This window comes from Neoarius graeffei, chromosome 12 (genome assembly GCF_027579695.1).
Source record: "Neoarius graeffei isolate fNeoGra1 chromosome 12, fNeoGra1.pri, whole genome shotgun sequence".
NCBI lineage: Eukaryota > Metazoa > Chordata > Actinopteri > Siluriformes > Ariidae > Neoarius > Neoarius graeffei.
In genome coordinates this window covers 19,058,400-19,202,578 of record NC_083580.1, presented here as the reverse complement: position 1 = coordinate 19,202,578, position 144,179 = coordinate 19,058,400, and the positions used below count along the sequence as shown (strand labels likewise).

General features: G+C 43.0%; 6 protein-coding genes across 8 annotated transcripts in view; 2 read left to right on the top strand and 4 right to left on the bottom strand.

Moving 5' to 3' along the window:
- Positions 1–30,631, bottom strand: part of uck1 (uridine-cytidine kinase 1) — a 34,642-nt gene extending 4,011 nt beyond the window's left edge. The window contains exons 1-7 of the mRNA XM_060935621.1: positions 30,399–30,631; positions 19,361–19,520; positions 14,525–14,621; positions 10,132–10,274; positions 9,958–10,052; positions 9,282–9,330; positions 1–9,045 (exon numbers count right to left, since the gene is read on the bottom strand). The exon at positions 1–9,045 is cut by the window's left edge and continues 4,011 nt beyond it. Of these exons, the coding sequence (XP_060791604.1) occupies positions 8,846–9,045; positions 9,282–9,330; positions 9,958–10,052; positions 10,132–10,274; positions 14,525–14,621; positions 19,361–19,520; positions 30,399–30,488 (834 nt within the window). The 5' untranslated portion in view covers positions 30,489–30,631 and the 3' untranslated portion in view covers positions 1–8,845. The remainder of the gene's footprint in view (positions 9,046–9,281; positions 9,331–9,957; positions 10,053–10,131; positions 10,275–14,524; positions 14,622–19,360; positions 19,521–30,398) is intronic.
- A 4,165-nt stretch (positions 30,632–34,796) lies between these two features.
- LOC132895792 (uncharacterized) lies at positions 34,797–37,901 on the bottom strand. Its single transcript, XM_060936622.1, has one exon. The coding sequence runs from the start codon at positions 37,899–37,901 to the stop codon at positions 34,797–34,799; it is 3,105 nt and encodes a 1,034-aa protein (XP_060792605.1).
- Positions 37,902–46,904: 9,003 nt separating this feature from the next.
- On the bottom strand, positions 46,905–54,776 carry dnlz (DNL-type zinc finger). The gene is made up of 3 exons (XM_060935009.1): positions 54,398–54,776; positions 48,957–49,096; positions 46,905–47,179 (listed from the first exon to the last, which is right to left on the bottom strand). The coding sequence occupies exons 1-3, from the start codon at positions 54,674–54,676 to the stop codon at positions 47,017–47,019; spliced, it is 582 nt and encodes a 193-aa protein (XP_060790992.1). The 5' UTR covers positions 54,677–54,776; the 3' UTR covers positions 46,905–47,016.
- A 964-nt stretch (positions 54,777–55,740) lies between these two features.
- Positions 55,741–59,600, bottom strand: nat10 (N-acetyltransferase 10). The gene has a single exon (XM_060935619.1). It carries the CDS (start codon positions 59,501–59,503, stop codon positions 56,432–56,434), a length of 3,072 nt encoding a protein of 1,023 aa, XP_060791602.1. The 5' UTR covers positions 59,504–59,600; the 3' UTR covers positions 55,741–56,431.
- A 132-nt stretch (positions 59,601–59,732) lies between these two features.
- LOC132895248 (volume-regulated anion channel subunit LRRC8A-like) lies at positions 59,733–143,753 on the top strand. Of its 3 annotated transcripts, none has more exons than XM_060935616.1 (8): positions 59,733–59,843; positions 112,094–112,241; positions 117,427–117,993; positions 119,229–119,837; positions 127,006–127,338; positions 127,541–127,711; positions 128,626–128,931; positions 142,765–143,753. In XM_060935616.1, the coding sequence occupies exons 2-8, from the start codon at positions 112,104–112,106 to the stop codon at positions 143,038–143,040; spliced, it is 2,400 nt and encodes a 799-aa protein (XP_060791599.1). In that variant the 5' UTR covers positions 59,733–59,843; positions 112,094–112,103; the 3' UTR covers positions 143,041–143,753. The 3 variants fall into 3 exon arrangements, with proteins under 3 accessions (XP_060791599.1, XP_060791600.1, XP_060791601.1); XM_060935617.1 differs by lacking the exon at positions 59,733–59,843 and adding an exon at positions 105,056–105,112; XM_060935618.1 differs by lacking the exon at positions 59,733–59,843 and having other exon boundaries at positions 112,090–112,171.
- On the top strand, positions 98,329–98,712 carry LOC132895790 (octapeptide-repeat protein T2-like). The gene has a single exon (XM_060936621.1). It carries the CDS (start codon positions 98,329–98,331, stop codon positions 98,710–98,712), a length of 384 nt encoding a protein of 127 aa, XP_060792604.1.
- Positions 143,754–144,179: the final 426 nt, after the last annotated feature.

Below are 144,179 nucleotides of genomic sequence, written 5' to 3'. Positions count from 1 at the left end.
ACAAGCACATCTCATTTTACTGAATGAGGTACTGATTAGGTGATCACCTGAACCAAACCTTATTTAACAAGGAAAAGTATAAAAACCACTGCTGTGGTCATCACTATCCTCTTGCAATAGGACCAGTTTGCATGGCAAAAACAGTGCTAATGGTACCTTCAATTTAATTGGAATACAAAAATATCTATTCATCATGCCAAGACAGTTAAAAAGAGAAAGTTCTGAGTGAGAAAAAGAAGGGTTCAATTCTAGCTTTACTGGCAGAGGGATGTAGTGAGCATCAGGTTGCTTCCATCCTCAATTTCAAAAGACAGCAGTTTATAAGAACAAGGGCAATCAGCAGACATTGGGGACAACAAAAGTTACAGACTGGCAGAGGGCAAAAACGACTCGCCATTGACTGGGATGATCGTCAACTCCTTCAAACGTCACGCAACAAAAGTAGAAGGACATCAGGTGACCTACAAAAAGAATAGCAAATAGCAGCTGGGGGTAACTGCACAGCAAGGACGGTTCGAAACAGGCTCCTCCAGGCAGAGTTGAAGTCATCTTAAACTTTTATTTTCTCTCTTATTTTATTATTTTTTGTGTAGTTTGAGGTTTGTTTTTTTGTTTGAGTGTTTTTGTCCACCAGTTGTGGTGTAGCTCCAGACCCAGTTTTGGGCGTCGGTTCCCTCCAGGCCTTGGTTCGCCGTAGGTGATGCGTGTGCTCCTAGCTATGGACTGCAGTGAGCTCATTGCTCATTTTAACATTGTGGTTGTCCAGTGCTCTGTGCTTTAGTGCTTGGCGTGGTGTTCTGAGCGATGTTGCTCGGTGGCATCGCGATGGCTGTGCAGGCGGTTTGGGACGTACCGGCGCTCTGCGTGGCGGTGCTTCTGTGCTCGCTTTGTGGATCCATGGCATGGTGTTCCGAGCGGTGTTGCTGGCGGCGTCACAACGGCTGTGCTGGTAGTGTGGAACTTGTTTTCATGCGCCTTTTGGTGGGACTGTGGCTGCTACACCTGACATCCTGGCCTCTATTTGGTGGACTTTATTCATTTGTTCCCTATAACTGTAAAGCGACCTTGGGTTTTGAGAAAAGCGCTATATAAATTGAACATAATAAAAATAATAATAAAGCTAGCCCTGTGATGACCTGGCGACTTGTCCAGGGTGAACCCCGCCTTTCGCCCGTAGTCAGCTGGGACAGGCTCCAGCTTGTCTGTGACCCTGTAGAACAGGATAAAGCGGCTAGAGATAATGAGATGAGATGAGATAATAAAGCTGGGGGGAAATCAATGAGAAGGCTGAGGTTTGCTAAAAACCATAAAGGATTGGATTGTAGAGGACTGGAGTAAAGTCATCTTCTCTGAGGAGTCCAATTTTCAGCCCCCCCAATCACCTCATCGTCTAATGGTTAGACGGAGACTTGGAGAGGCCTACAAGCCAGTATCTTGCACCCACTGTGAAATCTGGTGGAGGATCGGTGATGATCTGGGGGTGCATCAGAAAGGCTGGAATGGGGAAAGAGGTTTGTGAAGGACACATGAATCAAGCCACATACGTGGTTATCCTGGAAGAAAACTTGCTTCCTTCTGCTCTGATAATGTTCCCTCGCTCCTGATACTAGTGGAGAGCATGCCAAGACGTATGAAAGCTATGATTAAATGTCAGTGTTATTCCACCAAATACTGATTTCTGAACACATTCTAAGTTCAAACATTAGTATTGTGTTGTATAAAACTGAATACGATCTTGATTTCTATGTATTATTCAAGGTCTGAAAACAGTTCATCTTTTTTGTTATTTTGACCAGTTGTCATTTACTGCAATTGAATGCTGAGACTATTTTTATGGAGAATTTTGGAAAGGAAGAGAAAAAAAAAAAAAGTTCCTCAACCACATACCTATAAATGGTAAAACCAGAGAAACTGAATTTTGCAGTGGTCTCTTAATTTTTTCCATAGCTGCATGTATAAATCCCAGTCAAAAGTTTGAACACAGTTTCTAATCAAATTCATTTATAATTAAAAAAAAAAAAAAGGCACTTGATGTCTTAAAGTAACAATGGATGTTTTTCTTTACTTAGTTGAACGGTTCTTGACAATATGGATTACTACAGTTATGGAATAGGGCTATTTGCTGTATTTTTATTATTTATCATTTACTGTTTGATGATCTCAAATGTATTACGAAGGCAAGAAATTCCACTAATTAATTTGACAAGGCACAGCTGTTAATTGAAAAACATTCCAGGTGACTACCTCATAAAGCTTAAGATAATGTTAGTGTACAAAGCATCAAGGTAAACGGTGGCTACTTTGTAAAATATGTTTCCTATTTTAGATTCTTCACTTTGTTTACCTCATAATTCCATATACAACCCCAAATCCAAAAAAGTTGGGACGCTGTGTAAATTGTGAATAAAAACAATGCAATAATTTGCAAAATCATGGAAACCCTATATTTCATTGAAAATAGTACAAAGACAACATATCAAAATGTTGAAACTGAGAAATTTTATTGTTTTTTTGAAAGAAAAATGCTCATTTTGAATTGGATGTCAGCAACACATTTCAAAAAAAGTTAGGACAGGGGCATGTTTACCACTGTGTTGCATCACCTCTACTTTAACACCACTCTAAACATTTGGGAACTGAAGAGACCAATTGCTGTAGTTTTGAAAGAGAAACGTTGTCCCATTCTTGTCTGATGGAGAATTTCTCCTTTGCTGTATTTTACGTTTCATAATGCGCCAAATGTTTCAAATGGGAGACAAGTCTGGACTGCAGGCAGGCCAGTTTAGCACCTGGACTCTTGCTACAGAGCCATGCAGTTTTAATGTGCAGAAAGAGGTTTGGCATTATCTTGCTGAAAGAAGGAAGGCCTTCCCTGAAAAAGATTTTGTCTGGATGGCAGCGTATTGCTCCAAAACGTGTACATCATTCAGCATTAATGATGCCTTCCCGGATGTACAAGCTACCCATGTCATGTGCATTAATGCACCCTAGTGTTTCCCACACATTGACGAGACTATGGTGCCCTGCCATAGTCTAATTTGGGCCGCCATAGGGGGTGTCGTGGCTCAGGTGGATAGGACGCCATGCCATGGGTCCGGGGACCCGGGTTTGGTTCCCGATCCCTCCCCGTCTCTCTCTCCCGCTCATTTCCTGTCTCTACACTGTCCTATCCAATAATAAGGGTGAAAAAAGCCCAAAAAAATATCTTTAAAAAAAAAAAAATTTGGGCCGCCATAGTCTCAGTCCGCGCCCACACGCACGGCAACACTGACGCACCCGGCCTGACATTGCGTGCGTTGCCTATCTGAGACAGCGTGAGGAGACAACTCTGATAAGCTACATCCTGTCTGCATCTACATGTTAAGGTAAGTTTATACAACTTTATGTAGCCTTTGACACGATTGAGAAGGTGACATTTAGGCTACGCTATTGTGCTTTATAGGCGTATGGAGAGCGCATTGATGGATGACGTTAAGTGTATTGTTTCAGTAAAATTACTTTGTCCATTTCATTCTGGCAAACCTACCTTTTCTGTAAGGCAACAGTAGGCTATTTTGAGGCAATATTAGTTAGCCCTATATAGTTATCTAATTCGTCAAATTAACTTTATCATCCTACCAGGATCAGGTCGTTTCCAAATTCACCGGCGAAGTGCTTCCTGCTTGACATTGTATGTGCGCAGTCTATGCAAGTGATGGAGACGTGAAGTGACAGCAGTGATAAACTAATCTAGGTCTGCATGTACATGTTAAAAGGGAAAAGCAGTCTATTCTAACAGAGAGCGAACTTCGATGCCACTTTTGAGAATTAGTGCTAGTAGCCTTAACGCGATTTGTTACTGGTGAGACGGAAGACATTAAATTATTTTTAGCCTTTTCTAATAGGCTACCTTCTAAAGGTGAAGCTATTAGGCCACATAATTAAGGGAATGTAATGTTAGTTACCTACTTAATTAAATTAACTTCTTGACTCGAATTTGATCGTTTTCAAATTTACTGATGAAGTGTTTCTCCACTAACGTAGGCCTTAATGCAACGCGTTGAATGTCAGGTGACGATGTCAGCCTTATTGTAGATGCTACAGCTGTAACAGAAAATCTCCGATCCTTATTAAACTGATGCTAAATTTTTTTTGTTAATTCAGATCATGAGCATTTTGAATTATTTCAAAAAGAGGGATCAAAATTCACCTCAGGATGAAGAGGTAGTGACTGAGGTAGGCCTAAAGAAATGGTCCAACAAAAAAAGACCCTTTGTGGAGGTTGGTGCGCTCCATTATCGGAAGGATTACCTGGAGCACCACATCAGTACCGAACACCACCAACTGAGCATTAAATCCCAGCAACAAATGTATGGGTTTCGTACCGGTACAGTAGCGCTTCGCGTAGTGTGGACAGATGAAGCTGTTCTGTATCAATACAAATATAATGCGCAAAGTCACACACCTCAGTCGATGTCTTCGCTGAATAAAATAGTGAAGAATGGAGATTCGTTTGTTTCTTTCTCAACTGCCTCGTGCGCTTTATACGATTCGACTGAATAAATGACCACCAGAAATACAGACTGTACATTGACAACAAAAAGCACACACATGTTGTTTCATCCGCCATATTCTCGGAAGTAAGTTACTCGGTAACCACGGAAACATTTCGCGCACGCGCATTTCAACTACCGTGAAAGAAAACCGCAAACATTTCTCGCTAGTGTGGACAGATGCACTAAACTGTACCGGTATACTTTGTATCAATACAGTTATACCACTTTCGTACCAGTATAAGTGTGAACACAGCACAACACTCCTAGCAAGTGAGTGCGATGAATGGGGGCAGATATGCCCATTACTCGGCCACTTAGCAGCGATTGCCCTTGTTGTGCCAGTGTCGAGCGTGAATTGTGAAAGAGACTTTTCCACAATGAACAGGGTAAGGACATCTGCAGCCAAACTAGTAATGTGAATTTCAATTTACATTTACCCATTGTTTTTATGCTCAAATCCCACCTAAGTTCAATCTCACTTTCACTTAATTAAATATTTCAGAGTGAGCTTTACAATCACATGACTCATTGTAGTAACAAGTTGTTTGCCATTTTAGGTCAAAACAGACCTTCGTAACAGACTGCAAGGAGAGCACCTGGCCACCTGCTTGAGGATTTCCATTAACGGGCCACAACCAGAAGATACAAATTATGAAAGGGCACTCGAACTCTTTCTCAAAGCCAAGAAAAATCAAATGCACAAGTGCAGGGTGTGGTCTTTGTAAATTGGGCAGGCATTTGTCAGGGTCACTTTTGACATACAGCAGAGCTAGAAGTCCTTGTTTTGTAGGACTTCAGGGTGTGAAGTATTGTAGGATTTTTGGTTTGGTTGCTATCTGTAATATGTTCTTGTAGGACTGCCCTCTGTAGCAACATGCTAAAATAAAATACAAGGTGCATAACCAATACCAACGAATTTGTTCTTTGTTAGTCTTAGTTTAGTAGCATTAGTAGGCTAAACAACCCCCGCGCACCCCTGCCATTCAACCGGACGCACACGCCATGCGCTAAACAACCCCCTGCGCACCCCTGCAATTCAACTGGACACGCGCACCATGCACGCCACCCCCCCCATGGGCTGCCCCCATAGTCTCCAAAATTTCTGTGGGAAACACTGCACCCTCACAGATGCTGGTTTTTGAACTGTGCACTGATAAGCCAGATGGTCCCTCTCTTCTTTAGCCTGGAGGACGTGGTGTCCATGATTTCTAAAAAAAAAAAAAAAAAAAAAAAATTCTCCTTCTGATTCATCAGACCTTGGGACAGTATTCCACTTCACCTCAGTCCATCGTAAAAGAGCTCAGGCCCAGAGAAGGAGATGGCGTTTCTGGATATTGTTTATATAATGGTTTTCACTTGCATTCATGGATGCAGTAATGAGCCGTTTTCACAGACGATGGTTTTCTGAAGTGTTCCTGAGCCCATACAGTGATTTCCACTACAGACACGTTTGCTTTTAACGCTGTGTCTCCTGAGGGCCTGAAGATCACAGGCATCCAATGTCAGTTTTCAGCCTTGTCTCTTGCATACAGAGATTTCTCCAGATTCTCTGAATCTTTTAATGATATCATGTACCATAGATTATGTGATCCCCAAATTCTTAGCAATTTTATGTTGAGAAATGTTATTCTAAAATTGTTGCACTGTTTGCCCAGACAGTCTTTCACAGAGCGGTGAACCCCTCCCCATCTTTACTTCTGAGACACTTAGGCCCTGTCACCACGGCAACGGATTCAGGTGAATCCGATACAATTGTTTATCGTTTCGGCCTGGCGTCCACACGGCACCGGCGTTTTGGGTGCCCCAAAACGCAATCTTTTGAGAACGGGTTCCAGAGTGGAAAGATCTGGCAACGTTGCCATTGCGAAGTCGTCTGGATGAGTAGAACGGATTTGTTTACGATGACGTCACAACCACATGACTGTCAGTGCTTCACGCCGGGTAGAAGTGTAACGAACTCGATGCGAGTTGTCAACAAATCATATAACTTGGTTCATGAAACGCGCTTACAAAATATTTTCACTGTGAATATTTATTGTGTAATGGTGCAAAGTGAGAGAGAGAGTTAGGGCAGAGTCAATCCCGCCAGCAAAAATATGGAAAAAAAAAGGAGCGATCTCACCTCTTCAGATGTTGGTTTAAGTCCTACAATACATTCCTCAAAAAGGGCGTAGAACAACAAATTAATCCATCAACGTGTAGCATTCAATTTATTCCGGACCATTAAAGACGCCGCCTTCCGCGTAGAATCATACGTCATCCTCGCCGCCATATTGGATGGGTCAAAGTGGAGAATAAAGATGCCTCATTCGTGTGCTGCGTTTAACTGTACCAACAGGTTTGCCGTCCAAACGAGATCACATGGGATTACCTTTCACAGGTGAGACTGGAAAAATACTTTTCATTGTATTTGGTCATTATAATGTAATTTTACGAACAGATTTTTCTGACTTTGTGGCTAATATGAAGTCTCGCGCATAATAGTTTATGCGCATGCGTCCTTACTTCTTCTATTGTTCTGGTGTCTCCGAAGGGACCGTCTTACAGCGCCCCTAGAGGTGTGGCATGTGTATTGCATCGTTTTCAGCAAGCGTTGCGTTGCCATATGGACCTGATATTTTACTGATCGGTGCCCATGTGGACGCGATATTTTTTTAAATAACATCTCGTTGCCGTTGTCGTGTGGATGTAGCCTTAGCCTCTCTGGGATGATCTTTTTATATCCAATCATGTTACTGACCTGTTGCCAGTTAACCAAATTAGTTTAGCATTAAACAACTTTAATGGTGTTAAGCTGAACGGTGTTTACCAGGCGGCACAGTGGTTAGCATTGTCACCTCACAGCAAGAAGGTTCTGGGTTTGAGCCCAGCGACTGACAGGGGCCTTTTTGTGTGGAGTTTGCATGTTCTCCCCCTGTCTGCGTGGGTTTCCTCCGGGTGTTCCGGTTTCCCCCACAGTCCAAAGACATGCTGTTAGGTTAACATGGAATGGCCTTGGGCTGAAGTACCCAAGAGTGGTGGTGCGCAGCAGCTTTGCTCTCCTATGATGAACTAAATTTCGTTGTACATTTGTGCAGTGACCAAGGCATTCTATTCTTTCAGTCTTTTGTTGACCCTGCCCCAACTTTCCTGAAACATGTTGCGGACATAATTCAAAATGAGCATATATTTTTCAAAAAACAAAAATCTCAATTTCGACATATGTTGTCTTTGTACCATTAAATCAATGAAATATAGGGTTTCCATGATTTGCAAATCTTCACATCCTGTTTTTAATTTAAGTTTTACACAGTGTCCAACTTTTTTTGGAATTGGGGCTGTATGTTCCAGATGCTTTTTCATAGTTTTGATGTCTTCAGGATTGTTCTACAATATTGAAAATACTATGAATGAGTAGGTGGTGTGTCCAAACTTTTGACTCGTACTGTGTACACTGGATAAATGTGTGTGCAAGTAATTATAAACAGTTATTCCACAAAATCAAGTCGTATATGACCTGACAGCTGATGAGGCGCGTAGTGCCAAGTCAGCTGTAAGCCATGTACGATGAGCGAGTGAAATGATGGTCTTCTGTCCACATTCACTGGATCTTGAGAAACAGGATTTTTATTTTTTGCAAATTCGATAATTAAAATCTTTTGTACAAAATGTCCGACAAAATCACTTCTGCTTAGAATGTAAAAAGGCAAAATGACAGTCGCAATTTGTGAAAAAAAATGCTATAATAATTCTCAGGGGGGGAGGAATGTTCTTACTATCAAATACTTTTATTCCATATTTTGCTTTTTTTTGTATTTTCGGGGGTTTTCTTCTTTTCTTCTTCTTTAGGTTTTTTTTGGCGGTTGGCAAGTCAACTTAAAGGTGCATTACTGCCACCAACTGGATTGGAGCATGGAACAGGAGCTATTGGGGGGGGGGGGGGGGGGGACGACACTATTCTTTTAGCCATTTCTGTTTCTTTTAAAGTACTTGATCATTTCTGGGGTTTTGTTTGAGTAGTTTTTATTTCATCCTCGGTTGGTTCAGCAACACGCTCCACCATTTTGTTTTTCATCCAGTGAATGTGGAGAGAAATTTTATTTTACATACACCAATATTAACACTGATACAGCTTTTCATAGAATTGACTTCTTTGAGCAGCATTTAAAAAAAAAAAAGCTTAATTTCCTGTTTCTGTTCGTTAACAGTATGATTGAGTTACAAACGGAATCATAACACTTAAAGTGTTTGTGCGTGTGAATTTGTGTGATAAGCATGCAAAATTTTTCTACCTTTAAAGTTTTAAGCATATTCCCCTGTGTATCTGGGTGCTAATGTGGCCGCGTGCTAGGTTCCAGTAGGGGACGTTTTGTGGGATTGGACCCTCCTCCATCTGCATTCCCCCTTGCTTCGTCCACGCTCCTCTTTAAGGTCCGCTCAGGGACGTGTCCATTAGCAGCTCCTCTATGCCACTTGCAGATATCGCCGCTTAGGATGTCTTGGATGTGCTGCACGATCAAATTAATTGCCACTGAGAGGGAGAAAAAAAAAACGAAAGTGGGACAGTGAAATGAGATGGACAGAAATATGAAAAATATGAAAAGTGACATGTTAAGTGTGGGGAACAGGAAAGGAAAAGGAGGTAATAAAGAGAGAAAGGGGCATGCCAAAGGGATGAGAGAAAACTGAAAATAGGACGTCGTGGTAAAGAACTGTGTTTTTAATGAACTGACCATTGGTTTCTTTGTACAGATCTTTTTTACTTACCCATGTTGTCTACTCCACGAGGTATTATCACATCTGCATATTTCTTGGTCTGAAAGAAAGCATGGAGAAAGGAAAAAGAATGGAGACATTTTTTAGAATTTTTCTTTTAAAGAACACTGAATCGAAAACAAAACATGCATTTAACCACTCGATGTGTTAACCCATCAATCTAATTTTTCACAAGGTTTTCTTTGCTGACAATGGATAATTGACAATTTATTATTAATTCATTAATCATTTACTTTCAAGTTATGATTTGGGTCATAGGCAGTTGTATGGGTGCTGTGTTACGCGTTCCAAGTTGCTTTTCTGTTCACCATGGTTGTAAAGAGTGGCTATTTGAGTTACTGTAGAATTCGTCTCAGCTCAAAACAATGTGGATTCTCCTCTGACTTCTCTCATCAACAAGGTGTTTCCACCCACAGAGCTGCCGCTCACTGGATGTTTTTTTGTTTTTTACAGCATTCTGCCTAAACTGTTGTGTGAAAATTCCAGGGGATCAGCAGTTATATTAACTGAAGCTCTTGAACTGTATTTACGTGAGTGGATGCACAGCACTGCTGCAACCTGACTGGCTGATAACTGCATGAACAAGCAGGGGTACAAGTGATTTTGTGTGTGTGTGTGTGTGTGTGTGTGTGTGTGTGTGTGTGTGTGTGTGTGTGTGTGTTCTCACTGGTAAGCAGAACTCCTCAAAGGCTGGTTTAACGAAAGTGGTGTATTGTGTAAGGATCTGTTCCAAGTCACGACCTCTCCTCATGTCTCTAAGAACTGCACACGACATACGCACATGAGATAGAAGAAAACATGTTGACATGCATCAGGTAATCCAAATGTACTGGCTGTTTACCTCTGCGTGACAGACGTACATCAGAGTCTGTATCCACAAACAGTTTCATATGGAACATGTCTCGGACTTCCTGCGTGTAGAATACCAGAATTCCCTCAAACAGCACAACATCAGCTGGATACACACAGATCTTCTCTTGTAACCTACACACACACACACCTTATATCTTGACTTGTGCAACATGAACAACGTTTGTTTTCTTGAATTACAAACATGAGCTCTTATACAAACATTCCTCTGGTCCTTTCATGCATTCTGGATCTGTATTCAATCCTAAAAATGTAACCATGTCAATTTATACTAGTAGTCAAACGCATATTAGAACAGACACAGCTACTACTTGCTTGACAGCAAACTTTGTATTGGGTGTTTTTTTTCTCTCTTTTCATTCAAAACATGGTTGCCACGTCAAAAATGATGATTTCACAAGGCATCTTTAATTTCTTTAAACTCAGAGGAAGGTCAAGGATCGCCAATCTTATCCACAAATGGCAGGTAATCATGCTGATATTCATGGCAAAGAGCAAAGTATAAGGGATATAGTAATGTTTAATTACAGATACTTTAGTAAAACTTTTGCAGCTTTTAGTTGTTTGATTGAAAAACAACAGAGGGAAAGCGAAATGGAATCCAGTGGACATTGTGGGAGCAACTGGATGATCTGGGTTATGCAGACGATATAGTTCTACTCTCACACACATACACGCAAATGCAAGAGAAGACAGACAGACTTGCACAAGCTTCATCAAAACTTGGCCTTACTCCCAATGCAACAAAAACACAAGTGATCAAGATCCACTCCAAGACCAACAATCCTGTGACCTTGAACAATGCTGCCCTAGCAGAGGTAGAATCCTTTACCTATCTAGGCAGTGTTGTAGACACCACGGGAGGGACGGATGTGGACACGAGAAGCAGAATTAACAAAGCAAGAGTGGTATTCAACATGCTCAGAAACATCTGGAGCTCAAAGAACATCTCCACAAACACCAAGATACGCATCTTCAACTCCAACGTGAAATAGGTGATGCTGTATGGGTCTGAAACATGGAGAACAACAAAATACACAACACACAGGCTACAAACATTCATCAACTCCTGCCTCAGAAGGATACTAAACATCTGGTGGAAAGACAAAAGTGAGCAACGTGGATCTATGGAAAAGAACAAATCAAGACCCCATAGATGTACAAATACAGAGAAGAAAATGGAGTTGGATTGGTCACACCCTCAGAAAACCTGCCACAGACATCACCCGTTAAGCCCTGAAGTGGAACCCCCAAGGGAAAAGGAAACGAGGTTGCCCCAGGAACAGCTGGAGAAGAAGCATAGAGGCAGAAATGTCGGAGAGCTTGAACAGAAAGCCACCAACAGAGTGAAATGGAGGTTGTTCGTCAACAGCCTATGCACCCAAGAGGAGCAAAGGGCTTAATGAATGAAATGAAATGACTTTAGTAAAACTCACATTTGGTGCTCATTCAACAGATTGGGCTAGTTTGTATATTTCAGGCTTCTTTTGACATTTTTACCAGACTGGCATTTAGCGTCACCTGAAGCCCGTCTCCTCAAAAACGTCATGAAGCGCATCATTTCAGCAGCTCTGAATACTTGGAAATACACCACTCGTATTTCATATAAACTATATCCAGGACACAGAGAACCAAAACCGTGACACAAATCTCTGTCTCACTCCTGAGGAAATCAATGAATTGTTTTGAAAAACCTGGCTACTTTGTGAATGTGTATATATAATAAAAAGAACATCACACATTGGCTTGAAGATGTGAAGTTTATCTTTTCGTGTTGAAAAACTCGCATTTTTCATAAGAAATACATCATGGATCCGAGTGACATTTAAAGAATATTGGCTGGCTTTGAGTGGCATATCCGATATATTCTATTCAGCTTGTATGATACTGAACAAGTCAAAGAGGAGTTCAATATCATGCTAGCTCAGGGCTTTTCAAAGTGTGGGGTGCGCCTCCCCTGGGGGGCGTCAGAGTTCTTCAGGGGGGGCACAACGTGAGGAAAATAAACCAGAATAAGTTACTATTGTGGACATTTAGCGAACTTCAGCTAGCCTTTACCAGAGACAAAATGGATTGATTTTTAGTACCTAAAGCTACAGTGAGCGAGGAAACAGAGTCTGGGCCAAGCAAAAAAACAGACCCTCCAGGATGTTGCGATTTGCAACTTCAACGCAAATTCAACCAATCCCCGCAAATGCAGGGCAGTGCTGCAATTATATCCAATCACCACAACTTTCCTGCAAATTTGACCAATCGTTGGCGTCGTCTTGAGGTGACGTCAACAAACTACCTTCCGCCTTACTTCTGTGCATACGTTCAAAAGAAGCAGCATGCACGTGTTGCCAGATTGGGCAGTTTCAAGTGCATTTTGGCGGGTTTTGAACATATTTTGGACTGGAAAACATCAGCAGTATCTGGCAACACTGCATGTGCAAGTCAGTGTTTATAAAGGCTTAAATTCTGTTACTGAAAGTGTGTTATGTTTACAGTGAAGGACTGTGTGCACTTTACATTATTTTTTTACTTAATACAAGAAAATGGATGCCAACATTTTTTCCAAAATGGTATTTTATTTTCCATTGTTTAGGCAGCTTCAGCATCATACTGTGAGATTCTGTTCAAATTGTTTTTTTTCTTCTATGAAGCCTGAGCCATTTATTTTATTAGTTTATAATTATTGTTTAATTTAGTCTTCAGGAGAAACTGCCTGCACACAGTACTAGTATTAATAGTTTTTTTCTTACATGAAAGCTGAGGCATTTATATTATATTTTAAGGTAACTTCATGTTGTGCTGTGAGGTTCTCTGCACTTTAACTTTTGAACCAACAGGAGCATTTGGATAAGTAAAGCCTATTTTTCTGCATTTTTGTCGTCCTGGTAATCTTTTATATTGGTAAAGTTGTTTATAGGACCATTTCTCAGTGTCTTTGTTTTTTTTTTAATCAATAGTTTTTCAGTAATAACTTAATATTTAACACATCACTCAATTTTAAATCACAAAAAGAGAAAATCGCAACAATTTCTCGCAACTTTCACTTCCTCCCACAACGTAATCGCAACAAAAACCTAAAAAACACCGCAATTTTCATCGCAATTTTTTGGAAAAACCCCTGCAACAACAGACATTTTAGCCCGCAACAATCACAAAAAAGGCCCACGAAATCCTGGGGGGACTGAAAAAAGAAGGAAGTATGACCACGATTATTTAAAGTTTGGATTTTCCTGGACTGGATCTGAAGATGCTCCACTGCCACAGTGTGTTGTCCGCCAAGAGGTGCTCGCTAACGATGCGCTGAAATGTTTAAAATGTGTAAAACAAGATGTTTTAAAAAGCACAGATGTTTAAAATGCGAAAAAGAAATGTGTACAACAACCATTTTTTAAAAATACAAATGGAACATTAAGTATAGCAACAACAAAAATTGTAAAGGGGGGGCGCTGTTGTTTATTTGCTCTCCGAGGGGGGGGCTGACTCTCCCACACTTTGAAAACCCCTGTGCTAGCTGAATGGAACATATCCGATGTGACACACACACACACACACACACACACAAAAAAAAAGCCAGCCAATATTATTATTAATACACATTCCTTTTGGGTGTTCAACGCATCTTTCTCTTTCAGAATTCTCTCAAAATCTTCCGTATTTAATGAAGCAAACCTGGCAGCCATGTTTGTGTACAAATTGTCACAGTCGCTCACTAACACAGAAGTTTTACATGCGACACAAAACTTTTGCTATTTTCAATTCACTGCGACAGTTTACTGCAGGCGCTGCTGACGAAAAAAAAAGAAATGCTTCTACGCATGCGCAACAGGAAACTCTCACTGAATATTCGCATCAGCTCTGACGTGTGACATCATGTTGTCTTGACAACCATGCAATATTGTAAACCATATTCAATGCTCATTCTTCATTGGGTAAAGTGACACGCTAACAATATTGCATGCTATCAAACCAAATGAACGAAACCTGCTAGAAGGGAATAGAATACGTTTTTATTCCATCGAGAAAGTGTCCTGTATGTATAATAATTTCTGATATTTCACTCTGATAATGTCACTCCCAACGTTTTCCTGCTGGCTTGACCCATGTTGTCAATGGCAAACCGGTTCAAAATTAAAATTTTGATTAACTTTTTTTTTTTTTTGTGGATGTGTCCAGAGAATATGAAGAACATTACACAGTGGCACGAAGATATGAAGTATCTCTTCTGGTGTTGAAAATATTTTCACTCGTTCACATCGCTCACTTGTGAAATATACATTCACCACTCAAAGATAAACTTCACATCTTTGTGCAACCATGTAATATCCTCTCTCTCCCCATCTATCTGTATTTTTTTGGTAGAGATCGCTCACCTGGAATGCGTGATGAAGTCATATGTTGGAATCTCCACGACTTTCCCTTCGACAATGTCCTTCAGCGTCTTGCACATCAACTCTGTATCAAACGCATCTAGTGAGAGAGACAGGACACATATTCCAGACACAATTTTTATTGCTATATCTAGAGGAAAAACAGGCAACACTGTATATAATTTACAAGACAGAATGAAGATACTTTAGCACAAACTTATTCAACCAGAACCACTCAAATAAAGAGAAATGACAGTCGATCATTACTTTAAGACATGAAATGCCTTAATAAAAATAAAGAAAATTAGGAAGCATGTCCAAACTTTTGCCTCCTACAGTAAAACACTGTGTGTGGCGGCCTGAGAAAACCCTTCACATGGTCAAACTGACATTTTCTGCTATATGAAGTTCTGAAAATGAGGCTAGACAGACATTTTCCTGAACTGAAATATCACCCTCCAGTAAAGTCTCTTTTCTTCCAGTCTTTGACATTCAGTGCCTGTATTTGATTATAACATGGAGGCTGTATTCGGATATTTACAAAACAAATCCTTTCCATGTTGTTACATACTCAATAAGCTAAATATGTGGGCGTTACTTTAGAAGTAGACTTCTTCATGAATTTCGTGCAGCTTCTCCTTTTGTAAACATCAGAAACATCTGATTGGGGCGCTGCGTCAAACACCAGGAAAAGAGAAAGGTAAAACGATGAGTGTAGAGTTTATTTACAGTTATAGATAGTTTTCACATGACGTCACAGAGTCGGGGATTCCCTAGTGGCGGCCATCTTGCGGATCAAGCTTACCGTACGGGTGACTGAGCACACATTGTAACGCGCGAGTACAAAGTCTTCAAAAGAACCCAAGCAGGCTATTTAAAGCTAGCAATGGTGCACACCTGTTGTATTCACGGCTGTCGTAATAGGTCAAATGATGAAGTCAAGCGGAGCTTTTATGGAATTCCCACTGTACGGGAGCACGAAGGCGAGCAAACAAAGAAACTCAGCATACAAAGGAGAAATCTATGGCTTGCGAGAATCAACCGCAAGGATTATCAGCCTTCCAAACACAGCAAAGTCTGCTCCGATCATTTTATAAGTGGTAAGTTGTTTAAATAAACAATCAATTGTGTTTAAGTTTGTTTTTGGAAACCAAAACATCATGTGAACAATCTCTGGAGAATGCCTAACTGGAACTGCTGAGTGTACGTTTACATTGTAATGTACACTTAATATCGCTCGTTTGTCACGTTTCTATTTGAAACTTGTCACTTCACTCACGCAAGGGTCATTTTTGAAAAACATTTTAGGTCTATTCTGTACGATTTTATTTGTGTTTGGGATGCAAACAGCGCGCCTTTTGGCGGATGCCGCCTGAATCGCGCAGATCCGATTTGTGTTTTTAGGGGGGGCATTGGAGTGTCTGATTATAATTTCAAAGTAAATTCTGTATTAAAATTACTAAATAAGCAAATCCGTTACAGTCCATGAAACAGGAAGTATAAGGATGAGAAAAAAAAACAGTTTAAATCGGAAAGCTGCGCACATTTGCGCAGTCCTGCACACTGCTCGGGCTGCGCAAATGTGCGCAGCTTTCCGATTTAAACTGTTTTTTTTCTCATCCTTATGCTTCCTGTTTCATGGACTGTAACGGATTTGCTTATTTAGTAATTTTAATACAGAATTTACTTTGAAATTATAATCAGACACTCCAATGCCCCCCCTAAAAAAAAAAAATCGGATCTGCGCGATTCAGCCATGAAAAAGGCGGCATCCACCAAAAGGCGCGCTGTGAATATATAAAAGTTGTATATATCAGACAGCCTTTAAAGTTTGATGAAGTCAGTTTCAGGCTTTGGAGCAAGCTTTGGCAGTTTCAGGCTTTGGCAGCCCTGCATATAGTCACTTGAAAATGCATCTTTGTCCACTTCGTAGGGGTCAATTCCCCCAATCAAGGCCAGTTTGGCTGCATACCGTTGTCGTGAGATGTCGTCTAATGTATGTATATACTTCTGTTTGCTTGATTTTGCCGACATTGATCTTTATTTTAGAAAACTGACTATATAACTTCATAAATTCGTCCAAGATAACGTAGCCGGTAATGGCGATGGTCCGTTTTGTTTGACCCACAAGATGGCGGCTGGAGGGCGTTCCCCGGAACGCCATGACGTCAGTGAAAACTATCTATTGAGGTAAACAGACAGGTGTCTGTGTAGGGATCCTTTCCATGTTGTCAGACACTTAACAACATTATGAACCTGTCAGTGGTGAAAACGAGCAGTTCACTTTGATGTGGATAAATGCCCCACAGGATTACATTGTATAGCCATTTTGCAGTTGCCAGTTATAACACTAACTCAATACTGGACTAATTTCAATTCTTTTTGCTCCTAGTAAATATTTTGACCCAAAAAGAATAATAAAATATAGTGCATTATTGATTTTCATTAAAACCTGACTATGACTTTTGGCTGTTTTTCCCAGAATTCAGCCACAGCAACAAGAGAATCTTCCCAGATCACCACAGAGCGTAAGAAAATCTACAACTGGATGATTCACTGCAATATGACCAGTACCACTTGTGTTCTTTCAACTTAACAGGAAGAGGCTCAGTGCTGTTATTCTCTCCAGAGTAGTTTTTTTTAACCTGTGGGCATGCTCAAATGTATAAATAAATTTTCCTTTTAAAAAAAAAGGAAAAAAAAGCCACCAATAATTCAGACTTGACTGTCTTTGGCTCTAGGCTACGCACTACTGTTCCCAACTGTAAAAACATGCCATACTTAGCCTTTACTCCAGTTCTTTGTTTCTTTCACCATGTTTTCCCCCCCCACTCATTTCACCAACCAATATTCAGATGGTTCCTGTGTCCATATCAATTGAAAAACTGCTTTTTATTTATTCAGTCAGATTGCTGTTTAAGCTAAAGTTCAGTCTTTCTATCTCCAGACTAAAAAGATCTGCTGACTTTATCGACCATACCAAGTGTTCCACCACTGTGTACTTATTTTGCAATCAACGTAGCCCAATTTACTGTTTCATTCAAATGAAAAGGGAAAAATGCTATACTATATTTAGGCATATCAGGTGAAAATTCAAATTCAATCCAAATTGCTTGAAACTGTTCTCACTGAATTCAGAATTGAATGCAGAACATACTTTTCACAGAATTATATAATGTTTATCCATTCTTGAGATTACAAATCAAAGATTGGAGAAAAAAAAAAAGCTTAATTTTTAGAAAACTGCCATAATAATATATGTATTAGGATAACACGGTCCAAAACGGGCCTCATTAACGAATGAGATCAAATGTTTTTTCTTAATAACTTTTTCAAAATATTTATATGGAAATTGGCAGGCACATTTATATACTAAATACAAAGTCTAAAAAAAATTCGTAAAAACTAATTATGCAAATCAGGATTTAATATTAATCATGCTAATTAGGTAAAAACTTTAAATCAGTACACTCAAAAAAAAAGTAATAAAAGTATTTTTAATACCTTCTGTGCTCTGTAGGCCTTTGTATTTATCAAAAGTAAGGCCTACTAGTGTTTATATGAAATAATATAAAATGACATTCACAGCTTTCAAGGCGAACCTCAAAAAAACAGAGCCACATCCAAAAAACAATTCCAGTTAATTGAACTGGAATTGGCACTCACGTTTGACTTTTTTTTTTTTTAAATATCATTCCGACCACTAAGATCAATATTTTTCATCAAAACAAGTACAGGTATATTCTAAAAATGGTTATTTATTTACTTGAATCAGTTTGATTTTAAAAAATAAGTCGGTAAAGCTATGAAAAAACTCACTTCAAAGTCTCCCATGAAGCAGAACATCAAAACTAGCAGACAAAGTTTTGCTGAATACTTCATCAGAAACAGTGAGCGCATCAGTGAACATCTATATAAAAGTTAGCTGATTGATATCCATGAGTAATCCAGTCGGAAACCGATCAGAAGAGAGCGAGCCTGAGCACTTTCACATGACTCAAAAAGCACCGGCAGTTTCCCGACATCACCGCGAGCAGAGAGTGCACTCTATTGTACCAACTTCAACCTGCCGTTACTCCCAAAGTACTGAACTTCATGAGAAATTTCTTTGGAAAGCAGAGATATGTTTAACGATAGTATTCACAATAGAAAAGCTTCAAGAGTTAAGCAATGACAGATTTGGAAACCTAGATGAGCGTCTACATGCACAATTGTCACACCACGGCCAGCGAGCGTCTGATACGCCTACTATATTATACTTAATACTTCACTTTTAAATTATGTAATAACAGGTAGATTATAGGGCGGCACGGTGGTGTAGTGGTTAGCGCTGTCGCCTCACAGCAAGAAGGTCCTGGGTTCGAGCCCCGGGGCCGGCGAGGGCCTTTCTGTGTGGAGTTTGCATGTTCTCCCCGTGTTCGCGTGGGTTTCCTCCGGGTGCTCCGGTTTCCCCCACAGTCCAAAGACATGCAGGTTAGGTTAACTGGTGACTCTAAATTGACCGTAGGTGTGAATGTGAGTGTGAATGGTTGTCTGTGTCTATGTGTCAGCCCTGTGATGACCTGGCGACTTGTCCAGGGTGTACCCCGCCTTTCGCCCGTAGTCAGCTGGGATAGGCTCCAGCTTGCCTGCGACCCTGTAGAAGGATAAAGCGGCTAGAGATAATGAGATGAGAATGAAATGAGATGAGGTAGATTATAACGGTCATCTATAGTAGTCTTGTGTAGATAAACTGCTCTTGCTTGGTCTGTTGGATTTTTTTCAGGATTTTTTTCCCCATCCAGCCCATCACATTGTGAGATTCTGCTGTGAGGGAGTAAATGGAGTTTATCGGATTACCTGGATGGTCGAAGTTGTACTGGCCTTTGAGAGCTTTCGCTTTCTGTTCTGGAGTGAGCACTTGGTAGAAACTGTCCTGGCTTACAATGGTCACTTTCCTCTGGTGATGGTCCACCTTGTTCTGGCCCAGCAACTCCATGATCTTGGCGCACACTGTGGACTAGCAAAGAGAGAGCATTTAATTAAATTCAGTCAAACTGCAAACGACTGATGAGACACCTTTTTGGGGGTATCCTACATATATACAAGGATTAAAACATGACAGTGTGCTGTTACAGGATAATAAATCAATGAACCTACCCAAAATAACAGCATGTCCCAAAATGTTTTATTCCCCTTACCCCACAGCAATTTTCCAACACTAATCATTTATGTACTATATCGATTAAAAATACAACTTCATAGGCTTGCTGTAAGATCTAGCCACTGTTTAGACCCCTTTAAATGGCTATTTCAAAAAAGACCCGAGGAACAAACCTAGTGACTTTTTAAGTAGACGTTAGTGACTCTTCTGCATTCATGTACAAAAACTTGTACAGCAGAAAAGCACTGTTTAACAAAGAAAAACATCCAACACTATTTGTTGAAAAAGATGAATATACTGAAGGAGAAAAGAACTGAAACGAAAGTTTGCTTCATTAAAATTCAATTACAGCATTAGACTCATCATTTAATAACCACAACTTGTAATGACTGTCTCGCAGTACATTATACCTTATTATAAACGAGAGTCTTTACCATAACAGATAATCGGTGAGTGGCCTAGTGGTTAGCGTGACTGCCTCTCGATCGGGAGATCGCAGGTTCTACTCACGATCGAGTCATACCAAAGACCATCATAAAAATGGTGTCATCTGGCAAGGCACACTGCAATACAGATGTGAGTGGGGAGTCAAACTCTCGTGGTTACCAGAGGACTAGCCCCCCATTGTAACCCTAGCTATGTAATATAGGCAAGAGGCCAAGGGCTACGAAACAGAGATCGGTGCATGGTGTGGGAAGGACGTTTTTTTTGGACCATAACAGATATGGTGGTTTGCCACCTTGCCAAGTTTCCCACCACAGGAAAGTCTTCAGGACAGAGGAGTCTGTCCTTTTCAGCATTTCAGTAAAACGAGAAGCTGTGTTTTTTTGAGAGAGCGCAAAAAAGAGAAGCCCTTTTTACACAGATTCCACAACACTGCAGTGAAGAAGACCTCTCGACATGCCAGCTTTGGCTGCTCACACTGAACCAAACAAAGCCAGCAGAAAGCTGTGCCACTGTGTTTTTACATAGCGTGCCACCGTGACATGTAACACAAGAGACCGTTGGCGTCTAGGGTGAGGGATAACACTGTGCATCAAAAATACAAATACTCCAAGCCAAAATAATAACAGCAGATGAACTGAGAGCGCTTAGGTACTTCTGCAACCCGTACACATTTATACCACTCTTCAAAAGCAAACAAAGTTCCTGAGCAATGTGTCTGTAAGATCAGAAATACACTGAAGGAGAAATTGAAGAGAAGTGGGAAGCAATACCCACTTCCCACTTAACTGCATAACTGTCATCACTTGTTTACCGCAATGCATTGTGGGGGATAGCCGGGGTCGGTAGTTGAGCGATATGACGGATGTCAGATTAATTTTATGTGAGAGCGATGCGAGAGGAGCAATTTTGCTGCGTTCTGTCGTGGAAGACAGTGAATTTGGTGATTTAAAGAGGTGGATAACATGTCAAGGGTTTACAGCAGGAAAATCAAAATCCAAATCAAGTTTGGTGAGAAGGTAAGAGTCTAGACTGAGTCTACCACACTGTACATCATCAAATCTCAATGTCTTATTTCTGAGGACGTATATTGCACCAGCTAAACTTTATCGAGAAAACAAATCTATCTGAATATCGGGAATTGGATGTAGCCTCTCTGAAATTGGCTGTAACGTCTATAGCGTTCATGGCGAAGTTACATTCATGTTAGGCGTACTACATTAAGAAAGTGCAATTACTTTATTTATTTACTTACAAACGGAATTGATTCCAGAAATTCAAGAAAAGGGCTCCATATCCTGTAAAATTTTGTGGTGGAGCCATGCAACATAGCCCTCATCTTCTCTAGATGAGAAAAGGACAAAAGGTCTCTTAACCAATGAAAGACGGAGTGGTTGGTGGAGTGGAAGATTGCCATCTCAGTAATTAATTTCCAAGCTAAGAGAGTGGTAAATGCTATGAAGTCAGCCTTATATTTAGGCATCAGTAGGGTAGAGGGTAGCACACCAAACAAAATGGTTACTGGAATAGGATCAAAAGGTACATTTAATATAGTCGATAGAATATTGAAGATGTCAGTCCAATAGTCGTGGACAGAGGGGCAAGATAAGAACATATAGGTATTAAAGAAGCTGGTGCTTGCTGGCATTGGTCACAAAGGGGGCGTGTGTGTGTGTGTGGGTATATCTTCAAGATCTTCTCCTTACTCCAGTGGAGAACCTTAAACTGTAGGAGGCCGCATTTGACACAGAAAGAAGACGAACGTACTTGATACAAGATTTTCTCCCAATCAAAACACTTATAAATGAGCGAGTTAAATAAAACTTGATATCAGGAAACATTACAAAAAAAAAAAAAAAAACATACTTTGGAAACCTACTGATCTGTCATGTTCAGTATAAATGCATCTTCAATAAATGCCACTAGTGAGGTACACTGAACATTATACAGATCCAAAAGAGAACCCTTCGTGGTTTTGGAGTTTTATCAGTCCGACAAGCTCATTCGGCTGCCGAGTGCTTCGGCACGTTGAGGCAAAGGCCGAAGAATGCTTATTTGTTTTACAGGCTTTGAAATATCGCTAGTTTCAGACGATGAACAGTGTCGATTGTTATAATCTATAACCGAAGGCCATTCCGCAGACCATGTAAATATTGCTGGGTCACAGTTTAAGTACATCTTTTTCCCACCAGAGAAACGTAAGCTACAAACACTTATCCATTTCAATTCAGTTCAAAGGTTTTTGTTATCCATTTCTTTCTTCTCTAAAAGCTCAAATTAGGTGTTCTCTTTGTTGTGGAGATGCATTAAGGCACACAGCAATTCGCTTTAGGCATGGTTAAAACCGGTTAGACAGAATAATGCAGTGTTTAACAAAGGCGAAAGTAAACAATACAGCAGAGTTGACCCCAGGTATCACCTATAATGCATTACGGTAAACATGCAATAACAGTTATGGGTTAGGGCTATTGCAGCAGTAGGGTGGCCAGTTCCTTTCTGCACAGTCACATTCACACCTATGGACAATTTAGAGAAGCCAGTTAAAGGGGAACTGAAGTCATTTTTAAACTTACTTTATTTCTTAATTAACGTGTTATTCAATTACATTTTCGGTTTTATTAACCTTATATTGTGACTCATATTGGCATATTATATTACACTTATCAGCCTTTTCGGTTTTTAGCCATGTTGAATGTAGTTCGTACGGTCCACGGCAGGCGTTGCTTATCCGCGCGATCTTCACAAGACTTGTGCGAGGCTTTAAATGTAAAGTGTCGGTGCCGCCATTTTGAAAACTGTTTACACAGCAGCCAGATCGCCATATCATTCCAATTTAGATTAATTTCGAGATTTGCCAGCTTCATCAGTGATGGAGTGTCAGTCCTGCACGCGCGCCGAGTATAAGGCGCACCTAAGCTCAATTAAGGAACTGTCTTTTTGCCTGTTTAAGGACTGTGCAGATACATTTGCATTGTGAAGTATTACAATACGCATGTACGCATTGCCGAGCCTTTCTACCCGTTGTCTTGATTTCCTGTTTCACGATCCTTGTGCCTGTTTCTCGCTCTTGTCCTCACTTAGCCTTTGATGTACTGTTTGCACCTCAACCAACCCTTTTGCCTGTATTCTCGTTTTTGATCTGTATGGCGGCACAGTGGTGTAGTGGTTAGTGCTGTCGCCTCACAGCAAGAAGGTCCTGGGTTCGAGCCCCATGGCCGGCGAGGGCCTTTCTGTGCGGAGTTTGCATGTTCTCGCCGTGTCCGCGTGGGTTTCCTCCGCGTGCTCCAGTTTCCCCCACAGTCCAAAGGCATGCAGGTTTGGTTAACTGGTGACTCTAAACTCACTGTAGGTGCGAATGTGAGTGTGAATGGTTGTCTGTGTCTATGTGTCAGCCCTGTGATGACCTGGCGACTTGTCCAGGGTGTACTCCGCCTTTTGCCCGTAGTCAGCTGGGATAGGCTCCAGCTCGCCTGCGACCCTGTAGAACAGGATAAAGCGGCTAGAGATAATGAAATGAGATAAGACTTCGAACCAACTGAGAAGAGTTGGAAAGACGACAGGATAAGGAGTAGTCCGTCGCGCTGGTATTCATCATTACTGTTGCACAATTAAAACATGCCAGATCAGGTGGTTGGTGGGTTTTCAAAATAATAAATACATCCATGTATGTATTTTTGTGACAAATACATATTATACGGAGCGGATTTACCTCGTAATCCTCACTAAGGTTTCGGACAGCACTACAAAATGGCATTTGTCAGCATTCGAAGGAGGGTATGCACGTCTTTTGACAACGTTGACCACTTTGATTTCCGCTGTATGTTTTACTTCCGTCCTACGAAGTCTCGCACAGGTCTCAGCGAATCTTGTTTACGGCCATTGCTTTGACATATCACATAGCATATTTCAAACACTCATAACTCGCTATATCAGTGACAAAACAGCTATCAAAAATGCATTCCTATATTTTATAAAAATGAGAAATAGAATTCTGATTTAAAAAAAAAAAAAAAGGCCTTTCAGTTCCCCTTTAACCTAACCACATGTCTTTGACTGAGGAAGCCCATGCAGACACAGGGAGAACATGCAAACTCCACACAAAGCAAGGCAAGTTTATTTATATAGCGCATTTCATACACAGTGGCAGTTCAATGTGCTTTACAGAGGTAAAAGCAAAACAGTAAACAATAGAAAATAAAATTACATAAAATAAAGGGGGAAGAAGAAAAAAATAAGAATTAAACAATAGTAGAAATAAAATAAAATGAAGTAAAAGTTCAGTAAAAAACAGCAGAATAAAATAGAATAAAAGTTAAGTAAAGTTTAAAACATGCAGAGACTGTAAAAGTTAAGTAAAGCTTAAAACATGTAAAGATGACGATATTTATCAGTTAGCAGAAAGCATCTGAGAACAGCTTGGTCTTTAGTCTAGATTTGAAGCTGCCAACAGCAGGAGCATTTTTAATGTCCTCTGGGAGTTGGTTCCATAGCTGGACTGCATAGTAGCTAAAAGCTGCTTCACCACACTTTGTTTTAACAACAGGTTTTACCAGGAAATTTTGCTGCTGCGATCTGGTAGATCTGATTGGGTTAGGCCGCTGCAACATATCAGAGAGGTAATTGGGCCCTGTACCATTTAGAGATTTGTACACCAACAGCAATGCTTTAAAGTCAATTCTGTAGCTTACTGGAAGCCAGTGAAGGGACCTTAGAATTGGAGTAATGTGCTCTGTTCTTTTTGTTCGTGTGAGAACCCTAGCCGCTGCATTTTGAATCACCTGATGGTGTTTTTTGGCAGGCCTGTGAAAAGGCCATTGCAGTAGTCAACCCTACTAGAGATGAAGGCATGTATAAGTTTTTCCAGATCATTTTTTGACACAAGTCCTCTTATGCCGCTTTTCCACTACCAACGCGGCCGAGTTGGGCTGAGCCGTGCCGTGCTGAGTTGGGCTGAGTCGAGATAAGTCGGGCTGTTGGAGTTGCATTTCGACTACAACTGCGCTGAACCGTGCTGGCTGGAAGTGGGTGGACACATTGGGTGGAGTTAGCGAAAGTGGGTGGACGTCACGTGATGTCGTTAGGCGGCGCAAACAGTGACATCAGTGGCCTTTTAAGCGGCAGTCTCACGCCCCGGATAGTAAACAATAAACATGGAGTCGTTAGTGTTGCTGGTCTTGGTGCTGTGGCTTGTTGTCACCGACAACGCCAACAGATACTGGCAAGAGCGTATAGATGAGGCGAGGCGCATAAGGCTTCAGAAATTCTCGTAATTCGTAATTATTATTCTTCCGGGTTTACGGTGTTTACAGATCCCAGCGTGCTCATGGGGCGTGTGTGGGCATGTGAGGACACTCCTCCTCACCAATCAGTGCACAGGGGAGTGTCTCCTCACGCCCCTAGCCCCACTCGGCTCGGTTTAGCTCGCTTCAGCCCTACTCCAAAACCGCGCGAGTTTTGGGTGCTGAGTAGGGCTGAAGCGAGCTGAGTCGTGCTGCTCTGAGGTAGTCGAAACGCGAGCCGTGTCGGGCTGAAGTGAGCTGAAAAAGGGTAGTGGAAAAGGGCCATTAGTTTGGAAATGTTTTTTAGGTGATAAAATGCCGATTTAATGATTGCTTTCATGTGACTGTCAAAGTTTAGCTCGCTGTCAATGAAAACACCAAGATTTTTAACCATATCTTTTGTTTTAATCCCCTTTGTGTCAAGAATAGTGGTAATCCTGAGTCTTTCATCTTTTTTCCCCAAATAGAATTACTTCTGTTTTATCTGTGTTCAGCTGAAGAAAATTTTGAGACATCCAGTTGTTGATTTGGTCGATACACTGGTAGAGACATTCAAGGGGGGGCATAATCATTAGGTGATAGAGCAAAATAAATTTGGGTGTCATCTGCATAGCGGTGATACAAAATTGAGTTGTTCTTGATAATTTGTCCAAGTGGGAGCATATAAAAGTTGAATAGTAATGGTCCAAGGATCGACCCCTGGGGGACACCACAGGTCAAGGACATTGATGTTTAGGTACAATTTCCCATGGTAACAAAGAAGCTTCTATCTTTTAAGTATGATTTTAACCAATTGATAACTTTACCAGTCAACCCAACCAAGTGTTCAAGTCGATATAGCAGTATGTTGTGATCAACAGTATCAAAAGCTGCACTGAGGTCCAGTAACACCAGGACCGATGTTTTGCCTGCATAAGTATTAAGACGTATGTCATTTATAACTTTAATCAGCGCTGTTTCAGTGCTATGATTGGCACGAAATCCTGACTGAAAGTTATCAAAACAGCTGTTTGATATCAAGAAGGCAGTTAATTGATTGAAGACAATTTTTTCAAGGATTTTCCCGATGAATGGTAGATTTGATATTGGCCTGTAGTTGTTTAGTACTGAAGCATCCAGATTATTCTTTTTAAGTAGGGGCTTTACAACGCCTTTTTTCAGGGACACAGGAACAATGCCAGTCTCTAGGGATGTATTTATGATCTGAAGCACATCTGTAATTATGAGGTGAAGAACAGACTTAAAAAAGTTGGTGGGCAGAATGTCCAATTCAGATGTTGAGGAACTGAGATTTTGTACAGTTTTTCAAGAGTCTCGTAATCAATCAAACAAAATTCTGACATTGTGTTGAAATTGTCTGTCTGTCACTGGTGATTGCAGCTTTTCAGTTATTTGCAACTGAGATATATTATGAGGAATATTCTGCCGTATTTTATCAATTTTACCTTTGAAGAAGGATGCAAACTCATTGCATTTATTAACTGAGAGAAGTTCAGGTGCTAATTGTGGTGGGGGATTAGTTAGCTTCTCTACTGTTGAAAATAGCACACGGGCATTGTTCATATTCCTGTTGATGATGTTGGAGAAGAAAGACTGTCTTGCTTTACCAATTTCATAATTATATTTACAAAGCATCTCTTTATGGATTTGATAATGGATGTGAAGTTTAGATTTGCGCCATTTTCTTTCAGTCTTCCTACATTCTCTCTTTAGCAATTTAACAGCTGGGTATTGCTTCCATGGTGCTTTCTGCTTGTCATTGACTCTTTTGATTTTGAATGGAGCAATATCATCCATAATTTGGGTCATATTTAAATTAAAAATTTCCAGTAAGTCGTCTACAGAGTCTGACATTTTAGTTGAGATCCGAGAGAGAGCTTGCTCAAAGAGAACACGTGTTGTCGTTTATGACTCTCCTACCCATAGTCGTTGAGCTGTTCTGAATGTGAGGGGACATAGAAACATCAGAGAAAACACAGAAATGATCAGATAAGGCCAGGTCAACAACAGTAGTAGAAACAGTAAGACCCTTTGCAATAACGAGGTCAAGGGTATGACCACGAGAGTGGGTCGGCCCCTGTACATGTTGTACTAGGTTAAAGTTGTCAATAAGTGCAAGTAGTTCTCTGGCATTAGTGTTTTCAGGATTATCTACATGCAAGTTAAAAATCCCCAGATATAATAAGACAGTCAAACTCTAAGCAAATGACAGACAACAGTTCACCAAACTCTTCCAGAAAAATTTTGGCTGAATGTCTCGGAGGCCTGTAAATAGTTAATAAGAATATGTTAGGAGAGCATGTAACAAGTGCACATAAGTGTTCAAAGGATGTAAAATCACCAAGCGAGGACTGTTTACATTGAAAAGAGGCTTTGAATATATTTGCGATCCCTCCACCTTAGAGCCCTGCACTCCCGCGGGACCCGACGCAAAGCAGTGCGGCGCAGGACAAATTTTGAAAGCTCATTGCGGGCGCAGGCGGGAGGGGGAGTGCACAATGCGGGCGCGGGCGGGAGAGGTGATAAGCTGCAGTCCCGCTAACTAAAAACGTGTTTAAAATAAAATTTATAAATCATTAATTTATGTCTATCGTATATAATTTGTGCTGGATATTTTATTTGGCATTAATAAAAACATTTTAAGACGCCTAAATTTGCGGATGTGGTCTAATCTCGCGTACGTTTCCGATTCCTTTCCGCTCTTCCGTGTTTGAGATCTCCGATCATGGCAGAAGAGCAGAGCTCCTCTAGTGAAGCTCACAGTGCTTCAGAAGTAAGTGCTGCTTTAAAAAGAGGTACATTTACCGTTAAAAAGTCGAGTATTAGTCCTAAGTATTAAAAAGTATTTTAAAAAAAAGTATTAACTAGTATTAAAAAGGACTGTGTATCGCACAGATTGTTCAATTTAAAGCTAGGAATAGACAGTGTATAATCTGAGGAGCTGGTTGTGGTTGCGCAGCACTTCATATGAGAGGAGAATGAAATCGCGGTTGGAATCATAACGCCAAAGACTCGGAAGTGGGAGTGCGCAAAGCGAGAGCTGTCAATCATGAGCGCATGCAGCGCTCAACTTGGAATGTGTCAGCAGAATGTCAGAGTCTAAACAATAAACTTACAATAAATGAAGGATCGGTCAGTGGAGAGCTCAGCATGTTTAATTCCCCAAGCCAAGGACAAGAACTTCCGTGAGAAATAACACGAACGTCTGCATCATGCGGGATTTGCGGGCGGGAGCGGGACTGAAAATCATAATTCTTTGCGGGAGCGGGACTGAAAATCATAATTCTTTGCGGGAGCGGGACTGCACAACAATGCGGGAGCGGGCCTGAAAATTCTGTCCCGCGCAGACCTTAACTCCACCTTTCCCATGTCGGGTAGCGGCTACGTTCACACTGCAGGCTGAAGTGACTCAAATCCGATCTTTTCGCCCATATGTGACCTGTATCCGATCTTTTATTGACAATATGAACGACACAGATCCGATTTTTTCAAATCCGACCCAGGCCGTTTGGATATGTGGTGCTAATTCCGATTCCTATCCGCTCTTTTCATATGCGACTTCAGTCTGAACCGCCAGGTCGCATTCATCCGACTTACACGTCATCAACAAGCCACAAACGTCACTATTCTGCGCTGAAGTAGGCGGCGGGTCTCTCAAAAAAAGTTACAACATGGCGCATAATCACGGGCGCAGATAGAGGGGGGGACTCGTCCCACCCAGATTTAAATTCACCTCGTTTGGTCCCCCCCCCACTTATAGGGAGGAAAAAACGTCTATGCTGTCTTTCTTTGTATAAGGCAAACCTCACGGAAAAATCAAAAGACTAATTACCATTCGGTTTATTGAGGTGCACGGCAGTGTATACATAGTTGCAACAACTCACATAAAACAAAGACTGATATTCGGTTGGTTGAGCTGCGCAGACTGCACAGGTTGCGAGCTCGAGCTTGGTTGCTATGGTTACTAACAACAAGTTTGACAGGCATATCGGGGTTGGGGTTGGTTTGCTGGCAGCTTTGTCCCCCCCCAGTTTTTTGTCCCTCCCAGTTCAAAAAACGTATCTGCGCCCCTGCGCATGACATCAATGCGAGGGACGCTTCGGGCTGTGAAGGTTCTGAATCTTCTCAATGGAAGGATGCAGAGGTTAGGGAGCTGATTTCCATTTGGGGGGATACAGCTATTCAAGCTAGATTGGATGGGTCATACCGCAACCGGGCGGTTTTACTTCCGTAAACACTGGCCATGCTCACTGCGTGTGACGTCGTCGTATCCTGCAATGCGCATGCGGAACACTTTTAGGTCGCTTTTCGTTCATACTGAGGATCACATACAAGTCGCATATATTTGTTAATGTGAACGACCTCACAAAAAAATCGGATTTCACAAAAAAATCGGAATTGAGCATTAAGCCTTGCAGTGTGAACGTAGCGTAAAATTTGGGGGAACTGAACAAACTCCTTTCTGTTCGGTTCGAGGCCCGAACCCAGGACTTTCTTACTGTGAGGCGACAATATTAACCAGTACACCACCGATTATAATTATTATCTTCAGAAAAATCTTCCTTCTTCATGTCCCATGCTTTGATATGCAAATAACCGCAAAGATTCTCTCAATATGCAAATGATATCGTTACGTCATTTGGTGACTTTTTGAGCAAGTATTTTGAGATTTTCCCCTTAAAAGAGTCGTCCAGACACACACCATGATGTCTTTTTAACGTCTTGTTAGCATTGTTTGTTTTATTCTGACGTGACATGCTAGCTAACGTTATTATTATTATTTCGCATTCTAGTTAATTGGCTCGCGCGCGCTAGCATTTAGTCCTCTGTATGCTAACAGGATTGTACTGACTATATGCTAATATGGAGCAGTCTTATTTTATCCGTTTTAACTAATTATTATAGATTATGTTTATGCTATGCTACGCTACATGACGCTAGTACTTAACACAACAAACACAGCGTCCTGCTTGGGCGCTACACGCAGTGTTGAGGTACAGTTGGAAGTTACCTTTCCACTGGCGGTTCCTCCACTGACCCCGATGAGAAAAGGTCGGTGGCGCGGCCGCTCAGCTTCACCCAAAGGCACGGACACCTCCATGGCGGTGCAGAGATGTCGCTTTCTTCTAAATAACTAAATAACTTCCTTATTAAAGCGCATGAAACTTTTCACCGGCCTCGGAAAGAGACGTACCTCAACTTACCGAGTCTGCATCGGGCCTTTCACAACACTATCTGGACTATGGCTCTGTCCAAAACTCCACTCTAGTGCACTTTGTACAAGGGACGTCCCTGTTCTGATAATGCTCCTCGTAGGCGACCTATAGAGTGGCCTGAATGTGGTTTGGGACATTTCCGCACTACACACCGAACGATTTAAGGTGCGCATTATGTGACTGAACTGTGACAAATCACTCAAGTATGGAACGCAAGAAATTTCCAGAATCCCAAAATATACGTTCTATATTTTACCGCGCTATGTAGGTAACATGGAGATTTGTGACGCAGTCTGAATCATCATGAATTAATATCTAGCCTAGTAAGGCCACTGCGCAAACTATCAGGAAATAAAAGTGTCAGAATATTCTTTTGCGTTTATATTTACTCGTTGATATGTTTCGAAGAAATATCGATCAATCATACAACCTGACTGAGTGATGTAACTCGCTAATGTCCACTAGATAGAGCCAACATGTCACTTGTCCATGCAGTGAGCTAGTATTTAGCAGGTTTTGCTAGGTACTGTCATACGTCAACGCCTCCGCCATATTGGAAAGGTCCAGATTCGCTCTTAAATTTCATCTCATTATCTCTAGCTGCTTTATCCTGTTCTACAGGGTCGCAGGCAAGTTGGAGCCTATCCCAGCTGACTATGGGCGAAAGGCGGGGTACACCCTGGACAAGTCGCCAGGTCATCACAGGGCTGACACAGAGACACAGACAACCATTCACACATTCGCACCTACGGTCAATTTACAGTCACCAGTTAACCTAACCTGCATGTCTTTGGACTGTGGGGGAAACCGGAGCACCCGGAGGAAACCCACGCGGACAACATGCAAACTCCACACAGAAAGGCCCTCGTCGGCCACGGGGCTCGAACCCAGACCTTCTTGCTGTGAGGCGACAGCACTAACCACTACACCACCGTGCTGCCCACTCTTAAATCTCATCTCATCTCATTATCTCTAGCCTCTTTATCCTGTTCTACAGGGTCGCAGGCAAGCTGGAGCCTATCCCAGCTGACTACAGGCGAAAGGCGGGGTACACCCTGGACAAGTCGCCAGGTCATCACAGGGCTGACACATAGACACAGACAACCATTCACACTCACATTCGCACCTATGGTCAATTTAGAGTCACCAGTTAACCTAACCTGCATGTCTTTGGACTGTGGGGGAAACCGGAGCACCCGGAGGAAACCCATGCGGACACGGGGAGAACATGCAAACTCCGCACAGAAAGGCCCTCATCGGCCACGGGGCTCGAACCCGGACCTTCTTGCTGTGAGGCGACAGCACTAACCACTACACCACCGTGCTGCCCACTCTTAAATCAACAATGTAAAAAGAAAGTCAAACTAGAAAGGAGGTACAGTAAAGTCGGGTGGTGCAGTGATGAGCACGGTCACATCACAGCAAGAAGATTCTAGGTTTGAGCCCAGTGGCCAATCAGGGTCTTTCTGTGTGGAGTTTGCATGGGTTTCGTCTGGGTGCTCCGGTTTCCTCCCACAGTCCAAAGATTACAGTGGTGTTTGAAAGTTTGTAAACCCTTTAGAATTTTCTATATTTCTGCATAAATATGACTTAAAACATCGTCAGATTTTCACACAAGTCCTAAAAGTAGATAAAGAGAACCCAGTTAAACAAATGAGACAAAATATTATGATACTTGGTCATTTATTTATTGAGGAAAATGATCCAATATTACATATCTGTGAGTGGCAAAAGTATGTGAACCTTTGCTTTCAGTATCTGGTGTGACCCCCTTGTGCAGCAATAACTGCAACTAAACATTTCCGGTAACTGTTGATCAGTCCTGCACACCAGCTTGGAAGAATTTTAGCCCATTCCTCCATACAGAACAGCTTCAACTCTGGGATGTTGGTAGGTTTCCTCACATGAGCTGCTCACTTCAGGTCCTTCCACAACATTTCAATTGGATTAAGGTCAGGACTTTGACTTGGCCATTCCAAAACATTAACTTTATTCTTCTTTAACCATTCTTTGGTAGAACGACTTGTGTGCTTAGGGTCATTGTCTTGCTACATGACCCACCTTCTCTTGAGATTCAGTTCATGGAGAGATGTCCTGACATTTCCTTTAGAATTTGCTGGTATAATTCATTCAGAATTCATTGTTTCATCAATGATGGCAAGCCATCCTGGCCCAGATGCAGCAAACCAGCCCAAATCATGATACTACCACCACCATGTTTCACAGATGGGATAAGGTTCTTATGCTGGAATGCAGTGTTTTCCTTTCTCCAAACATAACACTTCTCATTTAAACCAAAAAGTTCTATTTTGGTCTCATCCATCCATAAAACATTTTTCCAATAGCCTTCTGGCCTGTCCACGTGATCTTTAGCAAACTGCAGATGAGAACAGATACCACACAGATTTAATACTTGTGTCATTTTTAGGGCATACCTAACAACCTGTGTTTTCTTCCTCTCTCTTTCTCTCCCCTCCCCCCATCTGTCCCCCTGAGTTACATGTTGGTCCTGGGATTGAGATGCTGGCCTCTTCTGCCCCTCGGACTTGCTTGATCCATCCTGGTGCCCTGTGTCTGGTCGGAGTTTTATTGCATCACTCCTGTGGAGGACGGCCCCATGAGGACAGTTGAGGGTTATACCTAGAGGATGCTCTGGATTCTTACAGTAATGCTTTTATGGCTGAGGACTACAGTTGACTTGCTAACTTTAGGACTGCAGTTGTCATGAACAGTTTTGCACTCAAGTTTCCATCAATGAAGAGTTATAACATCAATGAAACTGTCTTCATGTTAAAACTGTTAATGTTATAGTCATGCTGTCTGTTGTTGCCCAAATGAGGATGGGTTCCCTTTTGAGTCTGGTTCCTCTCGAGGTTTCTTCCTCATGTCATCTGAGGGAGTTTTTCCTTGCCACTGTCGCCACAGGCTTGCTCATTGGGGATAGATTAGGGACAAAATTAGCTCATGTTTTAAGTCGTTCAAATTCTGTAAAGCTGCTTTGCGACAATGTTTATTGTTAAAAGCGCTATACAAATAAACTTGACTTGACTAGATGAGCAGCAATGTTCTTTTTGGAGAGCAGTGGCTTTCTCCTTGCAACCCTGCCATACACACCATTGTTGTTCAGTGTTCTCCTGATGGTGGACTCATGAACATTAACATTAGCCAATGTGAGAGAAGCCTTCAGTTGCTTAGAAGTTACCCTGGGGTCCTTTGTGACCTTGCCGACTATTACATGCCTTGCTCTTGGAGTGATCTTTGTTTGCAGTGGTCGACCACTCCTGGGGAGGGTAACAATGGTCTTGAATTTCCTCCATTTGTACACAATCTGTCTGACTGTGGATCCGTGGAGTCCAAACTCTTTAGAGATGGTTTTGTAACCTTTTCCAGCCTGATGAGCATCAGCATCGCTTTTTCTGAGGTCCTCAGAGATCTCCTTTGTTTGTGCCATGATACACTTCCACAAACACGTGTTGTGAAGATCAGACTTTGATAGATCCCTGTTCTTTAAATAAAACAGGGTGCCCACTCACACCTGATTGTCATCCCATTGATTGAAAACACCTGACTCTAACTTCACCTTCAAATTAACTGCTAATCCTAGAGGTTCACATACTTTTGCCACCCACAGATATGTAATATTGGACCATTTTCCTCAATAAATAAATCACCAAGTATAATATTTTTGTCTCATTTGTTTAACTGGGTTCTTTTTATCTACTTTTAGGACTTGTGTGAAAATCTGATGATGTTGTAAGTCATATTTATGCAGAAATTTAGAAAATTCTAAAGGGTTCACAAACTTTCAAGCACCACTGTATTTCTGCCCTGCAGTGGTGGCTAAATTACTCGCAGCTTCCCCCAGTCTGAGTCATCCTGAACAAAGTCCGTGTTTGCTGATTCAAGTACACTGCCTCCTCGAAATTAATGCTTTATGTCAGTGTTTCTCAATTTTTTTTTCAAACTTGAAGCTAAATACTAAATAGTTCAGGATGTCATAGTGTCCCAAATCCGGTAGCTGGTTTGACATACACCTTTCAAGTGGAATAAATACATTTGTGGGTAAAAGTTGGTGAAAGATACATCTTGCTGATGCGCTGGGACACATCATCAGTGATGTAACCTGGGGTCACTGGGTGTTTCGGGTCTTTCAACATCAGACACCCTCGCCCAGGCGACCCAACCGGAGGTGATCAGACTCCGGCCTGTATCCCAGCAGCATTCGTCCACGGATCAGCCCTCTTAATCCAAAGCCATCTTGTGGCTCTTTCTGCGGCTTCAGTTGCAGACCTGATGGCCTTCCTCTTTGCCTCACCAGTGAGGCCCAGCATGGTGAGGACTTTGCAGAGGGACCGCCCTGCAAATCCTCGGCATCCAACCTCCAGGGGTTCACAGTAGGTCTTCCAGCCTTGGCTCCTGCACTCCTCCACCAGCTCCTGGTACTTGGCATGCTTCCTCTCATTTGCCTCCTCCATGCGTTCTTCCCAGGGAACTGTGAGTTCCAGAATGATCAATTGTTTGGTGGCATCTGAAACAATGATCATGTCTGGTCGGAGCCGTGTTGATGTTATTCTAGCTGGGATCTTCAGCTGTTTGCCCAGATCCACTTCCAGCTGCCAGTCCGCGGCAGTGGTGAGGAGGCCTGACCTGGCCCCTGCTTGAATGGTGGGCTTCTCTCCGGCTTTGTGGAACCTAATGGACTTAGGCTTGCTGAGGCCCTTGGTGGTGTTAATGGCCTTGGCTATGCTCTCAGCAATTGCTTTCAGCACTTGGTCGTGGCGCCAGCGATAACGCCCCTCTCCAAGGGCTTTTGGGCAGCTGCTGAGTAGGTGTTCCAGGGATCCCCGTCCTGGACACTGGGGGCAGGATGGTGTCTCTGCTTTGCCCCAGACATGAAGGTTGGATGGACTAGGTAGGACATCATAAACAGCTTGGATTAGGAGCCTGATGTTAAGGGAGTCTGCTCTCCAGATGTTGGGCCAGGTTATCTTCCGTTGCAGAATGTTCTCCCATTTAGTCCATGCTCCTTGTTGTCCCATTCCCGCCATCCTGCTAGCTCGTTCCTCCTCCACGCCTGCCCGCACTTCCTCCTGAATGAGGTGTTGCCGCTCTTTTCCCTGGGCCTTGTCCACCCTGGTTGATGGGAGATAGCCAATGCCTGCGCGTCCTGAGGCTATGGACCCGACCAGTACCTTCTGCCTCAGTCGCGACTCTGCCACTTCCAGAGCCTCGTCAGCCCTCCATTTCCGGCCTGTCCGCACCTGGATGCCAGCCGCCACCACCTTCTCATCCCTGGATTCCCTGTACTGCAGGGCTTCCCGAGTTCTGGTCACCATAAATTCTTCAGTGAGTCCACTGAACGGAAGCTGCAAGGTGTTACTCCTGCCGTACAGGGCAGCACTGCTCAGGCTTCGGGGTAGGCCAAGCCATCTTTGCAAGTAACTGCTGATCTTTCTCTCCATGGCCTCTACAGTTGTGATGGGTACTGCGTACACTAGCAGAGGCCACAGGATGCGGGGCAGGATGGAATGTTGGTAAATCCAGGCCTTGAATCTCCCTGGCAGGCCAGATCTGTCGACACATCTCAACCAGCCCTCAAGCTCCTTGCTGGTTCTCTGGATGGATGCGGAGTCTTTGAGGCTACAGTCAAGGAACTTCCCAAGGCTCTTGACTGGCTGCTCCGTGATGGACGGGATGGTGGCTCCAGCCAGAGAGAAGCGGTACCTATCTGTCACCTTCCCCTTCTTGAGCACCAGAGACCTTGATTTTACAGGTTTAAAACTCATCCTTGCCCATGTGATGAGCTTCTCTAGTCCTTGGAGAATCCATCTGCTGCCTCGGACAGATGTGGTGGTGACAGTTAGGTCGTCCATGAACGCTCTTATAGGGGGCTGGCGCACTCCAGATTTTGTCAGAGGTCCCCTACACTCAACCTCTGCTGACTTGACAATCATGTTCATGGAGAGTGCAAACAAGATGACTGAGATTGTGCAGCCTGTTATTATGCCCTTCTCAAGTCGATGCCAGTCTGATGTGCCTGATCCAGCGGTGACTCTTAGCCTGAAGTTGTTGTAATAGTCCAGGATAAGGTCAACGACTTTGGTAGGAACATGATGTTGCAGGAGGGCACGCTCAACAAGTTTGTGAGGTATGGAGCCATACGCATTGGCTAGGTCCAACCACAGTACGGACAAGTCTCCTTTCCCTTCACGAGCCTCTCTGATGAGTTGTGTCACCACTCCTGTGTGTTCAAGGCAACCAGGCACTCCAGGAATCCCACCCTTCTGAACAGAGGTGTCAATATAACTGTTCTTCAGAAGGAACTCTGTTAGTTGTCGTGACAAGACGCTGAAGAAAATCTTGCCTTCGATACTTAACAGTGAGATGGTCCTAAACTGACTGATGTCCTTTGAGTTCTCTTCCTTTGGGATCCACACACCCTCTGCACATCTCCATTGCCCTGCGACTTGACCCCTCCGCCAGATCACCCTCAACAGCTTCCACAGGTGTCGAAGTAGTTGTGGACAGCGTTTGTACACGGAGTATGGGACATCGCTGGGGCCTGGGGCTGATGCTGTTCTGGCTCCTTTCACGACCTCCTGTATTTCAGCCCAGCTGGGCTCCCTCATTACAAACTCCACTGCTGGTGCTTGTGGGCTAATGAGGGCCCTCTGTGGTCCAAGCTCCTGGTCCCTCTCTGGGTCACTGAGGGTGTTGTGCAAAAAGGTGTTTGTCTCCGCCATTGAGCACATGAGGTTGCCACTCCGCTTGTCCCCCAGTAGCTTCTTGGTGAAGGTGAAGGGGTTGGAGATGAACGCAGCACGCTTCCTTGCTCTCTCCTTTCTACGCCTTCGGTGCCCTTCTGCACAGCGCAGTGTCATGAGCTTCTTCCTCAAGATGTTACGAAGCTCAGCAAGAGGTTGCTTCTCCTCTTCAGCTGCCACCTTATACTGCTTCCTGAGGCTCCGGAGTTCTTGGCGCAAGTTGTGGATCTGAGTAGCCCTGCGGTTCAGTGTGTATTTAGTCCTGGGGTTCTTGCTCTCGCTGAGGCCAAACCTCTCTGCTGCGTAGCTGACTATGATGGCTGTCATGGTCTCGAGGCGTCTGTCCACTTCTCCCTTGGTGGTGGTCTCCAAGATCTGGCTTACATCTGTGTCAAACTGTGCCCATGCTGCCTGGTTGTTGGATGAAGGCCACTTAATCCGCTTCTGATGGGATGTCCTGCAGGGGTTCCGAGGCTCTACTGCTTGGAGGGGCTGGGCACTGTGGGGTGCTTCCTGGCCGGGCTCCTCCTGCATCTCACCAGGACCAAGTCCTGTGTGCTGCAGTGTGTTCCCCTGGTCCCTACACTTCATCCTGGCCAGATGTATCTTGAGGCCATGCAAGTTCTTGCACACTTTTCCGCAGATGCACTGTGCATTCATAGTCAAATTTCCATTGCTGTTTGTCGATGCCGTGAGGTCCGTCCGGATGGGGCTCTCATTCTCCCCCCCTCTCGGGCTCCCCTGGGGGTATGTCTCAGAAGGCTTTTTCATAGCAGATTTAGGTTTCTCCCTCATGGGAGATGCAGGTTGGGGTGCTAACCCTCCCTGCCCCGGTTGCCGTCTTTCCGAGCTGTCAACTGTCTCTCCAGTTGTCACCAGACTGTCCCTGGTTGCCACCCAGTCTGTTCCTGAGTGTCACTGGCTAGGCCAGATTGACAGGTGAAAGATACATCTTGCTGATGCGCTGGGACACATCATCAGTGATGTAACCTGGGGTCACTGGGTGTTTCGGGTCTTTCAACATCAGACACCCTCGCCCAGGCGACCCAACCGGAGGTGATCAGACTCCGGCCTGTATCCCAGCAGCATTCGTCCACGGATCAGCCCTCTTAATCCAAAGCCATCTTGTGGCTCTTTCTGCGGCTTCAGTTGCAGACCTGATGACCTTCCTCTTTGCCTCACCAGTGAGGCCCAGCATGGTGAGGACTTTGCAGAGGGACCGCCCTGCAAATCCTCGGCATCCAACCTCCAGGGGTTCACAGTAGGTCTTCCAGCCTTGGCTCCTGCACTCCTCCACCAGCTCCTGGTACTTGGCACGCTTCCTCTCATTTGCCTCCTCCATGCGTTCTTCCCAGGGAACTGTGAGTTCCAGAATGATCAATTGTTTGGTGGCATCTGAAACAATGATCATGTCTGGTCGGAGCTGTGTTGATGTTATTCTAGCTGGGATCTTCAGCTGTTTGCCCAGATCCACTTCCAGCTGCCAGTCCGCGGCAGCTTCCACAAACACGTGTTGTGAAGATCAGACTTTGATAGATCCCTGTTCTTTAAATAAAACAGGGTGCCCACTCACACCTGATTGTCATCCCATTGATTGAAAACACCTGACTCTAACTTCACCTTCAAATTAACTGCTAATCCTAGAGGTTCACATACTTTTGCCACCCACAGATATGTAATATTGGACCATTTTCCTCAATAAATAAATCACCAAGTATAATATTTTTGTCTCATTTGTTTAACTGGGTTCTCTTTATCTACTTTTAGGACTTGTGTGAAAATCTGATGATGTTGTAAGTCATATTTATGCAGAAATTTAGAAAATTCTAAAGGGTTCACAAACTTTCGAGCACCACTGTATTTCTGCCCTGCAGTGGTGGCTAAATTACTCGCAGCTTCCCCCAGTCTGAGTCATCCTGAACAAAGTCCGTGTTTGCTGATTCAAGTACACTGCCTCCTCGAAATTAATGCTTTATGTCAGTGTTTCTCAATTTTTTTTTCAAACTTGAAGCTAAATACTAAATAGTTCAGGATGTCATAGTGTCCCAAATCCGGTAGCTGGTTTGACATACACCTTTCAAGTGGAATAAATACATTTGTGGGTAAATTAAGAACATGTCTTTATTTTTGTGATGTCCCTCCTTTGCATTTAACCCCTGCAGTGTAACTTCTAACCAACTGAAGGCCTCTCTCACATTGGCTAATATTAATGTTCATGAATCCACCATCAAGAGAACACTAAACACCAACAATGTGCATGGCAGGGTTGCAAGGAGAAAGCCACTGCTCTCCAAAAAGAACATTGCTGCTCATCTGCAGTTTGCTAAAGATCATGTGGACAAGCCAGAAGGCTATTGGAAAAATGTTTTGTGGACGGATGAGACCAAAATAGAACTTTTTGGTTTCAATGAGAAGCGTTATGTTTGGAGAAAGGAAAACACTGCATTCCAGCATAAGAACCTTATCCCATCTGTGAAACATGGTGGTGGTAGTATCATGGTGTGGGCCTGTTTTGCTGCATCTGGGCCAGGATGGCTTGCCATCATTGATGAAACAATGAATTCTGAATTATACCAGTGAATTCTAAAGGTAAATGTCAGGACATCTCTCCATGGACTGAATCTCAGGAGAAGGTGGGTCATGCAGCAAGACAACGACCCTAAGCACACAAGTCGTTCTACCAAAGAATGGTTAAAGAAGAATAAAGTTAATGTTTTGGAATGGCCAAGTCAAAGTCCTGACCTTAATCCAATCGAAATGTTGTGGAAGGACCTGAAGTGAGCAGTTCATGTGAGGAAACCCACCAACATCCCAGAGTTGAAGCTGTTCTGTATGGAGGAATGGGCTAAAATTCCTACAAGCCGGTGTGCAGGACTGATCAACAGTTACCAGAAACATTTAGTTGCAGTTATTGCTGCACAAGGGGGTCACACCAGATACTGAAAGCAAAGGTTCACATACTTTTGCCACTCACAGATAATGTAATATTGGATCCATCCATCCATTATCTGTAGCCGCTTATCCTGTCCTACAGGGTAGCAGGCAAGCTGGAGCCTATCACAGCTGACTATGGATGAGAGGCGGGGTACACCCTGAACAAGTCGCCAGGTCATCACAGGGCTGACACATAGGTGGTGTTTACATTAGACCGTATCCGTCTCGTTTTCGTCGCGGATGCACTGTCCGTGCACATTAAAATGCCGGGAAATGACTCCACAGGCGGAACAACTTGAATCCGCCAGGGCCCACGTATTCAACCCAGTTCGTATCTGATCCGGTGCTGTGTAAACATTGAGGAACGAGGAAATGCAGTGCTGAGCTCTCGCTGACGTCGTCATTGGACAACGTCACTGTGACATCCACCTTCCTGATTCGCTGGCGTTGGTCATGCCACATTGGTCATGTGACGCGACTGCTGAAAAACGGCGCGGACTACAGGAAATGACACAAAGCGGCTCAGTCCCGAATCACTGCTCGTGCGCTTCACTCGCGAGCTCTGTGAGCTGCGCAGGGCCGGAGTGCGCACCCTCCAGAGGGCACTCGCTGTTCAGGGCGGAGTGATTTGGAGCGCAGGAGGAAGCGCTGAGCCGCACTGAGGTTTATTTACACATTTCAACTTATTTACCTCCTTCAGGCGCTTAAACTCAGTGAGAACATGAACATCACAGCCAGGTGTGTTTATCTGCTGGAGAAGGTGTTCGCTTGCCATCCTTCCACTTGCAAGTGGTGAGTGACTTGCGCATGCCCGATATGCACTGGGATCATGTGACGTGCCGTCTAATTAGTCATGTGATTAGCATATCCGTATATTGGCGTTGCTGTGTGCACGCGAATCGTGTATTGGCGTTGCTGTGTGCACGCGAATCGTTTTAAAAACGTTAATCTGATGATCCGCTGATACGGTCTAATGTAAACACCACCATAGAGACAGATAACCATTCACACTCACATTCACACCTACGGTCAATTTAGAGCCACCACTTAACCTAACCTGCATGCCTTTGGACTGTGGGGGAAACCGGAGCACCCGGAGGAAACCCACGCGGACACGGGGAGACCATGCAAACTCCACACAGAAAGGCCCTCGTCAGCCACTGGGCTCGAGCCCAGGACCTTCTTGCTGTGAGGCAACAGTGCTAACCACTACACCATCATGCCACACCTACATCCAAATGTCTATTTTAATACATAAACAAGTACATACAGTATGCTGTATAATAACATTCTATTAAATCAGTTGTGCAGGGTTGTGAGGTTATATTATTTATCTACCAGGTGGCAAGCATCAGAAATGGCTTATACCAGGATCAGACTACACAAATTCAGCCAAATTTTGACACAATTTTGTTGTGGCTGAAAACATTTCCAGCACCGGGCCTGAATATGAACATCAGGAACAACAAACAGACCTTGTAGTGTGACTGTGACATAATCAAAGAACAGTGATGTGGCTTCTGGGATGCACCACGACACCAAATAAAAATTCTAGCATGTCAGAATTTTTTGTATTTTTTTGCCTAGCTTGACAACTCCTACACATTTCTTGATCGCCATGATCGATAATTTCTTGACCCTCCTCCCTGACAACATGCAAGGATGTGAACAATGATTCATTGGGGTCAAACTTGTAGTGCTGCCAGTCCCTTGGCCAACAATTTATGGCAATATTATTATTACCTAATCTGATGTGGTGACCATCGTGAAAGACAGAAATATTGTGTAGTCTGACCTTGGCATTACGGTGTAATATTATATAGCCTAAAGCACATACCTGATTTTTTAAATAAGAAATAACACACAGCAGGCTTTGCTGTTATACCAAAATATATTTAGCTAACCTTGACATCCATTAGCAGGAAGATCAGTATGTGGAAACGCAAACATGCTGCATTAACATTTAGTTGTTCCCCTTTTTACTGCTATCTTACAATCTACAGTGCCTTGCAAAAGTATTCATACCCCTTGAACTTTTTCACATTTTCCCACCTTACAACCACGAACTTAAAAGTTTTTATTGAGATTTTATGTGATAGACCAACCCAGAGTAGCACATAATTGTGAAGTGAAACGAAAATGATAAATGGTCTTCAAAATTTTAAACAAATAAAAATCTGAAAAATGTGATGTGCATTAGTATTTGCTGCAATTACAGCTGCAAGTCTTTTGTGGTATGTCTTTACCAGCTTTGCACATCTAGACACTGAAATTTTTGCCCATTCTTCTTTGCAAAATAGCTCAAGCTCAGCCAGATTGGATGGAGAGCGTCTGTGAACAGCAATTTTCAAGTCTTGCCACAGATGCTCAATGGGATTTAGGTCTGGACTTTGACTGGGCCATTTTCATCTCATCTCATTATCTCTAGCCGCTTTATCCTGTTCTACAGGGTCGCAGGCAAGCTGGAGCCTATCCCAGCTGACTACGGGCGAAAGGCGGGGTACACCCTGGACAAGTCGCCAGGTCATCACAGGGCTGACACATAGACACAGACAACCATTCACACTCACGGTCAATTTAGAGTCACCAATTAACCTAACCTGCATGTCTTTGGACTGTGGGGGAAACCGGAGCACCCGGAGGAAACCCACGCGGACACGGGGAGAACATGCAAACTCCGCACAGAAAGGCCCTCGCCGGCCACGGGGCTCGAACCCGGACCTTCTTGCTGTGAGGCGACAGCGCTAACCACTACACCACCATGCTGCCCCCTGGGCCATTCTAACACATGAATATTCTTTGAGCTAAACCATTCCACTGTAGCTCTGGCTGTATGTTTAGGGTCATTGTCTTGCTGGAAGGTGAATCTCCTTCCCAGTTTCAAGTCTTTTGCAGCCTCCAACAGGTTTTCTTCCAGGATTGCCCTGTATTTAGCTCCATCCATCTTCCCATCAACTCTGACCAGCTTCCCTGTCCCTGCTGAAGAAAAGCATCCCCATAGCATGATGCTGCCACCACCATGTTTCACAGTGGGGATGGTGTGTGCAGGGTGATGAGCAGTGTTAGTTTTCCGCCACACATAGCGCTTTGCATTTAGGCCAAAAAGTTCAACTTTGGTCTCATCTGACCAAAGCACCTTCTTCCACATGTTTGCTGTGTCCCCTACATGGCTTCTTATGCCTGTCTTTCAACAGTGGCTTTCTTCTTGCCACTCTTCCAAAAAGGCCAGATTTGTGGAGTGTACGACTTATAGTTGTCCTGTACACAGATTCTCCCACCTGAGCTGTGGATTTCTGCAGCTCCTCCAGAGTGATCATGGGTCTCTTGGTTGCTTCTCTGACCAGTGCTCTCCTTGCTCGCTCTGTCAGTTTAGGTGGACGGCCATGTCTTGGTAGGTTTGCAGTTGTGCCACACTTTTTCCATTTTTGAATGATGGTTTGAACAGTGCTTCTTGAGATGTTCAGAGCTTGGGATTTTTTTTTATAACCTAACCCTGCTTTAAACTTCTCCAGAACTTTATCCCTGACCTGTCTGGTGAGTTCTTTGGTCTTCATGATGCTGTTTGTTCTTCAGTGTTCTCTAACAAACCACTGAGTCCTTCACAGAACAAGTGTATTTATGCTGAGAGTAAATTACACACAGTAGGACTCTATTAACGAATTAAATGACTTCTGAAGGCAATTGATTGCACTGGATTGTATTTAGAGGTATCAGAGGACAGGGGTCTGAATACTAATGCACATCACATTTTTCAGATTTTTATTTGTTTAAAATTTTGAAGACTATTTATCATTTTCGTTTCACTTCAAAATTATGTGCTACTCTGTGTTGGTCTATAAAATCTCAATAAAAAACTTTTAAGTTCGTGGTTGTAAGGTGGAAAAATGTGAAAAAGTTCAAGGGGTATGAATACTTTTGCAAGGCACTGTACTCCACTCCAGTCCATGCTAGATTTTGAAACAGTTCCTTTTCATACCTCTGTGAAGCAGTAGTGAGATTAGATTGGGTGCTAATGCTGAAGGATAATGTCTGACTCGGTTCACAGTTGGCCTTCTAGTTCATCCCAAAGGTGTTGGATGAGGTTAGGTCAGGAGTCTGTTCAGGGTATCAATGTCTTCCACACCAAACTCTTTATAAACATTGCTTTGTGAACATTGCCATTGTTATCTTTTGCCACAGTATTGCTACAAATTAAAAAGCCACTGTATGCAGTAGCATTAACATTTCCCACTTTCTACTAAGGTCTGATCCAGGGTGTATTCCCACCTCATGGCCAATGAGCCTGGAATAAGCTCTAGATCTTCCATGCTCCTGACCAGCTAAGGCAGTTACTGAAAATGAGTTAGTGGAACTACAAGACTTCACCCAAACAATGACACAGAGCCCTAAACCATTATTCCTTATTACTGAAATTTACTGTTGCTGCTATACATTAAGGTAGATTGTGTTTTCCTAGAATCGGTTAAATCCAGGTTCTCCAACAGCTGATTTATGACTCCAGAGAATGTTTTTCCCTGGCTCTACTGGTGATGGGCTTTACACCGCTCTTGCCAATGCTAGACACTGCATATGGTGATGTAAGTGTTCTGCGTGGCTGCTTAGCCATGGAAACCAAATCCATGAAGCTCCTGACTAAACATTCTTGTGCTGATGCTGCTTCCAGTTTGTCAGTCTGGAACTCATGAGTGTTCACTGTAGCATGACAGAAATTCATTAAATCCAACAGACAGAAAGGTGGCATCCTGTCTGTACTACATTGAAAGTCACTGAGCTATTCAATACGACCCACTCATCTGGTAATGATTATCAATACAGGTCTCATGCAGGATGGCTATTAGCTGAAGGATGTTGATTATGGCTTGCTAAAAGTTGAAAAACCCTGGTTACATGGTTGTGCTTGATTTTACACATCTATATAGCAATGGGTGTGGCTGGAATAGCCAAAGCCATTAATTAGAAGGTGTATCTACACTTTTGGCCATGCAGTGCACTTGTAGCTCTCAATAATGATATTCATTAAATTAGTGGAGCAGTGTTTTTGGAAATGTGAAGTACAATAGGACTGGGGTTTGATTTTTAAAGCTGTACTGCCTTTCAGATTTTTCAAGTTTAGGTCATAAAAATAAATTTTCCCTGACACCCAATCATTTTTTGTTTAGTGGACCAAAAGCTACCGAATTCAAATCACAGACTTCCAATTTTGTTAGTTTTTTTTTTTTTTTAAATAGAACAATTAATGAATTTAAGGCCAAGCGGCCCTAAATTCTCTGCTATTTTTTCTTGCTTCACCATGATGCAAAACAAGAGACTACGTTATGCATAACATGGTGGGCTTTCCCCGTTCGCACAAGGCATTGTGGGATACAAATTGGAAACAGGAGAGGAAAACAGAGGACATGAATGAAACGTGAAAGACTGACTACAGTAACTGAAAGCGAGAAGAAAAGACGTTACATTGCAAAGGACAGGAAACGCAGGACCAAACTAATAAATATCGGTGGTCAGCGAGCACCTCGGTGTGATCAACTGTTCGTTTAGTGACAGAATGATGTAACGGTCAGTGCACGGTCAAGGTAAGCGTGCATGTGCGCACATGGAATTCCTCTGTCTGCTTGACCACGTGAAGGGAGCGATTTCATGCACGTTATTGGCTAGAGAATCCCCTCAAATTAAATAACTTCCCAGTCACAGAATGGCCTGGTTTTTTTTTTTAGATATTACAGAAATAAACATATCGGAGAGGTACCGCAGGTCATTCATACCGACTGCTGTCAGACTGTATAACACCCACAACTTGTAACGTCGCACCAATAACCTGTTTGTCGTTATATTTGCACTACTTCACCACTACTACCTCTGCCATCTTTCATCGATGCAATTATGTGCAATTAATATAGGGCCTAAACTATTTTTATGCATACTTATATAAAATATTATGTATATACGTGGGTATATATACAGAGTCTACCTGTAATGTGCAATTTTTCCGAGCCTCTCAATAAGGCAGTTTTTCTATACTTTTTCACGGTAGATAAGGCAAATAGCCCTCTGTATTTAATCCTTCGTTTGTCTAATTTTTATTTCAGTTTTGTTAGTTATATGTTTGACATTTTCTTGCTACTGTAAACATGTGAATTTCCCCGATGTGGGATGAATAAAGTGAATCTAATATCACAATGACCACATTTCAGAGGGAACTAAATTTCACTGATTTTATGAAATCAAAAGACCGTCTACTTTTAAGGATGAAATCACAACATTAAATGTTGAATAACACAAAAATAGTTAAATCTGTATGTTTATGAGCCATCTGGTCATCTAAAACATGACAGAATACATCTCTAATATCCAAGGGTGAAATGTAATACTTTAGACTTTCATTAGAGCAGTCAGTTTGCTGTGCATATTTGCCAAGGTGACATGAGGTTGTGTGAATTCACAAATATGCTTAGGGCATATTTTTCATTTTGCTGAAAAAGTGCATCACAGTGAATAGTAGAATGGGGTAAGATGATAGGATCTATGCTCCAAATTGTTCTCTAGGCAATTAGAAGGCGAAGAAAAAAAAAAAAAAATCCTGTTATGGAGAAACCAGAAAGCCTGCCCATCATGAATACATTTATTTATTTACACCAACAGATTTACACATTTCATAAATTGTATCCACTGTCAAATTAGAAGTGTTCATTAGTGCAGCAGAGATTTGTCAGATGAGTCACGATTTATCAGACTTGTCCGCTATTGCTTTCTGGTCATTGTCTTCACTCCTCTGCATCGCTTCTTTAATCGTCTCCTTGGCAACAATCTCTATGGCAGCATCCTCCTCCGCGATTCGCCTCACTGTCTCCCCTCTGGCTGCAAGAATCTCCTCAATGTTTCTACAACCGCAAGACCAGCCAAAACCACAGAACTGTTATAAAAAAACATCCTGATTTATCAAATGTGTCATGAAAACAAAAAGCACCATGATAAAGTGTTTCTCTTCTTTTACTGTTATTTACTATCTAATGTTTCTTCCTGTTTGAGGTGTATTACCACCTCCGCCATCAGTGTTGGAGGAGGTTATGTTTTCACCTCTGTTTATTTGCCTACTCTCAACCTAACGCAAAAAGTAGTGAACGGATTTTGATGGAATTTTGATGAAAGGTGGGCCATGGACCAATTCATTAAATTTTGACGCAAATCTGGATATGTTTGCGGAGCCAGGATTTTTTTTTGTAGTTTCCCCAATGCAATTCAAAAAGTAGTGAACAAATTTTGATAATTTGGTGTACAGCTTTAATATTATCCTTGGTTCAAATGATTCGATTTTGATATGTGGCTTGGTGGACGTATGCACTCTACCATGTGCCCTTCTAGTTGTATTTTTTTTTCTTTCAAGTTAGAATGCATTTTTATATTTTTTGCATACTATTGTCATTTTATATACGTTTTTTAAATATTATTTACATTTTTATGATTTCCTTAATATCACTACATAAAGGCCAAAATATTTTGACCTCCACCAAGGAGATCGTTTGCAGTGTGGTTTGTTTGTCTGGCTGTAAGCAGGATTATGCACCCGATTTCCATCAAATTTGGTGGAAGGATGTAGCATAGACTGAGGAAGAACCCATGAAATTTTGTAGCGGATCCAAGTCAAGGACCAGATCCACCAGTTTAATTTCACTTTCACTAACTTTGCAAGATAAGGCATGGGGCCTTGGCTAAGGTCTGCGCTCAATAATCTTCAAATCCAGTAGATGGCTGTAAAGTTCAATACTGACAAAACATAGCCAATGTAGAAATATGACAACTTCATACCACAATCCATATTCATGGGCATCAGTAATCCTCTGGGATACACATGTAGGCACATAATTCTGATAGTTTTGTAAATATATCCAGACATACAAAGTAGTTGTGGTTGCAGATTTGTACATCATAGGAAAGTTCACTTTTGTCCTTGGCGGAGGTCTGAGCTCTCCAAGTGCCCTTCTAGTTTGTTATACTTCCTTTTTTCCTTTATTTAAACACATTATTATAAATGTGCATTTTTTAACCAATCTTGAAAACATACGAGCTGTACTGTGTACCATTATGACACTTCTTTGAAAATGGCAGAAAAACATTGATAGACTTTGTGCATGATTATATCTGATACTACACAAACTACTAAGAGAGTGAATACATATTTTTGCTCATATTTAGAAACATGAAGTTAAGATACATGTGCACATTTGAAGGGACTATACGCACTGGAAGTATAGCAAATAACAGAAGCAAAAGTCTCGGACTACTTACTTTCACTCACTATGTAGTATAGCTGTTTATTATGGAACATTTTGACACATGTTTGAGAGATTATTTCATGAAACACACAGTACCCTTGTTTTATCATGCACAAGTGATATTTGGACAGGAAGGAGGTATTTACGTATACGCCTTTATCACATCATAGGCGTACCTAAAAATACTTCCTCAAAGTTCAGATGTGGTCTAGTTTCCCCATCTCTGACAGATCTGAAGGCAAAAACAAACTGCCTGACAGTGAAAGTCTGATTTAAAACAAAACTTAAGATGGTGATTAAATATCAATGCAGGAATAATACACAGATGACTAACAACTAAAATCTCTCAATATACAGGATAAAGTCCTGTCTGACAGATACACACCTCTTTCCTTCCAGATCAGAAAACCATCCAAGGTTATCGGCAATGACGTGATGGTTCTGGCAGCCTGGACATGTTACTATAACAATGCCATTGTGATATGCCATCTTGGAGATTTTCTTCATTGAACGCGTGGAACAGACCTACAGTGAGCACCAGAATCAATTTATATTAGTACTTTACATGTGTGATATGTTATGTAATTTACTCAGAACACCACAGAAAAAGTGCAAACAAAAAGTATATTAAACTGAAGTAGCCATATAGGAATTTTTATTTAAAGAGTAAAATTTTGTAATAAATAAATAACTTGTATGCCACAATAAAGTTTTTTTTTTAAATAAAATGTATAAATATGCACAGCATACTTTGGAAAATTCTATCATTATATCACTCAACTTGTTAAAGGAAAAAATCTCATCTCATCTCATTATCTCTAGCCGCTTTATCCTGTTCTACAGGGTCGCAGGCAAGCTGGAGCCTATCCCAGCTGACTATGGGCGAAAGGCGGGGTACACCCTGGACAAGTTGCCAGGTCATCACAGGGCTGACACATAGACACAGACAACTATTCACACTCACATTCACACCTACGGTCAATTTAAAGTCACCAGTTAACCCAACCTGCATGTCTTTGGACTGCGGGGGAAACCGGAGCACCCGGAGGAAACCCATGCGGACACGGGGAGAACATGCAAACTCCGCACAGAAAGGCCCTCGCCGGCCACGGGGCTCGAACCCGGACCTTCTTATTGTGAGGCGACAGCGCTAACCACTGCACCACCGCGCCGCCCAAAGGAAAAAATCCACCATATTAATCTTTTTAAAGAATATTCAGTGGCATGAAATGAAATTCTGAGTTGACCATTTTTACTTCAGTTAAATGGCCAAATGATTAGAGAAACAGTTTTGGACCAAAAGGTTGCTGCTTCGAGTCCCTGAACCAGCAGGCCTGGCTCAGGTGCCCTTCAGCAAGGTGCCTAACCCCCAACTGCTCCAGCAAGAGTGGCGGCATACCTTTTCTCCGATTAGCCAGAGAAAAACTGATGCGATCATCAGTTCGGGCAAGAAATCGGCCATGACTTATTTAAAAAAACAAAACCCTTACTTCAGTTAACAGTTTCCTAAATTACCCACAAGGCAGCAGTTTGATTTCGCCCTTTCGTCATCTCTACTTAAAGAGTGATGATGCGACATTTTAGTCTTTTATTCTGTCTCACTGCCTTATCTGTACGCTGCTCAAACAGATCAGGTTCCAACACTGCAATGTTAATAATAATAATAATAATAATAATAATAAACTACAACAACGTGATCTTGATCTGTGAAATGCATTTGCGGTGGCTTCTGGGACGATCGAGTTCAGGGGGTCCCGAAGGCTTTGCCCGTGATCCGTCATACTTGCGATATCGCTTCCCGTCAGACTGACGCGGATTGTAAGATGTTGACGAGTCTGTAGCGGGTAAAGAGTTTCACCATGGCAAGGCTGCAGACCTCTCCATGGCTAGCAGGTAGGCTGCCCAATTCCATACCTGTGTCCTTCATCCAATAATCACATGGAGCAGAATCACGGGGAGACACATCTCATCTCATCATCTCTAGCTGCTTTATCCTGTTCTACAGGGTCGCAGGCAAGCTGGAGCCTATCCCAGCTGACTACGGGCGAAAGGCGGGGTACACCCTGGACAAGTCGCCAGGTCATCACAGGGCTGACACATAGACACAGACAACCATTCACACTCACATTCACACCTATGGTCAATTTAGAGTCACCAGTTAACCTAACCTGCATGTCTTTGGACTGTGGGGGAAACCGGAGCACCCGGAGGAAACCCACGCAGACAACATGCAAACTCCGCACAGAAAGGCCCTCGCTGGCCATGGGGCTCGAACCCGGACCTTCTTTCTGTGAGGCGACAGCGCTACCCAGTACACCACCGTGCCGTCCCGGAGACACATATCACCATATGTAATCTGGAGAAGCTGTCAAAAGGGGGTAGAGTCAGTGGGCTAACCTTGACTTGAACTGACCCAGGCAGGCTGGCCACTTCTGATTTGTGTCCTCTGTGGGAAGACAGTTGTCTCTGTGCCCTTGGCCATTCCAGGTGCTGTAAACTGAACCCTCTACGCCCACTAGGTAGCTTGCCCAATACCTAGTTTTCCATATTCTGACGGTTGGCCTCTGGATTCTCTTGGTGTTGGTAGCACGCAATGGCTCATCCCAGTCAATCAGCAATATGGTACCTCCACGGTTCTCTCGTGTGCATGTTAGCATGCCACAGACATCAGCACAGTATTTGGGGCATGGAGCCCAGTGGACTGATTTTTGTCAGGCCCCTAACCCAAGACCAACTCTGGCATGGTTGAACCTACTGGGGACCTGAAGGCCCCTGCCAGCACGAGCCCTTGGGGTCATAGGAGGCACGCAAGCTGCTACACTACAGCAAGGTAACAGTCCAGTAGTAGCAGAAGAATAATTAATAATAATGGCACCAAACTATCATCCTGCAGATCACCAACAAGCTGAGCAGTCTCACCTGTAACTCAGAGCACCTGTGTCATAAACTACAGCTACACTGCATTCAGCTTTTCTTCTCTCCACTAATTCTACACTGGATTTGTAATTAATATGATTCTGGAAAATCGGGAGTGAGAAAATAAGCTTATTTTATTTTTAGGAGATAATAAAATGAAATCTGACCATCACTTACATCAATCAGCCATAACATTAAAACCACCTGCCTAACTATGTACAGTAGGTCCCCCTTCTGAGGCATCAACTCCACAAGACCTCTCAATGTGTGCTGTGATATGGGACATCAAGGTTTTAGCAGCAGATCTTTTAAGTCCTGTAAGTTATGTGGTGGAGTTTCCATGGATTGGACTTGTTTATCCGGCACATCCCACAGATACTTGATTAGATTAAGATCTGGGGAATGTAGAGGCCAAGTCAACACCTTGCTCTTCAAACCATTCCTGAAGAATTTTGGCAGTGTGACAGGGCACATTATCCTGCTGAAAGAGGCCACTGCCATTAGGGAATACAGGTCATTACATCCAATAGTTGACATTTCGTCCAAAGCCTTTTCCATATGCACTATCAGTTATTTTATATTTCAGGTATTTGTTTGTTTGAAAAAAAAGGACAAATTCTCAATGGAATTTGACCGAAGCAAAAAACATTTTTGTAAAGCAAATGAGTGCCATAGTATGTGCGCTTCAACACTAAAGCGCGTACTGGGGGGGACCACGTGCCACTTGCTGACCTTGGGATGAGTTAACTCCCTTGTCGTTGCAGGCTGCTCGTTTGCATGTCTATGTTTCCGGCTGGATCATGTTAAATCTTTCGGCGTAGAGCAGCGCTCTCCGAGACTGTACTCTTTCAAAGGGGGAGGTGCCTGTAAAATTTGGCTTTGCTCCCCTGGCCGAGTTATTAATTTTTGAAGTCGTCTGGATCATATTAAATCTTACGGCTTTTGCGTTACAAAAATGTCTTCCGTTTTGGTCAAATTCTATTGAGAATTCTTTTTCTAACAAATGAATACCTGAAATATAAAATAAATTGATAGCACGTATGAAAAAGGCTTTGGATGAAATGTCTCATCTATTGGACGAAATGGTCACTGGACAAAGTGTCCTGATCCCCCATTAGGGAATATCATTGCCATGAAATGGTGTACTTGGTCTACAACAGTGTTTAGGTAGGTGGTACATGTCAAAATAACATCCACATGAATGCCAGGACTGAAGGTTTCCCAGCAGAACATTACCCAGAGCATCACACTTTCTCAGTTTTCTTCCCATAGAACATCCTTGTGCCATCTCTTTCCCAGGTAAGTGATGCACACTCGCCTGGCCGCCCACATGATGTAAAAGAAAACATGAATCATTAGACCAGGCTGCCTTCTTCCATTACTCCATGGTGCAGCTCTAATGCTCATGTGCACACTGCAGGCACTTCCGGAGGTGCACTTGGGTCAGCACGCTCCAGTCACTCTACAGGTACACATTAAGCTGTGATGTTGTAGAGGCTCATTCGTAGTGAGACCTTGAGAAAAGTGCTATAGCTTGTGCTGACGAAGTCTCTGTCCCAAAGTAACTGTTTCCACTCTGTGTTCGTGTGCCTTGCAATAAATCCACTTGAAACGTCTTGAAAGTTGAACTTTAATCCTCGTTTAACAATTACAAAGGTTCTAAGATACAGAGAGTCGGCGAGTCAGAGAGTCAGGTAAGAAAAACCGTTCGCTTCCACGGCTTCTCGAGATCTACCTTGAGAACAGTGTTGCCAGATTGGGCGGTTTCCCGCCCAAATTGGGCGGTTTCAAGTGCATTTTGGCGGGTTTTGAACATATTTTGGACTGGAAAACGTCAGCAGTATCTGGCAACACTGCCTGAGAAGCGCGAGACCGTTCTTATATAGCTGAATGAATTCTAATTCTAATTCTTGAGAAGCGTGAGACAGTTCTAATTCTTCACATATGAATTCTAATTCTTTTTTTTTTAAATATTTTTTGGGGGCTTTTTTCATCTTTATTGGATAGGACAGTGTAGAGACAGGACAGGAAATGAGCGGGAGAGAGAGACGGGGAGGGATCAGGAAATGATCTCAGGTCGGAATCGAACCCAGGTCCCTGGATTTATGGTATGGCGCCTTAGCCACCTGAGCCACGATGCCCCCATGAATTCTAATTCTAATGCTTCTAATTCTTCTAACCTTGCCACATGTTATTCATCATTTTAATCATGAAATAAACTACTTATATGAAATTACACACTCAAATGAAATTATATATACTTAACATAAATTGTAATTCACATCTATATGAATTCTACTTTGGCCGTTACAGATGTACTGTGTGTTCTGACACCTTTCTATCATAGCCAGCATTAACTTTTTCAACAATTTGTGCTATAACCGCTCTTCTGTGGGATCAGACCAGCCTTCGCTCAACACACAGATCAGTGAGCCTTGGACACCTAGGACCGGTTCACCAGTTGGTCGTCCTTCCTTGGACCACTTTTGGCAAGTACTAACCAAGCATATTGGGAACACCTCACAAGATCTACCATTATGGAGATGCTGTGACCCAGTCGTCTAACCATCACAATCTGGCCCTTGTCAAAGTCGCTCAGAGCATTACGCTTGCCCATTTTTCCCGCTTCCAACACATCAACTTCATGAACTAAGTGTTCACAACACCTTTTGACAGGTGCCACTGTAATGAGGTAAATCAACCTCACCGGTCAGTGGTCATAAGGTTATGGCTGATCTGTGTATGTTTGTTATCCTTTAATTTTTTCTGCTATTAAACTCCATTGTCACTGAGCAAGCAATGTTATCAATTGCTTTTCTCACAGGAATCAGGAAAATACAGCACCAACCAATAAAATTAGTAGTTTTCCATTTTGCATTACTTTACATTACAAGACAAAAACACTCTCACCTTGCATGTATACACCAAATGATAATGCTTTGACTGGATTTTACCAACTTCATCGCTCCATGACGCTACAGCGGTTTTAAATGTCCGCCGGAAGTCCAAACTCTGTGAATAAACATAACTCTGTTGAAACAGCAGTGTGTGTGAAGAAGAAAGTGTCCGTCTTCCACAGCCTGCATGTACGAATCTCCCTGGAGACCCCAAATAACCAAACACACGACTGTTAATCATTCTCGACTTAAATAAACCCAAACAAAAACGACAACTCGTCGTCAACGACATGATAAATTATCCTACAGCTGTTTGTAGTTTTAATTATTCTGTAAAACCAAACGCAGTATTTCAGAGCAATTCCCTTGGCAGAGTTCACGTGTAGATATTAGCTGTCGCACGTTAATGACGTCAAAGCAGCGCTCATTCAACTGACAGACGTTCATTTCAAAACAGGACAAACTCAGAATTTTAACGTCTTAATTTTTTTTAGATAATTGTTTTTGTCACGCGTTTTATATAAAATAATTTTTGTTGTGAATGAGTCAGTTTGGAGAAGCGCAAAAGTGTTTCATCATGGTTACATCATCATTGCTCGACGAGGACTAAATCAATGATTTTCCTTTAACAGGAAAGCATTGTCGGTAATGTGGTACACAGTATTTTTTTTAACTCTTAATTTTTTTATATTAAATTTATTGTACCATGTTGAACATGCAGCGCTTTTTTACTATTACATCAAAAGTTTTATTTGAATTGTAATATATTTCAAATAATTGACATATACTTAAATTAGTACCTCACAATTTTTGATCAATGTGAAATTTTCCAAACATCAAAATGAAAATCAATAATATAAATTTCTCTTCCTGTAAATTTTGCATAGTGCGTGTGTGAAAGCACATTACACAGATCCAAAACGATATTTCTATTAAGCCTCTCATTATGTAATTGCACTGCTTATTTCCAGAAATCAGAAGTACAGGGACGGGACAGACACCAGGTAAATGATCTATAGCCACTTGAGTCTCTTTAAAAACAAAAAAGAACTATAGTTGATATCTTATTTCAAAGTTCCTTCACTGGATAAATATTGTGTATAATTGGTCTACTACTGTGCATTTCACTACAATAGCCAGAATAACAATATTTGTTGATTCCTCCCCCCATCTTTATCCTATTTATTTTAATTTTACAGCAATTTTGCTGATTTTTTAAATCATTGTATTTGCAAAGGAAAACTGACTTCATCCTTTATTAATAATGAAATTAAACAATGCAATACAAGAACACACTGGCCAATATTATAGCAATAATTGAAAAAAAAGGACAAATAACCTCAATGAGAGCACACATTGTATTGTGATTCTTTTATTAAATGATATTTACTCACGTAGAGGGTATTTGACTGTTATAACACTGGAGTATGAAAAATTTTTAGCAAAATCGCCTATTGTTTGCAGGTTTTTTTTAAACAATTACTTCCACACACTCCTCAATACTACGTAAACTTTTTCATATTAAAAAAAACAAAAACTAACCACCAAATATATAAATTTAACTTCGATTTTCACACAAACATTTGACTGCAAAACGAGAACATAGTACCTCTTCATTATACAGAAAAATGTACTATAGCATACATTACAGGAATTACATTTTTTTTAAATGCTGCAATACACTTCAGCAGGCTGTCATTTTTGCAAGGAGTAAATCCAAAATGAAACAAGAAAATAAAAAAATATATATAATCGCTGTACATTCATGTGAGAGATCATATCATCAAGCACTGTATCCTGTTCATACACAGCACAATTAAAAAAAAAAAAAAGGCATGCACTACACTGATTCAGGCCAGTCCTTTCATACACACGTGAGCAAACTCGACACAGTGATACTGACAGGTTAAGGATTTGTATTACTGTTCAGAAGGTTGTGAGTTCAAATCTAGCATTGTTACACTTGTGATGCAAAGTTCAGTATTGATAAACGCGCAATTAATTGAAGAAAAAAAAAAAGTAGGCAACAAAAATCACTGTATAGTAATTATGCCTTCCTTCCAATTTTGCCCTTTTTCTTGTCATTTTTCTTCATTTTCTTGCCTTGCCACCCTTTCTTGTTTTCCCCTTCCAATTTGCGTTTCTTATCACTCTTGATGCTCACTATTGCTGTGTCTCCAGCTTTCTTCAGCACTTGAGACCATTCTTCATCATCACCTCGAATCATGTACTCGGAAAGATCCATACCTTTAATCTTCATCATGTCTTCCTTGTGTTTCTCTTGGAATGCTTTTGCAGCCTCATCCAATTCTTTGTGCAGAGCCTGAGCGGTCGGTTCCATGTCAATGTCCTTGATGGGAACCATCTCTGCCTCGACTGCCTTCTCCTGGATAGTATTAAACAACTGGACGACTTTACGCATGAGACGGTTGAACAGGCCCATGAGTTGAGAGCTGGGCAGCTTAATCTCTTTCTCTAGATTATCTATAGATTTGTGCTGCAAACCAAGTCCCAAGAGTAGAGCGGACTGTGCTACAGACAGCGAGATATCTCCGAGTTGTTTGAGGAAGAACATCCGTGCTATAGCAGGCACCATGTCCATAATCAGGTGGTAGTCAACCATGTTTCGGGAGTACATTTCCAAACGAGTCAGATCATATGGGGTGAACTGGGTTGCTAGTTCTGCATCTGTTAGTGTTGTTGGCCTGTCGTCCTTGATGTTCTTGTTCTGCAGTACATTTAAAGCTAACGTAGGGCTGAAAATGCTAAACTGGTAGGAGAGCAGCGAGAGGAATCTCCGTCGGAAATCCTTCCAGAATGCTGGCAGCCACTGACTTTGTTCTGCTGAATCATCCGTGTTCAGTTCCTTCAGCATTATACAGGAGTGCTCCCCTGTCAGGTCATTCGGAGTTTGTCTTAAATACACTGGAACAAATCCAGCCTTTTTCCAGAATTTGAGCAGCTGAGGTGTGAGGCCATATGAGACACCCAAGTAGTCCAGTCTTTCTGCAGTCCTCTCATTCAGCTTCAACAAGAGGGGCGGCAGATCCGTTCGAGGAGACACAACCTCTTCTAAAAGGCTCATGGCCTCACTGCTGACAGAGTTGAATGCACATGGGGTTGGCTGCTTGTCATCCAAGAGAGGAAACTCTCCCTGATAGTATTGCTGCAGGAGCTGCAGAGTACGTGTCCCATAACCCATTCCCTGGTAGTCAGGGTTCACTGCAATTCGCACCACCCTTCCACCCGAGAGGCTCCCAAACTTAGAATCTTGAAACTGCTCCGATACAGTCCACGGGATGAGGTCTCCAGCAGCTTTCTTCCCTCTGGACAAGCTGTGGAGGATTGATTGCTGGGAAATCTCCCCCTCCAAACACACCTGTACAACTGCTAGGACTTCTGGCAGAGAGTTGTGTGTTTGTGGAACAGGAGGCAGCAAGCAGAAAAGATGGTGAGCTGGAGCATCTGACAGCATCTGTAAGTCATTGGGGGAATTTTTATAGTGAGACGCAACATAGAGTGCTATAAGACGCTGGAGGAAGGCTTCGGATGCTTTGTGGTAACAGAAAAGAGTGTCCCGGTTCACATAATACAGATCGCAAGTTTCAGGCAACGGACAGCCTGAAATGATGCGCGGCACACTTAAGCAGTCCAGACACAGGAGTTCATTCAACCATTTTTCCACAGGATCTCCCTGAGCGTATCGAATAGACTCTTGGAGAGAAACCTCATGGAGCGTGCGTGCTGAAGCTAGTCTGGCTGTGCTTGTGGTTCTGTTTTCAGCCGAGAGACTCTGTTGGCTGTCTGCGCTCTGCTGCCGCAGCTGCTGAATCAGTTTGAGAGAAAGAGAGCGCCCTGTGCCTTCATACCCATTGATTGTAGAAGCCATGAACACAAGATAAGGCCCAAGCAGGCTTTTCACCAGAGGCAAAGGGATAGCGGCAGCCTCATCAATGACCACCAACTCTGCCTGACCCAACTTGACAGCATCAGCAGGGTGGATGTACTGAATGGTCTGGCGATGTTCCTTAAAGATGTTAACTCTGACCACAGCTTTATTAAACTCAGGGTTCAAAGACTGAACAATTTCATAATCCAGATGTTCCTGGTAGTGAAGCAAATCCAAGCCTTTGAAGATGAACTCAAATAACGTGTGCAAATTGTCCGGGCTGGGCGATGTGACAAATATGTTGGAATAGCCAAACGAAACAGCCCCAGCGATAGCTAATCCAAGTGCCGCAGACTTTCCCCGTCCTCTGGAGGCGGTGAGCGCTACTGTGCTCCTTAGAGTCTTTTCCGAAATCGCTTCAATGAACTTCAACACAGCTTTGGCCTGGTCCATTGTTTTACAGCAGTCTACTAAAGTACCCACTACCTGTGTGTCTTGCATTGATTCTTTTAGGTCCATCAGTTCCTGCTCCTGTGGCAGCAGAGCATCATCCTGCGTTTTAGGTGGCACAGGTTTGATGGTCGCATTGTGCTTGGAGATTGGCAGAACGTTGAGTTGATCGTCAGTCACTACGCAGGTCTTGCAGGAGGAAAGAGACAGTATGAATCGTTCATTGAATCTTCCCACAACATCTTGATGTGCCTCTGTCCTGTAGCGAGAATGGACATCCATTGCCATGGTGTACAGCTGCTTCAGTGACTTCATGGTCCTCAGCAATATGACCACAATACCACCACCTTCCACTGTTTCAATAGTGCGAGCCAGCAGGTTCGGAGTTAAAGCCTCAAAGTCCTGTAGAACACACATGCCATAGGTGTTGCCCAGAATTTTGTGAGTTTCGTTGTAGTAACAGTAACGGATATTGGTGGCGGCGATGAAAAGCTCAAAAGGATCATCCTGTTTGAGGTTCAAGGTGCCTGTTTTAATCTTTTTCTGCAATTGCCGCATGCGTTTCTTACGGTTACTGCTGAAGCCAAGCTCGTTCTTGTAACACCACAGGACTGAGGGTCGTGCTCGCACTGCGGCCTTGGAGAGCATGTGGTGCAGGATAACAACCTGGTCTCTTCCGTGATCACCAACTATAACAAACATTGTGCGATACTGCTGTGCGACTCCATTCTCGATCTGGACACGAATCCGATTATCAACCTTCTTCCGGTATGTCGCCATATTCACTCCGAGTGAAAAGAAATGCTACAGTAAAAAAAAAAAGTCTGCAAAACTCTCTTAGCAACACGCTCACGTGGACTTCCTCTCGCGCGTCTTATCGCGATTGCGTCAACGACATGCGACGAGAGTTTAGACTTTAGGCATTGCGCATGCGCCTAACTCTGCGCATGCGAGTTTAGGCTTCATGCGTTAACGTGTTACCCACACCTGACGCAATGTCCTGGGCGTGGCTTAGCCTGCGTTCCTGAGCACTGGGGTTTTTTTTTTTCGATTTGTTGTCACAGAGCTGCGGCTCAGAGGGAAATGTATCGATTACAGAAACAAGACAGGAGCAAAACCGGTGAGTGTAAAAAGAACCACAGTTGTTTACTGTTATTACTCTAATTTAAATGCTGTTTTAAAGGTTTTGTTGTTTGGAGAAAGTGTAAATAGATGCGCCACCGGCCGAATCCTAAACCCAAACTGCCGCCTAAACATAGAGGTGAAATAGGATATGAGATAATAATATCTTTATATGCAGCCTCTCTATCTAAAGTAATGGACAATAAATAAAGAGAAATGATTAAAACTTGCCTGTGGAGTAATTTTGGGATTCAGCTGTAATTATAATAAATAGAGGGGCTTGTGTGTGCTTTGGAGTAAACTGAATATCCTGTGGGAAGCTGTTTGGGATTCAGCCACTTATTCACTGCACAACTGTGCTGTAGGATGTGAAATACGTACTTATGCACCCTACATAGCGCACTATACGTCCATTCGGGATTGATCCCCTTACTCACTACATAATTGTGCTATATGGTGTGAAGCAGTGTAAGAGCCACTCTCCATAGTGCACTGTTTGTCCAGCAAGAAGCAAACTGGGATTTAGTTTACTGGCCGTTATGTAAGAACCCTAAGTAGCGGGCTCCTGTATGTTTTGGAGTGAACTGTATGCTCTGTGTGAGGCCGTTTGGGATTCATCCACTTGATCACTACAGAATTGTGCTGTAGAGTATGACACCGTGGTTTCTGAATCCTAGATAGTGCACTAGTGTGGATCCAACCAGGAGCCATTTGGCATTCAGTCGCTTACGCACTACATAAAGTGGCTTCTGAACCCTACTTGGTGCACTATATCTATGTCCAGCTGTGGACCATTTGGCATTCAGTCCCTTACGCACTACACAAAGTGGCTTCTGAACCCTACTTAGTGCACTATATCTATGTCCAGCTGTGGACCATTTGGCATTCAGTCCCTTACGCACTACATAAAGTGGCTTCTGAACCCTACTTAGTGCACTATATCTATGTCCAGCTGTGGACCATTTGGCATTCAGTCCCTTACGCACTACACAAAGTGGCTTCTGAACCCTACTTAGTGCACTATATCTGTGTCCAGCTGTGGACCATTTGGCATTCAGTCCCTTACGCACTACATAAAGTGGCTTCTGAACCCTACTTGGTGCACTGTATCTACATCCAGCTGTGGACCATTTGGCATTCAGTCCCTTACGCACTACACAAAGTGGCTTCTGAACCCTACTTAGTGCACTATATCTATGTCCAGCTGTGAACCATTTGGCATTCAGTCCCTTACGCACTACACAAAGTGGCTTCTGAACCCTACTTAGTGCACTATATCTATGTCCAGCTGTGAACCATTTGGCATTCAGTCCCTTACGCACTACACAAAGTGGCTTCTGAACCCTACTTAGTGCACTATATCTATGTCCAGCTGTGGACCATTTGGCATTCAGTCCCTTACGCACTACACAAAGTGGCTTCTGAACCCTACTTAGTGCACTATATCTATGTCCAGCTGTGGACCATTTGGCATTCAGTCCCTTACGCACTACACAAAGTGGCTTCTGAACCCTACTTAGTGCACTATATCTATGTCCAGCTGTGAACCATTTGGCATTCAGTCCCTTACGCACTACACAAAGTGGCTTCTGAACCCTACTTAGTGCACTATATCTATGTCCAGCTGTGAACCATTTGGCATTCAGTCCCTTACGCACTACACAAAGTGGCTTCTGAACCCTACTTAGTGCACTATATCTATGTCCAGCTGTGGACCATTTGGCATTCAGTCCCTTACGCACTACATAAAGTGGCTTCTGAACCCTACTTAGTGCACTATATCTATGTCCAGCTGTGGACCATTTGGCATTCAGTCCCTTACGCACTACACAAAGTGGCTTCTGAACCCTACTTAGTGCACTATATCTGTGTCCAGCTGTGGACCATTTGGCATTCAGTCCCTTACGCACTACACAAAGTGGCTTCTGAACCCTACTTAGTGCACTATATCTGTGTCCAGCTGTGGACCATTTGGCATTCAGTCCCTTACGCACTACACAAAGTGGCTTCTGAACCCTACTTAGTGCACTATATCTGTGTCCAGCTGTGGACCATTTGGCATTCAGTCCCTTACGCACTACATAAAGTGGCTTCTGAACCCTACTTGGTGCACTGTATCTACATCCAGCTGTGGACCATTTGGCATTCAGTCCCTTACGCACTACACAAAGTGGCTTCTGAACCCTACTTGGTGCACTATATCTATGTCCAGCTGTGAACCATTTGGCATTCAGTCCCTTACGCACTACACAAAGTGGCTTCTGAACCCTACTTAGTGCACTATATCTGTGTCCAGCTGTGGACCATTTGGCATTAAGTCCCTTACGCACTACACAAAGTGGCTTCTGAACCCTACTTAGTGCACTATATCTGTGTCCAGCTGTGGACCATTTGGCATTAAGTCCCTTACGCACTACACAAAGTGGCTTCTGAACCCTACTTAGTGCACTATATCTACAGTGGTGCTTGAAAGTTTGTGAACCCTTTAGAATTTTCTATATTTCTGCATAAATATGACCTAAAACATCATCAGATTTTCACACAAGTCCTAAAAGTAGATAAAGAGAACCCAGTTAAACAAATGAGACAAAAATATTATACTTGGTTATTTATTTATTGAGGAAAATGATCCAATATTACATATCTGTGAGTGGCAAAAGTATGTGAACCTCTAGGATTAGCAGTTAATTTGAAGGTGAAATTAGAGTCAGGTGTTTTCAATCAATGGGATAACAGTTAGGTGTGAGTGGGCACCCTGTTTTATTTAAAGAACAGGGATCTATCAAAGTCTGATCTTCACAACATACGTTTGTGGAAGTGTATTATGGCACGAGCAAAGGAGATTTCTGAGGACCTCAGAAAAAGTGTTGTTGATGCTCATCAGGCTGGAAAAGGTTACAAAGCCATCTCTAAAGAGTTTGGACTCCACCAGTCCACAGTCAAACAGATTGTGTACAAATGGAGGAAATTCAAAACCATTGTTACCCTCCCCAGGAGTGGTCGACCAACAAAGATCACTCCAAGAGCAAGACGTGTAATAGTCGGCGAGGTCACAATGGACCCCAGGGTAACTTCTAAGCAACTGAAGGCGTCTCTCACATTGGCTAATGTTCATGAGTCCACCATCAGGAGAACACTGAACAACAATGGTGTGCATGGCAGGGTTGCAAGGAGAAAGCCACTGCTCTCCAAAAAGAACATTGCTGCTCGTCCAGTTTGCTAAAGAGCACGTGGACAAGCCAGAAGGCTATTGGAAAAATGTTTTGTGGACGGATGAGACCAAAATAGAACTTTTTGGTTTAAATGAGAAGCATTATGTTTGGAGAAAGGGAAACACTGCATTCCAGCATAAGAACCTCATCCCATCTGTGAAACATGGTGGTGGTAGTATCATGGTTTGGGCCTGTTTTGCTGCATCTGGGCCAGGACGGCTTGCCATCATTGATGGAACAATGAATTCTGAATTATACCAGCGAATTCTAAAGGAAATTGTCAGGACATCTGTCCATGAACTGAATCTCAAGAGAAGGTGGGTCATGCAGCAAGACAACGACCCTAAGCACACAAGTCGTTCTACCAAAGAATGGTTAAAGAAGAATAAAGTTAATGTTTTGGAATGGCCAAATCAAAGTCCTGATCTTGGGCCAATCGAAATGTTGTGGAAGGACCTGAAACGAGCAGCTCATGTGAGGAAACCTACCAACATCCCAGAGTTGAAGCTTTTCTGTATGGAGGAATGGGCTAAAATTCCTCCAAGCCGGTGTGCAGGACTGATCAACAGTTACCGCAAACGTTTAGTTGTAGTTATGGCTGCACAAGGGGGTCACGCCAGATACTGAAAGCAAAGGTTCACATACTTTTGCCACTCACAGATATGTAATATTGGATCATTTTCCTCAATAAATAAATTACCAAGTATAATATTTTTGTCTCATTTGTTTAACTGGGTCCTCTTTATCTTCTTTTAGGACTTGTGTGAAAATCTGATGATGTTTTAGGTCATATTTATGCAGAAATATAGAAAATTCTAAAGGGTTCACAAACTTTCAAGCACCACTGTATGTCCAGCTGTGGAACATTTGGCATTCAGTCCCTTACACACTACACAAAGTGGCTTCTGAACCCTACTTAGTGCACTATATGTCCAGATGTGGACCATTTGGCATTCAGTCCCTTACACACTACACAAAGTGGCTTCTGAACCCTACTTAGTGCACTATATGTCCAGATGTGGACCATTTGGCATTCAGTCACTTATGCACTACATAAAGTGACTTCTGAACCCTACTTAGTGCACTATATGTCCAGCTGTGGAACATTTGGCATTCAGTCCCTTACACACTACACAAAGTGGCTTCTGAACCCTACTTAGTGCACTATATGTCCAGCTGTGGAACATTTGGCATTCAGTCCCTTACACACTACACAAAGTGGCTTCTGAACCCTACTTAGTGCACTATATGTCCAGATGTGGACCATTTGGCATTCAGTCACTTATGCACTACATAAAGTGACTTCTGAACCCTACTTAGTGCACTATATCTATGTCCAGCTGTGGACCATTTGGCATTCAGCCCCTTATGCGCTACAGGGTAAGAAATAATGGCTTCTGAACCCTGCATAGTGTGCCCTATGTCCAGTAAGAAGCCATTTCTTATTATTGATTCATACGGTCTCTAAGTGTACTATGTAAGATATGATGTGCATGGTTTGGTGATCACTATCTTAAAAATTCCTTTCTGGATTTCTCTTTACTGATTCCCTGCTGCACGTGTAAGTGCTCATCTGATTGGTGTGATTACATCCTCATGGTGTGAATCGGGTACACGAGAACAGAAAGGAACATTTCCCTGTGGAGCCCCTGAATTTTTAATGCACGCTACCACTGAATAATGGCAGGATGACTCAGAATATGATCACGTTAACATTGATGGTCCTGCACAGCACACCCTGGACTTTGCACATTTAGTGGTTGATGTGGTGGTTATGAGTGTATTAGGCCATACATTCTCAAAAAGACTGCTGGCTGTTAAACATTTACTTCGGGACCTGTAGGACAAATAGCCGTGTCGATCGGGAGGACTCGGCGTCAAGGTAGCAACGGTTGGGGATGATGGGCTGTAACAGGTTGAAGAGGTTCTGCTTGGACGGGAAAATGTAAAGGGAATGTAGAGTGAAGAGGTGGCAATATGGCAGAAATATCACACATCACATCACGGTATTTTACATTTTAGTGATCCACATTATGTGTCAGATGTATTTTTGCTCTGGTTTTGCTCACAGCAAGGCAACACGTGCTGCTTTGCTTTTGAATATTTTAGTCTAACATCTGTATTAATTATGCAGATTACAGGGGCAACAGTTTTACATCCTTACATTAAGTAATAGGCACATTATAAAAGCTTTTCTTTGCATTTTGTCCACCAATATGCTAATTAGCAGCATTTTAAAAATGATTTTATTCAGTGTTATTGTGGAGTCTTGATAAGGCTTTTAAGGACAGACGGGAAATGGCTAATAAACAGTGGGTTATTTACTGGATTATGTAATATTGAAATACCTGGTTAAACATCCTGCATACACATGAACTCGGTGAGAAAATATGAAAAAGACAAGCTGCGTTTTGGAATATATTGATGGCAGCAATAAAAGTGTAAAATTTGGCAGATGATACGGTGCTTTCAGTGGGAGTATCTTTGTATCTTTTTAGTTATTACTGCTAGAAACAAGGATGATTGTTATGGACACACATGCTGCTTTTCAGCCAACAGGGAATGGATTCTTGATGTCGGCTAGCAAGCCAGGCCAAGTTCCCACCAGTTTTGAGCAAACCCACTGTAAGCAATGATGCATCATTAACAGAGGGTGGTGCACAATGCACAAGGGAAGTAGACAGTAGAAAGATGGCAGATAGCATTGATTTCCTGCAGGCTTTTGTTCTGTTCTTGCAGATATTTTCATCCAAAAAACAAGCATGAACCAACTAGTAATAAGAAGACATAGAAACTTTCCAAACTAATGATGCCCAATTGAAAAGGTTGCCAGTTTGATTGATGGGACTGGTAGGAAAACTGAGGGGAATGAACAGCACTTTCCCCTCTGTATCATGGCTGAAATGTCCTTGAGCGAGGCACCTAACCCCCAACTGCTCCCCGGGTGCTGTAGCATAACCGCCCACTGCCCTGGGTGTGTGTGTGTGTGTGCTCAATGCTCACGTGTGTGTTCACTGCTTCAGATGGGTTAAATGTAGAGGAGGAATTTCACTGTGCTTGTGTACGTTAGGGTTGGGCGGTATTACGGTAAGAAGGTATCCCGAGGTATCCAAAAGTACCAACGGTATCGGTCTCATTACCGTCATTTAAAAAAAAAATATAATATTTAAATAAATATGGAGTACATGAGGTCATAATATAAAATAATAAATTGAAGATCATCCCGAATAACTGTGTGATCGTATTTTCACTAATTCTATCAATTTCCTAAAGTTGTTCTCATCGCGTGCAGGGTTGTTTATGTCGTTACCATGGCAACCCTGCGTGACATTTGGAGTCTGACAGAAAGCTTCGCAAGAGACTGAGACCGCGGTTGAAAGATGGCAAGTCAAGATAACGAGTTAGTGGCAAAAAAAAAATACAACATCGGCAGTGTGGCAGTATTTTGGTTTCAAACCAAACGAAAAGGAAGAGCCAGCAAACACAGATGAAGCTGTGTGTAAAGTATGTAAGAAGAAAAATCGAAAAAATCTAATATGTCCCCTAAGGCACACCATAGCCTGGGGTACTCCACTTCCACGAGATCTCTCCAATGAGTTGTGTTTTGAGTAGGTTACATGAGTAACAACAAGGTAAAATAATATAACGTATGACATTTGGGATGTGGGTAATAAACGTTTGAAATGTCCTCTACTGAAGAAACGGAAGAAAACATCGTAGCGTAAACCGTTAGGTTTCTGGTGGGAATTAGCAATGCGCTTGCTATCTTTGTTGGGTGTGTTAAACCGTATGGATTTAAGTGGAATAATTGTAAGGAGTTATGTGATCAAGACAACGTTTTAAGCAAGGTAAGGCCATTTGATTATTAATTTCCCCGCCATGGCATGACGTGGGCCCATATGATTTTGCCTTGTGCAGCTATCACGCATGTGAATTAGGTTCGCCTCATTTGCGCTGAAGAATATGGTTTATCGCGCAGTCTAAACGGACTTGGATTCTTTTTCTTTTCTTTTTTTTATTTCCCATGCTTGAAAGGGTATGATCCTGCTCATCGTGTACTTTTTTTGATGGAGTAGGTGAAATAGTGCTGCAAATGGCGTTTCAACGCAGACATGTGTAAACGACAGTTGAATGCTATTTTCAAGATGAAGGAAGAGTTGCGTGATGCTTTGAAATATCTCTTAATCCATTCATCAATGCACAAAATTCGCTTTGCTGCTTAATCCATACCACAATGCACACAATTCGCTATGCTGCTTTTAAATAGTACATTTGAGGCATAGGCGCAGGTCTGGACAAGGTCCGCCGGTATAGGCGCACGTTACACAGTAGGCCGAAACAAAATATTTTTTTCTCGGTAATACCGTATACCCCGGGAAAACACAGAGACAGTTTAAAGGTATCAAAATTTGGATACCGCCCAACCCTAGTACATGTGACAAATAAAGGCGGCTTCTCGTTGTTCTTCACTGATGTCGTCACTGGGAAAACCATCTGTCTTATGGTTTCAGTTTGGAACCAAATTTTCAGGTCCTGAACTAGAGCCCTGCACTCCCGCGGGAGTCCCGCGGGACCCGACGCAAAGCAGTGCGGCGCAGGACAAATTTTGAAAGCTCATTGCGGGTGGGAGGGGGAGTGCACAATGTGGGAGCGGGCGGGAGAGGTGATAAGCTGCAGTCCCGCTAACTAAAAACATGTTTAAAATAAAATGTATCAATTATTTATGTCTATCATATATAATTTGTGCTGGATATTTTATTTGGCATTAATAAAAACATTTTAAGATGCCTAAATTTGCGGATGTGGTCTAATCTCGCGTACGTTTCCGATTCCTTTCCGCTCTTCCGTGTTTGAGATCTCCGATCATGGCAGAAGAGCAGAGCTCCTCTAGTGAAGCTCACAGTGCTTCAGAAGTAAGTGCTGCTTTAAAAAGAGGTACATTTACCGTTAAAAAGTCAAGAGTCCTGAAATCAGACATTTGGGAGTCGTTCTCACTCGTGTACGACGCAGAGGGAAATCAGCTGCCCTTTGCTTATTGTGATAAGTGCCAAAAGGTTCTGACACACAATGGCCATAAATCCGGTACATCAGGCCTGAATCGCCATGTATGTACTGTCTTAAAAGGACAGCAATTGTTGGAGTTCAGAGGGAACAACGCAAAAGTGACAGATGCGTTGAAGGCAAAAACCGTGGAGAAATGCGTTGATTTTGTTGCTGCGGACCTCCGCCTGTATGACAGCATCGCTGGTCGGGGATTAGTTCAGTTAGCCCAACACTTAGTTGACATGACAGCCACAATGGGCAAATTCGATGTGCGAGATATTCTGCCCCATCCAACAACTGTGTCACGTCATGTAGATGATAGGGCACTCAAATTTAGAAGAGCTGTTGTTGATGACATGAACAATGACAAGAACTTTCATGAGAAATGACGCGAACGTCTGCATCATGCAGGATTTGCGGGTGGGAGCAGGACAAAATATGGCAGGCGCGGGCGGGAGTGGGACTGAAAATCATAAAATTCTGTCCCGCGCAGACCTCTATCCTGAACCAATTTATTTTTGGGTGAATTGCTTCAAATGGTCCAAAATTTGTTGCGCAAACCAGAAGGGAACCCATTTCCTGGGGTATTATTAGCTGTGTTTCTATTAACTTGCTTAATACGCTATTTGAAATTGTGAACTAAAAAGAACAAGTAAGGGAAACGAATTGTGAGGGGGGGAAAAAAGTCATATATTTCAAAGGGGGTTTTTTTTCGTTCACATGACATGGTTTTCCAGATAATCTGATGAAGCAATCTTTTACAAAATTGAAATGGAAACACACACTTCGTATTTAAGTCACATGACATGATGAGTAAAGGGAAACGTTACCTTTCTGAAAAAAGAGCACTCTAAGAGTTATTGTGAGAGGGGAAAACCCAGCTTTACATCACTCAGTGGAAACGCAGACCAATCACAATTGTTTTGTCTCATAAAAAAAAAAAAAGACTTCTGTTTTGGGCAAAACTACGATGGAAACCCAGTAGAATGTTGAATTTTTTTATTTTTTCTGAAATTCATAAGTTAACAGTTGTTGACCTAATGACGATGTGGTAAATTCATCGGTATACCACAACATTGTTGTATTTTTAAATCTGACTGGTCAAAAGGTATTGATTTTTTTATAACAGCAGCACTGATAGTACTCCAGCTGTAATTCAAACGATTTATACTGATGCGCTTGTCATAACGTGGTATCATTTCTATAGTAATATGATGTACATAATCTCATCTCATTATCTCTAGCCGCTTTATCCTGTTCTACAGGGTCGCAGGCAAGCTGGAGCCTATCCCAGCTGACTACGGGCGGAAGGCGGGGTACACCCTGGACAAGTCGCCAGGTCATCACAGGGCTGACACATAGACACAGACAACCATTCACACTCACATTCACACCTACGGTCAATTTAGAGTCACCAGTTAACCTAACCTGCATGTCTTTGGACTGTGGGGGAAACCGGAGCACCCGGAGGAAACCCACGCGGACACGGCGAGAACATGCAAACTCCGCACAGAAAGGCCCTCGCCGGCCACGGGGCTCGAACCCGGACCTTCTTGCTGTGAGGCGACAGCGCTAACCACTACACCACCGTGCCGCCTGTACATAATCTGGGTCTAAAAAATGATTTTTTATTTGACAAAGAAAAGCACATACGGTGATGTGTAGCTAACATTTGTGGAAGGAGACATTTTCCACATGAGCATGTTCAGGACCGAGGACGTTGCACTTCCTGGTTTCTCGGTTACATGACAAGCTTTTTTTTTTAAATTAACTTCAAGGGGGAGACAAAAAGTGAAGCTTGCAAGGGAACAACTGGTTACAGCTGCTCTAGCATAAGTGATTCCAGGAATTTGTCTCTTGGATTATTTTCCTGTAGCAGCACACCTTGTCGTGTTTTATCCCTTGCATCTGTTGTCATGATATCGTAACTTGTTTTTGTCGACTAGGCCATGAAAAAGTATTTTGTGCACACGTCTGCTGTATATCATCTCGTCGTTTCTTCATCAGCTTTTCCAAACGCTGAGGCCTAATGACAAAACCACAAGCAAGCAAAACAGGAAAAGGGGGATTGAGCAGAGTCACGCATAACATCAACAGAACAAGTGTCAGGATGTTCTTTTTTCCCCCCCCCCTCCCTCCTCTTTAGAAACGCATTGCATCTCTGTTAGGCCTCCTGGAGCAGGTATGTGTGCTCATGATACCCAATTGCACGTTTGTTAAAATTCGTGCTTCATCAGTCAGACTGCACAGCAATGGTAGATCACATCTCCTGTGGCAAAATCCTGACTTGAACTTGACACATGCACAAACATGACACAATAGTACGCTTCCTCAGGGCTTTTAAACAGTGAGCTCACTCTTGTGTTGATTTTGTGTTAACACGCACACACAGTTTTACAATAACATCTCCCTGAATGATGCCATAAGGTTATTGACCTCTGACTGTTTGCAGTCTAACATCTCACTTGGACACATCCATCCCTGCAGGGATGTGAAACTTCATTTAAGACGTAATGATTCAGCCGTAGGCGTCACGGTGGTGTAGTGGTTAGCACTGTTGCCTCACAGCAAGAAGGCCCTGGGTTCGAGCCCAGCGGCCGGCGAGGGCCTTTCTGTGTGGAGTTTGCATGTTCTCCCCATGTCTGCGTGGGTTTCTTCTGGGTGCTCCGGTTTCCCCCACAGTCCAAAGGCATGCAGGTTAGTGCCCATAGACAGCTGGGATGGGCTCCAGTTTGCCTGCGACCCTGTAGAACAGGATAAGTGGCTACAGATGATGGATGGATGGATGGATGATTCAGCTGCTCATGCTTTTGTTTCCAATGGATACCACCACTTTGTCCACCAGTCATATGAATTTCAGAATTACAGGAAATGGTTTTTGTATGACGACAGATTAGGATATCCCCCCTCCTCCCACTGTACATAAAAACAAGAAGTAGCCAAAAAAAGATTCCAAAGGACATTGGAGTTCTGGATCGTTTGCCACTAGTTTCAACCTCTGATATGGTACACTTAAAGGTTGCAGTGTGATCAGTTATTCACACGTCCATGCACTGTTGTTGGGCAAGTCTGTGGTTGTTTATTTGCAGTGTCCTTCACATTACCTCTTCTTGTGAAAGTAAGTGCTTCTTGGCTACATGACATGACAATATGGCTTGTTAAAGTGTCTCTGAAGTCAAAATTGGTGTTTAGCTAGCCAGCCTCATTAGCGGCAAGCACAACAGCAGCAACAATGACGGACTACATCATCTCTTGGTCATCTTTGAATTAGTCAGACTAGATGCTACAGTAGCTGTGGGTGTTTTGTTTTTTTTAATAAATAAGCATGGCATTCACAAAGTTCTGGCTGGTCTTGTTAGTCATGATGATTTTGTCCCTGGAATAGACCCCTTTCACTGACGTCACCCGAAACCGGAAGTAAACAGACCCTGCGCCATTTTGGAAGACCAACAAACTCGTGATAAGGGGATAATAACGGCAGTGGTATGTGAACCCACGAGAATAAAGTGGAGTGGCAAACGACTTAAACAAATCTGAGCTGTTTTATTTATGATTTATTGGCCCAACAGTAGACTTGAAAGAAACCTGTGTGAGACTTGGCAAAAAACTGTGGATATAATGGATAAGTCTGTGCATGATCTGCGGACACTTTTTGAGGTAAGCAAACGCAAGAAATTCAGATTTAAAACATGCTAAAGTGGCCCCAAGTTGATAACTGTATGAGGAGCAAGCCTCCCAGACTTCTACAATTTAATAATAATAATAATAATTTAGGATGGTTTGGGGCTTGCTCGCTGCTGCCAGGTTGGTTGTTGAGTAGCCTGTTTTTTTTCCCTTGCGTGTGGTATCATTGTTAACGCGAGGTTGTTTTTTGAACATGCCAATGCGGACACGATTTCCCCTGATGAGTTATGACTTCAGACGCGATGTGTGTGTGGAGTCCGCGTGATATGTGCGTAAGATAGGCTTCTCATGTGTTTGGAGATCTGCGCTCCGAGACAAGCGCAAGGACGCACACCCCTAAGGGAAAAAAAGGGGCCCCCGAAAATATCGGCATAGTTCGAACACTGAGTGTAGGCACTGGGTGTAAACAACAAATAGTTTACAATGTCTGGGTAGCAAACAGATGGCAGAATTGGTGTCAGGTCCTCCTTATGTTTCCATTCTCCCTTGCCCCGAGTCTTATCATATGGGTCAAACCCATCAATCACAACCAGTTTCTCCACATATCGTGCCCTTTCTGCAACTGGTAATGTGCTCACATAACCCGAATTATCATCCATCGTGTCACTTTACTCTCGCTCGTACTTTGTTTTATATTGTGAGTGCATGTACTTGGTCTTCCAGTATGGCGCCTAACAAAGTCTCGTGGCGCGGTGACGTCATGTGAAAGGGGTCTATAAGTGGTTTTTGGTTCTACAACAGCGCAGAGTTGGTGCCACTCTTGAACTGGTTTTCCTGATCAAGAGCCCGTGTTTTGGCTTTCAAAATGCGAAGAACTGGTTCGAAATTAGGCACCAGCTCCAAACCAGTCCTGGTACCGTCTTGGTAGAAAAGGCGTATTAGTGTTCTTGGTGCCAGTGAAATAGTATCTCTTGAGCAAAAAATAGGTTTGGAAATATCCTTGGTATAAGGGTGTGTGGTATGATGGTTTTAGGTTGTACACAAAATATCTATAGAGAGATTGAATGACACAATACTAAACTCATTTTGTCAGTTGCATTGAAAACGCTCAGACATGCCAGGCCGAGTTGTTTTAACAGACTTTATTCACTAGTCCAGTTCGCACCTTCCTTGACCGACACATGAAAAGGTCAGTAACAACCAAGAGTAAGCACAAAATGCAATGAAACTCTTTAACTACCTCAATAAAGTACCTCAGTGTATGTATGCTGAAATCCAGATAAGACAAGTGTAACAGTGCTGCAGCAAACAACGATTACAAATGTGTTTGAAAAGTTCAATACTTCTGCGACAATATTTTACCAGACCAAGCATATAGTATCCATCTAAATGGCTCAAGTTTTAAGAGACGCCTAAAAATTGATGAATCTTGTTCTGACCGACCGAGTTACAAATATTTTTTCTAACACGGTTATTCCTCTGCTGTGCACAGAATGGGGAGAGAAGTGCATGTAAGACAAACCAAAAGGAAACATTAAATAGCTCAATTTCCAATTGTTCAATAAAAACATCAAACCGACTCTAACATTTCAGTTTTTAAACTTTTTTTTCATTTATTTATTTTAAATACTTTTTCACCTGTCAGTCAGCTTTCCATTTTTTTTCCCCCATCCCAGTAGGGAAATTCGGCAGTCACTCTGTTCAGGACCTTTGGGAAATGGTTTTAAAAACCAACATGTCAAGTGATCATGATCATATCTGAGATCAGTCTGAAGAAAATCATACTCATATATATATATATATATATATATATTTTTTTTTTTTTTTGCCAGATCTCCTAACACCTTGTTTGTCACTTCCGATTAGCATTTTAAAAAAAAAACCCTCTAACTGCACTAGTTTTTTTTTTTTTTTTTTTCATCCAGTTAAATGCTCTCGAACGTATATCGCTATATGTTGCTTGAAGTTTTTGTCACACATATAGTACTGTGCAAAAGTCTTGGGCACCCTTTTTTTTTCCATAGACTTTGCAATAGATTTCTATTTTATGACTTCTACATTATCGAGCCAGTACAAAAACATGAGCGTTCCAAGTGTTCATTTTCCAGTACAAAATTAAGTATTACAGAAAAAAAGTTTGCACCTGAACAGCATATTACATAAGAGACCACTTTTTAGATTAAAAAAGAAAACATAATGAAGGCTACTGGGTTTTGCTGCAAAATAAAGAAGCAAGTGTGACAGTGTCCAGAAGAACTGTGGCTGCTTCTGCAAGATGCTCAGTAAAACCTACAGCTCATTTCCTTATAAAACTGCACAAATTGCACCCGAGACATCTTTATTTTAAAGCAAAGGGTCATCTCACACCAAATATTGACTTTGTTTCATTTATTATGGCTTACTGCTGGTTATAGTTTTTTTTTTTTAAATGTTAACCTTTCATTTTATTATCTCGTCTCGTCTCGTCTTCTTCAGCTTATCCGGGACCGGGTCGCGGAGGCAGCAGTCTAAGCATGGAAGCCCAAACTTCCCTTTCCCCAGACACCTCGGCCAGCTCCTCGGGAAGAACACCGAGGCGTTCCCAGGCCAGCCGAGAGACATAGTCCCTCCAGCGTGTCCTGGGTCTTCCCTGGGGCCTCCTCCCGGGGGGACATGCCTGGAACACCTCCCCAGGGAGGCGTCCAGGAGGCATCCGAAAAAGATGCCCGAGCCACCTCAGCTGGTTCCTCTCGATGTGGAGGAGCAGCGGCTCTACTCCGAGCTCCTCCCGAGTGACTGTGCTTCTCACCCTATCTCTAAGGGAGCGCCCAGCCACCCTGCGAAGGAAACTCATTTCAGCCGCTTGTATCCGCGATCTTGTTCTTTCTGTCATTACCCAAAGCTCATGACCATAGGTGAGAGTCGGAACGTAGATCGACCGGTAAATTGAGAGCTTCGCCTTTTGGCTCAGCTCCTTCTTCACCATGACAGACCGGTAAAGCGACCGCATCACTGCGGAGGCTGCACCGATCCGCCTGTCGATCTCACGCTCCATCCTTCCCTCACTCGTGAACAAGATCCCGAGATACTTAAACTCCTCCACTTGAGGCAGGACTTCTCTACCAACCTGGAGAGGGCAAGCCACCCTTTTCCGGTCGAGAACCATGGCCTCGGACTTGGAGGTGCTGATTCTCATCCCAGCCGCTTCACACTCGACTGCAAACCGCCCCAGTGCATGCTGAAGGTCCTGGTTTGAAGAAGCCAACAGGACAACATCATCCGCAAAAAGCAGAGATGAAATCCTGTGGTTCCCAAACAGGATTCCTTCCGGCCCCTGGCTGCGCCTAGAAATTCTGTCCATTAAAAATTATGAACAGAACCGGTGACAAAGGGCAGCCCTGCCGGAGTCCAACATGCACTGGGAACAGGTCTAACTTACTGCCGGCAATGCGAACCAGACTCCTGCTCCGTTCGTACAGGGACGGGACAGCCCTTAGCAAAGAGCCCCGAACCCCATACTCCCGAAGCACCCCCCACAGAATACCACGGGGGACACAGTCGAATGCCTTCTCCAGATCCACAAAGCACATGTGGACTGGTTGGGCAAACTCCCATGAACCCTCGAGCACCCTATGAAGGGTATAGAGCTGGTCCAGTGTTCCGCGACCAGGACGAAAACCGCATTGTTCCTCCTGGATCCGAGGTTCGACTATTGGTCGAATTCTCCTCTCCAGTACCCTGGAGTAAACTTTCCCTGGGAGGCTGAGAAGTGTGATTCCCCTATAATTGGAGCACACTCTCTGGTCCCCTTTCTTAAAAAGAGGGACCACCACCCCAGTCTGCCACTCCAGAGGCACTGTCCCCGACCGCCACGCGATGTTGCAGAGGCGTGTCAACCAAGACAGCCCCACAACATCCAGAGACTTGAGATACTCAGGGCGGATCTCATCCACCCCCGGAGCCTTGCCACCAAGGAGCTTGCAAACCACCTCAGTGACTTCGGCTTGGGTAATGGACGAGTCCACCTCTGAGTCATCAGCCTCAGTCTCCTCAGTGGAAGACATGACGGTGGGATTGAGGAGATCCTCAAATTTTATTATTTTTAAGTCATTTTTGGTTTACAGCATTTCTTTACATGTGCCTAAGACTTTTGCACAGTGTTGTATACAGTATATTACAGCGCAGTGAAATTCTTTTCTTTGCATTATCCCAGTTTGTGAGGACTAGGGGTGTGCATTGGCACAGCCCTCATGATTCAATTCGATTACGATTCGGATGGTAACGATTCGATTCGATTCAATCCAATTCTACGATGCATTGTGATGCGTTAAAATTTTACTGAAAGCAAGGCAAATTTTTCAGTAGTCATGAGGCAATACAAGCAGTCAGATACTGAACAACATTTTATTGGCTGTTGTGTGTATCACTCCTGTTTTAAACAAAATAAAATTGAATGTTAGAGTTTCAAATATGAAAAAGAAAACAAATTACAGCTTTTTAGTGCTTTGAATGAGACCAGATCTTTCTTTTTTACACACAGTAAAGTAGCAGCCTTTCACACAGGGCACCTGAACTCCTGTGCAAACTCAGTAATAACAGTCACTGTATTTTAACAACAACCACCCAGCAATAAAAATAGTCAAGAAAATAGTCAAGAAAAAATTGAAGTGCATCTTTATGGCAATACCAAGTACCTGAGATGTTAAACCGATCTGGGAATCAGTTGCATAAAACAAAACATCATAAATTGTAATGTAAACTAAAATGTGTAGGCCTAGCCTACTACAAAATTTGTGCAAACAACTTGCACATCAAAATCAGTAACAACCTCCCAGCAATAAAAAATATTCAAGTAAATATTCAAGTGCAACAGCAGCTTAGCAGCTTTAAGCAACAATAACAATCTATTTCAACATGAGGAAATGTATGGTAAGTCGGAATATAATAACTTCAGCATTTGGGCATTTCCAGGTTCTTGTTCTGGTTTGAGAACACTTCGTTTGGCTGAGATTACATCTCCTGCTGTGGAGAGATCTTTAGCAATGAAACACGCCACCGAGCGTGTAATCATCTTTGCCCTCTCAGAGTTGTGTGGTAGTGGTGACACCAGGGACAGGTCAATTCTTGGCTGGAATTTTTCTTGTTGTGGTGTTGTTTTGGAACCGGTAGCCAATTCAGGATGCCAGCGGGTTATATGATTGGTGAAGTTGGTCGTATTTCCTACGTGTTTGATTTTGGTGTGGCATTATTTACACACCGCGTAGGTCTTGTCTACTTTCCCATCAACCTCGTAGAATCCAAAATGTGCCCAGATGTCAGCTTTCCAAGCTTTGGGTGCGTTAATAATAACCTGTCTCTCGCAGTCCTCTTCCTCCGCCTCAGCCATCTTGCTAAGCTAGTGCTCTCTCGACTGGCATGCAGCTGGATGAGAGTGGTCACCTGCAGGCCCCCCCCCCGTGACCTTTTATTACAGAGCATTTGGACCAGAACAAACAGTAAAAGGGGTCATATTTCTCATCTCATCTCATTATCTCTAGCTGCTTTATCCTGTTCTACAGGGTCGCAGGCAAGCTGGAGCCTATCCCAGCTGACTATGGGCGAAAGGCGGGGTACACCCTGGACAAGTCGCCAGGTCATCACAGGGCTGACACATAGACAGAGACAACCATTCACACCTACGGTCAATTTAGAGTCACCAGTTAACCTGACCTGCATGTCTTTGGACCTGCATGTCGTGGCCCACGCCGGCCACGGGGCTCGAACCCGGACCTTCTTGCTGTGAGGCGACAGCGCTAACCACTACACCATCGCGCTGCCCTGGGGTCATATTTAAGTTTTCACATTTTATTTTAGAACAATAATTAAAATTTTTACAATAGAACCCAACCACCACCACTTTATTTATTTACTTACTTACTTACTTCTCCCTCCTTTTTAAATCCAAGTTGGATTAAAGCCACTGATACTATAGTGAGTCCTGTGCTGAGGAGATGCAGTTTCAGCAGGAGAGCTAGTAGTGTTATGTTCGGGCAGGGGCAGAATTTTGATTTCAAAGGTGGGGGGTGTTACGGGCACTAATCCTCAAAAGGGCTTAAAGGAGATACGCAGAACCTTTTTATTTTTAAATAAGTTTCTGAGTGGATAGTATCTCTATCCTTGACGCTTATATGCTGCATAAACAGGAATAAAAAATATATATAATTTTGAGAGTTAAAATCGACCGCAAAGTTGGCATTCAAGCTGTCCCGCTGAGCCAGCCAGCCCTGAGTGCGTGACATCACAGCGATAACCAGTTTTAAGGCCAAGGCCTTTGATAGGTATAGACCAAAGTCATGTAAATAATTTATGGTGAAAGTAAGAAATACCGTTACCAACTTGCTTAACTAAGACTGATTTGATTTCTTTGATTGTGGGTTGACTCTCATTAAAACAGGATAGGTGTTATAACTTATGCAGCATACATGTACATGCATACATTTTCACTGATAAAACATAAAAGGCTAATTAAATAATCAGATGAACTGAGACAATAACATTCTGAAGCAAATTAAATAATCTTGTACCGGTAACTTAAGCACACAATACAAGTTACATGTATTAATCTAAATGCAGGTAAACTACTAGTGGTGGTGTTTTGTATCCAAATGAGAGTCGGAGCTTACCCGTCTGTTCTTGCTTCTTGTGGCCGATTGTTTTTGAAACACTGACTTTCAGTTGTTCGTTCAGTTCTCTGTTCATTCACTTCTTCCACTTAAGGGTGAGATATTGCTGCTGAGGCAAACATATCCAGCGGAAAAATCAGATGGCTGGTCTACTCCTATCTACTACTATCCAAGATGGTGGGGCGCGTGGTTGCAGCGGCTCACGGCTTTCCTTTTCAGTGCTCCTTTTTTTTTTTTGTTTGTTTGTTTTTATATTTCTTTCTTGCTTGTTTGTGCACCATTGGTTCTGCGAACATCCGGTACACCCGCCAGACACTTTTGGTCATTGGTGACCAACACCAGATATCTGTTTCGAGCGACTTTCACAACAAGCATAACATCCCAGATGACCTAGGGAGACCGCCGGGCTCTCCGTGGATTGTTGTCAGGTCTAGGAGGCGGCGCAGACGGAGGAGGGAGAGGAAGCAGAAGCGGGGCCGCAGGTCTAGTGCTATGCTAAGGCTAAAGGCCTCTGCATGCTCTTGCGACAAGGCTTTCGCAGATAGCTTTTCGCAGACAGTTGTAATTTATCGTTGAGCGGGGAGTAATAGGCGTGCGCGATGTTATTCACTGCCACAACGCAAGGGGGCGCGAAGTCGCGAAATCGCTAGGAGTAGTTGGTGGGTGTGGTTAGTGGAGTGTTTATCCTGGGCAATTCCATGTAAATGTCAACCTCACCATGCAAAAATAAAGCAACATGCAATACATCAAAACCACTCCCAGAGATATCACCTAGGCCTGTACTAAATAAATAAACAAATAAATACATACATAAATATTTTGATCACCTAATATGTCACTGTCAGTCTTTCTTTCTTATAATGTAAACCCCAAGCTAAAATCAACTTTGATCATGTACAATTCTATATTATTGCCACAAGCCACAGAAATGTATGCTAAAATCCACAAAACAGCAAAACAATAGCCATCCTAAATATTATTTAAGAACTTTGATAGTTTTAGCTGATATTTAGAGAGTTTTTCAAAGGGTTATGGTGGTTAAATTGCTGATTTTCTAAACATATGCCATGTCTATTTCAGACGCGTCACATCCATAACGGAATTTCGTCACATCCATAATGCCGACGTTTCCTTCCGAAACTCTGCATGAAATACAAAATATTTTAAACAAATTTTTTTTAATATTCACCTTGGACCGCTCTATCAAATGGATATCTCCATTTCGACATTAGGTTTACAATTTCAGAGTTTGATAAAAATGTACAGTCACCCAAGAAAAGTGATACTTTTTCTGTCACATCCATAACGCATCTTTTATTGGCATTTTCTGGCATGCCCTAGATGTACTATGGGAATTGTTCTTGTTCCATCACTTCTCCAGTATGGTACAGCCTTAAAATATGCAACACCTGTTTAAATACCGGAAGACAATAAAACATGCACTGGGTCATTTGTCGCCATTTTGAGTTCGTCACGTCCATAACGCTGGAATTGCTCTCCTCCGGTTACTTATAATGACTAGAACTGGAGTCGTATAGATGTACGTACTTCCTCACTTCCTCGATCACCCGCTCTTCGTGCTGCTCCATCTTCGCTCGTGTTTTTAAAAATGGCGGTCGTGAAAACAAACCAAACCGGGAAAGTAGGGAAGCGGAAGTGCGTGTACAGCGGATGTAGAGTGGATCAATCGAAGCCCTCTTGTCTGCGACACTGTCTGCGAGGCTTCTGCGGTGGTCACAATTTTTGGGAGGTGCTCGCAGAGCGTCTGCGAAGGTGTGGGGGCTACGCAGACACTGTCTGCGATGCCGTCTGCGAGGACTGGGTTGTCAGCATAAATTGGCCTTAAGAAAACAACCACACAAGCCACCTCTACCGAGCCTGTATCTCTCCAATGCCAGATCTCTGGTGCATAAAACGGATGATCTGGAATTACAACTCGCTGGAAATCGCTATGTTCGGGACTGCTGTGTTTTAATTATCACCGAAACCTGGCTTCATCCGGAAATACCCGATGCTAGCTTGCAGCTAGCACGTCGCGCTCTGCTCTGCTGGGACAGGACTGAGGACTCCGGTAAGAGCAGAGGAGGGGGGCTCTGTATTTACATGCATGATAATTGGTGTAACAACGGAACAATTATAGATAAACACTGTTCCCCAGACCTCGAGTACATGTCTGTAAGATGCCGGCTTTTTTTTCTACCGAGAGAGTGAACTGTGGTGATTGTCACAGCTGTGTATATTCCACCCGATGACAGTGTAAACACCGTGCGCTCTCTCCTGCTGAACACCGTAAACAAACAGCAGCGGGCCCACCCCGATGGTGTTCACATAATCGCAGGAGACTTTTTAATAAGGTCAACTTAAAGACTGTACTGCCGAAGTTTTACCAACATGTTAAGTGTTCTACTAGAGGGGAGAACACTCTGGATCATGTTTACTCCAACATCAAGCACGCGTACAGAGCCATACCCCTCCCCCACCTCGGCCAGTCAGACCATCTTTTCTTCCTGCTCTCCCCAGCCTACACCCCCCTCAGACGCAGAGCCAGGCCCACCACAAGGACTATCACAACCTGGCCTGACAACGCACTCTCCAAACTACAGGACTGCTTTAAATGGACAGATTGGGACTTATTTGAACACCAGAAGCTGGAGACATTCACAGGAACGGTACTGGACTTTATCAAGTTTTGTATCAGAAATGTGACTGTGGATAAAAACATCCGGGTTTTCCCAAACCAGAAACCCTGGATGACCAGCCAGGTCCGCTCACTCCTCAGGGCTCACGACGCTGCCTTCAGGTCAGGTGACAGAGCTCTGTACAGTGCCACTCGAGCTGATCTAAAAAGAGAAATTAAAAAAGCCAAGGTGGACCATAGGCTGCGTATAGAGTCCCACCTGTCCAGCAACAACATACGGGAGGTGTGGCGGGGCATACAAGACATCATGAACTTCAAAGGCTGTGATGCGTCAACAGGAGACTGGAGTGCGCCGCTAGCAGAGGAGCTAAATTGCTTCTTTGCTTGCTTTGAAACATCTCAGCAGCACTCATCTGCTCCAGCCCTGCCCCCACCACCACACAGTTCATACATCACCCCATTCACTATACAGGAGCACGATGTCAGACGGGTGCTCCTGGCAGTGAACCCCAAGAAAGCTGCCAGCCCAGATGGAGTACCTGGTCAGGTGCTCAGAGCGTGTGCCCACCAGCTCGCCCCTACCTTCACCAGGATCTTTTAACCTCTCCCTGGCTTAGGCAGTCATCCTTCCCTGGCTTAGGCAGTCATCCTGCCCTGCCTAAAATCACCAACAATAATCCTGGTGCCGAAGAAGTCTCCCATCACCAGCCTGAATGATTGCCATCCTGTGGCCCTCACTCCGGTAATCATGACGTGCTTCAAGAGACTAATTCTTCAGCACATCAAGGACCACCTCCCCCCAGACTTCGACCCCTACCAGTTCACATATTGCACAAACAGATCCACAGAGGACGCCATCGCCGTAGCTCTATACTCTGTACTGAACCACCTGGAGCAGCAGCAGAGCTACGTCTGCATACTCCTTTGTGGATTACAGTTCTGCTTTCAACACAATCCCGAACATTCTTATCAGTAAACTGGACACTCTCGGCCTCCCCCCTCTCACATGTGCCTGGATAAAGGACTTTCTTACCAACCAGCCCCAGACTGTGAGACTTGGCCCCCACTTCTCCTCCACCCGCACGTTGAGCACCGGCTCTCCACAGGGCTGTGTGCTGAGCCCCCTCCTGTACTGCCTCTACACCCACGACTGTAGTCCGACCCACAACAACAACCTTATTGTCAAGTTTGTTGACACCACAGTGGTCGGACTCATCTCAAAGGGAGACGAGGCAGCCTACAGAGAGGAGGTCCTGAAGTTGGCAGCCTAGTGTTCAGAAAATAACCTCACTCTGAAAACCAAAGAGCTCATTGTTGACTTCAGGAAGCACAGCACCGACCTAGCCCCCCTCTACATCAACAACAAGTATGTGGAGAGGGTCCACACCTTCCGGTTTCTCGGCGTCCTCATCTCTGCCAACATCTCCTGGTCAGTAAACATTACAGCAGTCATTAAGAAGGCTCAGCAGCGGCTACACTTCCTGAGAGTCCTCAGGAAGTACAACCTAAACTCCAACCTGCTGCTGACCTTCTACCGCTCATCCATCGAGAGCCTGCTGACGTACTGTATTACAGTATGGTACGGCAGCTGCACTGCTGTAGACAGGGAGAGGCTCCAGAGGGTAGTCAAGGCAGCACAGAAGATCATTGGCTGCCCTCTCCCCTCCCTGATGGACATTTACACCTCCCGCTGCCTTAGCAGAGCTAAGAACATTATCAAGGGCAGCTCCCACCCTGGCTTTGATCTGTTCGACCTGTTGCCCTCAGGGAGGCGCTACAGGTGCATCAGGACAAAGACAAATCGATTCAAAAACAGCTTCTTTCCAAAAGTCATAACCGCCCTGAACTCGGATATGCTCTGACTTGATAGTCTATTTATTTTACTATGTGACTCTCTTCGTGCAATAATTTATAATGTGCAGTACTTTTATAAGGTGACTCTCTCTGTGCAATACTTTTTTATAATGTGCAATACCTCACTCCCTAATGTGAAACGCAACACATTCACCTCAGGACTGTGCACCTTACACACAGCACATACACCAAGTCTGTGCACCTTACCTTGCAATACTTCATAATGTGTAATATTTTATTTTATAATGTGACTCTCTCGTGCAATAATTTATAATGTGCAATACTTTTATAATGTGACTCTCTCTGTGAAATACTTTATAATGTACAATGAGCAATACCTCACTCCATAATGTGTAACACAACACATACACCTCAGGACTGTGCACCTTACACCCCCCCCCCCTTTTTTTCTCTCTCTCTCTCTCTCTCTCTCTCTCTCTCTCTCTCTCTCTCTCCACGCTGTTTGCACTGTTATTGGAGATGCTTTAATCTCATTGTACATGTGTATAGTGACAGTAAAGGCATTCTATTCAATTCTATTCTACTCATTCTCCGTTTTCTCCATACTGAGTACTCCACCGTTACTGCTCGGCTCAGGCAATGACTAAAACCCGGGACGGGATGTCACCGGTTTTAGCAACGACTGCAGGGAGGTCACTGCCCGAGTGATAACGTGTCCCATTCCGTCCCGGGTTTTACCAACAACCCTTGGCTCACACTCCAGGAGAACTGGTGCAACTGAACTTACTTTCCTTTTCTTGTAGTTTTATTTAATTGTTGGTACTGCACCCTCTTTCAATACGGGCTTATAGCCAACACTCCTCAATAGATCAGAGGTTGCGTACAAGTTTTCAGTAAAATGTGCAGAGCAGAGGAGAGACCACTTCATCAGCGTCCAATGTGCCCGTGAACTTCTCACAAATCTCGTCCAAATCTTTGCAGTTTGAACATTCTTGGGCCGTGAATGCAATATAAATCCACCTTCTGTTGTGTTTCTGCACCGGCCAGCAACACATCTACATGGCATGGTGATAAATTAGCTCAAAATGGAGAATCGGAGTTGCAGTCAGCTCTGTGTTTTAGTATAGCGGGAATGGCGATGAGACTGATGCGCTTCCTGCTGTGACATCACGGACGTCAAGGTCATTGACTCAGACCGCTACCTATATGAATCACTTTAATTGTAAAAATGACTATATTACAGTAGATTTATTGTTAACACTTAACTATTCTTGTGCCATTCTTGAGATCTCAAGGCATTTATAAACAAAAAGTAAGGCCATGGTTCTGCGTATATGCTTGAAGTTTTTCAGATACCCATACCCAAGGTCTATCTGCTGTACTCGGGTCTCTCTTGCAAAAGAAATGTTGATCTCAATTAAATTACCTGATTAAATAAAGGTTGTATATGAATGAGGGAATATCTTGGAGGAAAGGTCATCCCTCCAATATAGTTCCACAGACTTGGCAAGGAGCACTGAAGATATTCTGGAGACTCATGGTGGCCTCACTACTAAGACACCTTCATTTTGGTTTTGTCACCCATCTGTACCACAGCCTCTCATACCTTATTGCTTGATTCTGTAATTTGTAATTGGCTCACCTCTGCACTTTCTACATGCTGTTCCTGCTTCCTGTCTATCACCTGCGGTAGCTGTCCCTGCTGAGTTACAGAATCGAAATAATTTCCAAATAAAAATACTTTCATGGAAAGTGTTATACTGTAATGATTTAGAGATTAAAATGGCATATGAACAATTTATAGTTCAAATTGATTTATAATTCTAATTAGAAAATCTGATAGCTTATTTCTTCTTTCTGTAATTTTTATCCCCCTGGGGGGATATAGCTATCTGTCTGTCTGTCTGTCTGTTTTAGTTTCCGGAGCATAACTCCAAAAACTATTAGGAATTTTTTCACAAAAAATGAGTTTATGAAACTTATGAAACCCCACTCCAAATTTTCCTGTGGGGGCCGGGGGGATATGTCATCTCCTGATGACTCCTTGTTCACTCGCCTCTCCACTGCCTATCACTACTCTTGATTTATGGTTGAGTGAAGTACAGTAGTAGGCTGACTGTGCTTGTTTGAAAGAACATGTAAAAATGCCATTTTCTATGGCTAGCTAACTTGAAGATGTTTACAAAGTGAAATCATATTCCAACATGATCTCGCTGTGAATGTCCGTAACATAACGTTAGCTAATTTAAAGTGCTAGCCTAACAAAAATTCCATCCCACAATCCCAGGTTTTCTGTGTGTGATATGCTCAAATAAGTTGTAAAGTTCACAGATAAATAAAAAATTGGTTTGAAAAATATTTTTGCATCTGAATTCTGCTCCAAAAATCATTAAAGGTTTGCCCGCCATTATTAGATCGCAGCAATTTACAGGTCAGTGGCGCTGCATGTGTGAAGTCATATGTGCCACTGCCTTCTTTTGTGTCCACACAGACTCTATACTATTCTCTGCAATGCCATGCATTCTTGATACTGATTTCTTTTGAAAACGACAATAAAAGCTCTTCAAATTCGTCCTCAGTCTTTGGTTGGTTGTCTGAGGATGATTTAGAACCTCTAGCCATGGAGAAAGAGGCGGATGAATATGCAAGCCAAGTTACTCGTGAAGAAGAGCAACAACTGCTCCAGTGGTTTTCTGGAACCCAGGAAGTTGATACATGGTACAAATCATACTTTGCTTATTCTTTTTTTTTTTTTTTAATTAATTTGGTGTTCAACTTTCAGTTATGATAAAGTGTAGGTACAGTCCCTTTAAGAACTACATTTCCCATCAGCCAACTTCCGCGTTGACCTATGTCACGCCTGGGCGGGATTTCCTACGTCACATCCTCCAGGAAGCCATAAGTAACTGCGCAACACTTCCGTCTTTCTCTTTGGTGCTGTGAAACTTGTCGTGACCATCGCGTTCTGCAGAGATAAAGAGGCCCGCTCACCAGAGCATCCAAGATACAGACGTCTGCTTTGCAAGTAAGAATTCAGTGCGTTTTTTGTTTACCCTTGGCCACGGTAGACTCCAGAATCGCGCGATTTTTAACTCAGTCGAGTTACAACCGGTTTTTCATTTGTTCCTTATAAGTACTTACAAACTGCCGCCCAAGCAGTTTAATTTTAAAGTTAGAGGCGACCAGCTCCCTCTAACAAAGCGCTGTGCACATCGTTTTAATCAGAGACTTTCTTCCCACGAACTACGAAGCGTTCGGACCAAGAAATCCTCTGCTTTCCATGGAAGCGACTCACGTGCTCCACAACGGAGAAACTCCAAAAAGTCTCGGAACATCTCTTCATAATCTTGCATAGAGGCAAGATACTAAGTAAGACTGGCAAATTTTGGGCATAAGGACTAGTCTTAGGAATTAGCTTTATTAAGGAGTGTGAATTAAATTCAGGAACGGTTTAATTGTGTACACTGTAGACACTCGGTTTTGAATTGATTGTTCTATTTTGTTTTGATCTCGCAATTGTTTAATAGATAGGTTTTGCATGCTTCTCTAATCCTTTCTAACACTCTTAATTTCATTCTTACACATATCTTGACCTCATCAAGATTTCAGTGGATTTAGTAATGTATAAGCTAGTGAATTAGCAATCAGAGCTAATTCTGTTGTTGTAGGCCACAGGCCTCTCTCACTCACTCTCTCACACGTGCGTGGAGTTAGCTACCAGAGCTAATTCTTTTGTTTCCACCATGTAGACACAAACACATCTTAGCTAGCAACCAAAGCTAACTCTTTTGTTCTATTTAGAAACACGTGGTCAAGACCCCCCACACCTCAGATAAGATTCCAATCACTCTCACACATCATTCCTATGGACGCACACATCTCACTGTTTGCTGCTGACTATTTGAAGATTTCAACTGCCATTATTCATTTTATCTTTGTTATAATAAATTCAATTAATTATTGAAACTGTGGGTGTTTATTTGTTGTTCCGATATTTTTGAAGTCACCCAATGTCAAAAGAATTCCAAGGTGCATATGAGTTATGTAATATGGTAAGTGATAATAATTTGGAATATACCATAATTTAACTGTTTGGTAATTTATTATTAAGCACCAAAATTAATGGTATTAATTAATGAGACCGATTCAGTGAGACTGATTTAATGAGATTGATCACTTAATTACTAATTGCACCTACATAAAGCAGTGTCTCTTTGTAATTATCTTTGTAACCTCACTTGGTAGGCACAAGACTAAATAATGGCAATAAATGAGCACTTTCACTTTCAGTGCTGGAGCCAGCAGGAGCGGGTGGCACATTGTGCCATATGCATTGTGCGCAGCAGCCAGGAAATTGTTAGGGTTCACCTCCAGAACTAAGTTGCTCATAAAACTATAACCTTTTCTGGTTCTAACAGTACCAATGCTTCACCCCCCCCAGTATAATGGTAGGGAAAACACTGGGTTAACCTTAAACATTGAGCCAGCACTACCCTTCGTAACTGGGTGGAAACATGGGCAGTTTTAGGCTACGTCCACACCAGTACGTTTGAGTTTTAAACCACATCACTTTTGCTATATTTACACCTGGTGTCTGGACTACTCTGGAGTTTTCAAGCCCCTAAAATGGAAACTTTTGGAAATGCTGTTTCCAAAATGCTGGTGTCATTTTAGTTTGAAAATTCTGGGATAACGTTTGAGTGTAGACTGGTGAAAACGGAGACGTTTGGAAGCAGTGACGCAGAGACATCGGAGTCAAGTCAAGTTCGCTTCCTTATTGGGTCTTATCAGTCACTACATATCCTTCCCTGATTCTGTCAAGTGACCCTTTTCCAGGAAGAAAACAAACGGCATCAACCGTTTCTATCAGCATGCACACGCTAAGTGTATGTAAATGGTCATGTGATGTGTTTTCAGACATGTTAGAATGGATGGAGAGTGTTTCTGATACAACACTCATCTGGATGGAGATTTTCATTTTAAAACTTATTAGTGTGGATGTAGTCTTCGCCTACTTAGCAGCCTTCTCCTTCATGAATTCATGAAGGAAAGAATAATGAGGCTGTAGAAATCAGACTTGCGGTTTCAAAAGGAAGACGAGAAAAGTTGACCAGAAAACCAAAATGAAGATGAATAGGCAGAACAGTGGGTGTTTTATAGTTTTGCTACAACTCTCATTTTTCCAGAATAAATGCCACGAGTTAAAAGTGCTATGTGACACACCTTGAAGAAACAAAAAAATTGTTGTCTTTATGGTCATGAAGTAATGATTAAACATTAAAAGCTGACTGTCCTTCAGTCATGTTAATTGCTTACCTGGACCGGCGCTATTATGCTACTGAGCTTTTACAAAGCTTTGGTGAATTCTCTGACAGCTGTACATTTATATTTGATTTACAGACCACCGTTCTGTTTCTCAAAGGAGAGTTCTTATGCTCGTGTGTGCGTGTGTGTCTTACTGCCTCATTCTATCTGATGAGGAGAAGGACTGAGAGAATGACGAGTGGAAGAACACTGAGAAGCGGAATGTGTTCGTGGGATGTTATCTGTATAGCTAATGTTTTAAGGTGTATGTGAAAATTATGCGTGTCTGTGGGGTGTGTTTTGTCAAACATTTGAGTTAAAAGAGATTCGCACAACCATGGTATCACTTTTGTTTATAAATGCCTTGAGACCTCAAGAATGGCACAGGAATAGTTTTAAGCGTCAACAATCAATCTAATAGTAATTTTTACATTTAAAGTGATTTTCATATAGGTAGCGGACTGAGTCAATGACCTTGACGTCCATAACGTCACAGCAGGAAGTCTATTGGTCTCATCACCATTTCCGCTATACTAAAACACAGAGCTGACTGCAACTCCGATCCTCCATTTTGAACTAAGTTATCGCCATGCCATGTACAACCCCGATTCCAAAAAAGTTGGGACAAAGTACAAATTGTAAATAAAAACAGAATGCAATAATTTACAAATCTCAAAAACTGATATTGTATTCACAGTAGAACATAGACAACATATCAAATGTCGAAAGTGAGACATTTTGAAATTTCATGCCAAATATTGGCTCATTTGAAATTTCATGACAGCAGCACATCTCAAAAAAGTTGGGACGGGGCAATAAGAGGCTGGAAAGGTTAAAGGTACAAAAAAGGAACAGCTGGAGGACCAAATTGCAACTCATTAGGTCAATTGGCAATAGGTCATTAACATGACTGGGTATAAAAAGAGCATCTTGGAGTGGCAGCGACTCTCAAAAGTAAAGATGGGAAGAGGATCACCAATCCCCCAAATTCTGCGCCAACAAATAGTGGCGCAATATCAGAAAGGAGTTTGACAGTGTAAAATTGCAAAGAGTTTGAACATATCATCTACAGTGCATAATATCAAAAGATTCAGAGAATCTGGAAGAATCTCTGTGCGTAAGGGTCAAGGCCGGAAAACCATACTGGGTGCCCGTGATCTTCGGGCCCTTAGACGGCACTGCATCACATACAGGCATGCTTCTGTATTGGAAATCACAAAATGGGCTCAGGAATATTTCCAGAGAACATTATCTGTGAACACAATTCACCGTGCCATCCGCCGTTGCCAGCTAAAACTCTATAGTTCAAAGAAGAAGCCATATCTAAACATGATCCAGAAGCGCGGACGTCTTCTCTGGGCCAAGGCTCATTTAAAATGGACTGTGGCAAAGTGGAAAACTGTCCTGTGGTCAGACGAATCAAAATTTGAAGTTCTTTATGGAAATCAGGGACGCCGTGTCATTCGGACTAAAGAGGAGAAGGATGACCCAAGTTGTCATCAGTGCTCAGTTCAGAAGCCTGCATCTCTTATGGTATGGGGTTGCATTAGTGCGTGTGGCATGGGCAGCTTACACATCTGGAAAGACACTATCAATGCTGAAAGGTATATCCAGGTTCTAGAGCAACATATGCTCCCATCCAGACGACGTCTCTTTCAGGGAAGACCTTGCATTTTCTAACATGACAATGCCAAATTACATACTGCATCAATTACAGCATCATGGCTGCGTAGAAGAAGGGTCCGGGTACTGAACTGGCCAGCCTGCAGTCCAGATCTTTCACCCATAGAAAACATTTGGCGCATCATAAAACGGAGGATACGACAAAAAAGACCCAAGACGGTTGAGCAACTAGAATCCTACATTAGACAAGAATGGGTTAACATTCCTATCCCTAAACTTGAGCAACTTGTCTCCTCAGTCCCCAGACGTTTACAGACTGTTGTAAAGAGAAAAGGGGATGTCTCACAGTGGTAAACATGGCCTTGTCCCAACTTTTTTGAGATGTGGTGTTGTCATGAAATTTAAAATCACCTGATTTTTCTCTTTAAATGATACATTTTCTCAGTTTAAACATTTTGATATGTCATCTATGTTCTATTCTGAATAAAATATGGAATTTTGAAACTTCATCATTTGCATTCCGTTTTTATTTACAATTTGTACTTTTGTCCCAACTTTTTTGGAATCGGGGTTGTAGATGTGTTACTGGCCAGTGCAGCAACAAGGGAGAAGGTGGATTTACGTTGCATTCGTGGCCCAAGAATGTTCAAACTGCAAAGATTTGGACGTGTTTTGTGAGAAGTTCATGGGCACATTGGGCACCTATGAAGTGGTCTCTCCTCTGCTCTGCACATTTACTGAGGACACGTACGAAACCTCTGACCTGTTCAGGAGCATTGGTTATAAGCCCGTATTGAAAGGGTGCAGTACCAACAATTAAATAAAATTATAAGAAAAGAAAAGTTTTTATTTTATTTATCCTATCTTTTTAAAAAGGAAAGCAAGTTCAGTTTCACCAGTTCTCCTGGAGTGAGAGCCGAGGGTTGTTGGTAAAACCCGGGACGGAACGGGATGTGACTCATTGCTCTGACAGTGACCTCCCCGCGGTTGTTGCTAAAACCAGTGACGTCCTGGGTTTTAGTAATTGCCTGAGCTGAGCAGTAATGGCAGAGTACTCAGTATGGAGAATGAATGGAGCAGCCGTCTGATTTTTCCGCTGGATAGGTTTGCCTCAGCAGCAATATCTCGCCCTTGCATGGAAGAAGTGAATGAACAGAGAACTGAACGAACAACTGAAAGTCCGATTGTTTTGAAACAATCGGCCTTCAAGAAGCGAGAACAAAGATGGGTAAGCTCCGACTCTCATTTGGATACAAAACAACAAAAACGTTGTTTGCCTGCATTTAGATTAATACATGTAACTTGTATTGTGTGTTTAAGTTACCAGTATAAGATTATTTAATTTGCTTCAGAATGTGATTGTCTCAGTTCATCTGATTATTTAATTAGCCTTTTACGTTTCATCAGTGAAAAATGCATGCATGTACATGTATGCTGCATAAGTTATAACACCCATCCTGTTTTAATGAGGGTCAACCCACAATCACTGAAGTCAAATCAGTCTTAGTTGAGCAAGTCGCTAACGGTATTTCTTACTTTCACCATAAATTTTTATTGATATGACTTTGGTCTGTAGCTGTCAATGGCCTCGGCCTTAAAACTGGTTGCTGCTGTGACGTCACGCACTCAGGGCTGGCTGGCTCAGCGGGGCAGCTCCAATGCCAACTTTGCGGTCGATTTTTAACTCTCAAAAAAAAAAAGTATGAATAAAATCCCATTTATGCAGCATACAAGAGTCAAGGATGGAGATACTATCCACTCAGAAATGTATTTAAAAATAAAAGGTTCTGTATATCTGCTTTAAGGAAGCAGCAGTTAGGGAATGGGTGTCCTTGGAAAATCATAGTCCAAAGACAGATAAGACAACAGGCCCTGTGTGTGTGTGTGTGTGTGTGTGTGTGTGTGTGTGTGTGTGTGTGTGTGTGAAGGAGGCAAATGAAGTGCATGACTACGGTGTGTTTTTAATGAACCTAAGTTGGAGAAACAAGAATAATGACCATCAGGATTAATATTTGATGATATTAAAAAGAAGAGTCTGTGGGTAGAATGTCTGACACAAAGTAGACAGACAAACAAAGCAGCCACTTTCATTGGAGTGTGAAGACTTCTGTGGATCTGCATATGTATAGACCCTTTGCAATGACGTCACATTAATGTTAGCAACCGTCGCTACCCTATACCTGGGGGACAGGCAAACTTTTTTGTTGATATACCATTCACGTACTGAAGCCAAGTGAAGGTGTCCAGCATCTGTCGTTGTTGTCCGAAGAAAACTAAAAAAAAAAAAAAAAGCTCTACTACTGGATATTTGGATAATCTAAGTCAGAAAGAAGCAAATGATTATATATGGAGAAATTTTAGTTTATTAGTGGTTATGATCCGTACAAAATTCCTCAAAACGACTGGAATGACCGTGCAGATTTGTAGTCTAGCATTAGCCTTAGCTATGTGTTAGACTACTAGTGCATCTCAAAAAATTAGAATACCATGAAAAAGTTCCTTTTTTCATAATTTAATTCAAAAAGGTAAACTTTCATATATTCTATATTCATTACATGTAAAGTGAAATATTTTAAAGCCTTTTTTTGTTTTAATTTTGATGAGTATGGCTTATAGCTCATGAAAATCAGAAATCCAGTATCTCAAATTATTAGAATATTCCCTAAGATCAATCAAAAAAAGGATTTACAATACAGAAATGTCCAACTTCTGAAAAGTATATTCATTTATACACTCAATACTTAGTTGGGGCTCCTTTCCCATGAATTACTGTATCAGTGCGGTGTGGCATGGAGGTGATCAGTCTGTGGCACTGCTGAGGTGTTATTGAAGCCCAGGTTGCTTGGATAGTGGCCTTCAGTGTATCTGTATTTTTGGGTCGGGTGTTTCTCATCTTCCTCTTGACAATACCCCATAGATTCTCTATGGGGTTCAGGTCAGGCAAGTTGGCTGGCCAATCAAGCACAGTAATATCATGGTCAGCAAACCATTTGGTGGTAGTTTTGGCACTGTGGGTAGGTGCCAAGTCCTGCTGGAAAAGGAAATCAGCATCTCCAAAAAGCTCATCAGCAGATGGAAACATGAAGTGCTCTAAAATCCCCTGGTAGATGGCTGTGTTGACTTTGGACTTGATAAAACACAGTGGACCAACACCAGCAGATGACATGGCACCCCAAATCATCACAGACTGTGGAAACTTCACACTGGGCTTCAAACACCTTGGATTCTGTGCCTCTCCACTCTTCCTCCAGACTCTAGAACCGTGATTTCCAAATTAAATGCAAAATGTACTTTCATCTGAAAAGAGGACTTTGGACCACTGAGCAACAGTCCATTTCTTTCTCTCCTTAGCCCAGATAAGACACTTCTGACATTGTCTCTGGCTCAGGAGTAGCTTGATATTAGGAATGCAAAAGTTGTATCCCCTTTCTTGAAGATGTCTGTTCGTGATGGGTCTTGATACACTGACACCAGCCTCAGTCCACTCCTTGTGAAGCTCTCCCAAGTTCTTAAATCGACTTTTCTTGACAATCCTCTCAAGACTGCGGCCATCCCTGTTGCTTGTGCACCTTTTCCAGCCACCCTTTTCAGCAATGACCTTTTGTGGCTTACCCTCCTTGTGAAGGGCATCAGTGATCATCTTCTGGACAACAGTCACGTCAGCAGTCTTCCCCATGATTGTGGTTGTGTGTACTGAACTAGACCGAGAGATACAGTGTTCATACTGTTTGACTCAAACTTGAAATGAAATATTCTAATATTTTGAGATGGGTTTTTTTGTGTTTTTTGTACTGTATGCCATACTGATTAAAATAGAAAAATGCTTGAAACATTTTAGTTTGTGTAATGAGTATATAATATAACATTTTCACTTTCTTAAATAACTGATGGAAAATATTGAACTTTTTCACAATATTCTAATTTTTTGAGATGCACTAGTATACCCCCCCCCCCCCCCCCCCCAAGAGTCCCATCATAGAAGAACAGTGGGGGGGGGGAAACCCCTATAAAAGCAAGAAAAGCTTCTTTGTGTAAAGAATTTTTCCTGACATCAGCTTTTGGGAAGAGAATATTGTGAAAGCCAAAGTATTTACTCTCAAAGGACTCCTATCTGAACTGTGGGCTAGATCAGTGGTTCTCAAACTGGGGGGGGGGGGCGCAGATATTCGGCGAGTGGGGCGTGTGGTCACAGACCGCTCAGTGGCAAATGCAAGGGACTGGTTTACAGTTGCACCAACAAATAACGAACGTCTTCATCTTCAGTCCAGCCAATGAAAACGAAGTTATTTGAAATTCCAGCAAAGAACTTTTATACGAGATTATTATTTTTTTGTACACGAGATTGCAGACATCGGAAACACACCACTGTGCAATCGAGTCGAACTTGTACCATTGCAACTTTCATATCCATTGCGAGGCACTTGCAGCTAAAAAAAAATGCCAACGCTCTTCCAGTCTGTGCTTCGACAGGCAGTTCAGATGATAAATTACATTTACCCCTTTTCCACCAAATCAGTTCCAGGGCTGGTTCGGAGCTGATGCTGGTTCACAACTCGTTCAACTCGCGAGCCAGCCGAGAACCAGTTTGCTTTTCGATAGCTCGCGGTGCTAAGCGAAGCCACGTCAGTTACGTCGCTACGTTTGCATAAACCTTGGTGCGAATATCGAAGCAAAAACAACACGGAAGCAGCAGCAGCAACAACAGTAATAATAATGATGGATGACTTCGCGTTTGTACAGCTGCTGCTTCTCGTCGCTTAAAAATGGTGATCTTTCGCAGTCTTGTTATTGTTGTTGGTCTTAACAACTCTGCCTGCCCCCCCCCCCCCCCCCCCCCCCCCGCTCCCCCGCTGACGTAAGCGGTTCTTTCCTCTGGCCCAGCAGAGAGTTGGTGCTAGCCTGGAACCGGTTTTTCTGGCCCCAGAGTCTTTGTCAGTGGAAACAGAAAACCCGGTTCCAAACTAAGCACTTTTTTTTTTTTCACATTTTTTTTCCGGGTTCGTAAATCTAAAATCGAACTTGACATTTACGCATTCCCAGGGCTTTCCACTAAGGCTCGTACTACTAGCCAGCCATGACAAATAAGTAGCCAGCCGGGGGGGGGAGTAAACACAAAATAAACTCCTGTGCACGCAGTTCCCAGGATTACATGTATTTTCCACGGACCATTTATTTATTCACTTTACTCCAAATACAAAGTAAAATGGCAGTAGATCATCATCTTTATTTTCTTGCGTATTGCATCATGAGGCGTTCCTGGCTTGTAAATCTCTTATTTTCGGTGCATGACACATTCACGCAGCTGAGCATGCTATGAATTAACAACAACAACGGTCTGCAGTGGTGGCTACACAAACACTCAGCGAACATTTCTCCATTTGTGTATGAAAATACACTCCAACCACTCAGTTTGGTTTCATTTACAACCAACGGTGTCTTTTGATGCCAGCACGTAATTGAACGAGAGAAGACTGGTTTACCGGAGACAAAAAAAGCGTTATCTCTGCTTCTGTTCCCTCCGACAGCCCCGACACACTACTGCCTCCGCTGAGCGCGCGCGCACACACCGCGTGTCGGGGCTGCGGATGAGTTACTCTCCCTTGATCAACGAAGTCGGCGGGGAATTTGTGGTTATTATCGGTACAAACAGCACGAATCACAACTTAAATGAGTGCGGTTCAGTTTGACATTATTGTCAGTCCGTTAGATAAACATTTAATTTTATTAAAATCAAAAATTAATATTTAGAGCCTGTGGACTACAAAAATAAGTCATTAAAGCAGCCGGCTGGACTTAATTGTGTAGTCGGCTATATGGCCGGCAGCCGGCGCTTGTGGAAAACCCTGCATTCCGTGCAGAATATAGAACTGAATCAGCTCTGCGCATGCGTTGTGCGGCACAAAAAAATGGCAGCCACCATGAAGGAAGGAGATCCGGAGTTTTCAAACATTTGCTTAAGTGTGAAATCGCAAAATGGTATTCTAGCGAACAACAAAATAGTAAAAACTCAGAAAAACAAATCATTCAGTGATCATTTTAATAGTGTAATTTCATCCGAACTAGGCCTAACGGTCGATTTAGAACTACAAAAAGTCTGTGTGTCGGACATTTTAAGTACCTTTGTAAAAGTTTTGCAGTGTTGCAGTCAGCATTTAAAATGCTAACAAAGTTTTTGTACAAGTTTCAGTTGATTTAAACTGTCATATTTGATTAAATGTGTCTGCATTTGTAATAAAAAATGTACTGAAAGAAAAAGCAAACACAGCATTTCGATTTCTTATCTTATTCATAAATAAAAAAAATCCCTCCCTCCCCGACTGAATTTTTTTTTTTTTTTTTTGCTCACCCGGTGGACAGGAAACGGATTTTTTTTAAGGAGGGCCCTACCTCCGGTACTCCGGTAGAGTTGTTTTTTTTTTTTTTCCATTCATGTGTTTTGTTTGTTAGCAACTTTTGCAGAAAAAATGTACAGACAGATTTTCATGAAAATTTTACTAGATTGGGCAAAGACATGTATGAAGAACTTTAAATTTTGGAGGTGATCTGGAACCACGTCATGGATCCAGAAATTTTAAAAAGGATATAGGGTAAAATTGAACATTTTCAGTCTCAGACTGTGTTGTCTAACATTGTAATAATACACAACAGTAAAAAAAAAACCCAGCCTAATAATAATAATGGCTTATCTATCTTTTTTCAGGGGGAGGGGCTCAAAGTACACTTGCTACAGTCAAGGGGGGCCCAGATTGCAAATGTTTGAGAACCCCTGGGCTAGATGGTATTCCCAACCCTCTATGTCTCAACAACCCCATGGACATCTAGTTAGAGTTATTTGCACGCTATCATTTACAGTATATGATGATGATGATTGTGAAAACAATATCTGATGTGTTATTTGTAAAATAACAAAATATATTGCTTTAGACTTTCAAACAATATTGTAAGATTTTATCTAATAGTGGATGGTACAATAATTACAAATGCTCACAGAATCCGCACATTCCAGTTGTAGCTAGAGTCATATAGTAACTATAATCACCCTTGTAATAATTTCAATAAACGGTTAATGTTCAGTTCCCTCTTCACTTATTCTCTATTCAAAAGGCACAACTGAGTCACACAGGTCAAGTGTGTAACGGACAGTAACAATTTTATCCAGGATAGTTTTTCTTGCCTTAGTTGATTTGTTTGCATTTCACATGCATGTAGCTGTTGTAGAGTTCAGTCTGTTTGTGTAGAACACTCTTGAACTGTAGGCTCATTACTACACTCTGGCTCCATGGTGACGTTTTGCACAGGACTGTGTTAATATGTAAATAGGGTAATATGGGACGGCCTTGGGCTGAGGTGCCCTTAAGCGAGGCATCTAACTCCCAACTGCTCCCCGGGTGCTGTTAGCATGGCTGCCCACTGCTCTGGGTATATGTGTGTGCTCATTGCTCGTGTGTGTTCACTGCTTCAGATGGGTTAAATGCAGAGATTAAATTTCACAAGTGTGTGATGAGTAAAGTTGTGCTTTCTTTTCTTTATTTCCTCTGATAACAGAAGCAAAGCTTCAGCGCTCTCTGCTCTTAATCTTTTCTGTTCTTTCAGGATATATTGCATGTTATTCCTTCTTGTTTTGCTTGTTTGCTTGTTTGTTTGTTTGTTTGTTTGTTTGTTTGTTTTAGTGAGTTATGTCTGAGTTATTTGAAACCAGTTTGGGTTTTCTGTGTCGAATAAGGAAGCTGCTTCACCTGTAAGGAAATCAAACACTTTCATGAAGAAGCTAACTCGAACGCGAGCAGAAAAAAAAAAACGAGATTCTGAAGCAAATGCTTCTATACTCGCTTCCGAGTTTCTATTTTTTAAAAAAATACATTTTAAATAGAATGACGATTTTCTCTGGAGTTTACAGGCTTAGCTCCTTTGATTGTATTCTCTTTTTAATCACTCATTTCTTCATTGTTCTTGAAGCATTTGCTTCTCTTTAACGTTTTTCTTGATGGCAGGGAGACGGTAATACCCTTTATCTATTTCTTGATTTGAACAACCAAAAACAGCGCAAAAATGGACCATATTGAAGACAGATTTAAGTCTTGCTTACACAAAAGACAGTGTCTGTTTGACCCCTAGGTGTAATTATCATGTGATGCGGAACGTCATGCGCAAGGGGTCTATTCTTCTGCGTGTTTCCGGCCTTGACTTCAGGGACACAAAAAACAAGGTGTTGAAGTGTGTGTGTGTGAGAGAGAGAGAGAGAATATAGGAAAGTCAAGTATTCCACGTGTCCATGAGATGGGCTGCACTGGTCTACTGTTACTTCATGCCTCAGGAAGCTGTTTCAGAGTGGAAAAGGGAGTGAGGGATGGACAGAGGATGGTAGTGGTAGAGGAAGGTGGAGAGTGGGAGAGGCAGACTGGCGCAGACAGTGAGCCACTGATAAGGTGACCGAGGCTGAGAGGTGGAAACTGTTAGGCTGGTGGAGGCAGATATGCAGGGAGAGGGTGACTGAGGAAGAGATGGAGGGAGTTGCAGGGAGGGAGAGTTGGAGACAGAGGGAGGCAGCGATGGAGAGGCAGACAGAGGTGAACAGAAGGAGACATGGAGGGAGGCGGAGAGGTAGACGGAAGCGGAGAGGGAGGCAGATGGGGGGTGGTCGGGAGAGGCGGGTGGAGAGGAACAGGCAAATGGGGGGGTGGTCTGGAGGGGCAGACGGAAGCGGAGAGGAACAGGCAGATGGGCAGTGGTCGGGAGGGGCAGATGGAAGCGGAGAGGAACAGGCAGATGGGCAGTGGTCGGGAGGGGCAGATGGAAGCGGAGAGGAACAGGCAGATGGGCAGTGGTCGGGAGGGGCAGATGGAAGCGGAGAGGAGCAGGCAGATGGGCGGTGGTCGGGAGAGGGAGGCGTGGGTGGAGAGGGAGGCAGGTAGGCTGGCGGAAGCGGAGAGGGAGGAGGCGGGCGGAGAGGCAGATGGGGATGGGTAGACAGAAGCGGCGAGGGAGATGGGGGAGGGGGCGGAGAGGTGGGAGGAGGCGGGCGGAGGGAAACGGGCAGAGAGGCAGATGGGGATGGGTAGACAGAAGCGGCGAGGGGGCGGAGAGGTGGGAGGAGGGAAACAGGCAGATGGGGATGGGCAGATGGAAGTAGAGAGGGAGATGGGGGGAGGCGGGCGGGAGCAGAGAGGGAGATGGGGGGGGTGGGGAGGGGCAGATGGAAGCGGCGAGGGTGGGCGGAGGGAAACAGGCAGATGGGGATGGGCAGACGGAAACAGGCAGGTGTGGAGAGGTAGACGGAAGTGGAGGCAGATAGGGATGGAGAGGCAGGTGGGCGGGGAGAGGTGGGCAGTGAGGTAGACTGAGGTAAACAGAAGCAGAGGCGGAGGGAAACAGTCAGAGAGGCAGACAGAAGCGGAGAGGGAGGCAGATGGGGATGGGCAGAAGGAAGCAGAGAGGGAGGTGGGGAGAGGCAGGCAGGGGGGGAACGGGTGGAGAGGAAAACAGAAGTGCAGAGGGAGATGGAGGGAAACAGGTGGTGAGGCAGGTGCAGAGAGGAAAACAGAAGTGCAGAGGGAGATGGAGGGAAACTGGCAGAGAGGGAGGCAGGCGGAGGTGGGCAGGTGGAAGTGGAGAGGGAGGCAGGGTAGACTGAGGTAAACAGAAGTAGAGGCGGAGGGAAACAGGCAGGTGCGGAGAGGTAGCTGGAAGTGGAGGCAGATGGGGATGGGCAGACAGAAGCAGAGTTGGGGTGGTGGGGAGAGGCAGGCGGGTGGAAGCGGAGAGGTGGGCGGGGAGAGGCGGGCAGTGAGGTAGACTGAGGTAAACAGAAGCAGAGGCGGAGGGAAACAGGCAGAGAGGCAGGTGCGGAGAGGGAGGCAGATGGGGATGGGCAGATGGAAGGAGAGAGGGAGATGTGGGGAGAAACGGGTGGAGAGGCAGGTGCAGAGAGGAAAACAGAAGCACAGAGGGAGATGGGGAGATGGAGGGAAACAGGTGGAGAGGCAGGTGTGATGAGGAAAATAGAAGTGCAGAGGGAGGTGGGGGGGCAGATGGAAGCGGAGAGGGAGATGGAGGCAGAGGGAAGTAAATGGAAGCAGAGACGGAGGTGAGGAGAGGCAGGTGGCAAGGTAGATTGAGGTAAACAGAAACAGGGAGGGATGTGGAGAGAAGCAGGTGGAGGGGAAATGGGCAGAAAGGGAGGTGGGGAGAGGCAGGTAGCGAGGTAGACGGAGGTAAACAAACAGAGGGACTTGGAGAGAGGCAGGTGGAGGGAAACGGGCAGAGAGGGAGGTGTGGAGAGGCAAGTGGCGAGTTAGACTGAGGTAAATGGAAAGAAGAGGGCTTTGGAGAGAGGCGGATGGAGGTGGGGAGATGCAGACGGCGAGGTAGACTGAGGTCAACAGAAATGGAGAGGGACGTGGAGAGAGGCAGGCGGAGGGAAACGGGTAGAGAGGCAGGTGGCGAGGTAGATGGGGGGTAAACAGAAGCAGAGAGGGAGGTGGGGAGAGATCAATGGAGGTAAATGGATGCAGAGAGGGAGGCGGGGGGCAGGCGGGCAGACGGACGTGGAGAGGGAGGTGGAGGCAGACGGACGTGGAGAGGGAGGCGGAGGCAGACGGAAGCAGAGAGGGAGGCGGGGGGATGGAGGCAGACGGAAGCGGCGGAGAGGGAGGCGGGGGGATGGAGGCAGATGGAATCGGAGAGGCAGAGGGAGGTGCGGAGAGGCAGACGGAAGCAAAGGCGGAGAGGAGGAGGTAGACTGACGATGATGGAGACAAACAGATAAAAAACGCAAACCCTTTTTACACAACCTGTTCGAGGTAGATCGCTTACCCCTTTATTCCGTCTCGCATTCTGTCTGAAACGTCCGAATGCAGAACAGGTCTGTGTTGTTCTGCCTCTGACCTACAATAGGACAGAGGTGTGATATGGTTGACACTGACGTTCTTCTTTCCAAAAATGGTACAAATTCAAATGTCTCAAACAAAAGTCTACTTGCTTTTCTGCCTCAAATCACCACCTACTTCTCTTCACTTTCTCAACATATTTCTGATTGTGCGCGCACACGCGCACACACTGACTGCATGAGTCTCTCCACATTTCTCTTCTTCTTTCACCCTTCCACTTTGCACCTGTCTCTCTCTTTCTCGCTTTTATTTAACTCAAGTTATTATTTACATGTTGCATATGATGCCTAGCAGCTTTACTTGTCTTTAAAGAGTGGTATAAATGCGCACACCTAATAAAAGCATCTCAATTCTCAGTTCACCTGGTGCTGATTTTAAAGCAATGTCGATAGGCTCAGGATATTCATATTTCTGATGTCAACACGTCACCCTTGACGCTGACACTCCTTTGTGATGTCACTCCTCTGGTTTTGGAACGCTGATTCACAGTGTAATGGCACACACTGGCACGGCTTCATGCCGACTTTATTTGGTTCGAAGTAAATCGCTAAAGCTGGAATATTGATGTGTCTTCTTGACACCAATATTGCAGAAAGAAATATTTTGTAAAAGGGGCTATGGAGAGGCACGGATAGTGAGATATAGACAGGCAGAAAGAGAAAGATGGAGTGAGACAGAGACACAGCTACGCACGCAGATAGTCAAAAGATGAGACAAACACACACAAACTTGTGGTGTCATTCGTTATACACGCTGTAAGCAAACCTTTATCAAAGCACACACACACGCACGCTGTTACCAGTAAAGTGAATTGGATTCAATTGAACGAAGAAGCACAGGGAGGAGGAACGTGGGAACATCAGTAGGGCAATAGTGAGAGATCTGTGTATGCATTGGGGGGGTGCACGTGCACGCCTGTTTACTGGATACCCGCCTCAAATAGTGTGATTAGTCTGCAGTGCTGGGAAAAGAGCCGCCCAGGGACTGACTACACTCAACACACAGACATGCACACAAAGAGATGGACACCGAAGAGCAAGTGAATGAAAGAGAGCGGAGACTTTGTGAATACAGTCTGTCCCTTGCTAAGAGCATCTCTCTCTCTCTCTCTCACACACACACACCCCATTTATTTGATGGGGATTTGAAAAGAAATGCTTGAGAAGTAGGTGCGTTTTATTTTTTGCTAATGTGTGGCTAACCAACAAAATGTAGCCGTATACAGCAACTAGCAATCACACTACCAGTTTTCCACCACTCCGTTTTAGCAGCATTTGCATTGTGAGGTAAAGTATGCCTTTCATTCCCACCATCAGAATGAGTGTGTGGGATGATGATTGTGCAGGAGTTGGCGTAGAGACGTCATTCTGTCTGCACTGAGTCACTTTTCCTGACCCCCATGATCTCACACACGCACACTTGTACGGTTCAACTGGAAGAAATTTCACTCCCTCTATGAAATCTCGCTTCCTCTTTCCCTGTCTTTTTTTTTTTTTTTTTCTATAACAACATTTACCCTCCATGTTTTTTCTTTTTAACTCCGTGTCCCACACTGCCCTCCTTTTCTCCCTTTTCCTTTCTTCTTTTTCCTCCTCACGTTAACCCATAGCTATTTAATCACAAGAGTTGGAGCAAATGCTTGTATGGTAATGCCAGGGCTCAACAAATGTTTGTCAAAGGGATTTATCAGAATGGCTGACTGCTTAAAGTCGTTTATATTTTTTATACACAGATTTAGCCATGCTGGAACTCAGTAGTGCAAGCTGCCAAATATTTACTCAGTGAATTGATTCATCATGGATCTGGGTCAGCTAATCAGTTTAAGTACCCGTGAAAGCCATGACTGCTTTTTACTGGTTTAAAAAAAAAAATCACTTCTAAATATAAACTTGCTTGTAGTTGCGATGTAAGGGTCCATCAACAAAATTGATCATTCAAAAAAAATAAAAACAGTATTTGAATGAAAGCTTATCTAAGTATTCCTCTTAGCTTGAATCAAGGAGTAAGCGGTGAAAGTTACAAGTAGGTTTATATCTCACATGCATGCACACATTATTTCTTTTCATATATGTTGTGTCAGGTCCTCGAGTCATCATCTCGCTTTCAGTGCGGAGTCAAATTCTAGAAAGGGTCGATTCAGTGATTCCTGCCACGCACGGTGGTGTAGTGGTTAGCGCTGTCGCCTCACAGCAAGAAGGTCCGGGTTCGAGCCCCGTGGCCGGCGAGGGCCTTTCTGTGCGGAGTTTGCATGTGCTCCCCGTGTCCGTGTGGGTTTCCTCCGGGTGCTCTGGTTTCCCCCACAGTCCAAAGACATGCAGGTTAGGTTAACTGGTGACTCTAAATTGACCGTAGGTGTGAATGTGAGTGTGAATGGTTGTCTGTGTCAATGACTACGTTCAGACTGCACCCTGAAACGACCCATATCCGATTTTTTTTTGCCCATATGCGACCTGTATCCGATTTGTTATTGACAATCTGAACGACACAGATCCGATTTTTTTCACATGGATATGTGGTCCTAATTCCGATGCATATCCGTTATTTTCACATGCGACTGCAGTCTGACCGGACAGGTCGCATTCATGCGACCTACACGTCATCAACAAGAGACAAACGTCACTATTCTGCGTTGGCTAATCTCGCCTCTTTGGTGGAAAACAACATTTTGTACAGTTTTCAGAATTTAAATAGACTTTTTTATAGAATTGATCAAGCTAATGGTGGATTTGGTAGGGACCTGGATGTTGATTTGTTAGCCTGATTAAATAAAACAGTTTCTATAAGAGTGATTCCACGCTTATGGGTACTGAAATGGGGACATGAACTTATTCACCTAAAACCATTTCTTTTTTTACCATCAGGTCACAAAACATGTAATCTTTAATGAATGATATGTTAAAAGATAACTTTAATTTTCTGAGATGTAATAAAAACATATTTATATGCCAAAGTCAAGCCTATGAGTTCCAAAATGATGTCTGTTACATTACTTCTGTTACGATTGTCCATCTCGCGTCTGTTACAAATTAATTACAATCTAGCTATATACCATGTTAATCTTATTGAAAGAATGTGTATATGTTTATTCTACTACACGTTTATTAATTATATTTGCTAAAACATCACCTTCCTATGTTTCAAAAAGTCATTCTACATTGTTAAAATTGAGAATATATATGTCCACAACACTTCTGTTATGTTCTGACTTTGGCATATAAATATGTTTTTATTACATCTCAGAAAATTAAAGTTATCTTTTAACATATCATTCATTAAAGATTACATGTTTTGTGACCTGATGGTAAAAAAAGAGAAATGGTTTTAGGTGAATTTTTAAAAATAAGTTCATGTCCCCATTTCAGTACCCATAAGCGTGGAATCACTCATAACTGATTTATAACTTAAACCATCCTGTATTACAAGATTATAAGATTGTTCTGGAAATTTCCAGTAATTTGACACCTTCGGTCTCATTAGTCTGCTGCCCACATTAATCAGATTATTGTGTGAGTTCCGCCGCCGCCACAAAAACCACATCGCCAGGTCTCGCCTCATCTCCATGCTTTACTCGCAAACTTGAAGAGTGCGCTTTTTTTTTTTGTTTACGTATTACGTAGATGTGCTTATTACGTGTCAATTTGCGCATGCAGGACACTTTTGGGTCGTTTTCCGTTCATATTGGAGATCGCATACAAGTCTCATATAATTGGTAATGTGAACGGCCTAATAAAAAAATCGGATTTCACAACAAATCGGATATGGGTCGTTTCAGGTTACAGTCTGAACGTAGTGTATGTGTCAGCCCTGTGATGACCTGGTGACTTGTCCAGGGTGTACCCCGCCTTTCGCCCGTAGTCAGCTGGGATAGGCTCCAGCTTGCCTGCGACCCTGTAGGACAGGATAAAGCGGCTAGAGATAATGAGATGAGACACCTGCCACGCAAAATGAATTCAGCCTCTGAGTATTACATTCAGAGAGACAGCCAGTGGATATTGGCCTTTATTTTAAGTTTGACTGGGCAGCTGATGTGTCCTGCATATTCTAGGCACCTGAGTGGTGCAACAGAAAAGCATTCAGCCTGCCGTCACATGTTCAGATACTGATGATGGTACAGCAATCTGTAAACAGCGGCCAAGAGAGTAAAATTGGCGTCATGGTGGAATAGATCGCACCTTTGTAGACCTTCCAAGGTATTATTTTTTCAGTCTTTTCAACACAGTGTCTCCTGACCTTATGATGATCTTCTGGAGTTCCTGTCTTTCACTCTACTGAATAGGATTGTGAGCATCTCTGTTGAGTAACCTGCTTAATCAAGATGGCTCTTGTCCTTCCTTCTACTGTTGCTGATCTGTATTGTAAAAATTTTCTTTCATGTTTTTACAGCCATCGTGCGTTGATCGTTGTGTGTCTGGCCAGTGTTTGTGACATCTGACCTTTTCCTCCATGAAGTCCATCACGTAAAGCAGGGGCTCGCAACTAAGGTATTAGGCAGAGACCCGTCCACCCGTAAATTTGACGGGCGATTGCCGATTTCAACGGGCAAGTATACACACAGACGGATACTGAAACGGACGATAATGCCGAAAATTTTCGCACATGAATACTCCCACATGTCATCCGATAAATCCAGTTATGTTCTGCCATCATTTACAAATCGTAAGAAACACAGTTTAATACGAAAAATACTGAAAACTTGAAATGAAAAATCAGAATATTTCATCGCTTCCCTCTTCGCTCGCCGCTACTGAGGGAATCCTGGTTAGTTTCTTTTCCTCCGCTTAGTAATATGCTTAAATTCAGCGGGTCGTCTGGTCTGATCTGAGGTCGCGTTCGGATGGGGTTTTCGAAAAAGGGAGAGGGGCCCTCCCCTTCAGGCGGCCTCTCGTCGTTCCGACCCCCGGCCTCAGCCTGAGCCTCTCGCGCCCGTGGCCGCGACCCCGTCTCGTCCCGGTCCGGGGCGCGCGCGGGCAGCCAGAGTGGAAGGATCCACCGGCAGCTGCGCGCGTCCGCGGGGGGTGGGCCGAGGCGTTCGCACGGCGTGACGCGGGAGGCGCGTGTTGGGAGGTCGGGGGAGAGAGCCTTGAGAGGCGCGAGGCGCATCTGGGTTTAGGAGGACGGGGGGGGGTCGCCGTCCGATCGATTGGGATAGCGACCCTCAGACAGGCAAGAGGAGAATTTCTTGCCTTCAAGCGACTAGTATACCAGAACAGGTTCTCAACAGATGGTGATGATGAATGGCAGGAAGAGGGTCATTTTGCAAGACCAACTCAGCTCATGAAGATGATATTTGGAGGTCCAAACATGCCAAATCAGCGGCTCTATCCAAGCATGTTTCACCTCATGTCAATGGCAATATGTGTGCTTGTTGGCAATGCAGAGGCTGAGCGAGTCTTTTCTGTTCAGAACAGGATCAAAACCAAGTTGAGAACAAAATTAAGTATAGTTAGGCTGGAACAGCTTATCAGACAAAGCTACGAAAAGTTAGATCGTCAGGAATTTGACTTTGATGCAGCAGCCGACCGATTCTTGCAGGCCCCTAGACGTCTGTAATCTTTGTGTAAACCAAAGAAACTCAGTTCCCGTTCTTTCAAAGTTAATTTTAATTTTTGAGTAGTTTGGTCAAAATATTATGGATGACAGTCAGTGACAGACATTCTGCGATTTAATTTGTGCCACGTAAAATAGAATACTGTTGGGTTTTTTTTTTTTTTTTATTCAATACTGTAACTAGATCAAAAGATTATATACAATTCATTGTTGTTTATTTTCTTTTCACTTTTGTTACCAAATCAAACACCATACATACATCTGATACATTCAGGAGTGAAACTGAAAAAAATACAAAGTAAAAATATGCAATATTTCTGATCAAAAATTACACGCCATTTCACCCTGAAAATGTCCTAGAATGCAGGAAATTAAGTCTAAATTTCAAAAATTGTCTGGGGGGGCATGCCCCCAGACCCCCCTAGAGGGACTTCGCGCCTGTGGCACTCATCAGGATTATATAAAATATTATTTTTGACTGGTAATTTTCTTTTACTGCCTAATACCCTACTCGCAACCTTTTCTGCTTTGAGGCCCACCTATTCATACTTGTAATGAGTCGGGGCCCATTAAAAAAAAGATCCCCAACTATTTTGGCTCCTCTGTTTTATCAGAATCTAATAATCTATTGTGATGTGTATTAATGGGACGCAACATCGCTCCCTGTTACAGATGGGAGCTCAGGAATTGGAAAATAAATGCAATAAAAACAAACTCTCTCTAACTGTAGGCGTTTTTAAAATTGTATGGATGTGCCAGAAGCCAACATAAAACCATGCATGCAGAACATTCTCACTCAAAAGGGATTTTTCCAACAGTGGAGTCTGATCGATTAACACACAAACTTATTGTCATGTTTGTGTACAGCAAACAAGCAAGTTATTAAAACCAAGAAGTACACTCAAAAGACGTGGCTATAGAAACCACTCAATGGGATTAGATCCTTACACGCTAACAAAGAAGGATTTTTCCTATGAAAGAAAAATTTACGAGCTAAATTTGACATTAGTCGAATAAATTTTGATCCTGTTGTAGCCGGAACTAAATACAAAGACAATAGTCATGCACACTATTAATTAACTTAATGTGAAGATAATTAACAGATTGTTTTTATTTTTAGTAGTTTGTATTTATCATTATTTGTATCTGTACATGCATGACCCCACCAGCTCTACTGATCAACTTATGTTTAAATAAAGTTATTAATTTATTATGAGTTGGAAAATTATCCATCCGTTGAGTTCCCCGACATCTCTAACTACCTGCTGCTGCAGACATCGTTCTACACGGACACACAGATGAAAACCCGGAAGAGCATGGAGGTGTACAACTTTATATATGTGGCTGGGTTGAAGATCTGGGGATCAGGACACAAGATAAATCCTGTATCATTTTTACCTGAGTAAGGAGGAATTTCTGGGCTTTGTACGCGTTTTTGTGATGGTTGCTAGGATGCTAGAAGTTCTAGTATCGGGTGTAAACAAACCATAGCCGCTCGATTCTCAATCCTCCCTGCTCTTCTTTTCTCTTCCCAGCAGATCCATATAATTTACCCACAAACTTCATCTCATCTCATTATCTCTAGCCGCTTTACCCTTCTACAGGGTCGCAGGCAAGCTGGAGCCTATCCCAGCTGACTATGGGCGGAAGGCGGGGTACACCCTGGACAAGTCGCCAGGTCATCACAGGGCTGCACATAGACACAGACAACCATTCACACTCACATTCACACCTACGGTCAATTTAGAGTCACCAGTTAACCTAACCTGCATGTCTTTGGACTGTGGGGGGAAACCGGAGCACCCGGAGGAAACCCACGCGGACACGGGGAGAACATGCAAACTCCGCACAGAAGGGCCCTCGCCGGCCACGGGGCTCGAACCTGGACCTTCTTGCTGTGAGGCGACAGTGCTAACCACTACACCACCGTGCTGCCCACCCACAAACTTTATTTATTTATTTGGTCCACTGCACATGCATGCTGTGTGCGCGTGTGCGTGCGGGGGTTAAATGCAAAGGAGGGACATGGCAAAAATAAAAACTTGTTGTTCTTAATTTACCCACAAATGTATTTATTCCACTTGAAAGGTGTATGTTAAACCAGCTACTGGATTTGGGACGCTATGACATCCTGAACTATTTAGTATTTAGCTTCAGACTTGGAAAAAAAATTCACGGCCCACTAATGGGCCGCATGCCAGTGGTTGAGAGAAACAGATGTAAAGCATTCATTTCAAGGAGGCAGTGTACTTGCATCGGCAAACACACACTTTGTTCAGGATGACTCAGACTGGGGGAAGCTGTGAGTAATTTAGCCACTTCAATCTGGCAACCACACTACAGGGCAGAAATACAGTGGTGCTTGAAAGTTTGTGAACCCTTTAGAATTTTCTATATTTCTGCATAAATATGACCTAAAACAACATCAGGTTTTCACACAAGTCCTAAAAGTAGATAAAGAGAATGCGGTTAAACAAATGAGACAAAAATATTATACTTGGTCATTTATTTATTGAGGAAAATGATCCAATATTACATATCTGTGAGTGGCAAATGTATGTGGACCTCTAGGATTAGCAGTTAATTTGAAGGTGAAATTGGAGTCAGGTGTTTTCAATCAATGGGATGACAATCAGGTGTGAGTGGGCACCCTGTTTTATTTAGGCCCTGTCCACACGGCAATGGATTCAGGTGAATCTGATAAAATTGTTTATCGTTTCGGCCTGGCGTCCACACGGCACCGGCGTTTTGGGTGCCCCACAACAATATTTTTTGAGAACGGGTTCCAAAGTGGAAAAATCTGGCAACGGCGCCGTCGCGAAGTCGTCTGGATGAGTAGAACGGATTTGTTTACGATGACGTCACAAGCACATGACTAGAACAAGCAGCACTCTCGCTGTTTTGTATGAACCACTGCATTGCATTCACTTTTGTATACAGCTTTTCTTTTAAATAAACAAGCAACTGAACCATTTCTTGAATTTCTTTTTTTTTTTTATTGGATAAGACTGCTTTTCAAAATGTTCACACACAATATAAAAAGTTATATAAATTATATAAAAATGCTTTTCAAAATGTTCACACACAATAAGAAAATTAAGTTATACAAAACTATGCACACTAATAAAACTAATTTGTACACACAGAAGGCATGATTTCCTCGCATAGTCGCAGCCATCTTCTTGTGTGTTTGTTCCTGAGAACACCTGTTCACGTCGGGTAGAAGAAGGGGTTTATGCGCATGCGTCCTACTTCTTCTATTGTTCTGGTGTCTCCGATGGGACCGTCTTACAGCGCACGTAGAGGTGTGGCATGTGTATTGCATCGTTTTCAGCAAGCGTTGCGTTGCCATATGTACCTGATATTTTACTGATCCGTTGCCCATGTGGACGCGATATTTTTAAAAAAAAAATCCCGTTGTCGTGTGGATGTAGCCTTAAAGAACAGGGATCTATCAAAGTCTGATCTTCACAACACGTTTGTGGAAGTGTATCATGGCATGAACAAAGGAGATTTCTGAGGACCTCAGAAAAAGTGTTGTTGATGTTCATCAGGCTGGAAAAGGTTACAAAACTATCTCTAAAGAGTTTGGACTCCATCAATCCACAGTCAGACAGATTGTGTACAAATGGAGGAAATTCAAGACCATTGTTACCCTCCCCAGGAGTGGTCGACCAACAAAGATCACTCCAAGAGCAAGGCGTGTAATAGTTGGTGAGGCCTCTCTCATATTGGCTAATGTTCATGAGTCCACCATCAGGAGAACACTGAACAACAATGGTGTGCATGGCAGGGTTGCAAGGAGAAAGCCACTGCTCTCCAAAAAGAACATTGCTGCTCATCTGCAGTTTGCTAAAGATCACATGGACAAGCCAGAAGGCTATTGGAAAAATGTTTTGTGGACAGATGAGACCAAAATAGAACTTTTTGGTTTCAATGATAAATTGTGTGTATCAAGATAAATCTTTATTTCGTAAAGACCATTAATATCATAAACACAAAGTATTTATGTAGCATTTCTTGATTGTATCCCCTTAAGTTTGTTTGTATGCCTGCAATTCTTATAGCTTGGCCCTGTTGTAAACAAGTTTTTCCATTTCTCAATATTTTAAATAGATGAAATGTGGTGTATAATTGATGGTAAAGTGAACCGAGTGCCTGCCATAATGGACTTGTTGCTGGATGATTAAATAAACAATAGCAACGTGCGTCAGTAGGATCTGAATGATGTTGAACAAGTGCTTTTTGTGTCCTATTAGCAAGTGTTTTGTTTTTGTGCGTGAGCGTCCATTAATTTGACTGGCTATATTATCTGAGGTGATTTATGCAATTCAGACATGGTGCTAAAGAATTAAGTCTAAACTGGAGACAGTAAGAAGTGCAGCAAGACTAAGAGCTTTCAGGCCATCCTTAAAAAAAAATCCGTTTCCTGTCCACCGGGTGAGCAAAAAAATTTTCAGTCGGGAGGGAGGGATTTTTTATATATAGATAGATAGATAGATGGATGGATGGATAAGAAATCGCAATGCTGTTTGCTTTTTCTTTCAGTACTTTTTTATTACAAAAGCAGACACATTTAATAAAATGACAGTTTAATCAACTGAACCTTGTACAAAAACTTTGTTAGCATTTTAAATGCTGACTGCAACATTTGCAAAACTTTTACAAAGGTACTTAAAATGTCCGACACACGGACTTTTTGTAGTTCTAAATCGACCGTTAGGCCTAGTTCGGATGAAATTACACTATTAAAATGATCACTGAATGATTTTGTTTTTCTGAATCTTTACTATTTTGTTGTTCGCTAGAATACCATTTTGCGATTTCACACTTGAGCAAATGTTTGAAAACTCCGGATCTCCTTCCTTCATGGTGGCTGCCATTTTTTTTTGTGCCGCACGGCGCATGCACAGAGCTGATTCAATTCTATATTCTGCGCGGAATCGAATGTGTAAATGTCAAGTTTGAGTTTAGATTTATGAACCTGAAAAAAAAAATGACGAAAAACCTGGGGGCGTCGTGGATAAGGCACCATACCATAAATCCGGGGACCCGGGTTCGATTCCGACCCGAGGTCATTTCCCGATCCCTCCCCGTCTCTCTCTCTCTCCTGCTCATTTCCTGTCTTGACATTGTCCTATCCAATAAAGGTGAAGAAAAAAGCCCAAAAAATATCTTGAAAAAAAAAAGTCAACCGCACAAATGGCACTCACCCGGCCAGTGGACCGGAAACGGAACATTTTTTTAATAATGGCCTCACACTTGCAGTTTTACTGTACGTGGGAATTCAGTGTTTGATAATGTACAAGAGGCAGATTGCTGCTGCAGTCTGTTGGGATATTAGGACCAAGACGTGGTTTGTCCGAATGATTTATTCTGTACTTGGTGTAACCTCTTGCCATCAGACCAGCTGGAAGCCAAACACTGCTCTCTCTCTCAGACATAAACCATATTTTTCATGAAGTGACATGTTGCTGATCTTTCTTTCCTGCCAAAATCCTGAGAAAGCTGCAGCTTAACAAGCACTCGTATAAATGAAGACAAATGTACACGGGACGTACAATTCACAGCACTCATTTTTAATAACCACACTTGCCAATGTACACTCAGGTGAGCCTTAATCAGATTAGTTGTATTGTTGGAACATGCTGTAGTTCTTCTTCGTGGTATTTACTACTTCTCCTCAGAGCTGAGTGTGTCGTCTGCTTTGCTTTGATAAGTAATCGCAAAATAAGTCCAGATCACTGTTTACTTTCAGCACCGCATACATTAGGAGTAGGTCACATTCATGTGTCCATGTGCCCCTCCAAAAAAAAATCACCCCTGATGTTCAATTCAGTTTGCGAAAAGACATCAATTTACAACTAATACCCCCCCAATATCTCTCTCTCTCTCTCTCTCTTTCTCTCTCACAGGTAAGCCGTCATGATTCCCGTAACAGAGTTGCGTTATTTTGCTGAGACGCAGCCGGCGTATCGGATCCTGAAGCCATGGTGGGATGTTTTCACCGACTACATTTCCATTGTCATGCTGATGATTGCTGTGTTCGGGGGCACTCTGCAGGTCTGCCTTTCTATCCATCTATCCATTTCTCTCTCTCTCTCTCCCTCTCTCTCTCTCTCTCTCTTTCTCCTCTTTCAGGCTTGCTTGTTTTTAAAGTGAATTCTGATTTATTTGTTTGTTTGATTTTTTTTTTTTACAAATGAAAAATGGATGAAACGTCTAAAAGACAGCGCTGCCATGTTATCATGAATGTGAAAAGATGAAAGGAGATTAAGGAAATAAATATACAGCTATTTTATGCAACACTTCAGCACTGTGTATGTCTTAATACACACTCATCTTCTGAACATTATTTAATTGAAACACACTGACTTCATACTGTCTTTCAGGAAACTTTGTTTAAAATGCTCTTGGATGGAAACATAGCTCTTCCTGTTTTTCTAACACACCCATTCCAACGACTTGATGGCTTGTTGATGAGCTGGGTGAGCTCCAGCAGCAGACATGATTCCACTACCCTGATCTGAACTTGTATTAGCCTGTATTCCCAACCTTAAAGGAGATACGCAGAGCCTTTTATTTTTAAATAAATTTCTGAGTGGATAGTATCTCCACCCTTGACTCTTGTATGCTGCATCAATGGGAATAAAAATATATATATTTTTGAGAGTTAAAATCGACCGCAAAGTTGGCATTCGAGCTGCCCTGCTGAGCCAGCCAGCCCTGAGCGCGTGACATCACAGCGGTAACCGGTTTTAAGGCCGAGGCCTTTGACAGCTATAGACCAAGGTCATATCAATAAAAATTTATGGTGAAAGTAAGAAATACCGTTACCCACTTGCTCAACTAAGACTGATTTGACTTCAGTGATTGTGGGTTGACTGTCATTTAAAACAGGATAGGTGTTATAACTTATCCAACATACATGTACATGCATGCATTTTCACTGATAAAACGTAAAAGGCTAATTAAATAATCAGATGAACTGAGACAATCACATTCTGAAGCAAATTAAATCATCTTGTACCGGTAACTTAAACACACAATACAAGTTACATGCATTAATCTAAATGCAGGTAAACAACGTGCCCTTTTTTTTTTTTTTATCCAAATGAGAGTTGGAGCTTACCTGTCTGTGTTCTCACTTCTTGAAGGCCGATCTTGTGGCCCATTGTTTTGAAAAAATCTGACTTTCAGTTGTTTGTTCAGTTCTCCGTTCATTCGCTTCTTCCACGTAAGGGCGAGATGGCAGCAATATCCAGTTTAGAAATAAGATGTCTGCTCCACTCATTAACTTTTCTTCATACTGTGTATTCTGCCATTACTGCTGGGCTCAGGCAATTACTAAAACCCAGGATGGAACGGGATGTCACCGGTTTTAGCAACAACTGCGGGGAGGTCACTGCCCGAGCGATGTTTCATCCCGGGTTTTAGCAAAAACCCTCGGCTCACTCCGGGAGGACTGGCGCAACTGAACTCATTTTCCTTTAAAGGTGTCATTCCACGACAAACCGTTTAATACTTCCTCTTTTTGAAATACCATAGGTCACTCCGAGTTGCATATGCATGCTGCACGTGAAAATGTTCTTCTACCCCCATTCCCTGTATTAGCCTATGAAAGAAAATAGACGAAAAAACGAGCGAATCAGAAAAAGCCCTACAAACTTGCGTCACTTCGAAAATTAGTAGTCATGGCCTCACCCATAACCCACTGGAGGGAGCGTCACAGTGCTATCAGCCAATCAGAAGCGATATGTTTACATGTCATGAATATTCATGAGTAAGAGCTGAAATCCTGTCGTTCTCTCCCCACCCACTCCTCCACCAAACTAGAACAGCCTGAAACAGGAGCATCACAGTACTTTTTTTTTTTTTTTCCCCACAGGGCATTCATTCATACTAGAGACCACCGCACAATTAATGAAAAAACGATGCAATGACACCTTTAAAAAATAAATAAATCAAATAAATACTTTCCCTTTCTTGTAGTTTTCTTTAATTGTTGATACTGCACCCTCTTTCAATACGGGCTTATAGCCGATGCTCCTCAACAGATCAGAGGTCTCGTACGAGTCTTCAGTAAAATGTGCAGAGCAGAGGAGAGACCACTTCATAGGCGTCCAATGTGCCCATGAATGTCTCGCAAAACGTGTCCAAATCTTTGCAGTTTGAACATTCTTGGGTCATGAATGCAATGTAAATCCACCTTCTGTCATGTTGCTGTACCGGCCATCAACAGATCTACGTGGCATGGCAATAAATTAGCTCAAAATGGAGGATCGGAGTTGCAGTCAGCTCCGTGTTTTAGTATAGCAGCAGTGGCGATGAGACCAATAGACTTCCTGTTGTGACATTACGGACCGCTACCTAATATAAATCACTTTAATCGTAAAAAATGACTATATTAGATTTTATTGTTAACGCTTAAAACTATTCCTGTGCCATTCTTGAGGTCTCAAGGCATTTATAAATGAAAGTGAGGCCATGACTCTGCGTATATGCTTTAAGGTTAAAATCAGCTCCCCACTGGGTGTCTGAAAGTAAATGCCCTCTCTAGACTGCACAATCATACAGTTTCCTTTAGCTTTTTACCAGCCACAAGGCCAAGCTTACTTTAGGGCAGAGCTCTTCAACTGGCAGACCACAATCCATATGCTGTACATACTGTAGCACAGCTGACCAATGTAGGAAAAAAACCTGGCTTTAGTTCTGCATGTCCAACTGTCAAACCATTGAGCTGTTGCAGATTCTCCATTTACCCCATCCAATGCTATTATGTAAGTTTTGACTGAATCAGAGACTAGCAACAGCGTGAGCTAGAGAGGTCCAAAAGTTCTTCTCTTCCATTTACGCTTTACCAAAGTGACGACTTGCTAAAGCAAACTTGTTGAAAACCTATTTAAAGATGAATGAACGGGGGGGCGGCACGGTGGTGTAGTGGTTAGCGCTGTCGCCTCACAGCAAGAAGGTCCTGGGTTCAAGCCCAGCAGCCAGCGAGGGCCTTTCTGTGTGGAGTTTGCATGCTCTCGCCGTGTACGCTTCCTCCGGGTGCTCCGGTTTCCCCCACTGTCCAAAGACGTGCAGGCTAGGCTAATTGGTGGCTCTAAATTGACCGTAGGTGTGTGTGTGAATGGTTGTCTGTGTTAGCCCTGTGATGACCTGGCGACTTGTCCAGGGTGTACCCCGCCTCTCGCCCATAGTCAGCTGGGATAGACTCCAGCTTGCCTGCGACCCTGTTGGACAGTATAAGCGGCTACAGATGATGGATGGATGAACAGGCAACTTCAAAACAGCCATGTCATCACTTTAGAGTAGAGGTGTGCATCACGACAAAAAGTCATACGCTACGTTCACACTGCAAGGCTTAATGCTCAATTCCGATTTTTTTGTGAAATCCGATTTTTTTGTGAGGTCGTTCACATTAACAAATATATGCGACTTGTATGTGATCCTCAGTATGAACGAAAAGCGACCTAAAAGTGTTCCGCATGCGCACTGCAGGATACGACGACGTCACACGCAGTGAGCATGGCCAGTGTTTACGGAAGTAAAACCGCCTGGTTGCGGTATGACCCATCCAGTCTAGCTTGAATAGCTGTATCCCCCCAAATGGAAATCAGCTCCCTAACCTCTGCGTCCTTCCATTGAGAAGATTCAGAACCTTCACAGCCCGAAGCGTCCCTCGCATTGATGTCATGCGCAGGGGCGCAGATACGTTTTTTGAACTGGGGGGGACAAAAAACTGGGGGGGGACAAAGCTGCCAGCAAACCAACCCCGATATGCCTGTCAAACTTGTTGTGGGTTACCATAGCAACCAAGCTCGAGCTCGCAACCTGTGCAGTCTGCGCAGCTCAACCAACCGAATATCAGTCTTTGTTTTGTTTTATGTGAATTGTTGCAACTATGTATACACTGCTGTGCACCTCAATAAACCGAATGGTAATTAGTCTTTTGATTTTTCCGTGAGGTTTGCCTTATGCAAAGAAAGACAGCATAGACGTTTTTTCCTCCCTATAAGTGGGGGGGACCGAGCGAGGTGAATTTAAATCTGGGTGGGACGAGTCCCACCCTCTATCTGCGCCCGTGATTATGCGCCATGTTGTTGTAACTTTTTTTGAGAGACCCGCCGCCTACTTCAGCGCAGAATAGTGACGTTTGTGGCTTGTTGATGACGTGTAAGTCGGATGAATGCGACCTGGCGGTTCAGACTGAAGTCGCATATGAAAAGAGCGGATAGGAATCGGAATTAGGACCACATATCCAAACGGCCTGGGTCAGATTTGAAAAAATCGGATCTGTGTCGTTCATATTGTCAATAAAAGATCGGATACAGGTCACATATGGGCGAAAAGATCGGATTTGAGTCACTTCAGCCTGCAGTGTGAACGTAGCCATAGTTGGTAGCTTTTCGTTTTTACTTAAATACAGGCAATCTGATATGAAGCTTATGGGACAAAAGGTCATTTAACATGGGAATGAACAGGTTGCCTTACTTAAGAAGACTGTTCAAATCAGCACTCTAATTAAATAGTAATGAAATTCTACTTCCTTATTCATTTCTAACACTTAGACAGTATAGTCAAAAGTTTGGACACCAAGACTCATTAATGTTTTTCTGTATTTTGACTCTTTTCTACATTGTAGAACAATACTGAAGATGTTAAAACTATGAAATAACACATGGAATTATGTGGAAAACAAAAAACGTAAAAAACGAAACGTTTCATATTTTTAGATTCTTCAAAGTAGCCAGCGTTTACCTTGATGGCGCTTTGCACACTGTTGGCATCTTCTTAACCAGCTTCATTAGGTAGTCACCTAGAATGCATTTCAATTAACAGGTGTGCCTCGTCAAAAGTTAATTAGTGCAATTTCTTGCCTTCTTAATGCGTTTGAGAAAATCCAACAGTAAATGGTAAATAATAAAAATGCAGTAAATAGCTGTATTCCACAACTGTCGTAATCCATATTATGTCAAGAACGGCTCAGCTAAGTAAAGAGAAACAACATCCATCATTACTTGAAGACATGAAGTGTCTTAATGAATAAAAAATAAAGAAAACCCACTTAATTAGAAGGTGTGTCCAAACTTTTGACTAGGACTGAATTGAAAAGGCCCACTGCCTGTGTTCATCCGCACAATTTCTCACTACCAGTGAAACATCTAGCAATGGGGTTAATGCCATTAGAACTCCAGGGGTGTGGATGTGACTCCTGCTCTAACACTTTCCCTTTTGGCTTTAGGTGACCCAAGACAAGATGATCTGCCTACCATGCAAGTGGGTGATAGATGGCCGCTGCGAGCCACTGAACACCAGCACTACCATCCCTCGGCCCGAGCCACGCGGCATCCAATATGAGCTGGACCGGCACCAATATAACTACGTAGACGCCGTGTGCTACGAGCACAAACTGCACTGGTTTGCCAAATACTTCCCATACCTGGTGCTGCTGCACACGCTGGTGTTACTAGCATGCAGCAACTTCTGGTTCAAGTTCCCGCGTACCAGCTCTAAACTCGAGCACTTTGTCTCCATTCTGCTCAAATGCTTCGACTCGCCATGGACTACACGCGCTTTATCTGAAACCGTTGCCGAAGAAAGCGATGCCAAGCCAGCAGGCAAAAATGGTGATCTGAATGACGCTAACGACACAAAGAAGGCATCACGCGTGAGTGATCAGGATGTGGAGGCCAGCATGCCCATGCTCCAGCGCACCAAATCACGCATTGAGCAAGGCATTGTCGATCGCTCAGAGACCGGAGTACTGGACAAGAAAGAGGGAGAACAGGCCAAGGCGCTTTTTGAGAAGGTGCGTGTCTGAAGCAACCACTATTTATTTATTTATTTATTTATTTATTTATTTTTGGTCCATCAATTCTATATATGATTGGTAACTGAGGCCCAATGACGCAAACCCAGTAGTGAGTGAACCATGTGTTTTTATATTAAATACCTAAGGGACCAAAGAGGACAAAGAGAATCTGCTGAGTGAATCATGCGTGCCAGATCATGTCCTTTTCCTCTATTTCACTTGTTCAGCAATTTAACCAATATCCATCAAGGGCACTCAGCGCTCGCATTCCTTATTTGGGCAGAATAGAAAGATGCCTTGTATTGTTTCCTCATAGCTTAGTTACTTATTCTCTGAATAAATAAGGGGAAATTCTCATGTTATTATACAGTGGTACATGAGGGCATGTTCTGCCTGTTTGCCCTAATGCCCCAGAAGGATTCACATACCACAATGTTAAAATTATGCCTTTATTTTTGGAGAGGAAGTTTCTTGCCTGGGTAATTATCTATCCTGGGGAGATTCATTAATGTAAATGTTCTTTGATGGTTTCATTTGTTTAATACTTGTAACATCTTTACCTGATCTCATTATTTTACTATCTTGAATTCTGTTGTCAGAAAAAGCTCGATTTCATTTTGATGACCAGATGCCAAACTGAAATAGGATGCATTTGTCCATGTGCACCTGGGGTTTATTTTAAACAAATAGCAGCCTATGAGTGCCGGTTTTAAAAGTTAGGGTTAGGAATCTTGCCGCAAGTAGCTTTGATACAATAGCGATTGATAAACCAGTTATTGTGATATTCTTAGGTTGCTAGCCTGATACTATAAAGATTTTTTTTTGTGCGTGTTTACCACAGCGCTATTTAATATTTGATTGTTATTGGTCAGAAGGTGCTGTTTAATTTTCTAAACCAGCACAACTCACAGTAGTGCAGCCACAGGTGTATACTAATGTGCTTGTTCAAATGTTATTGTTTCTCTAGTAACCCCTTGTATGGCAGATGTAAAAACATGTAATCATTGATGTGATTTATTTTCTGTGGAGAGATATTTATTTAACATGTTTGAAAGGCGTCTGTAGAATCAGAGTAAAATACTTTGTTTTCCAATATGGAAAATTCAAGATGAAGGCTTTTTTTTGTGTGGCAGCTCAGTAACATAACATGAAGTGTAACCATAAATGGACAAAAAGTATGACACCTTAAATTAAGCAGAATTTCTTTCACTGTAACCCCTGCTTCTCAACAGGTAAAGAAATTCCGCATCCATGTGGAGGAGGGTGATGTCGTTTACCGCCTCTACATCCGCCAGACCATCATCAAAGTCATCAAGTTCGTTCTGATCATTAGCTATACAGCGTACTATGTGCAGTTTATCACGTTCGACGTTAAGTGCAAAGTGGACATCGAACGGCTCACAGGCTATCGAATGTATTACTGCGCCCACCCCCTGGCCACCCTCTTCAAGATCCTGGCCTGGTTCTACATCTCTCTGGTCATCATCTATGGCCTGATCTGCATGTACACGCTGTGCTGGATGCTGGGCCGCTCGCTCAAGCACTACTCATTCGAGTCAATCCGCGAAGAGAGCAGCTACAGCGACATCCCTGACGTCAAGAACGACTTTGCCTTCATGCTGCACATGATCGACCAATACGACCCGCTGTACTCAAAGCGCTTCGCTGTCTTTCTGTCCGAGGTGAGTGAGAACAAGTTGCGCCAGCTCAACCTTAACAACGAGTGGACATTGGAGAAGCTTCGTCAGAGGATCACCAAGAATTCACAAGACAAGCTGGAGCTGCATCTATTCATGCTTAGTGGCATTCCAGATACAGTGTTTGACCTGCTCGAGCTTGAGGTAGGTGCTGGTATAAAATTTTTATAGCGCAATAACTGCCTTATTTTTGTCCCAGTATGCAATAATATATTTAAAAGTCTCTCTAGATAGATAGATAGATAGATAGATAGATAGATAGATAGATTCTTTATTGTCATTGCACATTACTATACAACGAAACACTGTTTGAGGGCTCAGATCACAGCAGCATATCAATAAATAAAAATAAAATTGTGTGTGTATATACATATATAAAAATAAACCTTTTAAAAAGCAGCGTAATGGCATATAAGCAGCAGTATAAATTCATCTCTAGCCGCTTTATCCTGTTCTACAGGGTCACAGGCAAGCTGGAGCCTATCCCAGCTGACTACGGGCGAAAGGCGGGGTACACCCTGGACAAGTCGCCAGGTCATCACAGGGCTGACACATAGACACAGACAACCATTCACACTCACATTCACACCTACGGTCAATTTAGAGTCACCAGTTAACCTAACCTGCATGTCTTTGGACTGTGGGGGAAACCGGAGCACCCGGAGGAAACCCATGCAGACACGGGGAGAACATGCAAACTCCACACAGAAAGGCCCTCGCCGGCCACAGGGCTCAAACCCGGACCTTCTTGCTGTGAGGCGACAGCGCTAACCACTACACCACCGTGCCGCCCAGCAGTATAAATTGTAGTATGTAATTATTTAATATAGCCAAACACAGTAAGGTGCAGAGTGTGAGTCCAAGTTCGGAGCAGGCCTCCAGCAGAGCTTTTACAGCCCTGGGGAAGAAGCTATTTGTGACTTTATGACCCTAAGCCTGCCAGAGGAAAGGGTGTCAAAAAGACATTGTCCGGGGTGAGTGCAGTCAGTCCTAATCTTTGTGGCTCTGTTTCTCAGCCTAGCAGAGTAGATCTGTTCCAGGGATTGGAGAGGGGTACCAACGATTTTAGATGCAGTCCTGATGATCTGCTGCAGATCTTTCCTCTCCTCTGACGTGTAGCTGGAGAACCACACTATGCATCCATAGCTCAGAACACTTTGCATAGTGTACTGGTAGAAGTTGGTGAGGAGCTTCTGTGAGAGCCCAATTTTCCTCAGGGATCGCAGGAAGAAGAGTCTCTGCTGGGCCTTCTTCACCACCTCTCTGAAAGAAGGAGCCACACACACAGAAGATGTAGGACTCATGCTGAATAGAGAGGCACAGAGAGCTCTCATCAGTTGTGAGGCACAGGGCTCAAGGTTCATCACAGCTTTATTCAACACCAAGCATAAAAAGATTAAGATGAACATCATATAGTGTTATGTCCAAAAAAAAAGGAGGAGGAAGCCAAAGAGGACTTCTACCAGAGATTGCAGGCTATCATGAGCCAAACAAGGGAGAATGACATCATTCTGAAGACTCATGGGAGACTTCAGTGCAAAGGTGGGAGTGGATAATACTGGGTATGAAGAAGTCATGGTAAATTACTTGGTAATGGTAAAGCATGGGCTGAGAGAGAAGAATAAAAAATGGAGAGTTCTTTGCCGAGGCCTGTGCAGCAAACAAAATGGCCGTAGGAAGAAGTGTGTACCCACACAAGCATATACACAAGGCTACTTGAGTATCACTAGACAAGTTTATGAAGGACCAAATTAACCACATCTGCATTAAACAAAGGCTCAGGTGTTCACTTCAGGATGTCAGAGTTATGAGAGGAGCAGACGCAGCATCTGACCACCATCTGTTGCTATCAAAGCTCAAAATGAAACTTAAGAAGAATTACACACCAAGAAAGGTTCAACACAAAGGTGTTGAAGGACAAGAAGATGGTAGAAACATTCCAAGGTGCCATCAGGAGCAAATATGAAGTCTTGCAAGAGCTTGAGGAGGAAGATGGGTGAAATCTGGAGCAGCAGTGGACAAAGATGACGGGAACATGGAAGGAGATTTGTGAAGATAGATACACTCGGCAGAAAGATGAGTGAACACAAAGAATGGGTCAGCATGGGTACACTGAGGAAGATGGAGGAAGGAAGGGAGAGGAAGGGTGTAGTAAACGCCAGCCAAACAAGGACGACAAAGGCAGCAGCACAACAGGATGACATGACTACACAGAGAAGTGAGGAAGAGTCTGCAACAGGATAAGAGATATTGGGTGGAGAATCTAGCTAAGAGCACAGAGGAGGCAGCTGCTAAGGGAAATATGAAAGAACTGTATGATACAACCAAAACCCGAGGAGGAAGATACAAAGTAATCAACAAGTGAAAGACAAGGATGGAAGGGGTCTAACCAAGGAGGAAGACCCAATGCAGAGATGCGCAGAGCATTTTGAAGTGCTCTTAAACGGGCCAGCACCACAGAGACCAATGGATACGGAGTCTTGCAGAAGTATTCATCCCCCTTGGTGTTTGTCCTGTTTTGTCACATTACAAGCTGGAATTAAAATGGATTTTTGGGGGGTTAGCACCATTTGATTTACACATGCCTACAAGTTTAAAGGTGAAAATCGTTATTGTTTGTGTCACAATAAAACAAGATGGGAAAACCCCCCCAGAAATCTGGAATATGCATGGGTATTCAAACCACCACCCCCCCCCCCCAAGTCAGTACTTCGTAGAGCCACTTTTTGCTGCAATTACAGCTGCAAGTCTCTATTAGCTTAGCACATCTAGCCACTGGGATTTTTGCCCATTCCTCATGGCAAAACTGCTCCAAGTCCTTCAAGTTAGATGGGTTGCATTGGTGTTCAGCAATCTTCAAGTTATGCCACAGATTCTCAATTGGATTGAGGTCTGGACTTTGATTAGGCCATTCCAAGACATTTAACTGTTTCCCTTTAAACCACTCCAGTGTAGCTTTAGCAGTTTGTTTAGGGTCATTGTCCTGCTGGAGCATGAACCTTCGTCCCAGTCTCAAACCTCTGGCTGACTCGAACAGGTTTTCCTCCAGAATTGCCCTGCATTTAGTGCCATCTATCTTTCTCTCAGTCCTGACCAGCTTTCCTGTCCCTACAGATGAAAAATATCCCCACAGCATGATGCTGCCACCACCATGCTTCACTGTAGGAATGGTGTTCTCAGGGTGTTGATTTTGCACCACATATGGCATTTCCCATAATGACCAAAAAGATCAATTTTAGTCTCATTTGACGAGAGATTCTTCTTCCATGTGTTTGGGGAGTCTGCCACATGCTGTTGGGCAAACTCCAAACGCGTTTTCTTAAGCAATTACTTTTTCTGACCACTCTTCCATAAAGCCCCGCTCCTGTGGAGTGTATGGCTTAAAGTGGTTCTATGGACAGATACTCCCATCTCTGCTGTGGATCTTTGCAGCTCCTTCAGTGTTATCTTTGAGGTCTCTGTTGCATCTCTGATGAATGCCCTCCTTGCCCGGTCTGTGAATTTTGGTGGGTGGCCTTCTCTTGTCAGGTTTGTAGTGGTGACATAGTCTTTCCATTTTGCTATAATGGATTTAATGGTGCTCCGTGGGATATTCAAAGTTTGGGATATTTTTTATAACCCAACCCTGATCTATACTTCTCCACAACTTTGTCTCTGACCTGTTTGGAATGCTCCTTGGTTTTCAAGTTGCTGACTTAGTAGTGTTGCAGAGTCAGGGTCCTTCCAGAACAGGTTGATTTATACAGACACCATGTGACAGATCATGTGACACTTTGATTGCACACAGGTCAATCTTAATCAACTAATTATGTGACTTATGGAGTAAATTTGTTGGACCAGCTTTTTTTTTTTTTAGGGGTGTGATACGAAAGGGAGTGAATACCTATGCACACTCCAGATTTCTGTTTTTTTTTCATCTTAATTATTGTTTGTGTCACAGTAAAACAATTTTCACCTTTAAAGTGGTAGGCATGTTGTGTAAATCAAATGGTGCTAACCCTCCAAAAATCCATTTTAATTCCAGCTTGCAATCTGACAAAATGGGGCATACACCAACAGGGATGAATACTTTTGCAAGACACTGTATACCACCTGTGGAAAACCCTCTTGAGGTGAGCTGTGAAAGGCCCAGCAAAGATGAAATAAAATCTCCAGTTGCAAAGCTGAAGAGTGGGAAAGCCTCAGGCCCAGATAATAATTTCAGTTTATGTAGCGCTTTTCTCACACCCAAGGTCGTTTTACAATTACCAAAAGAAAGGGGGGAAAAAAAAAGTCCACCAAAAGAGGGTCAGGATGTAATTCCAGTGGCGTAGCTTCCCACAATCCCACCAAAATGTACATGAAGGTATGTCCCACACTGCTTGCACAGCCATCATGATGCCACCGGGCAACATTGCTCGGAACACCGTGCCATGAATCCACAAAGTGAGCACAGAAGCACTGCCGCAAAGAGCACTGGTGTTCGAGCCAAATTTAGTTAAAATTTGCTTTGGTTTAGACTCTTACTTTGAGATTTGCTGGCCTTCAGCCTGGAACTTTTATTTTAACATAGCCTTAGGTCACCTGTCAAGGTAAAGATGCCGTCCTCCACGTGTTCAGTCTCAGTTAGGCAATGGAAGATGCCATAGTTGAATTAGATTTTTACCGCTTTAACTCTAAATCTTGAACTACACTTAAATAGAATTTAGAATACTTTGATTTCACCCTTTTTTGGAACTTTATATTGAAACTTTATACTTTGGATTAACCCTCTCCCTGTGGATTACAAACAATTTGGATTTACTCCCCTGTGTGCCACCTGTTTGCCTGCCTGCCACCTACCTCTTTCCCTCCCTGCCTGCCTGTTGCCTGCTTGCTATCTGCTTGCCTGCCTGCTACCTATTTCTCTTCTGCTTGCCTGACCGTGTGCCCTCTCCCTACCTGCCTGCCTCTTCTACCATCTATGAACACAGGTATGAGCAACAGCCGGACACAGTGTTTTAAGATAAGCGCGTAATGACTGTACAGCATCTACACTTTGAATTTAGTTTGGCCCTCACAACTGGTATGTCCCAAACAGCCTGTACAGCCACTGGGCAGCATTGCTCAGAACACCGCACCAAGCACAGAAGCACCGCCGCAGAGAGTGCTGGATAATCCTGATGTTAAAAAGAGCAGTGGGCTCATTACAGTCCATAGCGAGGAACGCAACATCACCCATGGCGGCCCAAGGCCTGAAGAGAACCAACGCCCAAAACTGGGTCTGGACCTACGCCACAACCAGCGGACAAAATATTCAAAGAACGAACATTGCAAACAAAGAACAAATATCAAATAATACAGTCTCAATAATAAAAACAAAGGGTAGAAAAAAGAAAAAGCTCCAGTGAGAATGGGTAGCCAAAATGCGCACAGTGTATTCTCAACCGGAAACGGAAACAGGAATTAGTAGGAATACCAGATAGAATACTGGCAGAGGCAATCAAAGCAGGAGGATAAACGTCAATAGATATGCTATATAAACTGATTTGGAAAGATCTGGGAAGAAGAGGAAATGCCAGCAGCCTGGAAAGAGGGATATGTAATTAAACAGCCAAAGAAAGGTGATCTAAAAGAATGTAAGAACTATAGAGGGATCATGTTACTATCGGCCCCAGGGAAAGTGCTTAAATAAGATCCTCCTTGAACGGATGAAGGAAGCAGTGGATGCCAGTCTTGGAGACCACCAGGAAGGGTTTAGAAAGGGGAGATCCTGTGTAGACCAAATCTCCATGCTGAGGATAATTGTTGAGCAGTTCTTAGAATGGAACTAACCACTGTATATCAGCTTTGAGGACTATGAGGAAGCTTTCGATAGTTTGGATAGATAAACCCTCTGGATGCTCCTAGCCCACTATGGAATCCCAGAAAAGCTGATTACTCTCATTAAGAAGACCTATGAGGGAATGACTTGTAGAGTGGTACATGGCAATCTGCTCACAGAGGACTTCAGAGTCAACGCAAGAGTCCGTCAGTGTTGTTTGTTGTCCCCGTTCTTCTTCCTTCTGGTCATTGACTGGATCATGAGGAAGACAACTGAAGGCCAGAAGAATGGTATCCAGTGGATCCAGCTAGATGACCTGGACTTTGCAGATGACCTGGCACTCCTGTCCCACAGCCACAACCAAATGCAGGACAAAACAGCATGCCTGGAAGAAATATCTGCACAAGTAGGCCTGAAGATACACAAACACAACACCCAAATCCTCAGGATAGGTACACAACAATCATAGCCAGTCACACAATGAGAACTTACTTAGGGAGTGTGATCAGCAAGAAAGGTGGCACAGAGGAGGACGTTGCAACAAGAATTGGAAAAGCTCATGCAGCCTTGATGGTCCTCAAGAACACCTGGAGGTCTAAAGAGATTAGAATGAGGACTAAGATCAGGATTTTTAATTTGAATGTGAAAACTGTGCTGTTGTATGGGTCTGAGACATGGTGAACCACAAAAAGTATCATGGAAAAGGTACAGACCTTTTATCAGTAGATGCCTCCGAAGGATACTGAACATCTATTGGCCACAGATGATCAGCAATGCTGTATTATGGGAGATGACAGAGTAAGAACCAGTGGAGAGAGTCATCCGGCAAAGGAAATGGAGATGGCTGGGACATCCCCTAAGGAAGTCTCCAAACATCACCAGGAGGGCCCTTACATGGATTCCCCAGGGAAAGAGGAAATGAGGAAGACCACAGAACAGCTGATGCAGGGACCTAGAGGCAGAGGTGACAAAACTGAGCACAACTTGGAGGGAAGTGGAGATCACCACCCAAGACCGGGACAAATGGAGAGTGGTCATTGATGGCCTATGCCCACCAGGGGCTATGGGCCTAAGTAGGTTATACAATATGTATTGTTTATAAAGGTCCAGCAACAACTAGCAACATAATGTTTCCCACTGTTGCTTTTGATGCTTAAATATTAGTAATTAGTTTGTCTGTTAAAAAAAAAAACAATTCAAAGTGGTTGTTTTGTTTGGTAGTAGTACATTAATTTCCCATTTCTGGTTAGGGATTGGGCATAAACAGCATTGTTGGCTACGGACACTTGGATGTTTGTCTTGTCTCTGGATGGTGCTACATACACCTAGATGTCATTGGCCATCCACACGGAGTACAAATATCTTTATTTGATACTGACACCTGGGTGCAAATAGTATCTGCCGTTTTTAGCGGGGGGTTTCCAAGTATACTTTTTCAGTAAATGCCTTGCTGCTAGTTCATCAGTTGAGTATCCTTGTTCTATGCTATGACACAACTCATAAATTTTAGCCTCTTTGTCTATCCCTCAGGTGCTGAAATTGGAGCTGATCCCAGACGTCACTATTCCACCCATCATTGCCCAGCTGGCTGTACTGAGGGAGCTGTGGCTGTACCATACACCAGCCAAGATCGAGGCTCCTGCTCTGGTCTTTCTACGTGAGAACCTCAAATCGCTGCACATCAAGTTCACAGACATTAAGGAGATTCCACTGTGGATCTACAGCCTCAAGAACCTGAGCGAGCTCCACCTCACTGGCAACCTGAGTGCCGACAATAACCGTTATATTGTGATCGATGGCTTGCGGGAGCTCAAAAGGCTTAAGGTGCTACGGTTGAAGAGCAATCTCACCAAGCTGCCTCAGGTAAGATGCTTTTTGTAATTGAGGTGTTTTGCAGGAACACCTAATTGTTAGTTAAACAATGAATGCTGAACATTGCTTTAGGAAAAGTAATATTTTCTGATGATGATGAATGTATTATTATTGGATTCACAGATGTTTCTGTATCTATATATTCATATATTTATTCCTTAAACCTAAGTAAGTATTGTAGTCTTCTCTCTAGGTGGTGACAGATGTGGGCATGCATTTGCAAAAGCTCTCCATCAATAATGAGGGCACCAAGCTGATGGTGCTTAACAGCCTGAAAAAGATGGTGAATCTGACCGAGCTGGAGCTGGTGCGTTGTGACCTGGAGCGCATCCCCCATTCCATTTTCAGCCTCCACAACCTACAGGTACATCTTCACCTAGTCTTGGCCTCCATGCACTCCTCTGTCTTGTGCACTTAACCAGCCACAACTATTGGAATGGTGCCTGCATATGATGAGCTATCAGCATTTTCACTGCATCAGTTTCATGTGAAAATAAACTTTTGAATACCATGAGCACAATTTTTGGAGTGAGAGAGGGTTGTGAGGTTCATGGCACACCATCTTTCGTGTTGTATGCTGTGCACCATTTGCATAGTTTTACCTGAAAGGATTTTAGAAAATCTAGAAAAGTATGGAATCTAATGCCACTCTTATCTGGACCTGGAAAAGTATGGAAATTTCAGGACATGTTTTGGAAATCAGATGAAGAAAAAAATACAAAGGCTTTAAATATGATTATGCACCATTTCCGTACTTATTGTCGGCATCAGTGCTGGTATTTGCCTCCAACATTGTGGATTGGTATCAGATTGGATTTGATACATTTTTTTAAATTTAATCCATTGACATGATACATGCTTTGGAACGTCTGTTATGGGATGATGTCTGTCCTGTAAGTTATTGTTGGATGCAAATAATCTCCAAACAATTCTCCTGTGACATTTCATGGGTTCAGTGTATCTGTATGTATTGCATTGAATCTTTTCATGATATCTCAGAACCCAGTAAGTGATCATTTGAGGTGTCTGTCAAAGGTCCTCCTCCTGGGAAAGTAGGTGGTTCTTGACTGCACTTCTGTGTGAAGGAAATAAACAATCTTGGCAACTTCATGGTCATCATCTGTCCTATTTTGTCACTGGAACCACTGTATCACCTTTAGTGTTTAAAATAGTGAAGATGCAAAATTCATTTTATTCTCGTTCATAATGTGGATCATTTATTGGCTGATTCTGTGGTTACAGATTTGTAATGAATTTATTTTCCTCTGCCTTCTGCAGGAGATCGACCTGAAGGACAATAATCTAAAGACAATCGAGGAGATCATCAGTTTCCAGCACCTGCACCGGCTGGTGTGTCTGAAGCTCTGGTACAATCAGATCGCCTACATCCCCATCCAGATTGGCACACTCACCAACCTTGAGCGCCTCTACCTGAACCGCAACAAAATCGACAAGATCCCCAGCCAGCTGTTCTTCTGCCGCAAGCTGCGCTTCCTTGACCTGAGCCACAACAACCTGAGCAGTATCCACCCGGACATCGGACTGTTGCAGAACCTGCAATATTTTGCTGTTACTGCAAACAGGGTGAGGGACACACACATACATACACTATATATATGTGTGTGTGTGTGTGTGTGTGTGTGTGTGTGTGTGTGTGTGTGTATATATAGCCAAATGGTTCCTTCATGGTAATGTGATGAAGCCAAAACTTGATTCAGTGTTTCTACAGATGTTTCGGTCAAAAAATATTTTCTTTTTTTTAAAGGTATGTCTTTAAATTTTTTTTTTAAATCACAACATTTTGATAAAAATCTGAAACTTACTATGGTTTAATTATTTTGCAACCCAGCATGAAATGGAGTTACTCTTGCCACCCTGCAGTTAGATAGTTTTCCAATTTCTGCTTTCATATATTCTCCACTAAATATCACCTTACTCTTTTTTTTTTTTTTTTTTTGTTCTTAAAGGAATCCTCTAGCGCAGGGGTCACCAGACTTTTTTCTCTGGAGGCCACATTGTCGTTCCTGACTGTGATGGGGGGCCGGGGTCGGGTCAGCTATATAACATAGAATTGTATGACCCAGACAAATATGACCACCAGCAGGCCTCATTGTGTAGTAGAGATTACTAGCCTGGCACAGCCATCCACACATCAACACTTGATTCCTGGCACATATTTGTTTATCTTTACTAGTGGTTTGCAAAAGTAGTAATCGAGTCTTCACGCTTTGTTTTAATTTGAAATACCACAGATATTCCATTTATTTATTTTCTAATAAAAATAACATCAAAGCTGTCAAGGTAAGAAACATCTGCCTAGTTGAGGTGATTGACACTGGCAAAGGTGAGTGGAAAATTATAAATTCTAGGTAGGCCTGTTGATATTATTAATAATATTAATAATAATTGTGTGCAGCACTTAATAAAGGTCAAATAAATAGGCCTATAAAATAAATACATTTAAAAAAACAGTGAAATTATAATAATATGAGCAATAGATCACAGCAGTTGTGCTGTGTCCTGCACATCATTGCTCTCAACCATGGCCAAAGCAAAAAACTCGAATTCTGATGCTTTCTCATTCAGCTGGTCATACACGTTGTCCCCAAAATCTTCGGTTCGCCTGGTCATAGTAGGTGCGGAGAGACTCGCGGCGTTGAGCGCATCCTTCTTGTCGGGACACACCTCCTCGGCCACAGCAAGCATGCATACTTTAACAAAGTCCCCGTCAGTAAACGGCTTTCCATGGGTAGCTAGTAGGTGAGCTACCTTATAGCTAGCTCGGACAGCAGCCTGGTTGATCTGGGTTTGGCGAAGGAATACATTCTGTTGTGCAGCCAGTCCGCATTTCATCCTCCGAATCCTATCTTCTCTTGTTTGCCCTCGCAAACTAGCATACTCTTTGTGGCGGGTTTCGTAGTGACGACGCAGATTATATTCTTTGAAAACCGACACATTTTCTTTACATACAAGACAAACTGAATGAAAAAATAATCGGTGGTTCACTGTTCTTTAAAAACTCTGCACTCTCTGTCAGCTTTTCGCTTACCGCTAGCCATTTTGCTGTCCTGAACACTGACAGTTCTCTGCACGTGCGCTGCCTGTCACTGCTTGATCGCGAGCATATGACGAAAATTCGGAAAATATGAATAGTTCATTTTATAACTAAATATCAATTTTAATTGATAAAATCAACAAAATACAAGATGCAGACATATTATTTGCCAAAAAGCAATTTAAAAAAAATAGGCCATGACCACTTTTGGGGATTGGCTCATAGGGCCGGTTCAAGCGGTGGGGGGCCGGTCAAAGGGGGGTGGCGGGCCGGAGTCGGCCTGCGGGCCGGAGTTTGATGACTCCTGCTCTAGCAGATTTATCCTCAGTTATTTTAAGTAAAAGTATTTCGGATTTCAAAAATCAAACTTTCATTTTCAGAGACCAAATAGTGTTTGAGAAAAATGTTTTTATTTTTTTTAATACCTGATGGGCTTGACGTATGCGATAACGTCATGTAGTGGTTGCTCGGAGCAATTCAGCTGTTTATATTCTCTGTTTACATCGTAGTTTTGCTACTTTTACAAGTATTTTACCAAATGTGTCAGTTTTTAAATAGGTATGCCTCATTGTGTAGCATATAAATGCCACAATGATGCTAAAAAGATAGCATAAGCTGGAACTAGACTGCATTTCCACAGAGAAAATTCAAAGTGTGCTTACTGAGGTGTGGCAAAGTGTCCCCAACAAACTGGACCAGACAATGAAGCCTTGTGTTACAAAATCCTTTTTTTTTTTTTTAAACATGATCTAAGAAAGTGTGTTGCAAAATGTGTGGGTGTGGCAGTATGTGTCAAGTGTGTGCCTGTATCCATTTAAATATTTTTTTAATCGGCTTAAATTATGTGAGGTTTTTGCTATACAGCTTACTGTGAATTATGTTACTATAGAGATCTTGCAGTCACGTGACCGGAAAGTACACAGCCGCCATCTTGTCGGTAAAAAGCACCGCTGAATACTGCTGCACTCGTGTACAGAATGGATCAATTTCAACCGACGGACTACACGGCTCATTTTTCTAATGAACAGATAACTAGATATATGTCTAAAATAAACGATCTACAGATTAGTGACCCTTATGGCTTACCGGACGGAGTTTTCACGACCGGATTTTGAACTGCCAGCGGAATACCCAGACATGTATAATTACCTCATTAACTTTCCCTCGCTGTTCAGTGGTGAAGCACTGCATGCTTATAAATCTCTGGACAGTTATCTTTACAGAAATTCAGGATTTGTCAGCGACTCAGATGTGGCATCTTGTAAACAAGAATCCTCATTGGACGGGTAAGTCACTTAAGTATTGAGTATAGCACTGACCAGCCGATTATAGAATAGAATAAGGTAATTCCAGCTGTAATTCCAAATCGTCCATTTTGTTTACCATGGATCTGGCGTTGGAGAGGTAGAGGCTTAGCAGTGGAGGTTTGAGTGGCTGTTTTCTGAGCTTAGTCAACAGGCCAGCTCTGCAGCCTCACTTTTGCTTCCGCTCCTGGCGCCGCCTCCTTCGCTTTGCTTCTGATAACAATCCACGGAGACCCCGCTGGTCTCGCCATCTCGTCCGGAATGTTGTGCATGCGATGGAAATCGCTACAAACCGTCATTTTCTGCTGGAAACCCATGTCCAGTAAGTCCATACAGTTGTAGTGGATATTGAAGTCCGGTACAGACGAACAACACACAAAAATACACACAAAAAACATAAAAAAAAGTGCACAGGTAGGGAGAGCTTGTAGCTGCAGCCGTTGTAGTAGAATTGTATATAGTAGGGTTTTCCAGAAGAAAAGGTAGAAGTAAAAGCAGAAGTAGAAGGCGGAAATATGGCGTTTGACCGACAAGATGGCGTCTGTCACAATCTGGATCGGCTGTGACGTCACATGCAAGTGCTCCATAGAAACAATAACATACAGTGCAAAGTCTGATGTGCATGCAAAGAAAGGATATAAAGCAAAGATGCCTTCAAAAATAATGGAATTATGCTTCTACACTTCTTTGCTTTTAAAAAAAAAAAAGTTTGGTGTTGTGTACACTTGTAAAGAAATTAGCTAGTATGATTTACTGAGCATCTTGAATCTGCCACAGCTTTTTGGGAAGCTTTTAACTCTCACTTGCACTCATTTTTTTTCTCTGAGCAGTGATCTATTGCATAACATGTTGCTTTCTTTACTGACATAAGGCGGGTTTATATTGCACTTTTTTTTAATTTATAAAATCAACTGAGCATTACCATGAATGGTCTGTGTTTCCATTGAGTAATGTTACACAATTAAAGCTGGGTTTTGTCTTCTTGCGACAGTCGTTCCAATTAAATATGGCGATGGATCTCCAGTATCTGATAAATGTTTGCATGGTGATTTTGATTGCATCTATCAAAATAGCTGTGGCTTAAATGCGAAAAATGCATTTCCGTTTCATTTTCGCTTTGTTGAATCGTCGAAAAAAAAATCACTTCATGTGAGCGTATCAGGTTTTTTGTGATATTTGATTTTTTTTTTTTTTTTTGAAATGCATACGTTTCCATTCCGCGTTCTTTTCGTTTGCAATTTCAAATCGCACATTAGGCAGGTGTGGTATTTCCCTGACGTGAGTAGAATACTGAAGCGTGGCAGATGGGAGATGATGTTCACACACAACTTTATTTTCTTTACTTTACTTGTCAGCTTTACTTGACGCATGCACGCGCGCACACACACACACACGTGTTCTCATTGGGAGTGCTGCCCTCTTGTCGCTTTCTCCTTTTCTACCTTCTGTCTTCAATGCAAAAAACACAAACAGCAATAATCGACAACAGGTGTACTGACTGCCACCCTGCCCGCCATTCACAAACTGACGCTTGGCCACGCCCCTGCTGCCACATATCCCCACCGCCTGGCTTCCCCCCCCCCGGGATGGGACAGGAAGTTTGCTACCACCATCTGTGCTCCCGGCCTGTGGACCATCTTGAACTTAAACAGCTGGAGGGCAAGATACCAATGGGTGAGCTGTGCATTGGCATTCTTCATGCGGTGGAGCCACTGGAGGGGCATGTGGTCCAAACAGAGGGTGAAAGGGTGCCCCAGTAGGTAGTATCAGAGAGTGAGGACCGTCCACTTGATGGCCAGGCACTCCTTCTCGATGGTGCTGTACTTGCGTTCACGCATTGAGAGCTTGCAACTGATGTACAGCACAGGACATTCCTCAACCTCCACCTTCTGGGACAGAACAGCCTCCAGCCCTCTGTCCAATGCATCTGCTTGTAAAATAAAAGGGAGAGAGAAGTCAGATGAATGTAAGAATGGTCCTCCACACAGTGCAGCTTTTATCTTGGTGAAGGTCTGTTGGCACTGCTCCGTCCGCTGGACCGGATCTGGTGCTCCCTTTTTAGTGAGATCAGTCAACGGGCTGATGATATCCGAATAATTGGGTATGAACCTGCGATAGCCAGTCCCAGAACTGTCTCACCCCCTTTTTGGTCTTGGGCGTCGGGCAGGCCGCAATCGCTGCACTCTTGTCAATTTGGGGATGCTCCTGCCCATGACCCAAGTGGAAACCCAGATACTGTACTTCCACCCACCCAATCACACACACTTTTTCAGGTTAGCTGTGAGACCCACATGCCTCAGCAACTCTAGGATGGTCTTAAGGTGTTCTATGTGCCACGGCCAGTCATTGCAATATATATAATTGTCATCAAGGTAGGCTGCTGCATAAACAGTGTGGGGGTGGAGGATCTTGTCCATGAGCTGCTGGAACATAGCGGGAGCCCCAAACAACCCAAAAGGAAAACTTGCAAACTGGTGTAATCCAAATGGTGTGGAAAAGGCCGTTTTCTCTCGGGATAGAGGAGTCAAGGGGACCTGCCAATATCCCTTTATCGAAATCGAGCAGTGCCTAACCGATTGAGCATCTCATCAATGTGAGGCATTGGGTATGCGTCAAATTTAGACACCGTGTTGACTTTTCTGTAATCCACACAGAGCCAGACCGACCCGTCGCCCTTGGGAACCAGGACCACCGGGCTGCTCTAGTCACTGTGGGACTCCTCGATTATGCCCATTTCGAGTATGGCCTCGAGTTAATCCTGAACCACCTTTTTCTTGTGTTTGGGTAAGCAGTAGGGGTGGCTACACACAGCCACCCTGGGGGCGTTTCAATGTGGTGTTCGATGAGGTGGGTGCGACTGGGAAGGGGCGAGAACACATCGGAAAATTCCTCTTGCAACCTGGCAACCTCTGCGAGTTGGGCCGGTGAGAGGTGGTCTCTCACCGGAGCAGTTTGAGTAGGGGTTTTTTGGACCTCCAGCTCTGCCTTCTCTGGAACTATCGACGCCAATGCCACAGGGACCCCCTCGTTCCAATGTTTTAGCAGGTTGAGGTATCATCTTTGCAGTGCTCCTCACCTCATAGTCAACGTCCCTGATTCGCCATATGACCTCGAAGGGCCTTACCACTTGGCGACTAATTTGGAGCTCGTACTGGGCAGTAGTGCGAGTACTTTATCTCCCGGAGTGAACTCTCTAAGGCGCGTGCCCCTGTTGTATAACCGGGCTTGACATTCTTGTGCCTGCCACAGATTCTCCTGGGTTAAGTGTGTGAGGGTGTGGAGCTTTGCACAGAGGCCGAGAACGTATTGAATTTCATTTTTACTCGCTGAAGGTCCCTCTTCCCAATTTTACCGCAGCATGTCCAAATTGCCATGCAGCTTTCGTCTCTATAATGATTCGAACGGGGAGAACCCCATGGAGGCTTGCAGGAACTCTCATGCTGCAAATAACAGGGGCTCAAGCCATTTATCTCAATTTCGTGCGTCCTCGCTTACAACTTTCGAATTAGATTTTTAAGTGCTTGATTAAACCTCTCCACCAAACCATCTGTTTGTGAGTGATAGATGCTGGTGCGGATAGATTTAACTCCCAATAACCCATACAGCTCGCGCAGAGTTTGTGACATAAAGGTAGTGCCCTGGTCAGTCAGGATTTCTTTCAGAATCCCGACTTGGGAGATAACATAGAAGGGTGCCTCCGCAATACTGTGTGCTGAAATATTGCGGAGAGGCACCATTTCCGGACATCATGTTGCATAGTCCGCCAGAACTAAATTCAAGCGATTATCCTCATGCTGACCAATCTAATGGCCCGACGAGATCCATACTAATTCTCTTGAAGGGGGTCATGATTAGAGGGAGAAGCCGCAAAGGCGCTTTTGGAGTGGCCATGGGATTTACTAGTTGGCATTTGCGGCATGTTGCACACCACTGACGAACATCCCCGTGAATCCCTGGCCAATAGAACCGAGCCATTATTCGGGCTAGTGTCTTATCTTGTCCTAATTGTCCGGCCATTGGATTAAAGTGACCCGCATGGAATAAGAGTTCCCTATGGCTCTTTGGGATTAATAACTGGGTTATCTGTTCATCAGTTTGAGTGTCCTGCGTCACTTGATACAGCCTATCCCTAATAATAAAGTACAGGAAGGAGGGTGTCACATTTGGCTGGAGAGTTTGACCATCGATTACAGTCACTTGGTCAAACGCTTGACGCAGAGTCTCATCTTGCAAATACTCTAATGGGGAGTCCTCAAGGGAATTCCCGAGAGAGGGAGGAGGGGCGAGCTGCTCCTCACATCGCCCTGATGCAGTGCTGACTTGGACGGCTCTATGACCGCTTCCCCAATCAATGCTGCACCAGGGAAACCCCCCCCCCCCCCCCCCCCCGGTATTGCATTATTGCAGGACTCACTTCTTACTTAGACGGTCCATTAACTCCCTAAACCCCGGCCAGTCAGTCCCAAGGATCAGCGGGTGGGTAAGATGCAGGTTAGCCGCCATCTTTATGCTATGCTTTTCCCCGAAATAGAATTTGGATGGACACTAGTGGATGACTGATAGTGGACACGCACAACCTTCACCACTTGTGCTCTCCCCAGTGCCTCACCTTGCACCAGGCTTTGGTGGATTGAGGTCTGATTACAACCAGAATCCACCAACGCGTGATGCATATCCCCTTGGACACTCCCTGGTATACAATACACTCTGGCCTGATCGGGGGCGGTCTCTGGCACATTGGGGATCCAGATCACCGCTCCCACCTCCATCGCGGAACACTGACCCTGGAGATGCCCGCGTTCCCCGCAGTGCCAGCACACTGGCCCAGGCTTCACCTCTGCACTGGCATTATGGGCATCACTCACCTGGGGGGGAGACAGACCCAGAAGGGACAGATGAGAGGACACCACAGGTGTGGCGGGCCAGCTGGGCGGGAGCCAGCCTCTGCCTCCGCGGTAGGGGAACGGGGCAGGATGAGAAGGAAAGGGGGAGAGAAGGGACGACGTGTCCACCTGCTGCCAGAACCGCCACCGGCTTGATCCAGCGACGCTGGGCAGTGACGCAGGACCCGATCTGCTGTTCCTTCCAGAAGCTGCACGATGAACTGCTCCAGTGTCACCAGGTCAATGATCCCCTCGGCATCACGGTCGTCCACCCTCAGTCACTGCCGGCAGGCGTCCCGGAGCTGTTGCCCAAACGCAAACGGCTGGCCGACCTCCTCCAAAGTCAGCATCTGGAAGCTCTGGCAATGTTGTTCTGGGGAGCAGCCGATACGCTGCAGGATGGCTCACTTCTGGTTCTCATAGACGACTCGGCTGTCAGCGGGGAGCTGCTGTGTGGCAAGCTGCGCCTCCCCAGCCAGTAATGGTAGCAGGCGTGCTGCTCGACTGGCTACCCCCATGCTTTGTCCGCTTGCTTAAAGAGCGCGATGAAGGCTTCTGGATCATTGTGCGGCCCCATCTTGGTAAGGGTGATGTGGGGAGGGTCTGTTGCAGTGGCGGTCAAGGACCCCGCCAACGTGAGCAGGTGCCGGAACGCTTGGCAATCTTCCTGCTGAGCCAGCATCAAGGCTTCAAACCGTTATTCCTGCTCCTTCTGGAGGGCGATCAGCGCTTAGTGATGGTTCTGTTGGGTGGTAGCAAGGGCATGGATCAAGTCCTTAAATGGGTAGGACTCCATTGGTGGTTCTCTTCAGTATGCTGGGTTATGGCACCACTGTGGTATTTCCCTGACGTGGGTAGAATACTGAAGTGCAGCAGATGGGAGATGTTCACGCACAACTTTTATTTTCTTTATTTTGCTTTTCAGCTTTACTTAGCGTACACCAGGGGTGTCCAAACTGATCCATAAAGGGCCATGTGGCTGCAGGTTTTCATTCCAGCCATGCAGCAGCACACCTGATTTGGCTTATTCAATCAACTGACACACCCACCCTTTAATCAAGGGTGGGTGTGGCTGCAAGTATTTGACTGTGTGAAGACAGTTCAGTTGATTGAATGAGCCAAGTCAGGTGTGCTGCTGCATGGCTGGAATGAAAACCTGCAGCCACACGGCCCTTTATGGATCAGTTTGGACACCCCTGGCGTACACACACGTGTTCTCATTGGGAGCGCTGCCCTCTCGTCACACTCTCCCTCCTTTTCTACCTTCTGTCTTCACTGCAAAACACGGAAACAATGTTAATCAACAACAGGTGTACTGACTTTGCCACTCACCTTCCCTGACCCCGCCCTCCATTCACAAACCACCGCTTGGCCACGCCCCCACTGCCACACCAGGTTAATGGAAACCTGCCTTTACAAACATTTTTCTTCAACACTACTTTTCCCACAAAAATTAACATTTGGAAATATAAAATATTTTTGTGCTCACTTGAGTAAAATATGCAGAAGTCATAAAATAAACATTTAATAATTTGTACTTCAAGTATAAAAAAAAAAAAATTAATCAAAACCATTTACTGATTAGAAAATAAAATTCAGCCACCTTGTGGTTTAAAACATTTTGGTGTATTGATGAAATATGCTGTCCTTTTTTACTTTGTTAGTCAAGTAACTGGATAGAATTTTTATTTCCTTCCCTGCCCTTTCTTCAGACTGTTTCCATGGTGGCTAACTTTTATGTATTTTGTGTAGGAAGTCCATATTTGAACATTGGACCACACTGTTATGAGTTATCAGTCAAAATACAGAAAAGAGCCATTTTCCTTCTTTTTTCGCCAATAAAAACAGTAGACATGCCAATCACATATGACTCTAGAGTGAGTGATGGTTGCACAAATGTTTAGAAATTGATATAAACTGACACCCTAGAGCCCCACCCCCTTTCTTCCATCACACATTAGTCATCTTTTGTCTCGTCTCGATTTTCCCATTTTAAAGATGCACTAATATAACGCCCTCACTTTCTGTTAAGGTAAATGGAGAATGATTTGTTCATTAATGTGAAATAAAAATCGATCAAATATATAGTATGCTATATTCAGGGGTGATAGCGTTCCGGCGCCGCACCGGATTTCCGGCGTACCGTGGCTGGGGAAAAAAAAAAATCTAGTTCGCCCATTGTCCTGTGTCATTCTGAGATGCGCAGATAGACAGTAAAGGGAATTCCGAATTCCCTTTACTGTCTATCTGCGCATCTCAGAATGACACAGGACAATGGGCGAACTAGATTTTTTTTTTTTTTTTTTTTTTCCCCAGCCACGGTACGCCGGAAATCCGGCGCGGCGCCGGAACGCTATCACCCCTGTATATTTGGTTAACATTAGGCATGTATATAGTTGATATTAGGTTATGCAAAGTGGAAGCGCATAAATGCATGCAACCATGAATTATGGCTGCTGTTTACTGAATGTTTTATGTTTTGAATCTGAGGAAGTGTTCCAGGATGTTCGTAACAGTAGGTGGTTGTGTCTGGAAATGTGTGTTGCTGAAAATAGCATTTTTATGAGACCTGACGGTGCATGCTTAAAAAATGCATACACACACACACACACACACACACACACACACACACACTGCCTCTTGACTTCCTTAGTTCCAGTATGTGGTACAAACCAGCTGTGTAATTATTTTATTTTGCAGTTTCTGGAAATCTTGTTTTCTTGGCAGTATCATTGCCTTGTTTCAATTAATGCTACACACAGGGAAGAATGATCCTGACCAAGTATCTGTTAATCTTAGCATTTCTTAAAGGGCTGATGACACGAACATGACTCTATGCAATTTCTTAAATAAACTATACAACATGGCAAACGTTAGATTTCTGTTATAATTACGTGAAAAGAAGCTGTTGTTACGTGAATATCCAACTTTTAATTGCACAGCGCAAGAAAACTGGGTCCGTGGCTCGCGGCCATGTTGTGACGTCAGCGGAAGAACACGCTGCGGTTCACTGGCTGTTCTACTCTGGTTCTACTCAATGGAAATGGCGCATGAAAACGCCGGTGAACACTCTAGTGCTAGCTCTTCCTCTTCTGGGAGTCTAGAATTGTGTTGATCTCTTCCAAATAGAATCTATGATAGCCTACCCTCTTTACCCTTTGCCTCTCGTTGCTAGGCGGCAGTTACATGAAAGCCGCAAGCTTTCACAAGCAAATACATGACTGATATCACGCCGACTTTATGATTACATTTATGATTATCATGTAGAATCTATAGCTCTACGTACCTTTATCTTATGTCGTTTCACAACACATGTTCTGACAGGAGGACTGTCTTTGGATCCAGCGTAGCTACTAGTAGACCCCCTCCGGAATACTGGCAGTGTTGCCAGATTGGGAGGTTTCCCGCCCAGTTTGGCGGTTTCAAGTGCATTTTGGTGGGTTTTGAACATATTTTGGGCTGGAAAACGTCAGCAGTATCTGGCAACAGATACTGCTGACGTTTTCCAGCCCAAAATATGTTCAAAACCCACCAAAATGCACTTGAAACCGCCAAACTGGGCGGGATACCTCCCAATCTGGCAACACTGTGTAGGCACTGCTGATGGTAGTAACACACGTTTGTGCTGAACTGAACACCCAAGAGATTCTTTTAAGCTGGGAAGGGTGTCAAAACAATCCAAATCAAAGTGTTCAGAGCACAGGACGGATGTTGGTGAGGGCTCCCACTTGTCACGAGTGCGCCTGACTTGCTTCACCCACTTCGCATGCAGCTCGGGATCTCTGGGAAACTTGAATAAACTTACCCCATCCTTGTGGGTTTTGGAGCAAAAGCCGGCAACACAACGCGAAGGCATAATAACTAATATATATATATATATATATATATATATATATATATATATATATTAATAAAATAATGTATAATAATACTAATAATGACAAACTGAACACCTGTCGCATCAACAACAAACTGGTAAGTTAGCAGGAAGGTTCTTTCGCTGATGTTATATAGCTCCTCCTCCTCTTTCGTCTTCTGGGTGCTGCAGCCCTGTCAAAAAATAGTCACGTTTTTTATCATAACTTGTAAAATAGGCGCCTTCGTGAATTAATATATGGATCATCGGGAATTACTTTTTATGTTATAAAACATCGCCAAAGATGTCAAAAACGTGTCATCAGCACTTTAAGTCATATATTTCACAGTGGGGAATTTAGCACCAAAACTTAAAGGACAAGACATCTAGTTGCCTGTCAGTCATGTTGCTTGTCCATGGAGAGGGCTCACCCTTTCAGTGTTCTAGCCGAGACAGTGCACGTGTCATGTTTCGGGCAGTTGCTCTGTTGGTACAGCTGCCATCAAATAACTAACTTTCCCTAAGATTACTGACTACTTTTAACTTCTGTTTGTTGCTCCTTTTCAATATATTTAATAATCAATTAGAGTGCACCTAACAAACACAATCAATGGAGGGATTGTTTTCATTCATTTATTCATCTTCAGTAACTGCTTTATCCTGGTCAGAGTCACAGTGGATCCGGACCTTATCCCAGGAATGCTGGACATTGAGGCAGGAATATACCCCAGATGGTATGCTGGTCCATCGCAGGGTTCTATATGCGCGCACACATTCACACACTGCTTCACACTTGGGAGCAATTTAGAGCGGCCAGTTTACCTAACAGCACGTTTCTGGGAGGACAGGGGAAACCAGACAGACCCATGCAGACATGGAGTCAATGCTGTAATTTCTTTTCAGAATATGTATCCATCACCCTTTTCCATTTTCTATTTATTTGTGTTTGTCATATTGGAATTGTGTTAGTTACTAAATGAAGTCTTGGACTCAGGCTTGGAGTTGTCTGTTAGAGGAAAGAGCACTTTTATAGGACCTCACACAGCATACTTAAAATACAGTGAGGTTTATATGGGATTGTACACACAGCTATAACATTTTTCACTGGTTTGCAGATAGAAAGCTAAGTTACACTATGCTGTTGTATTTATCATGAAGTTAGTCCTGGAACATATGACCAATATTACCAGACCTGACAACCTTCATGCATTATGTTTAGAAACTCCTCAATTTAACATCAGAGTACACTGGTACAAGTAATCACTCAAAAATAAACTGAGCCGTTTTCTCCCCAATAAACGAGAGACGAGCCAAGGGACATGAATCTGGAATAAATTGCGAAGGTGATTTTAAACACACTGATATTAACTGACACCAACTGGAAGCCTCGCCTCTTCCCTCAATCTCACATATGCTCCAGTGCTTTCTGCAAAGGTGAAGAGAATGTACTGAGGTCATTAATATGAAATAAAATCAATCAGTGTATATCTAACTGGGATAATATTAGCCAAGTATATGTTTAACATCAGTTAACTATTTTATGATAAATACCACCTAAATGTTTTGGCTGAAAACTTATGGGCAAAACGGCACTTTTTATTTATTTATTTATTTATTTATTGGCCAATATAGAAAAAAATACAACAGAAATGTTAACCTCAAAGGTTAAAATAAGCCTCTTCCAAAGCGCCACATTTTGCTTGTTTGCAAGGGAAAGTGCCAAGGTGTGTTCAAACACCTTGATGAGCAGATTAACAGTGAAATATTGTCAGTCATGTGGACAACAGATTTGTAAAAATCCTCTAGAAATCCACAATCCAGCTGAGTTTTGTTCCACAATTGCTGTTTTCGTGGACAAACAGTTCCAACTAGACAGCTGATGATAGAATGCTTTCCACTACTCTTATACCTGAAATGGTGGAACTGCTCATCTTTTTTAGGCTATCAGTTCTGGATGATTAAATTGTATATTGTGGTTGTTTAATGGTAAATCAGGAGCAGGAAAAAAACAAAACAATATCATACAAGGCATGTATAGAATGCGATCCTGACATTTGATACTTAAAACTACTTTTAACCCTGGAAACAGTTGTAATTTTTGTGGTCATGTCTTTGTTTATAATGAATACATTCTAAACTACATTCCATGAAGTTTAAACATTTTGAGAAAATTGAGTTCCTCACTGGTAATTATGACTTTGATGAAACGCACCTACAATAATCACTTAAGGCATCAAGGAACAATCATCCATGTGTCATTAGAGAAGTTGAAAAATTGTCAAGTGAACATTAACTGCTTTTCTTTCTCTCGTCTCTTAGATCGAGACATTACCACCTGATCTGTTCCAGTGCAAGAAACTTCGGACGCTGAACCTGGGGAACAACTGTCTGACTGCACTGCCATCGCGTTTCGGAGAGCTCACATCCTTGACACAGCTGGAGCTGCGTGGTAATCGGCTAGAAGGCCTGCCGGTGGAGCTGGGCGAGTGCCGCATGCTGAAACGCTCAGGCCTGGTGGTGGAGGAAGAGCTCTTCAAAACACTTCCTCCTGAAGTGAAGGAGCAGTTATGGAGAGCTGACAAGGAGCAAGCCTGAGACTGAAATACTACGGGTGAGAAGAGTGAAAATGGAGGCAGATGAAAAGCTCCAAGAAACTTTTATTTTAACACTTAAAATTTTTTATTAGTTGTTTTTATATATTTAGTGGAATACAAGGTTGATCCTTGCATAAAGCCAAGAAGAGAGGAATGAGGAAGTGAAGTTATGGAATGGAAGAGGGACAATACTAGTCCAGTACACACACAGGCTCATACACACATGCATTACCACAGGCCAGTACATGCAAACTATAAGCTAAGCTGCATGCAGACTCTGTACGAAATCACATAAAGACTTCGTTTGCTGGAGAGGAGAGACACACCAAAAAAAAAAAAAAAAAAGACACACACTCCATCCCCAGCATCTATCAAGTCTAATAAAGGACTTTTGTTTATGTGTGTGTTTTGAGACCGTCGAGCAGTCACCCGAAAAAGGAGGGATGATGCAGTGCTCCGATCTTCGTCTCTGTCGTCAAGACAACTGTTCGGCACTATCATTGCCTTAACTCTTTAGAACGAGGATATATCTTGTTCTATAGATTTTATTTTGCCAAAAAAGTGGACAAATACAAACTGATGTGTTTGTATGAGACAAAGATGTTCATTAATTTTTTTTACCATTAACAGTAATGTTTCTTTTTGTTTAAACAGTCTTTATTTTATTCCAAGGATTATGCTAATAATAAATGATTCTGGAGATGATTCCTACCATCATACGAGTTCAAGTTCTTAACTTTGACATTTTGCACACAACCACTGCAACCAAATGCACAAAACCACAACATGCTTGCCCATCACTCACACACACACACTCTCTCTCTCTCTCTCTCTCTCTCTCTCTCTCTCCATACCTTTTTAACAGCAAATAAAAACCAAAATTTGCATGCCCATGTTTGAAGTCGAGGAGGAAAGCACGTCCTTAACTGAAGTCACTCTCAAAGCAACCCCCAGACAAATTAATCCAGCAAGTTGTTGGTCTGAGTAAAACTCTCTCATGGAGTTTGAGTCCATTCACAACACTCACTCTCATGCTGTATGGGTGAACACAGAGGGTATCTTGTTCATTCGAGAACATTCCTTTCAAGAGATGCTCCAAGATTAGATATTTATACACTGCCATTCAAAAGTTTGGGGTCA

What these genes read in the sequence shown, in the direction of transcription:
- LOC132895792 (XM_060936622.1), bottom strand. Translation starts at nt 37,901, where the DNA reads ATGCAGGAGGAGCCCGGCCAGGAAGCACCCCACAGTGCCCAGCCCCTC.
- LOC132895790 (XM_060936621.1), top strand. Translation starts at nt 98,329, where the DNA reads ATGGAGGGAGGCGGAGAGGTAGACGGAAGCGGAGAGGGAGGCAGATGG.
- dnlz (XM_060935009.1), bottom strand. Translation starts at nt 54,676, where the DNA reads ATGTCGTTGACGACGAGTTGTCGTTTTTGTTTGGGTTTATTTAAGTCG. An exon ending in ATTTGGTGTATACATGCAAG is followed by an intron (nt 49,097 to 54,397) that starts GTGAGAGTGTTT and finishes TGCTCACTGTAG; the next exon opens with GTCTGTTCCACGCGTTCAAT. An exon ending in TCTGATCTGGAAGGAAAGAG is followed by an intron (nt 47,180 to 48,956) that starts GTGTGTATCTGT and finishes TTGCGGTTGTAG; the next exon opens with AAACATTGAGGAGATTCTTG.
- nat10 (XM_060935619.1), bottom strand. Translation starts at nt 59,503, where the DNA reads ATGGCGACATACCGGAAGAAGGTTGATAATCGGATTCGTGTCCAGATC.
- LOC132895248 (XM_060935616.1), top strand. Translation starts at nt 112,104, where the DNA reads ATGATTCCCGTAACAGAGTTGCGTTATTTTGCTGAGACGCAGCCGGCG. An exon ending in CCAAGGCGCTTTTTGAGAAG is followed by an intron (nt 117,994 to 119,228) that starts GTGCGTGTCTGA and finishes GCTTCTCAACAG; the next exon opens with GTAAAGAAATTCCGCATCCA. An exon ending in TCAGCCTCCACAACCTACAG is followed by an intron (nt 127,712 to 128,625) that starts GTACATCTTCAC and finishes TGCCTTCTGCAG; the next exon opens with GAGATCGACCTGAAGGACAA.